The 144,179-nt window shown below is 43.5% G+C and overlaps 2 protein-coding genes across 3 annotated transcripts in view; one reads left to right on the forward strand and one right to left on the reverse strand.

Moving 5' to 3' along the window:
* Window positions 1-14,600: 14,600 nt before the first annotated feature.
* On the reverse strand, window positions 14,601-92,254 carry SLC1A7 (solute carrier family 1 member 7). 2 transcript variants are annotated; one of them, XM_063427848.1, is made up of 11 exons: window positions 91,995-92,254; window positions 83,377-83,456; window positions 40,951-41,166; window positions 35,330-35,372; window positions 28,868-29,090; window positions 27,824-27,923; window positions 27,272-27,505; window positions 26,961-27,155; window positions 25,320-25,454; window positions 24,876-24,975; window positions 14,601-15,013 (listed from the first exon to the last, which is right to left on the reverse strand). In XM_063427848.1, the coding sequence occupies exons 1-11, from the start codon at window positions 92,133-92,135 to the stop codon at window positions 14,789-14,791; spliced, it is 1,692 nt and encodes a 563-aa protein (XP_063283918.1). In that variant the 5' UTR covers window positions 92,136-92,254; the 3' UTR covers window positions 14,601-14,788. The 2 variants fall into 2 exon arrangements, with proteins under 2 accessions (XP_063283918.1, XP_063283917.1); XM_063427847.1 differs by having other exon boundaries at window positions 14,601-15,016.
* A 41,121-nt stretch (window positions 92,255-133,375) lies between these two features.
* Window positions 133,376-144,179, forward strand: part of LOC134568563 (carnitine O-palmitoyltransferase 2, mitochondrial-like) — a 20,914-nt gene continuing 10,110 nt past the window's right edge. Inside the window, exons 1-3 of the mRNA XM_063427208.1 lie at window positions 133,376-133,533; window positions 136,550-136,630; window positions 136,755-136,861. Coding sequence (XP_063283278.1) covers window positions 133,376-133,533; window positions 136,550-136,630; window positions 136,755-136,861 — 346 coding nt within the window. The remainder of the gene's footprint in view (window positions 133,534-136,549; window positions 136,631-136,754; window positions 136,862-144,179) is intronic.

Here is a 144,179-nt window from a genome sequence, read left to right on the forward strand (position 1 = left end):
ACTGATCAATTTATTTATTATGTTGTTATTAGTGATGTCCCGAACGGTTCGCTGGCGAATAGTTGCTGGCGAACATAGCTTGTTCGCGTTCGCCACGGATGGCGAACATATGCGATGTTCGGTCCGCCCCCTATTCGTCATCGTTGAGTAAACTTTGACCCTGTACCTCACAGTCAGCATACACATTCCAGCCAATCAGCAGCAGACCCTCCCTCCCAGACCCTCCACCTCCTAGACAGCATACAATTTAGATTAATTCTGAAGCTGCATTCTTTTTTCTTTTTTTTTTCTTTTTTTGTGTTTGTGTTTATTATACATTATCCTCCATAGCCAGTAACCTGTGTTTATTATACATTATTCCCCATAGCCAGTAACCTGTGTTTATTATACATTATCCTCCCATAGCCAGTAACCTGTGTTTATTATACATTATCCCCCCACAACCAGTAACCTGTGTTTATTATACATTATCCTCCCATAGACAGTAACCTGTGTTTATTATACATTATCCTCCCATAGCCAGTAACCTGTGTTTATTATACATTATCCTCCCATAGCCAGTAACCTGTGTTTATTATACATTATCCCCCCATAGCCAGTAACCTGTGTTTATTATACATTATCCTCCCATAGCCAGTAACTTGTGTTTATTATACATTATTCCCCCCATAGCCAGTAACCTGTGTTTATTATACATTATCCTCCCATAGCCAGTAACCTGTGTTTATTATACATTATCCCCCCCATAGCCAGTAACCTGTGTTTATTATACATTATCCCCCCATAGCCAGTAACCTGTGTTTATTATACATTATCCTCCCATAGCCAGTAACCTGTGTTTATTATACATTATTCCCCCCATAGCCAGTAACCTGTGTTTATTATACATTATCCTCCATAGCCAGTAACCTGTGTTTATTATACATTATTCCCCATAGCCAGTAACCTGTGTTTATTATACATTATCCTCCCATAGCCAGTAACCTGTGTTTATTATACATTATCCCCCCACAACCAGTAACCTGTGTTTATTATACATTATCCTCCCATAGACAGTAACCTGTGTTTATTATACATTATCCTCCCATAGCCAGTAACCTGTGTTTATTATACATTATCCTCCCATAGCCAGTAACCTGTGTTTATTATACATTATCCCCCCATAGCCAGTAACCTGTGTTTATTATACATTATCCTCCCATAGCCAGTAACTTGTGTTTATTATACATTATTCCCCCCATAGCCAGTAACCTGTGTTTATTATACATTATCCTCCCATAGCCAGTAACCTGTGTTTATTATACATTATCCCCCCCATAGCCAGTAACCTGTGTTTATTATACATTATCCCCCCATAGCCAGTAACCTGTGTTTATTATACATTATCCTCCCATAGCCAGTAACCTGTGTTTATTATACATTATTCCCCCCATAGCCAGTAACCTGTGTTTATTATACATTATCCCCCCACAACCAGTAACCTGTGTTTATTATACATTATCCTCCCATAGCCAGTAACCTGTGTTTATTATACATTATCCCCCCCGTAGCCAGTAACCTGTGTTTATTATACATTATCCCCCATAGTCATTTATTGTTGGACCTAGGCAGCATTATGTCTTAGGCCGGCCCAGAGAGTGAGTGAGTGAGTGAGTGAATAATATAATATATATGTTCAGAAACATATTAGTAATATATGTAAATCGGGTTCATGCAAAGAGGGTTAAAAGGTATTAAATAAAAACATACTTATTGCATCAAATTTAAAAAGCCAAACTTTTAAAAGCTTTCCTCATTTCTTTCTCGGGATGAGGAATATATCGGTTGTAGACTGAGGATTTCCATCTGCCCAATCTTTTAATAATATGCACTGGAGTGTCAGTGTTGAAGGAGACCGAAGCTGCCCCTATTCTAAATGAAAGACCCGAGACATGGATACAACCCAATCTTAGGAGTAAAGAAAAAATAGGACTAATGGGTTGCAGATTAAAAACAATCTGCCTCCCAAAAAGACCTTGTATCCTTATGTGAAAAAAAGAGCTACTCTGCAATAATAAATATAAAAGTGGAGCGCAGAGAGCAAAGAACAAAAAACTCTTTATTAATCCCTCTTGGGGGAGAAACACACAGATACTAGACAAGCAAGTAATAAAATTAGGATCTAATAGGATAGAATCGACTAGTCCAAAAATAATAGTAATATGGTCAGAAGAAATGCTATAAGTATGTGTGTGGCAGAATTGCCATAAATAGTAGCAAATAACTATGACCAAAAGGGGGGAGATACACTAAATGTAGCAAACTGAAGATCTCTAAGTACAAAAGTAAATACACTCTATAATTAGAACAAAGAGTATATCAAGTGCATCTTAGGAGTAGTGTTCTGATGTAGAAGATGAATTTAGCCGTAGTCAGAGGGATTCAGTGAGAGTAGTGGTGAAATGTGTGTGGCATGACTGAGTGTGGGTAAGTAAGAGTCAAGTATTTTAACTGGGCACTAGTTCTAGGTGGGATAAAGTGGTATAGCGGATGGATGAGTAGTTTGGTTCATTTTAGAGGTTTGTAGAGAAAGTATATAGTGATCATGATTTTTAGCGATATCCAATATTTTTAAGGTGGTCTCAAACAAACATAAAATGCTATATGCATATGCATAAAAATGCTATATAAAATTTGTGGGAATATCGAATAGTCGTGTACAGTAAATCAGAGAGCGCTCAGAATATCGAACCATCGATCGGTATCCAACCTTGTGCAAATGGGGAGTTTGCGGTTGTGCAAATGGACTGTTTGCGGTTGTTTGCGGTGCGTTAAACGGGGAGTTTGGTCTGTCACTGTGAAGCGGGCGTAACCCTTACACTATCTGATCGATACAACATCATACCTGATGTTTTAAAGCACGTTATTCCAAACAATTTAGGAATGTTAGGTGATTTATGCCCTTTATGGATTAAAACCAGACTCTGCATCAACTATGTAATTTTCCATGGGAGTTTTGCCATGGATCCCCCTCCAGCATACCACAGTCCAGGTGTTAGTCCCCTTGAAACAACTTTTCCATCACTATTGTGGCCAGAAAGAGTCCCTGTGGGTTTTAAAATCCGCCTGCCTATTGAAGTCTATGGCGGTTCGCCCGGTTCGCCCGTTCGCGAACATTTGCGGAAGTTCGTGTTCGCGAACCGAAAATTTTATGTTCGCGACATCACTAGTTGTTATCAATATAGATTGATAATTAGATAATAGATGTCATGAAATCATTATACATGTGCCTTTATCAAGCTCAACTTTCTTTTAGAATAAAGCACCCCAGTACATCCTACTCTAAAGCCCTACCTTCCAAATATCCCCATTATAATATATTGACTAAAATCACATCACATGTATAACTCCCAGGTGTCCATATTTAGAAAGGACAGTCCCTATTTTAGGCCCAAATCCCTCTGTCTCTCTTCTCTATCCCGATGTCCCTCTTTTCTAGGTAAGAGTTTTACTACATTTAGAGGTGTCAGGGGGGCTAGATAGTGTTTTTAACACTCTAGGGCCAGGAATATATGTTTGTGTTACTGACCCCAGGGCCGGCGCGTCCATAAGGCGGCTCAGGCGGCCGCCTTAGGGCGCACCGGCCCGGGGGGCGCAAAAGTCCGGGTGACCAGCAGGAGGTTGGGAAGCGCACAGCTCCCCTCTCCTGCCGGTCACTTCTTGTAGCGTGACCGAGCGCAAGCCGGCAGTGCCGCGGACTGTGTGGAGGGGGCGGGGATATGAACACGTCATATCCCTGCTCCCTCTGTAGCACACAGCGCGGCTGGCGCCCAGCAGGGGCAGAGCTACCGCCAGCCCCTCACTTCAGCATGGGAGGAAGTCCCCCCAAGAAGAGAGCAGAGAGGAGGCAGAGAGGAGGGGGGCTGGGCAGGACCAGCTCCTCCAACTCCCAACTACCTCAGGCAGCACTTTGGATCCCAGGTAAGCCACCCTCCTGAACCTGTCTGTCAGTGTGTGTATGTCTGTATGTCTGTCTGTCAGTGTGTGTGTATGTCTGTCTGTCAGTGTGTGTGTATATGTCTGTCTGTCTGTGTGTGTCTGTCTGTCTGTGTATGTCTGTCTGTCTGTCAGTGTGTGTGTATGTCTGTCAGTGTGTGTGTATGTCTGTCAGTGTGTGTATATGTCTGTCAGTGTGTGTATGTCTGTATGTCTGTCTGTCAGTGTGTGTGTATGTCTGTCTGTCAGTGTGTGTGTATATGTCTGTCTGTCTGTGTGTGTCTGTCTGTCTGTGTATGTCTGTCTGTCTGTCAGTGTGTGTGTATGTCTGTCAGTGTGTGTGTATGTCTGTCAGTGTGTGTATATGTCTGTCAGTGTGTGTCTGTCTGTCAGTGTGTGTGTGTCTGTCTGTCAGTGTGTGTATGTCTGTCTGTCAGTGTGTGTGTATGTCTGTCTGTGTGTGTATGTCTGTCAGTGTGTATGTCTGTCAGTGTTTGTGTGTCTGTCTGTGTGTCTGTCTGTCTGTGTCTGTCTGTCCGTGTGTCTGTCTGTCTGTCTGTGTGTCTGTCTGTCTGTGTGTCTGTCTGTCTGTGTGTGTGTGTGTGTCTGTCTGTCTGTGTGTGTATGTCTGTCAGTGTGTGTCTGTCTGTCAGTGTGTCTGCCTGTCAGTGTGTGTCTGTCTGTCTGTCAGTGTGTATGTGTGTCTGTCTGTCAGTGTGTGTGTGTGCCTGTCTGTCAGTGTGTATGTGTGTCTGTCTGTCAGTGTGTATGTGTGTCTGTCCGTCAGTGTGTGTGTGTGTGTATATGTCTGTCAGTGTGTGTGTCTGTCTGTGTTTGTGTGTGTGTATGTCTGTCAGTGTTTGTGTGTATATGTCTGTCTGTCAGTGTGTGTGTGTATATGTCTGTCAGTGTGTGTGTATATCTGTGTCAGTGTGTGTGTGTGTGTGTATATGTTTCAGTGTGTGTGTGTGTATGTCTGTCTGTCAGTGTGTGTGTGTGTATGTCTGTCTGTATCATTGTGTATGTATGTCTCTATATGCCTCTCTGTTTCTTTATGTCTGTGTCTGTATTTCTGTGTGTGCCTGTGTCTGTATGAATGTATGTCTGTGTTTGCACGACAATGTACCTGTATGTGTAGATTGTATGACTGTGTTTGTTTGATTGTGTGCCTTTTATGACTGTGTGTCTGTATATCTTTGTGACTGTGTGCCTGAATAATTATGTCTGTGTGCTTGTATGGTTGTGTGTCTGTATGTTTGTGTATTTGTGCATGTATGTATTTTTGCCTGTATCCATGTCTATGTGGGAAAAAAAAGAGAGATAGATAGGGGCTGAGGGGAAGAAAGAGACAGAAATGGGCTGGCGGGGAAGTAAGAAATACATAAGAGGGGTTGTAGGAGACACACTAAAGGGCACAAAGGGGCCAAAGGGGTAAGACATTGAAGAGGTTGGATATGCAACACTAATGGGGGCTAAGAAATTCAAAAGGGGGCTACGAGACACAGAGGTGAAGATGCATTGTTTATTTTTTGGGGAGAGGCGTGGGGTGGGGCGTCAAAATGCATCTTCGCCTGTGTAGTCAAAAATCCTAGCACCGGCCCTGACTGACCCTATAATGTTCCTTTAATATTCTAGCCATTCCCAAAGTGGGGCTGTAATAGCACAAGGCAACAAGACTTCCCAAAGGGAAATAATACAGGGTAAGTTACTGACCTAAAATTAAACCTTATCATCCATTAGTTTGGCAGAAGCATGTCCAACACATTGTATGGCAGGGTGTTTAGCAAAGGGTTAGGTGGAACTGACATCGCCTTTGTAGCAAAATAATCTACAACAGTTATTTTGTAACTTATTGCAAACTTTAAATTCAAAAGTACTGCCCAAATAATTTTTTAAAAATCACTTTTTAGTAGATATACCCCCAAAGCATGCTTTTAATTATGCATTTGTTTCATTGGGGGTAAATCTAAAAACAGCTGCAAAAGCTGTCTGCAGCCTTTGCAAGCCCTCCCCTTCTAACCCCGCCCAGACTTTCTGTGTCTGTCCAATCACAGACTTTCCAATGCAGCTCAAAGAACAGTCTTTGCAAGGCAGGTGCTCTTTGCAATTGCTGCCTCTTGAGTTTAGTACCATGGTAACGTGCAAAAAATTATCTTTCTTCCACTTTTTATTTTTTTTTATTCTTTATTTTTGTGGTCAGAGTCAAAATCTCAGTACACATGTTGAAAGTGAAAACAACAAAGCAAAGAGGGGTAGTATAATGCAATAATCCCAATTTCACAGGTATAGCATTGACCTTTTTTTTTTAAATATATGTTAACTTTCGGACCCTGCTTGCCAAAATATTACGTTTTCTCGCTGTTGCTTGGGGTAACTAGGAGAAACACATTATGTGCCTGCAACTGTGTACAGTTATGTGGTGACTGCGTGTAGCATATATGGCATTGGTGTGCATATAGTGAACTTCAAGTGACTTACAGTTTGTCCAACTCTGGCCAGGAGGGTAACTAAGCAACAAAGTGTCTGGTTATTAGGGCGAACATGTAGTGGAGCGTACGCTTCATTAGAAGGGTTCCATGACCCGCTCAAGAATGGTTTGAGGGGGGTTGTTAGCTAACTAGTAGATCGTTAATGGGCAGAGCCGGTGCAGGGATTTTGGCCGCCCTAGGCAAAAATCTATTTTTCCGCCCTCTCATGTCACTCACTCACTCACTGACAGACACACACTGGCAGATACACACACAGACTCACTGACAGAGACACACACACTGACAGATATACACTCACTGACACACACACACACACACACACTCACTCACACACACACCAGTTAAATCATAAAAAGTTGAACATTAGTATTTAGGACAGTGATATCAGCCACTCAAGGTATCAAGCAGGAGAGTTCATGGTCTCTGACATTGCACTTCTGGGCACAAAAGGAGTGATCTTCTCCACCGTCCAGGATGGTCAAGCGTCCTTCTGAACCGGCTATGCTGGTAGACCCAGGGACTGGAAGAAGGCTGTTGCATCCAATACTTGTAGCAGAGTATGCTTCTTGTCATCCTTGTCTGCTATCAGTCGATGGGGTCCCTACTTATATGGGATGGCGTGTTCCCGTAATAGTAGTGTAACAGGTCGTAATGACCTCCACCATCTTGGGAGGTGCTGTCCACGTGGCCTGTTGCATAAATCCGATATCTCTGTAGCCAGAGCCCGGATCCACACGGTAATTTTTGTTCTTCTTCCCCATGTGGGAATGTATCCAGGGAGCCCCACTGGAACTTGGCAGGTAGGCTGGTGGTTGGAAATAGCAGCGTATATCGGGGTGATCTCTTGGAGCTACACAAATTCACATCCTGCTCGTTCAGGTGCTGGATGTTTTACTTTCCTGTTAATTTTGTGGATGCTGGCGTCAGATGCCCTATTTGCACAGAATTCAAATTAGCCACCCTTAAATCTTCTTCCGGGCACGCTTATGATGCCCTAGTGGCCTTCTGGAGGTGAAGTTACTCTTCTTGCAGCAGAGGTATTAATTGCTGTGTGTTCATTGTTTATTAGTCAGATGCTACACAGACTCCAGGCACCATGACCACTTGAAATCACTATAGTGTTCATGATGCTTGGAGTGAACCTTTAAGTCTTTGACAGGTGTAAACATAAAGCAGAATAATTTTTATGTTAAATCTGCTGAAGAAATTACAACTAAAAACATTTAATACCGCTATGAGCCCTGATATATCTATTTTCCTGTATTAACACATATTTAATTACGTTTTATTGTGTGGCATTTCCTGGACAAGTCTGGATTGATGGGGAATCCTCACTGTCATTGCATGATGGTCATTTCTGTCGCTGTCCCTGAATGACCTGGTTGTACAGCCAATAACAGCATTAACATGATGAAGGTTTAGTGGAAGAACAAATGCATTCTGCCGTGAAGAAAACCAACCTTACCCCGGGGAGATTTTATTGCGGAAAGTGATTGTAAAACTTGGATTTCTTTAAATGAATCATCAAATTCAATAAAATGACTCTAGTTTTGTTCCATCCACGTGCCTGCACAATTACATACAATTAGGATGATAGCTTAAAAATATTTTTATATCATAAAACTAAACTATGCAAAAGTTTAGAAAAATCGTATATACAGCTGCAACGTACAACGCGGGAGATATAAAGCAGAACTTTACGTCTACATCACTTGAGAGACAGTAAGAACTGGGTTTTGGGTGCTGTGATAGCTTTGTATTATTATCAAACAGCTCAAAAATGTTTGACTAAATTAAAAGGCTATCCTCGGCATGACTATTATAAAGAGCTGTAGTGGTTATGGTGCTTGAAGTGCCATTTAAGTAAACACCAGACGAGACTGATGACTTTTTTTATGTATTCTATTTATAAAATGATAAGCATTAATAAAAAATAGTTTTATCTCTATGGCCTTAATTTTTATTTGTAAATTAGGGAAAAAAAACATTTGAATTTTTTTTTTGTGTAACAGAATTGAATGATTTCTGATTCTGATCCAAACAAATTAAAATTACTACTCATCTGTACTGTTCAAGAAAATAGTGAACAGAACGCGTTTCGCGTCTAACAATTGCTGAGGAAGCGTCTCTTGTTGTTGTTGTTTAGTCGTTCGGTCGTGTCCGACTCTCCGTGGCCATATGGACCACAGCATGCCAGGTACATCTGTCAGTAACTGCCCCTCTGAGCTCCAACAACTCCATGTTCTATTCTATATCCTATTCACTATTTTCTTGTTTTGTGATGTCCCCCACCCCTTCTTTGGACGTATTATTTGTCCACATGTATTTGTTGTTGGTTGTTTCTGCTTTGTGAATTATTTTTTCTACCCTAACTATTGCAAGATAAGTTTCTGCTGATTTCCTTGGACGTGTCAATGAGTGCAGCAAAATACTTTTTTTCTTTATTTGAACTGACTTCGGAATGACGTTTACCAGCACAGCAGCATCAGTACAAATAAGTCGGTGAATGGAGAGTATTTTCTTAATTTCCATTTATGTTCTCTCCGTAAATGTATATTTTTTGATTTATGATGGATAAATCATCCAAAAGATAACCAGAGGTTCCTAATTAGATATACGTGCGCTCGGGAGAACCGATAATAAAACCACAGACTCCGTTTGTGGTTCAAAACCATCTCATCATTTAATTGCAAGAGTGTTGCATATATAAATTGGCATTAGTCTACTACGCATGTGTCAAAGCAACAATGACTTACTTGAAAGTGTTATCTAAACTATGCAAGGTTAAAGCAAACTGTGACATTTCACGAGAAACAGAAAAACCATCTGCAGAAACTGCAGACAAAACTATTTAGCGTTTAACCCCTGCAGACGTGGTAGAACTTAACTAAGGCAAATGCTGTAACCCTTTATGTACATTTTATCTATGACACTATCTTTGGGAAAGCAGTAGTTCAATTGTTTCACATACAGAAGTTAAACTTTTAACTGCTGCACGTATAACGCCACCTTCGACAGCGTCATTAGCAAGCCTAGAAAAAAAGGCTGGGTAATGTCAATTCTGTGCAAAATTGCCATCTGGCGCCAGTACGCTAAACCCCTTCCGCCCCAACCTGGGACCAGGAATGACGTCAGCTATAGAGGATCAGACTGTGGGAGAACTTGGTCTCTGAGAGAGAAATAAAATGTAAGTTTAAGCCTTTTACGTTTTTTTTTTCTTCAAAATTGGCACTTCGGGGAGGAAGGCCAAAGCTGTGTTTATGAAAGCACTTTTTTTTTTATTGAAGTAACCCTTTAAGGCTTTATTGATTGTCAATGGACACATATAAAAACACACTGTCAATAGGTTTTTCAAGTTTTTTAATGTATTTATTTTTCAAGAAACAGAGACAAAATCTTTCCAAATAGTTTATTCTCTAAAATGAAACAACAGAGATATTGCTAGCCTCCACCATAACAGCCTTCAACTGTCCCTTTTTACACATTGCTTCCACCCATCTTAGAGTTCCAATTTTTTTATTTTGTTTAAAACACCATCAGCGGCAAATGAGTATTAAACAATCGGAATCTTTTATTTTCAATCCTTAACAGTTGGCTTTTCATAAGTGGAAATTATTACGTCGTGATTTTAGACAGGAGCACACATCCTACTCATTTGTTCTGTAATAAAGTAAGATTAATTTATCCTGCATTGCCGTGCTGGGTCACAGAATAACAAATTGTTCTTTTTACGGATGTCCTGCTCCCATGTGAACCTCACACTGTAATCAATCCCTTACAGAGTTATTTACTAAACTGTGAATTTTAGTGAATTCAACCCAAATTGCAAAAATCAGGTTTGGAAAAATTCTCTTGCTTGGCGTAAGTCTTACTGGTTGGCTGGTTTAGCCTAGAGATTGCAATTTGGATATACCGGTAATTTGCTATAATATTTACTAACACATCCACTATGATTTTTCTCACTGTGTCTGAATCTCACCCTCACAGGGTTATTCAGTAAAGTGAGAAATGTGTTACATTCAAGGTGAATTACATTTTTGTCCCAAAGCAGCAAAACTGGAAACACACTGATCGACATATTGACAATTTCCCAGATTTGGACATGGGCATTTGAATCATGTTAAATGATTACTTTAACCCATTGGAGCGGGGGGGTGGGGGAGGACCTTGTCTGTGTAAAATGCCCTATTGGGCACTATGTATAAGGTTCCCTGGCTCCGAAAGCAGTAAAAACTTGAACCAAGCGCTAGACGAAGTTCTGACTTCCACGCCCCATCATTACTTCACAGGGGCACGGCCCAATCACAGACTTCTTATAGAGAACACTGTGATTGGACCAGTTTTTAGTTCGGAGGACATGCAGCGCGCCGGCCAACAAAGGGGAAGGAGGGAGGCGGAGGCAGGGAGGTTTTTAAAAAATAAATAAAAGCTGCCTGCAAAGGAGGGAGGTGGGAGGGAGCACCCACAGGGAGGGGAGAACTGGCTTCCCCTTGCAGGCTCTCTTTTAACCCCTTAAGGACCAAACTTCTGGAATAAAAGGGAATCATGACATGTCACACATGTCATGTGTCCTTAAGTGGTTAATGTCTGTCGGCATAGCAGTATATATCCCAGAGCTCTCCTCGGGAGCTGCAAATAACATTATTCAGCCACCAAGGACAGGGGAGAGGCAGCAACGTTATAAATGCCCGCTGATTCCCAGTGCATGATGTGGTAAACCGGAATTGTTTACAGGGTAGCTTAGGGGATAAGCTGCTTCAAGTTGTGGGAACTCCCCTCCATTATGAAGAACTTCCTTTTCTCAGATAACCAACCTATATACAAGCAGAAGATGGCTCCTATTATCCCCAGCCCTTTACTCAGCGTGACTCAAACAGCCTGGCACTAGTTGTGAGAACATACCCAATAATCTGATTGGTTCCCACTAAATCCTTTTTTCTCTCCGTTCAGTTGTATTTCTTTACCGCACCTTTATTGGACACCTTGTACTGAAGTATCACCCTGCCTGCTGTTTAATGAAGATGCCATGGTGCGAAGAGGTCCCCAGGCTCAAGGAAGCCGCTGATAGGCTGAGAATGTCTGCTGATGCCCTCAGCCTATCAGTAGGACCTCATTGAGAAAAAGGAGTTAAAAATGTAAAAATGTTCAGATAATTTCTCACACCATTACAACTTCATTCTGATTAAGTTGTTATGGTGACCAGAGCTTCCCTTTAAGACACCAAGCTGTCCAACTAGGCCCTGCCAAACAATCAGCAAGTCTCTAGCACAATTTCCCTTTTCCCCTGCACCTGTCCTAAGAGAAATTAGTGCTACAGAATACACAGTGTATCTGCTCCTCTGTGAAATAAAACTTGAATTAAATCAATTTAAAAGAATATCTCCATTGGATAAATGTTATCTTCATCTAGTTAATGTAGGCCGTTATTTCAAAATAGAGATGGCCGTCGTGGTATTACATCATTATTTTTGTTTGGTGTCAGCAGCCAATTAGAATCTTACGTTACCATCGTTGAACAGATTAGTAGTTCCTGTCCATCAACTTCACAGAGAATATTAAACTGTTTGTTGACATGACTGATGATACTGAAAGCCTTTAATACCCAACTAAAATCATGGAAAGCTAGAATTATTTTGTTCAGTTTGAAAAAAACTAATTGCTGAACAGATTTATGGGGGCTAAGATGGAGGTGGAAGGTTGCAGGAAAAAGATGTGTGGATTTCATTAAATTAAATTTTTAATACCTTTACAAATACAAATGTATTGTATATTGGGATGAGTAAATATAATATTAAATATCATGCGAGTGACCATTCCATTTCAAAAAAATAATGATCGTGAGGTATATGTTGTTTTTTAATGTATTATATGACGGTACCAAGCAAATTCCCATGAATGCTCTGCTTTAACCGCCCTTTTAAGAAACGTTATCACCGAGATGTTTAGCAAAAAATAATTATAGAAATAATTTTCTGAGGTTATTATTGTACATATATATCACATACGTGTAAGCATATATATATTACACAATACAAAAACAGGATATTATTGGGTCACATCTCTAGTTTCAGCTATTGTTAGTGTGATGGAATAGAATATAGATTTGAAATGTCTATGAAATATCCAAAACTAAATTGTATGCCATATTGAATATAACATAAGTTTCAATTCCTTAAAACTAAGAGACAGCTTGAAGAAACGAAACTTAACGTGCCTGCTGACGCCCACCTGCATCCTTTCATCTTTTTCCGACAAAATACCAAAAATCAACAACCACAGGAAACACCTGTGTGCTAGAAAACGACCAACATAATATGCTTATGCTATGCTATTGCCATATATGGAACAAAATATGTATGTCTCCCGCCGCACTGTGATGGGCTATAAAAGCCACTGTTTCTAACAATACACCAGAATTCTGAATTGCTACTGAACTACCTGTGTCAGTGTCTTTCTTTTCTCCTCATGCATGAGCCACACCTTGATAGATAAGATTTAGGAAACAGACTTAATACAACAGAAAACCATCAATCTGTCCAGACAGAGATTGGTCCATTTCATTAGCATCTAATCAATAAATAGCCTAAAAAATACAAATTCAACAAGAAATTTGTTAAAGGGGCAAAATGTGGTGTTTTTCATTTCTATTTTTCTTTTTTGCATACATACCCATTGATATATGTGCTGATTAATGTGTATGCACTAAATTAAAATGTTGACCCAATAAAGTATGGGGTCACTGGAGTCCTTGGTATATATTTATACTCCTACACTTAACACTGTTAGAGAATTTACTTCCTGGTCCATACTCATGCCATGGGTGTTGTGCCAGGCAGCAGTATGGTATGAGGGCACTGGAAGCACACAATAAGCAGCTAGAGGATACAGGGATGTAAACCTCTCAACATTGACAGGTATGACATTGGGACATGGTGGGCAGGCCTTTGGGGGCATGCGAGTGACATCTATTGCCTCACTAGTGACACGCAAAAGGAGTGGAGAACTCCATTACAGGGAGCTAACCCAGGCCACCAACAGTCTTGATGTCAACAGAACAGTCCCTATTTTAGGGTCCTGTCCCTCCATCCAGACTTTGTTTCTGGTGTCCCACTTTTAGGGACACCAGGTATTGTCCCTAGAAAGTGTGGGTCCGCCCTATTTGGATAGCAGAAGTGAAGATATTTGCAGGAAGTTGATGTTGGGGGTAAACTATACTGGGATGACAGGAGCTTGAATTCAGGATGGCCCTGCCAAAACTGGCAAATTTGGGAGGTCATCTTCAACTGGATTCAGTAAACTCACAAGGCACACTGTCCTAGTAAAATCTATTAATCAACTGGAAATGTGGTGAAACCTCAGAGTTTAAAATATTTCTGCTTTGACAGATAATACGTGTTTTGCTGACAAGTGACATCGAGACTTGCAAATTTTAGATGAAAATAGCAAATTCACTGAACTAAAGAATTTGTCCAGCCTAAAAAAATAGCAAATCCCTTATTTCTCCAAGATTCCAGCTTAGTGAATAAATCCCTGTATCTATATGCTACTTAATTGCACTAAATTGTTATTTTGGATGCATTTTCCATTATAACCTGTCTCCATTTCTTTTTTACTTTGTAGTGAAGCCTGTGTTTTGATTTTACCAATTGCCAAATAGTCCTGGCACCATATTTTGGTGATTGCTGTGTCACCTCTAATTTCTGTACTTCTGGAAAATCACTTGGCAGTTTGTGGCAATTCTCATCCAGCATTGTGCAAACTGTTATGTAACGTACGCCATAACATCAGAAGATCGGACGCACACGTTGGGGAACAATAACAACTTTCTCAATCGTTTCCCATTGTTCTTTCCACAGCAATGTTTCATGTCCTAATGATTTTTCCATTTCCCTATTCTGTTCCATTAAGCGTGCCAACCAACAATAATTTTATTGCTCTTATCTTCCACCCTTCGTAAAGTGTACATCAGCTGATCTTTCTCAAAATTCAAATACTACTGGAAATGACAGGATAGATGACTAAGGAAAAACAAGATGTGGTGGTGAATGAAATGAAACTTTTAACGTCCGTGGTTAACTTTGTGGATTGTTGATAACCACGAGTTGTGGCACGTGGTATAAGTGACCACCAGCCTTGTGGATATGGTTGTCCAAAGACAAATAAAAGTTTTTACAAATAGTTTCTTCCTCTTGATGCTGGTTCATGACTATAATGTATTGTGTACCTTCTTCCTGACGGATAATGAAAAGAAAAGGCCGTATTTCTCCACTAGCTGCAGTGCAGTTAATGAATATTTGCTGGTGAATGTCCTACATCGTTTTTTGTTAGACGTTCGTCTCCAGCTCACTGATCTCTATTGTGCAATGGTCTTTGTCTGAGCATTTTCCCGAGGGCTCAGGGTTCTCTGTCTCGGGATCTACTTGTACCTGGTGAAACTCCTGTGGGGACGTGGAGAGGTGAGGTGCGCTCCGACTTTTCACACAGCCATTCCGCTGGTACGCCATGATTTGATGGATACTGATTGGCTTTGTTTCACATATCAGAGGGACCTGCTTGATATAGACAGAATAATTATTCAAGCGAATACAGTTCATAACTGGCTTTATTCTATCTATGCCTGTCATTGTATGAAGTGTTGCAGTTGGTACTTAGTGAAGGGGCAACTACCTCCTCCCCTGCTATCCAACCCTTCCAATAATTCAACTTTAATTGGAATTTAAAATATATACTTTATTAGTGATTAAGGTGTCAATCAAATCTCCCCACCTACAACGCCAGCCTTTACATATCTGTACATCTGAAATAAGGAAGTTTGAACTAGAGGCTCCAGATGTCACAAATAATTTACCAGCTTCCTGATCACACCTTGCTTCTTCGAGCTGGGCGGAATAATTAATGGACAGCTCCATCAGTATCAGTAAAACAAAGATAGATAGATAGATAGGATATACTGTATACATATATACTTGTTAAGTAATCACATGCTGTTCTGCCTACATAGCAAATGATTTAATTACATGGGATTATTTATATTTGCATATGCCTGTGGATTTATTGATAAAGTGTCCCTAGTTGAACATTGGTTGATAGGTGACCTATACAGGTTTACAGTTTACAGTTAATGTTGTTTATGAAAAAAAGCGAATGAATTCTAATTAAGCAAGAGAGGGCTCAGGGTATTCTAATTAATTAAGAGAAGTATTGTTTTGTAGGTGTAGTATCTTCTTGCTCTGACTTTTACAAACATTTAAATTTAGCTTTTAAACAAAGCAAGAATTGACTGTAAAAAATGGGAGAATCGGGAAACATTTCCCCTAATCTGGAAAATGTGCCCCAGCCAAACATGTATGGTTGATTACGCAGCTCATTAGTGCACAGCCTCCCATTTCCTTCCTACCCCTCGGAGACTGGATTAACCTGTCCATTGCTGGGATTTGTCCAATCTCAATACCCGGCATTACATTGTAACAGGGTAAAACTGATACATTGATGGATATATATATTGACACTTTAGATAATTTTATGATGCTCAGTATTGGGAATGAAGGGAAATGAAAGGGAAATAAATACAGTGCTCAACTTGTGGGATAACACAAACCCTGCAACATGCCAAAGTGTGTACAGCAGCACACATCCTGACATTGAGGACTGGTTCTTAGCTTCCATGCACTAAAGAGCTTTCATTGGAGTTAAAAGGTTAATAAAAATATATCTTGATTTCCTGTCAGAAACGCCCATAGTCAAAGAATTTCCAGATTTCCGTTTAACTCGCAACAGGTTGAAAGCTCAGTAAAAAAAAAAAAATACACGAAAAAAACAAATAACGAGAGTAGAGTTATGGAAAATGGATAAACAAGGAGGGGGACAGGGGTAGTGTAATCTATGAACAGATATTCTATGATACATGTTGGAAAACAAGAAAAACAAAAAACTATTCAAGAACAGCAAACAGAGTTGATTTTGAAAAAAATATAGATATTAACAAGCAGTGTGATAGAATTTACTTTGATTCCAAGGTTCAAGCTTATAGGTGTCATATAATGATATGCTATATTAAAATTGGCTAACTTGGACTCAGGAAATGCTTGATGCTTAAAACGACATTTTAGACCATATATGTCTAGTTCCAGGAGCAGATAGCCCCCACCTGAGATGTCTCTCTTCTCAATCAGTCTGTTCTTTCTCTTTCTCAGAATGTATTTGTTATATGCACATGACGTTCATCCCTATGTCTTATCTGTACTCCTTTCACCCTTTCACTCCCTTCCTACTACTGTCCTATGAGTATTTGCACATAAGCACTTACTTTTTAAGGTATAAAAACCCAACTGAAGAATAAACGACAGAGGCTTATTTTGATAACCAACACGCGTCTGGTGTCTAATTCGTGCTCCATTCCAAGTGCACTTGTTATAATAATTTGGCTTCCTCTGAATATAACAAAGATCAATATTTGGATCTATATCAGTAGTTGCTATGTATTTAACACTGATGTTAATTTCTAATTAGTTTTCTTTTTGGTATAAGTACAAAACAAAACAAAAAATCCATGTAAAAGGGTGCTGTTGGGGACATTCAATTTATTAAAAGAAATAAAATTAAATATCTATATTAAATACATATATGATATAAGGGAAATAGCCAACCCCAGAAAATAAACATGTCTGATATTGTGACATAACAGTGCAAAAACCGAAACCCTGCAGAGCAGCTAAATGTCCCGTCCCCCCCAAGAGAAATGTAATTAAGAGAGAAACAGCTGCCAAACAGAACCAGATTACCCATTAGGTGACCAAGTCGGGTCGCTTAGGCTACGGGCTCAGACAGGGCACCGGTTTTCACTTGATATTTTTTGTGAATTTTTCAATTGAGCTCCCTCCCAAGGTCACCAGGGATCCAGCTCACCCTCCACAAGACCACCAGGAATCTATCATACCCTCCTGAGACCCAGTCCATTAACTTGTGTCCTCTGTACTGGACATTTTGGTCACATGCATCTCCTTTTATTCTTTTAAAATACTCTCTCGATCCCTGCTGTATTGTAAAGAGGACATCCCGGGCTTACTCTTCCTTTTCACCAAAAATGGATGGCATATAGGAAGACCATTTTTTCCTCGGTTCCCAGGAGGATATATCTATCAACATACGCACACACCAGTCAAACTCCTCTACAGAGACACACTCAGTTCAGCCACCACACAAACAACACTTACAGACATACTTAGCCTTCAACCATACAGTTCTCATCTTCCTCCATTCACACAACACTCTCACGCACATCACTCCGTCAACACACACACCACAGAAACAGGGCACAGGGTTCTAGGAGGGGCCCCAATCTGGCACCCTGCCTAGTTCCCTGGGAAACCTTAATCAGGTTCTGCTGCTAAATCGAATGTTTCTTACTGTAACTAGCACTTGCTTTATACAACAGTGTTCCAACAAGACACGGGCATTAGTTTTTGGAAGAATAAAAAAATCAGACAAAAATCGATTCATGGAAGAATTAACTAATGGAAGAATGGACTAATTGTGCATTAAACTACAATCTTCAATGTACACTTCGTTTATTAGTTCATTTGTGTCCATATGTAGGATTACCATATTTAAAGGTACTAAATAGGACCTATTGTGTTTAGTAGGTAGCTCCTTTATTTGGTATTGTTAAATATGTCAACCCAACTACTAACAGCTCCCTAGTGTGGTACCCTTAAATAGGGTATCAATTTTTATTTAGGTAGTTATCTACTAAACAGCGGCAAGAGCAAAATTAAGAAAATGGCTTTTCTTAATTTTGATCTTTTAGCTGCTTAGTAGATAACTCTCTAATTTGGTATTCTTGTGTGGCATTGCCATATTTAAGAATAAGAAAATGTGGAGCAATCTATTATTACAACTCACTCCCTAATTTGGAACCCTTAATATAGCCATCCCACATAAGGGTACTGTGGCGAAACCGACCTCGCCACGTGTCCTTGGAGGGGGCTGCTTGCCCGCCTCTTGCCTTTTGACTATGGACCAGACTTTATGTGAATGTGTTAACCCAGATAGCTATGCCATGGAGCCCATTCGTGTAGTTAAAGACTTCGGCTCCATGGCAATTGAACTGTGTGAATAGGATCTGCGCGCTATTCAGTAGTTACACCCAGCACTCCCAAGCAACCAAGTCCTGCTGAATCTTCAGAGCAGAGACTGGGCCCCTTAAAACAGCATTAACACCCAGCACTCCCAAGCAACCAAGTCCTGCTGAATCTTCAGAGCAGAGGTATCATCTCTGGAAGATTGCCCACCCACCCCATGGTCGACAACTTACTTATAGATAGTGCACATCAGCTGGTTTCCTTAACACACCAATCAAATCACTAAACCTCTCCTCACCTCATTGATATTTGTGTGTTTGTATATATGATCTACATATCTATATAATACACTTTTTCTAATGTTCTCCCTTCTATTTTTCACTTTAACACTAACTTCTCTCATCACTAAAATATCCCTATCCTTTCACTCACCTGTCCCTAGCAACACCATAATTATTACTTCCACCTTACTCCCCTCCCCTCTCTATTCATCCCATGCACTCTACACATACCTTTCCAGCCTATCTCCACCAACTCCTCCCAAATCCTCTACATACATACCCTCCTACAAAACTTTCAAATCCTACTCCCACCTTCACTTCCTTTCTATCCTTCTGCTCCTAGCTGCTGGTGATGTCTCTCCTAACCCCGGCCCCTCGCAACAAACTCAGCACATACTAACCCAAGGATCCACACTAATCTCATACCCATCTCATGTTCCTCTAAATCCTCCTTCAATACTGCCCTCTGGAACGCACGCTCTGTTTGCAATATAACTAAATCCACTGCTGTCCATGACTTCTTCATCTCTCGTTCTATAGATTTACTAGCCATAACAGAAACCTGGCTCTCCCCCTCTGACACTGCCACCCCTGCATCTTTGTCCTTCGGTGGTCTCCAACTTACCCACAACCCAAGAAACTCTGAATGTAAAGGTGGTGGTGTTGGGTTTCTCCTCTCCCCTCACTGCTCTTTTAAACCTCTTCCCACCCCCCCTTCTCTCTCTTTCCCATCATTTGAAATACACTCAATTCGCCTTTTCAAACCCTTCTCTGCTAACATTGCTGTTATTTACCGCCCCCCTGGTTCCCCTCTTCTCTTCCTTGACCACTTTGCTGCCTGGCTACCCTATTTCCTCTCTTCTAACATTCCATCCCTAATTCTCGGGGACTTCAATATTCCTGTAAACCCACCTTTGACCTCTGCAGCCACCAAACTACTTTCCATGACTTCCTCCCTCGGGCTATCGCAGTGGGCAGATTCTCCCACCCATGTAGCTGGCAATACCCTTGACCTAATCTTCACTTATGCATGTACAGTATCTAATATCTGCAACACTCCATATCCACTCTCTGATCACCACCTCTTATCATTTGCTCTCACATACCCCTTCACCGAAAAACCTCAGCCTAACCCCCCTCAACTCAGGAGGGACCTTAATTCTCTTGATCTCCAACAGTTGTCAGCTGACATTGATTCACAACTGCTGTCCATCCCTTCCCTCTCCTGTCCTTCACAGGCCATCTCCATATATAACTCTACTCTTACATCTGCCTTGAACACTGCAGCGCCACTCCAAACAAGCACCTCGAGGAGGACCCGCCCCCAACCATGGCATACTAAATCAACGCGCTACCTGCAAAGATGCTCCCGTTGTGCTGAACGCTCCTGGAGGAAGTCTCGTACACAATCAGACTTTCTCCATTATAGATTCATATTGTGTTCATACAGTGCAGCCCTTGCCCTTGCCAAACAGTCCTATTTTTCCACTCTCATTAGTTCATGTTCCCGCAACCCCAGGCGTCTCTTTCACACCTTTAATTCTCTTCTTCGCCCTGCTGTGGCCACCCCCAAAACTAACCTTATTGCTGATAACTTCGCATGTTACTTCACTGACAAGATTGAACAGCTAAGGAAAGAATTCTCCCCTCCTTGCCTTTCTGTTTCTCAATCACACATAGATCATGCCTTTCCTACCCTTCAGACATTCTCCCCAGCTACTGACCAAGAGGTGGCTGCTCTTCTTTGCTCCTCTCGCCCCACCACTTGCCCGCTCGATCCTGTCCCATCTCACCTTATTAGATCTCTCTCCACTTGTCTCCTGCCTTCTCTAACACACATCTTCAACTGCTCGCTCTCCTCTGGCATCGTCCCTGCTGACCTTAAACATGCCACTGTAGTACCTATACTAAAAAATCCATCCCTCGACCCATCCACCCCCTCTAACTACCGTCCCATATCCCTGCTCCCTTTTTCCTCAAAGCTTCTGGAAAGACTTGTCTTTACCCGTGTGTCTCATTTCCTCAATTCCAACTCTCTCCTTGACCCTCTTCAATCTGGCTTCCGCCCTCTCCACTCTACAGAGACTGCCCTTATCAAAGTTACTAACGACCTAATCGCAGCTAAATCCAAAGGCCACTACTCCATACTAATTCTTCTTGACCTCTCAGCGGCCTTTGACACCGTTGATCATGCTCTCCTTCTTCAAACTCTTCAATCGCTTGGTCTCTGTGACTCTGTCCTCTCATGGTTTTCCTCTTATCTCTCCCAACGCTCATTCAGTGTCTCCTTTTCTAATGATACCTCCTCCCCTTGCCCTGTCTCAGTTGGAGTTCCCCAAGGCTCCGTCCTTGGTCCCCTTCTATTTTCTCTTTATACTGCCTCTCTTGGCAAACTTATTACCTCTTTTGGATTTCACTACCACCTGTACGCTGATGACACCCAACTATATCTCTCCTCCCCGGACCTCTCCCCTGCCGTCCTGCAACATGTCACTGCTTGCCTTTCTTCCATCTCTGACTGGATGTCCTCCCGCTTTCTGAAACTCAATCTCTCAAAAACTGAGCTCCTTGTCTTTCCTCCTCCTAATACTGATCCTCCTCTTTCGCTCTCCCTCCAAGTTTGTGGTACCAACATCAGTCCATCCTTGCAAGCGCGCTGTCTTGGCGTCCTACTTGACTCTGGTCTCACCTTTGAGCCTCACATCCAGCATGTTGCCAAATCCTGTAGATTCCATCTTAAAAACATAGCCCGCATCCGCCCCTTTCTTGCACCAGATACTACCAAGGAGCTTGTCCATGCTCTAGTAATTTCCCGCATGGATTATTGTAACCCTCTCCTGATTGGTCTCCCCAATAGCCGTACTGCACCCTTACAGTCCGTAATGAATGCTGCTGCTAGATTGATTTTCCTCTCTAGTCGTTTCTCTCACACCTCACCCCTCTGCCAGTCCTTACATTGGCTTCCTGTATGCTATAGGAGTCAATTCAAGGTACTAACTCACACCTATAAAGCACTGAACAACTCTAGCCCCTCTTATATCTCCTCACAGATCCATAGGTATGTCCCTTCTCGGTCTCTCCGTTCTGCCCGTGACCACCTCCTGTCCGTTGTCCGCACTCGTACGGCCAACTCGCGCTTGCAGGACTTCTCGCGGGCGGCTCCCTTCCTATGGAATAGCCTGCCTACCGCCATCAGACTCTCCCCTTGTCTTGCATCTTTTAAGAAGTGCCTTAAAACCCATCTCTTTAGGAAAGCTTATGGCCTCCAAGACTAACCCTTACCTCACATACCTGTCTCTTGCCCTCTCCTAAAGGGCAGCCCACCTTATTTGATTGTAAATTCCTGTCCTAATGTGTTTTACACCCCACCTCCTATAGAATGTAAGCTCGTTTGAGCAGGGTCCTCTTCAACCTATTGTTCCTGTAAGTTTATTTGTAATTGTCCTATTTATAGTTAAATCCCCCTCTCAGAATATTGTAAAGCGCTACGGAATCTGTTGGCGCTATATAAATGGCAATAATAAATAAATAAATAAAAATAGTTTTGTGCGCTCAGATCCCAGCTATCTGGGTATATGTGAAATGTCTGTGTGTTATGTGTAAAAGGTGACTTTATGTATTTTAAAGTGTTTTACTGTCTTTGTGTCCCCATGTGCTCAATGGAGTCTGTCTCTGTCCTGGGAGGTAATTGGATTACTTCTCCAGGAGAGAAGGCTCTGTAAAACCGGTCTGAGCCGGAAAGCCATGCTGGCAGGGGTTTTAAAAGATACTTTACTAACTTTTGAACCCCTGGTCCTATTCATGCCATTTTTTAATATGTTGTTCCCCTGAATGGATTGATTGTGGATATGTATTTTTATGTGAATGTGACGTATGGTTTTAGAGTTATGAAAGTTGGGTAGAAAGTATGTTTTAACTGTATGTATAATTGAGTTTCCTCTCAGGATAAGGAGAGGGAATATGTGGGATGTAACTGATGTGTGAGTGGTTGTTTTATACCTCCCTGTGGGCGGACCTGTATTTGTAACAACTGCAATAAAAACCAGGCTGGGTGTGCCAGCACCTCAGTTCCTGCTTAACCCTCAAAGTGAAGTGTCGTCTCATTATTGGGGGGGGGGGGGTTTATTGTATGCTGTTCCAGTTTGACTGCTAGGAGTGTAAACCTATTCGTATGGTTTCCTATTCAACTGTCTACAGCATTCATATGCTTGAGAGGATTTATACGCTTCTCTGATTCGGTGGTTGTGGTGTCTGCTGCAGTGCTTGGAGTCCTCGGGAAACACTAGGAGCATCCATTAACGGAGGTACCCAGTCGGGGTGCCAGGCGATCCGTTACAGGTACCAAATTAGGGACTTGTGTACTTAAAGGGACACTCTTGGCACCAATACAACTTTAATGCCGTTGACAGATTTTGGCCTTATTATTATGTTTATTATTATTTCTTTGCATACTCAATTTATTTTTAGCTTTTGCACAAAAAATAAATAAATGCTGCTATACAGGCCTGCCTTTGTAGCTATGCCCCTCATGTCAGAAAGACTTCCTTATTAAATTTGTGTGCACAGTCTCAGCTCCAACAGCACTGAGTGGGCGGCTTTTAATTCACAACCTGGGTGCAGGCAGTCAGAGAAACCGCAAACAGGTAGTGATATCCTTACTATATCCCTCCTTGGGTGTCCTCTCCTTCTAATGCAGGTTGTGTTGTAGTTCAGAACATTCAGTAATGCTAGTGACTGTGTACATAGCTTTTTGATAAGGAAGTCTTTTTCTGGAGTGGCTAAAGAGGCAGGCGTATGGTTCGGCTTTCTGCAAAACATTTATTTTATGCAAAAACTATAAAGTTTTGAGCATTCAAAAAAATACAGCATATTAATGAGGCCAAAACCTATGAAATGCGTTAAAGTAGTATTGGTGCCCGGAGTGATCCTTTAAGTAAACTAGTGTAAGATTTTGTGTCAATCACAGCTTTTCATTCGCCCGCTTGGAAAAAAATGAACTGAAATTATGGACCAAATTTCGATAGAAGGAATGAAATAGTGACCGAAATTCGGCATGCCGAAACAAAATTAATTTTCGTCTGAATCTATTTGCAAGAACTGACATTCTCCGCCATGTCCAAGTCTAGTTCCACCTAAGGGATTCCAATGTTTTGTAGCGAGGATACAACGTATCTAAATTCCTACACTTGTATCATCCTCGTATTTAATCCATAGTGATTTGCAAAGAAAAAGGAAAAACCTCTGCTAAACCAGGCTCCCACTAATCCCTCCACTTAGGCTGAATTATAGGTTGTTGGTGCATGTTATGCTACCTGCAACATCCCAACATAAGAACAGCTTGCTTAATAAGCTTAAGCCTCAGTCTCTTTGATGTAATTACAAAAAGCTATTGTATTGCTACTGACTACTACAATGTCATTCTAGTGCAGTGATGAACCTTATTTTAGGATACACTGAAGGGGAAAAATACATCCCATATTAGCCCAAGGAGAGTATAAGGAAATAGGAACCTAGCAGCTCATCTGATAAAAAGGACTACATACTTGATCAAGCTTTCACAGAAATAAAGACCCCAAAGAGGTTACTGCTAAATAGGGTCAACGAGTGGGAAAACTTAAATAGAATATTGTACTGAGGTATTTCCTTTGACACCCTTTGGATACCAATGGATAGACCCTTTTGGGAAAGTTCAGTATGCTGCCCACCCATGCAAAGGGTTTCTGCAATGTTTCTTGTTCATTTGTCTAGTACCACTGTGACATTATGCAAAATTTGGTGCAGTTAAAAAAGTTATGTATGGTGTATATTTACATGGCTCAGTGTGTCGCTGGTATTAAGTTCCATCCCTAACTGGCAGGACAGATGTCATGTCTCTATGGGTCAGGCGATGTAGTCTAAAAGATCCACATATGGGTCCATATTCCCCACCGGGGTTAGTAGAAAGGATGTTGCTATGCAGTGAAGGTACTCAGTAAAGCAGTGATCTCCGTTCATGGTTACAGTGTAGGGGGGGATTGGGGGGTGTTCATAGCCTTAAGGCTCATTTTTACCTCATCACTCTGCTTGGCGAAGTCTTTTCGGCAAACATGGGCCATGATACCGGCAGCCAGAGCATCTCCAAGTACATTAATCATAGTCCGGAATCTGTCCCTAATAAAGGAGGACAAGATGGTTACCTTTCAGCCAGTGACATAACTTCCAATAGAGATAACTAACATTCAGCTTCTGCGGACTGTGTCCCCTATGTTGCAAAGCCAGTCAAATGCCTGACTGTGCATCAAGGAGAATGTAGTGATTATTTAACATATTACTCATGGCTGGTTTAGGATGTTGTCTTGTTTGATGGTAATAATTAACAACCTACAGGAGGGTAGAGGAGGGGGAGGGGGGTTAATACTATACAAAATCAAGCCCCTGACGGGACTATTAACAGGAAACTGAATTTTCAAACACAGATCTCATAACAGGAGTCAGAAAACAGAACATAAACTTACAAAGCCCAGTCAACTGCAATGATAAGTGTGATGTCATCAGTAGGCAGGCCAACAGAGGTCAATACAATCACCATGGTTACCAGGCCAGCTTGGGGGATCCCTGCCGCCCCGATACTGGCGGCAGTAGCTGTAATACTGGGGAGAATCATCAGATAAACATGTAATGAATGGGAAGTAGAGTACAATTAGATCCATTTTGATAAAATTAGACACATTTCTACATGACTAGTATCCAAACCAGTCCTCATTGCACACCAAAAGTCAAGAATTAAAGGGACCCTCCACTGAAATGAAGTTGTTATGGTGCCAGAAGATCCCTGGTGCTGGCTCACATTAAGGGGTTAAATCGGTCTTGAGCGGTTTAAACAAAAGTCTTTGGTTTCAGCACCGAATTTCACTGTCTCTTTCTCCTTCCATTTTCTCAAAGTCTTTAAACCGGAGGAGTGCTATTGCAGAACTGAGCAGCGGTGCCGCTAATTCGGGGAGAGCAGTCAGCTGACCTTCTCAAATAAAAATAAACTTACCTTTTTTTCAAGCCATTTTTATGAATGGGGAGTTACTGACTGGCTGAGAGCGTCAGCTGACCAATCAGCAGTGCCGCTGCTCAATTCCTCAAAAGGCGAGGTGTTCTTTTCCCTCTTCTCTCTGTAGCCTGTCAGTGATTTTCACTTAGAGCCGAGGTATTCTTTTCTACTTTATCCATTGTTTTACATCCCGCGTGGATACTTTATATGCTAATCCAATAACTACTTTGATGGATGGCAATAGAAGCACTGGAATACTAAATTGATATTCTTACCTACAGATATGGACTAAACAGTAATTCCGTGATGTTTACCAATACTAAGAGAGAGATACTTACCTCTACTAGCCAAACCTTAAATCTAGTATTCAGCTACTTCACCCTCTCCCTGTGCTATTACTATTAAGAGCAGATTGATTGTTAAGTGTCTTACATGTCCAATTGGGGAACCACATAAGCAATTAGATAGTAAAGACTGAAGGTGACTCACCACTCTTTGAGACATTGTATCACTCACACATTGTTACTTTCCTTGTGAACAGGACTGTTTTACTCTTTAGTTACATTTTATATATTTATAACATTTATTTTTGTGTATACTCTAAAAAAGATCTCATTGATCCAGATGAAAGTCCTGTATAAGGACTGAAACGTTGATCCCTTGATCTCATGTTTTAACCTTGCAAATAAAGAAGATTTTTTTTTTACTGAAGACCGTGAGGGCTCCCATTCCTACTGCTATTTGGATAACTAAAGTCCCAGGATTTTCCCAATTATTTATACTTTAAGAAAGGATATATTAATTTCAAGGTTGGACTTCCCTGTTTTCACATGATTAGTCTTCATTTCCTTTTTCTTTGATCATTTTCACATGAGGGTTAAGCCCTTTTCACAATCCGTGTTGTCCCCCTGGTATTTGGCTTCAAACCTCTGTTGGATTTGACCTTCTTATTAGGTTGGCCACCCAGTAGGCCTTATGGACTTAAAGTGTCCACCAGTGACTGGTGCTATCTCTTTGTCTGACAAGATATAAGGGGATCTACATGTGAACTGAATCTAAAATATAATTTTTCAGAACGTCTGTAAAGTAGACACTATCCTCATTCAGCACATCTCACCTGATAGTAATGATCTGGCCAAAGTCCAACTCGTAGTTATTGACTTGTGCGATAAAGATGGCAGCCACAGCTTCATACAGAGCTGTTCCATCCATGTTGATGGTGGCGCCCACTGGCAGCACAAACCTGGCGATTCGGCGGTCTATGTGGTTGTTCTCTAGTAGACACTTGAATGTTATTGGCAAAGTGGCAGAACTGGAAAGACACAAGTCAAATGTGTTAGAACAGGGTTTCCTGAATTCAGGCATTAAATGGAAAGGCATAGGTTGACTATCCCTGTACAGTGACAAATTGTAATTCCTGTGTAATACCTGGAGGACGTGGCTAAGGCTATCAACAAAGCCTGTAACACTCCTCGTATAAAAACGATGGGATTCTTCTTAGTGATAAACAGGTACATGATGGGAAGAATAAAGAGTCCATGTACCACCAAACCGCACACTACGGTAATAGCATAAAATCCTAGCTTCTTCCCAATAGAGGTCGGATCGTCCATCTCCAGAATCTTCCCTGCGATCAGGAAAACAATTCCAAATGGGAAATACCTGTTGGAATACAAAGATAAACTCAGTATCCAATGTAAGATGTGAAGAGAAATACACAGTGCACCAGGCTTTGAGAAATCCTTTAACAGACATTGGCCTTGATTTAATATTTTTTGGATACGATTTTAAAATGATTACAATCTGTTAGAAAAACTTTTAAAATTAATTAACTACAAAAATTACGCTAGACTTTAATGGTGACTCTCATAGATAAATCATTTGAAACGTTTTTCTACCAAATTCCGATAATTTGAAAAGCTTACGCAAAAATGTGAAATCAAGGCAATTGTAAAATAATGCTGTTCAATCGGAACTCACCACACAGAAACTGCAACAATCTTCATAACTGACTCGTTCAAGCACTGACAGAAACTGACAACTGGAACTCCACTGGTCCCCATGCGTCCGAGCATTATTCCTGCATGTACAGACAGTCATTTTTTAATTACATAACATTTCATGACATGCTGGGTGCTAGGACACATACCGACACAATCCAATTGTTCTGTTGTGCCTTAACAAAAATGTGCTTACCACAGCTCTAGAGAACCATTGGAGGGCATATAAATAATAGAATTGGGAGCTGCACAAGTGGAATAAGACTAATAAAAAAAAAAAAAATGAGATCTCATTAACTCTTTCTGGACCAGGTTTAGTCAAATACATTGTTTTTGTGATAGTTCAAGCACACAGCATTAAAACAGAACACGCATTTAAAACATCAATAAGGCTTAGAAAGTGTCACACATAAGTCTTGGAAAAAAAGTTGATTAGGCTTGAAACCTATTTCAGAATTTTTTTTATAATTATTTATTTATTTTACTAGGAAGGATACATTGAGATTTCTCTAGTTTACAAGTACGTCCTGGGATAAAGAAAGTATATTAAGACCATATCTCACAGAACTGGACAAATAATTGGCATGAACTTAAGTATATGGTGTCAGGTTCTACAATTCTGCAAATAGAATTTTAGAACAAGTTTTAATAAGTAATCAAAGAAAATGTAAAGAGAGTGCAGTAAAAGGATCAGTACGGTGATTCAACAAGTAGGAGCTAGAACAAACTCTGTCAGACGGTTCTCCTAAGGTGAACCAGGGCAGACTCTGGTTTCACAGCCTACAAATAGGATCCATAATGTTCTCTAGGAACAGCGCCTCAAAAGCTAGAACCGGTCCTGGAAGCAGGTCTTAAAGCCAGAACAATTTCTATGAGCAGCTCCAACAGGTGGGAGCCAGAATCGGTTTACGTATTTTTTTCTGAAAAGAAAATTTACTTCCAACAAGGATATTTTGCAAGTGATTTTCCACACACCAGAACTATCTCTTCTATTTGTAAAGCCTCTATCAGTACCATGCCTTACCCATAGTGGCCGAGAAGATGACAATACCCAACACATTCATGCCATCACTGGTTCCGGGCTCTGACTTGTAGATAACATCTGGGGATGGCGTGATGTCAAGGGCAAAATTCTGTATGTGTGATCCATTTTCATCCTGAATCCCATAAATGAGTATTCTGTGAGTAATGCTTTCAGATAAGGCCGTCTTCCCACTTTTAACCACCGGTACGTTCTTAGTGCGGTACTGAGAGAACAAATGTTACATTATTACTTTTGAAATACAGATTACAATTCCAGAGTTCTAGAGTTTGCCACCTAGCCTCAATCCATAACTTATATTAGGGTTACCAAATTCAGCCCATCAATTGAGGCAGAGCTACAGTTCCCATAATTCTTTGTTAGCTATCGGATAGTAGAGGATTATGGGAAATGCATTTCAGCAGCTTGGGGGTATAGGATTAGACATATCTATTTTACACAAATAGCATTAAACAAGATTTTTTTAAATAGCAATATGACAGCAAAAAAGATCAAGAAACAAAATATAGAATATCTGTGCATTGTTAATCTTTCAAAACATATTTCACATCTAAGCCTTTGTGCAGATCAAGCAGTTGAAATTGGCAGTTGGTAAATCCTTATATTTTTTGTAATTCTATTTAAATCCCTAGAAATCTTTTGAATACAATTAGATTTGCCATTTGTGGTAGCTGCCAGTTTCAGTGAGAGAAAGGATTAAATGTGATTTCAGTTTATTTGATTAATTACTTTGGTATAAGCATATAACTTGATATTATTAGTGTATTTCGGGCATGTCCAACAGCAGGTGCCCAGCTGTTTGTTGACAGGGGCTCCAATTTTTGTATATGACGTCTAAGAAAATGTTATATCAAAACATATAGACCGTAACCAGAGAGCTAACCCTGTTCTTGACGCCATCTGTCTGTTGTACGAATCCTTCAGGCACAATGTGACTGAATCACAACACAATGTGTACCTGGGCACCTGCAGATTACGGTTTCCTGCCTTAAAGTTGGAATTTGCTGTTAGTCATGTATATATATTGGTAAGCCAGTATAACCACTATTTACCTGAATGGAGTTTTGAATGCTTTTGCCAATTTGACCTGCCTAAGGAACTCAACAGACACCAAGACCACTTCATCTTAATGAAGTGGTCTGGGTGCCAAGTCCATGTGGTTTTCGCCGTGCATCTAAAAATATTGCTGTTCTGCATGAACAACAGTGTTTGCATTGCAGGGTTAACCTGTCACTAGCCTGGAGCAGAGGAGGAGCAAGTAGAGCCTGGGGCAGAAGAGAAGCAGGGTGAGCCTGGGGCAGAGGAGAAGCAGGGTGAGCCTGAGGCAGAGGAGAAGCAGGGTGAGCCTGGGGCAGAGGAGAAGCAGGGTGAGCCTGGGGCAGAGGAGAAGCAGGGTGAGCCTGGGGCAGAGGAGAAGCAGGGAGAGCCTGAGGCAGAGGAGAAGCAGGGAGAGCCTGTGTCAATGAAGAGCAGGGAGCGTCTGGCGCAGAAGAAGAGCAGAGGGAGCCTGGGTCAGAGGAGAAGCAGGGTGAGCCTGGGTCAGAGGAGAAGCAGGGAGAGCCTGGGGCAGAGGAGAAGCAGGGAGAGCCTGGGGCAGAGGAGAAGCAGGGAGAGCCTGGGGCAGAGGAGAAGCAGGGAGAGCCTGGGGCAGAGGAGAAGCAGGGTGAGCCTGGGGCAGAGGAGAAGCAGGGAGAGCCTGGGGCAGAGGAGAAGCAGCGAGAGCCTGAGGCAGAGGAGAAGCAGCGGGAGCCTGAGGCAGAAAAGCAGCAGGGAGAGCCTGGGGCAGAGGCGAAGCAGGGCGAGCCTGAGGCAGAGGAGAAGCAGGGTGAGCCTGGGGCAGAGGCGAAGCAGGGTGAGCCTGAGGCAGAGGAGAAGCAGGGTGAGCCTGGGGCAGAGGAGAAGCAGGGGGAGCCTGTGGCAGAGGAGAAGCAGGGGGAGCCTGAGGCAGAGGAGAAGCAGGGAGAGCCTGAGGCAGAGGAGAAGCAGGGAGAGCCTGAGGCAGAGGAGAAGCAGGGAGAGCCTGTGTCAATGAAGAGCAGGGAGCATCTGGCAGAGGAGAAGCAGGGAGAGCCTGTGTCAATGGGGAGCAGGGAGCATCTGGCAGAGGAGAAGCAGGGAGCATCTGGCAGAGGAGAAGCAGGGAGAGCCTGGGGCAGAGGAGAAGCAGGGAGAGCCTGGGGCAGAGGAGAAGCAGGGAGAGCCTGGGTCAGATTAGAAGCAGGGGGAGCCTGAGGCAGAGGAGAAGCAGGGAGAGCCTGGGCAGAGGAGAAGCAGGGGGAGCCTGGCACAGAAGAAAAGCAGAGAGAGCCTGGGGCAGAGGAGAAGAAGGGTGAGCCTGGGGCAGAGGAGAAGCAGGGTGAGCCTGGGTCCAAGGAGAAGCAGGGCGAGCTTGGGTACGAGGAGAAGCAGGGAGAGCCTGGGTCCGAGGAGAAGCAGGGAGAGCCTGGGGCAGAGGAGAAGCAGGGAGAGCCTGGGGCAGAGGAGAAGCAGGGAGAGACTGGGGCAGAGGAGAAGCGGGGAGAGACTGGGGCAGAGGAGAAGCGGGGAGAGACTGGGGCAGAGGAGAAGCGGGGAGAGACTGAGGCAGAAGAGAAGCAGGGAGAGCCTGTGTCAATGAAGAGCAGGGAGCGTCTGGCGCAGAAGAAGAGCAGAGAGAGCCTGGGGCAGAGGAGAAGCAGGGAGAGCCTGGGTCCAAGGAGAAGCAGGGAGAGCCTGGGTCCAAGGAGAAGCAGGGAGAGCCTGGGTCAGAGGAGAAGCAGGGAGAGCCTGGGTCCAAGGAGAAGCAGGGAGAGCCTGGGTCCGAGGAGAAGCAGGGAGAGCCTGGGTCCGAGGAGAAGCAGCGAGAGCCTGGGTCCGAGGAGAAGCAGGGAGAGCCTTGGTCCGAGGAGAAGCAGGGAGAGCCTGTGTCCGAGGAGAAGCAGGGAGAGCCTGTGTCAATGAATAGCAGGGAGCGTCTGGTGCAGAAAGAGCCTGGGGCAGAGCGGGGGGGGGGGGGGGGGGGAGAGATGGGGCAGAGAAAAATGTGTACATTTAAAATAACAGCAACTATATTAATACCAGACATGTTGCTAATATGAGGGATACACAAATAAAAAAAGGTTGGTAACAAATGGTGTAGTGCAGGGGTAGTCAACCTGGTCCATACTGCCCACTAGTTGCCGGTTTTGGGATTTCAGGTGGGCGGTGGTGGGTTCTAAAGAAAACACCCAGTGGGCTTGATGGCCATGGACCATGGCCGGCAGGGGAGATCCTTTCATCTCCTCTGCTGGACTTGCTGTAAGCCCTCCCGGGCTGGTGAGGAAATCAAATATCTCCCTCACCGACCCACTGGCACTTAGTTCCAGCAGAGGGAGGGTAGGGCCTGGGAGGCTCTGTGATCCTCCAGTAAGCAGGCTCGTCGGAGAGTTCCCACGTGTTACCATGGCAATGCTCCGATACAGTGCTTTGCTCGCTGGAGTACAGGAGAGTTAGTCTGCCGCCGGAGGAGGAACATGCCACCACTGGACCACCAGGACTTGCAGTGTTATGACCCCTCTCCCTGGTAAAAGGTAAGAAGAAGGGAGGGGGAGACATTAAGATAGACTTTCACATCTCACCCACCTACACACAGCATAGACCCTATACACCCTTCGCACACAAACACACACTGCCCCCTCACACACACACAGACCATCCCTCTTACACACGCACTGCCCCCTCACACAAGCACTACCCCCTCATATACGCACAGCACCCTTCACACACACTGCCCCCTCACACACGCACAGCACCCATCACACACGCACAGCACCCATCACACACGCACACCACCCATCACTCACGCACACCACCGTTCACACATACACTGCACCCTTCACACGTACACTGCACCTTTCACATGTACACTGCACCCTTCACACACCCACTGCACCCTTCACACACTGCACCCTGCACACACCCACTGCACCCTGCACACACCCACTGCACCCTGCACACACCCACTGCACCCTTCACACACACACACTGCACCCTTCACACACACCCACTGCACCCTTCACACACCCACTGCACCCTTCACACACTGCACCCTGCACACACCCACTGCACCCTGCACACACCCACTGCACCCTGCACACACCCACTGCACCCTTCACACACACACACACTGCACCCTTCACACACACACACTGCACCCTTCACACACACACTGCACCCTTCACACACACACTGCACCCTTTACACACACACTACACCCTTTACACACACACTACACCCTTCACACACACACTACACCCTTCACACACACACACACACACACACACATTACCTCACAGACACACATAGAAAAAAAGGAGAATAGAAAAAAAGGTGAAAAAATAGATACATTTAAGTACATATTTTTTTTAATGTTTTTTTTTAAACAACCTATTTTCTAAAAACAAAAAACAACAGCAAAAAAGAAAAAACGCACATAGGCTATAATATTTGTTACTGCGGCACTGGTGGGTGGTAAGGAAATCTTACCCGCAACAAAGATACAAAAGTGGGCGGTAGGTATTAAAAGCTTGACTACCCCTGGTGTAGGGGGTAGGACAGACACTTCTGTGTCTTTAGAGCTTGTGCAGGTTAATGAATAGAGATTCCCGGCACGAGGTCTATTATTTACAATGATACAGAGTAGATGCTAAATTACACCAGTTTATATAGGAGCAGTGTGGTAAAATTCCTGTACTTTTGTTCTATTTTATGTTTTTGTGTCATTGTTTGCTAAATCATGCAGTTTGGTTGGATTGTAGAATCATTTATTTACCTGGTAGAATATTAAGGCTATTGACATATACTATGTTGCAACAGTTCGGACAATGATTCAGGCAGGGGGTTATAGTGTAAGCATTAGAAGCACTATTTAACCTGATGATTGAGCCAAGCTGTTTACTTACATAATGACAATGTCAATGGATTTTACAATTAAAAGAAAACCCCAGGCACAATAACATCGAAATTAAGTTATTGCTGCTATGTGCCCCCCCTCCCTCCCCCCGACGCATCCTTCCAGGCCATTCTTCCCTGTAACTATCCACATCCGTTTTCTCTAATTCTTTCCCAGTAATCATGGCCTAGTGTGTGCTTAGTGTGGTCAGCTGAGTCTCTAAACCAATCAGTAGTTCCCCAGTCATAAAAAAGTACATATGTACCATTAGGCACACCTCCCAACGCTGGTATTCTGGGATATGGGATGCTGGAGGGAGGGAGGTAAAGGGGCAGGCCAGTGAAGAGACCAAATCACTAGCTCAACCACTGTTAATGACAGGTTGGCCTGGCGTGACTTTATGCCAGGCTGTCTGTCAATCATGCAGGCTGGTCCATTGATGCAGTGCTCCCAGCAAAGTCCTATTGCCGTAGTCAAAAAGCATGACACCAGGGAACTTAGTTGGGATAACAGGACAGGATCCAAAACTCGTCATTCTCTACGGGTTTGTGAACGGTTTAACCCCTAAAGGTAAGGAAGCACAAGGGGGCTCCTGGCACAATAACATCTTCATTTCAATGTAGTTGGTATGCTGCACGCTGGTTAATATACTTGAACTGTTGCTTAGAATTTAGATTTATTTTTTTCATTAGGAATTCATCATTATTAGCAATTAGTAATTAGCAGCAAATTGTTCAGGCACTTTAAAGTTAGTGATGAACACATGTACTAAAAATCAACGAACATATTTTGTGTGCCCTTTGTAGAGTCGGGCACCCAGCCCTATTAACTCTGGCATGCATGCACTCATAAATTAATAGGAGATGCCTCTAACTTAAAACAAGCATGGTATCATACTACATTTTACAGGTTAATTCCATGACAGATTTACTCACTGGATCAAATATTGTCAAGGACTGGCCAGCCAATTTGTTTATTCAATATTAAAAATCATGAGCTGGAAAAATAGCTAAGATAAACAATTTTTGGGATCTATTTTGCCCTATAATTTGCAATTACATGGCTCTATTCCTGATCAATAAAATCACAATTTATTGAATCACGCTGTGTGGTTTAATCACTGCACACCAAGTTGTACCAAATTGCGAAATGTAGGCAAAACATATATTATTTTAAGAAAATTCTCCAATCTGGTTTTCAATTCCTTACAATTTAGTGTTTTGTGAAAAATAAATCCCATTGTATTCATTAAAGTGATCGGTTTTCTTAATAGTATATTATGCCAGTTCTCGCAGACATTCCCATATCAGAAAACTGTCTGAAAAAGTATAGGACAATTTTATAAATTTGCTGCGTCAGTGAAAAAAATGGTACATATTCAAAAACAACAGTTACCGAGCAAACAAACCTGACAGATTTAATAAACTGAGCTGAAATTTGCTGAAAATTATACAGAAAAGCGTTTGCAACACTCTTGATAAATCCTCCCCCCCCCCCCCCAATATATTCATGTACAAACACACGTTCTCACTGACCTGCTTGAATGTAGCCTCAACAAGATTTGATGGAAACATGTTCCTGGGGAAGAAATCAACGATTAATATCGAATTGTATTTGTCGATATTCCCCCCATTATCTAAACTCTTCCTGTCTACAAATGGCACCACTATACCCCAACTAATGCATGAGTGCTCTGTGTTGTGTCTATAGCACCTCCAATTTAAAACCTTAAAAAGTCCTACAAAACTTCCTAAAATATTGCTTGAATCAGTTTCTCATTGAAGATACTACAATAATCCAGCTAAATTTCCCCTCGTGTCCCATCTTGGCTAATGAAACCTCTGCTTATTTGATTCAACTCCACTATATACAAACTTTTTCCACTTCACTTGTCTTCCTTACACATTGTTAATTTTCTATTTGCCCAATATGTAAAAGCTTCCATTACCTCTACCTGCCATCAAGAATACAGTTTAGAACTGAGCTGCCAATTTGGCTAAGACCACTCCATGGTGAAATGTCTACTTGCATGATGATGCATGAAGGAACGATAGGGAGGGGAGATTTACTTACCTGAACCTCTCTTTTTCCTCTGCACAGACAACGTCTTCTAGTCTTCAGCTCCTGGTGGTTTCATCTCCCAATGCCCGTATCACTAAATTAGGCTCACGCAAGAAGAATACCAGACCCTGGGATCTTCCATAGATGATCTTGTGCACACGCAGGAGCGTATTGTCATCAACTGGCACAACTGACAAGTTTACACAAAAGTATTCACACAAAGATGTATCTAAGCCATGAGGTCAGACAAAAATGCGTTGGTGGCAGTTGTTCGCCTTTGGTGGAAAGTGGCAGAGTGGTGCACTGAGCACCCCCTTCTCACAAGAGCTGGTACTTGCCCAGCATGGGCATCCTACCCGAGAGGTGGCGGTTGTCCGCCTTTGGTGGAAAGTGGCAGAGTGGTGCACAGAGTGGTGCATGCTAGCCCACCCTGTCCTGTTGCTGGAGCCATGATGTGATGTCATCAATTCCAAGCTGCAGGGAGCTAGCCAATCAGTAGAAGGAGATCCCAACAGTAAACCACTGAACCCCAGAGATTAGTTTCCGCTACTGCTCACTTTCAATGTAAGAAAAGGGTTCATATACACAATGAATAAATACAGATTAAATGTGTTCACGAATGTGTCTGTATATATTTTGAATGTGTGTATGTATAAGTCTGTGTACAAATATGTGTGTGTGGATTTAAATGTGAGTCTCTGTGTGTAGTTATGAGTCTGTGTGTGTATATGAATGTTTTTGTTTCTGTTTATACGAATAGGTGTCTATATGTATCTGTGCATGTGTCATGTGTCTGTGTTTGTGTGTTAGTCTGTGTGTATGTATATCAATGTGTGTGTCTCTGCATATGTTTCTGTGTGTATATGAATTAGATACGTGCATTCCGTTTCAAATAAATTGAAATTTGTAACGGAATTCCCGTCTGTTTGAACTCCAAATCTCTACGTGACTGAATTATGAAGACAAGAAAAATGGACAATGAATGAACAGTTTTTGTTAGATTCAGAGTTTCAATGATTGATGGGAAAAAAAGACGATTGATCGTTAGGGAACAGCCATGAAATGTTGATTTTATTCACCGTTTAAGTGAGAAGTGACAAATAGAGTGAAATAAAGACGAGCGGTAAAATTAAAAATCCGTATATATTAATATTTTGCAGGACACTGATTTGCTCCTTATTGGTTTGTCTCAATGGTTTTCCTGGCACAATTCAATGGAAGAAATTCATGTAGCCCCATGTAGCTAGAGCGCAGCTAAGCGGAAAAAGGCCTTGACAGGGATTAGGAGGCGGGCTTAGGAGGAAGTAAGCAAGGGTTGGAATTATGGGTAAGTAGGATTGGCTATTTAAATGAGCAGCCATTTTAGGTGAGTCATTCTAACTTTCTACCTGGTTGAGTTTGTCCCACCCACCCTCCCTTTGTTTGTTCTGTGTTATTTAACCCGTTTCTTTCACAGCGGCGGGACGGGGAGCTGAAGGAGAGGAAATAGGCTCCCCTGGATGAACGTGAGGTGGAATAAACAGATTGTGGTCATCGGTGGTTGAGAGGTTTCGAGTCCTGGAGGTGGCTCAGAACCTGGTGGGGCAGGGGTATCCGGGTATACCCCTGCCGTGGTTAATGGATGGTTGGCACTTTGGTATAATGTTGGTGTATGTTATAAATATGTATATGTGTTATTATATGGGGGTCATTGCCTTTTGTATGGTAGCCGAAGGAACAGGATGCGAAGGGGCGGAGTATGGGGGGCAATGACCCATGTTTATCTGTTAATTTATTATCGTTATTATTATTATTATTATTAATATTATTATAATTATTGGTTAATAAAGCTGTGGACAAATTTCCCCATATACTTAGTGTCTGTGTGTTATTGGGTTAGGTTATGGGGGTGGTTTGTCCTGGATTCCGACTGCCCAAATGGAGACTATAAACCTGTCATGCAAACTGAAAGATTATATGGACACATCCCTATTCAACAGAAACATTTTTTTCAGATGAATTGATTCAGCTGAAATTTTTTTTCCACCATGCACAAGTCCAATATGAACGTATGCACATGAATGTAAGTATTTGTGAAAATGAATGTGCAAGTAATATCCCTAACAAAACAATTACGTGCGCATGTGTGTGTATGTGTCCGTCCAAAATGCATTTCCTCTATGTACACATTTGCCACTTATAGAGAAAGTTATAGAGAAATATGCCTCTAAACTAATGAGAGATAGAGATAAGTTAAGTTGACTCCTTTGTAACACTGATGGGACTGGTGGTGCGCTACCTCCCCCCTACCCCCCCCCCCCACCCCCCATGTCAGTTACTAAATGTACTATTGGATATCCAGTCCCTGTTTCTAAAAGTTATATCGAAGATGGTGCCAAATAACTGTGGCCCTAATGATACCCTCACCCCTGGGAATGCCTATTCCATGTTCACAATAGGTATAGGCACAGAAGATGCCAGTTCTGTCTGGAACCAGTCAGAAATCCCGCAGCATATACATTCTACATACTGCACGGCAGCACCTTTCATGTACTGCTCATCTACATGAAGAAAATATGGGTCTGGGAATACATGGTGGGTACCCAAAACATGTACTGAATTGGAATCCTCAGATTCGAGGCACGACATAAAATGGCATGTATCATTGTAGACACATGAATGTCATTCCCACCCTATAACATCTTTGTTTTAGGTTTGCTTAAGTAAGAGAAAGACAAATGTAACCAAAAAGAAAACTTCGTATCACTTTCCTTGCATGGCGTGAGTTTCTGCAGAATGTCATGAACGTGATTAGTTGGGTGTGCTTATGGCAGTCTGCAATGACTTCACTGACTAATACAAAACAGACGTAAACACAACAGAAGGAATGTTTGTAGTAAAAAATAAAAAAAGGGTTATTCACTAAACAGCAAATTATGGAACATTAACAATTTGCATAAACTAGTCAAAATTGCAAAACTGATTTAAAAAAAATCCAATGACTGAATAACTTAAATTGATACAAGAGATTGGTGGTTTGAAGTCACTGAGAAGCTCTGACTTCATGACAATAACAGAGCTTCTATGAACTGAAAGCCATGATTAGCCAAATTCAGGTCAGTTTCAGATTGCTCGGAAAACACAAAGTCACATGATCAACGTCAAATTAATTGGTATACAGGTTTGAGATGGATTAACGCATTTTGTCTCCTACAACTCGCTACATGACAGCGAATTTACCCAAGCGGTATTTCCAGGATATTGTAACAATAATTATTTACTGAGCTCTAAACGTGTATTCTAAAATATTCAGGAATAACATCGGAATTCACTTCTAATGGATTCAGTGACTGCTAAAATAGAACATCTGAATTCCAAGAAAAACAAAGGAATTCGTACATTTATCAAGAACAAAAATCGAAACTCATTTTGACTGACCGTTCGGCAGCAGATTTAATAATTTAAATCTACCTGCTTTTTTTTTTTTAAACAATCTTAAATCTGGTGAAATATTCACAGTTTTTGTCTTCTTTCTCGCAGTCATAATTTTTGGGTACACCAGAGAAAAAGTTCACACAAAAAAAGCAAGGTGAATGCAAAACGGTATATATTTGACCTGGCTCAAATTATTCCAGGCCGTTTCCACCTCTACGAACAAATATTGGCAAAGATCTGAGCACAGAACTGGTTGGCCGCTTTGTAGGCCTGCGTGCAATCCTCCAACGTATGCAGGTCGGGAAGAAACCCTCCTTTTAACAGCCTTCTACCCCCTTAGCACACCAACTGTGACAAGCAAGCACTTCCTCTTTTTCCCTAATTTGTGCTTTTGATTGAAGAAGGAAAATACTTGGTGGTACCAGATGATGCTTCAACTCTGTCCAACTCAATAACTCTGTACTGTTGTCAATTTCTACATATTTAAACTTTACATCGTGAACATCTTTTCTGTAGGGAATGTCTCACGAATGCAACAAAGAGAGGCTACAATGTAATTTTATAAAAAAAAAGAAAAAGCAAAAGGGCTATCTTGCACATGTCTTTGTAATTGACCAATACTGTTTGTGAGTTTATTTTTAACCAATTTTAAGTTCTTTAATAGATTGTATTTCACTGTGATCTCTTTTTATTTTTTTATTCCAAAGTTGGAGATTAATTTAGAACTGCGAACTTGACCTGTGCCATTGGGAATTCTATCTAAATTGGTATATAGTGTGATTACCAAGCATTCTGGTGTCTGGCGCCCTCTGGTGCATGTGGCTATTTTTCTATATGCACTTTTATTTTTGTTTAGTTTGAGGTTTTCTATTGGAGAGGTTCTTTGAGTGGAAGCATTTACAAATCTGTGGGATATTATCAACCACACCAGTAGTTTTTCTACAGTGTTTATAAAAAGCAAAAAAACTGAAATAAAGTATAAAAGAGCTTTCATAGGATAAAAGATGTAAGTCTAATATGTATTAAAGGGGTAATTAGGTTATTAATTGGGGATCTCGAATGGTGGTATTTCCCTCCCCTCTCTTTTCCGTGTTGATTCCTACCCCTTTCACCTTTTTTTGAATATTGGTTTACTAAAAACGTAGAGGACGGAGGAAAGCATCGTATTGTCATACGTTATGATGCTCGTTGTTTCTTATTGTCAAACTTTTTTCATGTCAAGCACCTATGGCGTCCACGTGCACTGTATAACGATTTTCTTCTTAAATAAAAAAAAATTCAAACAAAAAAAAAATTTCATAGGAAGAAATATGAGGTAATGGGGGAAACGTGTATATATGTGTTTTTTAAAATGTAAATTTCTGAAAGTGGACCAGTCAGCAGTTACTTTCTACTGGTTTCCACGCCGACTGCTCCACTTTGAGAACTTTGCTCATTAATTTGCTTCTAGAAGGATACATAACTGGTAGAGTAGGATGATTTAGAGCAGGAGGCCCCGAGAGCTGTCTGTAAGGGTTAGGTGGAGAGCAATAGGACATGTGAGGTTATTATCTGTTACTGACATAATCTTCTTATTGATCAGTGCTACATACTCCTCCTCTGATAACCTCTGACAAACCTCTTCCATTTGATGAATCTGCTGAGTGTTACATTATAACTCAGCCGTGTGCTGCGCAGTTACCGGATCAGGTCCAGCAGAGCATCTGCAGAGCTCATGACTGGCTTCCCGCTGTGCCCCGTGTTCTCCTTCTGTGCCGCTCCCCCCGGGTGAATGATGGATACCATGATGATCCCCACAATCACGGCTACGAAAGTGGTCCACAGATAATAGGCAATTGTGAAAATCCCCAGGCGACTGGATGTCTTCGCATCTAGCGCGGCCAGCCCGGACATCAAACTGGGAGCATAAAAAGAAACAAAACAAAGTTTAGCAACTCATTCGGAACAAAGTAACTGCGAGAATCATATAAATAATTTCTGTCAAAATCTCCACTCGTCCTCTCGCCTGTGGAGAGTGGAGATTGAGTTCTGGTGAGCATGGACTTTCAAGATCAGATGTTTTGGTGAGTATAGTGTCCCTTTAAGCATACCTTATTAACACGTGGTACATACAGAATAATTTTCATTGTTTTCAATGTTCTTATGATTTTTTAATTATTATTTTTAAATCATTATGATATACCCCAGTCAAAAAGGGTCTCCTTGATCACTGTGCCTATCCAGATATCACTAGGTGTAAATTGACCGTACTGATACTTGGGCGGAATCAGTTATCTCGGAATGCTGAACTTCTGAGGAAAACTGACAGAATTTTGGTTCGAAACTTCCCTTGTGGTAAAATTAGTCCAAATTGCAAATGTACAAATGGAATCTCTCTGTAATGGTGTTTCATAACTTGTTTGAAACAAGACCAGGACTAATCAAAGGACAACCTATATCGATATTTTGCCCATTCTCAACGTTTGTCTAAATTTTGTTTTTGGCTGAAGGGCAAAACATTCTTCCCCTGAAATGACGATTTGTTCTCAGATGTGTATTCCACGGCCTGGATTTCTGTGTCACTGTGTGATTTCCATGCAAAATGTAGTGAGTTTCAACCAGGAGTTGAAATAGATAACGAGCGAGTGGTAAAGTGAAACAAATTTGCCAGATGAAGTCACAATACAAATAAACAACAATAACAAAATAAAGCCAAGATTTTACAATAGAGTATATCTCTCTTAATTAGAAAATGAAGCTTTTTTTTTTTTTTAAATTCTTTATTTTTGGTGTGCATAGTGATTAAGACATACAAGCTTGTGGTGCCCCAACAGCAATCCTCGAGCAGAAAATGAAGCTTTAAAGCAGAGTTGTCACATTTATTTCTAGTTTGCCAAACATTTTTCATAAAAATCTGACTCCTAAGGTTTACTCATTATATAAATTTACTTTCATTATTTAAAGGGACACTGATCTAAACGAAGGAGTCTGGGTGTAGTGTTCCTGTCTTTTTAACCCAGCAATGTAAAACATTTTTCAGAAACTGCAATGTTTACGTTGCACGGTTAAATTCACCTTTAGAGGGCCCTAGAGGCCACAGTCACACGCTGCAGAAAGCCATAGGAAATCCCATGGGAGAAAGCATTTAATTCATTGCTTTTTCTGTATGGAGAAGTTTGGATGTGTGTGTGGCGCATGCTCATTCGATCACCAATAAGGAGCACTGGATTGGACTATCGCTCAGGATGCCAAGCCACCTAGATAATGTTGCGTCAGAGGAGAGCAGCTCTGAGGTAATCTCTGCACTGGAAATAGGTACAGTAAGTAAAACAATTATCCAATTCATTTTTATGGCAAACCGGGGGAGGAGGGGACCCTAACACAACAAATAGGGCACGATAGCATTATGAATACAGGTTTTAGTTTTCCTTAAACCCTCCTCATTTTTACACAACTCAGTGGGCTTTACACATTACACATTAAATAGTAGTGATATGAAAATTGGATTGAAAAATGTTATATGTTTTCCTAAATTTTGCATTTCACAAGTCAATTATCTGCACTTCATTGTTCAGTGGACAAACCTCACTGGCTGACCAATTAACATGTTGTCAATACTACCAGGATATAAAAAAAAGTTGTTTTTTTTTTAAAAATGTCCCTCTTTTACACAATAACTTTTAAAAGAGAATTGTTTTAAAAAAATACAAATAAACAAATACGGATATATTCTATTATAAGCGATAAGCATATCTTTGGTATTAGAATATCTGTTTTCCACAGATGTCGATAGGAGACCTGCTATTCAGAATGATCTCTTGTAATAGAAATTATTAAGATACAATGCAGCCCACAATCTTGGTAAAGAATATATTATGCTAAAAACAGAAAGGACCTCATTAAAGGACCACTCTAGTGCCAGAAAAACATACTCGTTTTCCTGGCACTAGAGTGCCCTGAGGGTGCCCCCACCCTCAGGGACCCACTCCCGCCGGGCTCTGGGGGGAGGAAGGGGTTAAACTTACCTCTTTCTCCAGCGCCGGGCGGGGAGCTTTCCTCCTCCTCCTCTTCTTCCTCGCGAGCCGCGCTCGCATTCAGCCGGTCGCATAGGAAAGCATTCATAATGCTTTACTATGGACGCTTGCGTGCTCTCACTGTGATTTTCACAGTGAGAAGCACGCAAGCGCCTCTAGCGGCTGTCAATGAGACAGCCACTAGAGGCTCTGGAGGCTGGCTTAACCCTCAGCATAAAAATAGCAGTTTCTCTGAAACTGCTATGTTTATTAAAAAAAGGGTAAAAGCTAGCTGGACCTGGCACCCAGACCACTTCATTAAGCTGAAGTGGTCTGGGTGCCTAGAGTGGTCCTTTAAAGCAGCTCTGTCAACTCTGGCCCCACCTTTAGCAGGGGCTACTTTGTCTTATGTATTTTTAGTACGCTTGATAAAGCTTGGGGGGAAAGGCTCTCTTTATCGATGGCTCTGCAGTCTCGAAAGGATCCTCCATAGACATCAGTGTTGAACTCTCATGCATGCGCAAGAGTACATCACTGACACCAGCTCCATGCAGATGAAGCGACGGGAGCTGAAGAAGACCTCTTCGAAGAAGATGGTGGTGGCCACAACGTAAGGTTCAGGTAATTCAAAACTGCCTTCTCCTGCACCCCATGGCCACTGCACTGCAATTAAAGCAGTCACCACCTGGGGTTATTGTGAAATATGCAAAGACACCAGAAGGGACAGAGCTGCTTTAAACAAAAAACAAAACAGAACACCAGCTATTGCATAGAAATACAGAATAAAATGGTTTCAAATGTTTCAACCTGTACTGAATTACAGTAAAAGCTCTCTCACATAGTATCATAATGGAATCTAACACCTAGTTTATGTTCCCTGTGTCTTATGCTCTCAGTGGTGGGGGTGGGGGAGGGGGGGGGGGGGGGTGGAGGGGAGAGATAAATCATGTGGAAGTTGTCTTGCAAGACGCCATCTGTACATTGAGCTCAAAACTCATGGATTATGGAAAGAGCTGTCCGGAAAGCTTACGTTGATCACAGAGAAAATAATCCACAGGAAAGGAAGGAGGTTTCCGATACAAAGCAATCAGTGTCAAACATGTTCTACAGACAGCAGAGGAACATACATTGGCATGTAATGGTTTTGGTGGCTAGACCTTTAATGCACATAGTAACATCTATTGATCTACCTCTAAAAACTAAACGTGACCCTTTTCACAGGGTTCCTATCTGGAAGCAGAAACACATCCGTCATATTTTCCTGGTGGCCAAATTGAAAATTGGCTACAGTTTAATTCTGGAAGTCATGGATAGTCAGCATTCACCTACAGTAATAGTATATCTCAATAACAACCAGACATGGTAACTAAATGCACCTGATCTCCAAGTATTGGGTATGTTAGATAGAAAGATAGACAGACGGGCAGATAAATGCCTATGGAGAGAGAGCTACGGATATCTATAGGAGAAGGGAGAGTGATGCGTGGAGAGGGATGGGAAGGGAGGTTTGTAATGGAGTCAGGTGGTATTTGTAAGGGAATTTGAGATGTTGGCTGAAGAAGGGATATCTTTATTGGAGTTATTATCCCTACTGAGTTGTATATATGTATTTTGAGATGAGAGGAAAGTCTCGGGGTTCACTCGTCCATATTAAGGGAAATAACTATATGTGCATGCTTTTTTTTGTATATGACACAGAAGGTCTGACGGTTCATATCTGCCACTTCGGATCCATGTCCAGCAGAGAGGGCATGCAGTAGAGCTCACTGGAGGACATGGATTGAGATTGAGTGCACCTTTAGTTTACTCACATTTTGTTTTTTGTTGTCTAAAGAGTCCTGCTGGTGTCCTTCTCTACTCCCCCAAAATACCGTCAACATAATTGCATGCTATTTTTCACGCCATATAACACCGCTAAAACAGCCGCTTGTACAGTGTTTTAAAATTACAGTACATAACACTCGAAGAAATGGTTTGCCAGAATTTCAATTAAAGATTAAACTTTTTTGTATTTACTCGAATGAATGGTTGACAAGATTATTACTTGCATCATAGATTAATCATTACAAAACAAGGGAAGATTGGTGTTGGAAAATAAAACTTAACTCTTACTATAAACAAAATTTTATTTAAATACTATTAGTTAGAACCTTACATTTTTTTAATTCCCCATGATTGATTAAAACAAGTCATTGCTTAACATAGTTCTAACAGATCACAATGGATATAAGGATGTAAGGTTTATCTATTTACCGACACCAATATTTATTTATTTTGCAATGACATATCATTTTGGGTTATCCCAACCCCACCCCAGTTCCAATTTTTGTGTTGGAGCTATTTTTTTCTGTAGCTCAATTTTCAAATGGAATAGTTACATCTCAAATTACACAGGGGGAAAGTTTATTTTAAACACTCTACAAAGCTGCAATTTTTTACATTGCAGAGTTAAACATACCTCTAGTGACTGTCTTCCTATTTAATGAGCACATTTTAGTTGATAGTGCCCACAAGATAGTTAACGTGTGCTCCAATTGAAGGGGACGGCCGACCCCACCGCCATGTTGATACATGAAATGCATCCTTCCCTTACCTCTTGTGTCACTTTATAGTCCTGAAATACTGATAGTTATTTTCAGGACCTCAGGTTCCCTTTAACACGCCATTTAAATCAATCTTTGCCAGGCCTAGTTTCAGCACAAGAGCAGTAGGAGGACATAGGTGGAGATAGGAACATACATATTATCTCCACCCTATCCATTCACATAAACAATAACGTGGGAACTATAGAGGTGGGGAGAGGAACATACTTCATATCTCCTCCGTAAACACTCACTAGACAGAATGAGACCAGTCAGCATGCCAGCCTGTTTAAGGCAAGTGTTAGGTGGAGAAGGAAAAGGGTATGGGAGGAGTCCAAGACATAAGAAGGGGGTAGAAAGAAAGACAAACAATGGGATTGGACAGGAGAGACAAGCTTTTAGAAAGCAAAATAAGGATAGACATTTGGTGTGGGGAGGGGGTAAGAGGGTAGAAATGGGTTTTGAAAAGGGAAAAACAAAAAGGTAGGTTAGAGGGAGAGGCACAAGTAAAGATATGAATACAGGGTTAGATGATGGGAAAAATATGAGTAGGGGCTTGGATACAGGCAGAGATATGAGTAAGGGGTGGGACAGAGGGAGATATATGAGTAGGGGTGGGATAGAGGGAGAGATATGAGAAAGGGTGGGATAGAGGGAGAGATATGAGTAGGGGTGGGATAGAGGGAGAGATATGAGTTGGGGTTGATAGAGGGAGATATATGAGTAGGGGTGGGATAGAGGGAGAGATATGAGTAAGGGTGGGATAGAGGGAGAGATATGAGTAGGGGTGGGATAGAGGGAGAGATATGAGTTGGGGTTAGATAGAGGGAGAGATATGAGTAGGGGTGGGATAGAGGGAGAGATATGAGTAAGGGTGGGATAGAGGGAGAGATATGAGTAGGGGTGGGATAGAGGGAGAGATATGAGTAGGGGTGGGATAGAGGGAGAGATATGAGTAGGGGTGGGATAGAGGGAGAGATATGAGTAGGGGTGGGATAGAGAGAGAGATATGAGTAGGGGTGGGATAGAGGAAGAGATATGAGTAGGGGAGGGATAGAGGGAGAGATATGAGTAGGGGTGGGATTTAGTGAGAGATATGAGTAGGGGTGGGATTTAAGGAGATATATGAGTAGGGGTGGGATAGAGGGAGAGATATGAGTATGGGTGGGATAGAGGGAGAGATATGAGTAGTAGTTGGATAGAGGGAGAGATATGAGTAGGGGTTGGATAGAGGGAGAGATATGAGTAGGGGTTGGATAGAGGGAGAGATATGAGTAAGGGTGGGATAAAGGGAGAAATATGAGTAAGGGTGGGATAGAGGGAGATATATGAGTAGGGGTGGGATAGAGGGAGAGATATGAGTAAGGGTGGGATAGAGGGAGATATATGAGTAGGGGTGGGATAGAGGGAGAGATATGAGTAGGGTTGGGATAGAGGGAGAGATATGAGTAGGGTTGGGATAGAGGGAGAGATATGAGTAAGGGTGGGATAGAGGGCGAGATATGAGTAGGGGTGGGATTTAGGGAGAGATATGAGTAGGGGTGGGATTTAAGGAGATATATGAGTAGGGGGTGCATTAGAGGGAGAGATATGGGTAAGGGATGGGATTTAGGGAGAGATATGAGTAGGGGTTGGAGAGAGGGAGAGATATGTGTAGGGGTGGGATAGAGGGAGTTAATATTGATGAGGAACAACAGATGTTTGAGCAAATTGAAAAGGCAAATTGAAAAAGTTGCAAATCTGGGTAACAAGTTAATTATTGGAGACTTTAATTACCCGGACATAAATTGGGATAAAAGGTTTTTGAACTTGTTAAATGACACCTTCATGTCACAAATTGTACAAGCACCAACTAGAAAGGACTCTTTTCTGGACCTGGTTCTAACAAACAATGTTGATCTTTTGACCAACATTCAAGTAGGTTAGCACTTGGGATATAGTGTTCACAATATAGTGTCCTTTGAAATAAATTTAAAAAAAAACAGAAGCACATGGGGTATACTAAAACATATCAATTTCAATAAGGGCAGTTTTACAATATATTGCCTGACATAAACACTGAGGATAAATGGAATATCTTCAAACAAATATTTAAAAGGTACATTTCCAGTATGTACAATTGGATAATAAATGTAAAAGAAACAAATTGAAACTAATGTGACTTTGTGGGACAGTGATTCAAGAAATAAAAAATAAGAAAAGGTAATTTAAAGCCTTTATATTGGACAAATCAGAGGCATACCATAAAAGATGTAAGGAAGCCAATAATGCGTGCAAAAGGGCGATTAGACTCGCTAAACTACAAAATGTGAAAGTGGTAGCCAAAGAGAGCAAAACCAACCCCAATGCATATTTTAAGTACATAAATTCCCAAAAAAATAATAATCAATTTTTTTTTTTTAAAGTACTTAAGGAGATAAGTGTCGAAATAAGTGAACCTCTGTTTTTAATCTTTCAGGATTCTTTTCTTTCAGGAATTGTACATGATGAGTGGAAGAAGGCAAATGTGGTTCCTACATTCAAAAAGGGTTCAAAATCCTTGCCTGGAAATTATAGACCTGTGGCTGGGAAACAGGCCCGGACTGGCCATCGGGCACACCGGGCAAATGCCCGGTGGGCCGCGATGGCCGTGGGGCCGAGGCCGGCAGGGGAAGGTCCCAGGACTTCCCCTGCCGGTTTATGCAGGGCCGGCACTATCCGAGCGCCGGCCCCGCTGTATTCCATGTCGGGCCGGTGGGGAGATCAAAGATCTCCCTCACCGGCCCACATGCTATCCAATGCGGCCGCCGGCGGGGAGAGAGGGAGGGAGACAGCCTGCACTGAGAGAGGACCCGGCGGAGCTCTAACTTGCAGCTCTGCCGGGTTCCTCTCGCGAGATCCGGAGCGTTGCCATGGCAACGACCGGATCTCGCGAGAGTGAGCTCTAGCCCGCAGGCTAGAGTTCACTCACCACGAGGACCACCAGGGAACACTGCCACTCTGCCTCCCAGTCCCAGGAACCAGTCCCCCCCTCCCAGGCTAAAGGTAAGAAGGGAGGGGGGGACATAATGCCTGTTATTTTATTTGTTTACCCCCCCCTACACACAAAATCCATTCTAACATTTATACATCACTCACACCCCTCACACCCATCACTCACACCCATCACACTCAGCACTCTCACCCACAGCACTCTCACCCACAGCACACACAGCACTCTCACACCCATCACACACAGCACTCTCACACCCATCACACACAGCACTCTCACACCCATCACACACAGCACTCTCACACCCATCACTCACACCCATCACACACAGCACTCACACCCATCACACTCAGCACTCACACCCATCACACTCAGCACTCTTACACTCAGCACTCTCACCCACATAACACACAGCACTCTCACACCCATCACACTCAGCACTCTCACACCCATCACACTCAGCACTCTCACACCCATCACTCTCACACCCATCACACTCAGCACTTTCACACCCAGCACTCTCACACCCATCACCCCCAGCACTCTCACCCACAGCACTCTCACTCACAGCACTCTCACCCACAGCACTCTCACCCACAGCATACACAGCACTCTCACACCCATCACACACAGCACTCTCACACCCATCACACACAGCACTCTCACCCACATCATACACAGCACTCTCACACCCATCACACACAGCACTCTCACACCCATCACACACAGCACTCTCACACCCATCACACACAGCACTCTCACACCCATCACACACAGCACTCACACACAGCACTCACACCCATCACACTCAGCACTCACACCCATCACACTCAGCACTCTTACACTCAGCACTCTCACCCACATAACACACAGCACTCTCACACCCATCACACTCAGCACTCTCACACCCATCACACTCAGCACTCTCACACACATCACACTCATCACTCACACACCCATCACACTCAGCACTCACCCACATCACACACAGTACTCTTACACACATCACACTCAGCACTCGCACATTCAGCACTCTCACACACAGCACTATCACACTCGGCACTCTCACACCCATCACACACAGCACTCTCACACCCATCACACAGCACTCACACCCATCACACTCAGCACTCACTCAGCACTCTCCCCCACATAACACACAGCACTCTCACAACTATCACACACAGCATTCTCACACACAGCACTCTCACACACAGCACTCTCACACACAGCACTCTCTAACCCATCACACACAGCACTCTCATACCCATCACACAAAGCATTCTCACACACATCACTCTCACACACATCATACACAGCACTCTCACACACAGCACTCTCTAACCCATCACACACAGCACTCTCACACACATCGTACACAGTACTCTTACACACATCACACTCAGCACTCTCACACACAGCACTATCACACTCAGCACTCTCACACTCATCATACACAGCACTATCATACACAGCACTCTCACACACATTACAAACAACACTGTCACACACAGCACTCTCACACACCACATTCTTACACACATCACACACAGCATTCTCACACACACCACTTACCGCACCCTCACATACCACTTACCGCACCCTCACATACCGCACCCTCACACACAGCACCCCTCACACACAGTATCCATCACGCACACATACTGCACCCCTCACATACACACAGAACCCCCCCAACACACTGTACCACACACATACACAATAGTTCCAAACACACACATATATATACATACACACACACACACACACACAGCACCCCTCACACATACTGCACCCCTAAACACATTACATTCCAGACACACACTAGATCCCTTACCCAACTCTGGATCATCTACACACATATAAACACTAGATCCCTATATACACTCTGAATCCGTTATAAACACACACTCACTAGATCTCCTACACATTCTGGGTCCTTCAAACACACACTAGACTCCTATACACATACACACACACACACACACACACACTACACTCTTAACATATACACTCTGAATCCCCTATACACACACACACACACACACACACACACACTAGATTCCTTGTAAGCAAACACATACTACACCCCCACACTCTATAGCCATCTACTACACCACACTCTATAGCCTGTTTGCACACATGCTACATCCCCTTTACATACATTCTCTACAGCCCCATGCCACATATGCATCACTTTACACCACAGGCACAACATGTCTAAAACTAACCTTATTACACAATACCACACCACAATCAGCTCACTCTACACACACGCAATACCACAAGCAGACTCCAAACACATGCACAATACTCTTTCCTGGCATTTTTGTCTCCTGGTATCCAGTTATAGAGACACCAGAGACAAGTTGCAAGGAAACACAGTGCAAGCATGTTATTAACTTTGCTTGCACTGTGCAGAACAAATACAGTTTTTTTTTCTCATGCTAGAGCTCTTCAGCAGAGCTCTGCGCATGGTCTGCCCTGGAAGAGCATTGAACCAACATGCTCACTTTGAGAGGGGGCGTGCTTGTCATTAGTGATGACAAAACACACCTCCTCTGACCTGCCCCCTTCTTAGTGGGCCGCTGGGATAAAAAAATGCCCGGGCCGAATTTTTCTCCCAGTCCGGCCCTGCTGGGAAAGTATTTTAAAGGTTATTAACGGATAATATGCAGGGATTCATTGAGAAGAACGTGATTATCAGAAAAATCAGCATGGTTTTATGAAGCACAGGCCATGTCACACTAACTTAATTGCGTTCTACGAAGAAGTAAGTAGAAGTATAGATCAGGGTGTTGCAGTGGATGTGATCTATTTGGATTTTGCCAAGGCATTTGATACAGTTCCACACAATATGTTAGTGTTCAAACTCAAACAAATTGGTCTAGATGAAAATGTTAGTTCTTGGGTAGAACATTGGTTTAAAAATAGAGTACAAAGAGTTGTCATTAATAAAAATTTTCAAGCTGGACAGAGGTGGTAAGTGGTGTCCCTCAGGGTTCTGTTCTGGGACTGCTTCTATTTAACATATTTATAAATGATCTTGAAATAGCCATGGAAAGCCATGTTTCAGTGTTTGCAGATGACACAAAACTGTAAAGTAATACAATGTGAGCAAGATATTACCAAGCTGCAAAAGGATTTAGATAGACTGGGCACTCAAATGGCAGATTAAATTTAATGTAGAAAAATGCAAAGTTATGTACTTTGGGGCAAAGAATGCACAAGCAACTTATACCCTAAATGGTAGTGAATTAGGGATAACAACACACAAGAAGGATTTGGGAACTGTTATAGACAACAAATTAGGCAACAATGTGCAATGTCAATCAGCAGTGGCTAAGGCCAGTAAGGTATTGCCATGCATAAAAAAGGGCATTCATTCTCGGGATGAGAATATCATTTTGCCTCTTTATAAATCACTGGTAAAACCACATATTGAATATGCTGTGCAATTTTTGGCACCTGTTCTAAAGAATAATATTATGGCACTAGAAAAAGTGCAGAGGCAGGCTACAAAATGAATAAAAGAAATGGAACATATCAGCTATGAAGAAAGGTTAAAAATGTAAACCTCTATGATAACATTTTACAAATATATCCGGGGCCAATACAAACCATTGTGTGGAAATCTATTCACAAACAGGACTTTACATAGGACACAAGGTCATGCGTTTAGACTGGAAGAAAGAAGATTTAGTCTCAGGCAAAGGAAGATTTTTTTTACCATGAGAACAATAGGGATGTGGAATTTGCTGCCTGAAGAAGTAGTTTTATCAGACTCTGTACAGATGTTTAAACAGCAACTCGATGCATACTTGCAAAAACATAATATTCCATGATAAAAAAAATTAAATGTAGGGTAATAGTGTCTTGATCTGAGGATAAATCTGACTGCCATTTTGGGGTCAAGAACTAGGAATTTTTCTTTCCTAGTTTGTTTCAAAATTGGAAGTGCTTCAAACGGGGGGGGGGGGGAGTTTGCCTTCTTTTGGATCAACAGCAAAAAACAGATTTGAGGAATGCTGAACTTGATGGACACATTTCTCGTTTCAGCCTATCTGACTATGTAATTAAGATGTGGGATAGAGGGAGATAAATTAGTAGGGGGTGGTATTAAAGGAGATATAAGGGGGGGCGGAGCCAGCACTCAACCCGAGAGGTCGCATGCCCGCATCGCTCCGGCAATCGGCGACGTTAATACAGCGACTACCGATCGAAACCGGCTACCCACAGCCTCAAAACTTCATCAAGGCACCCCAACAACAATGGGGAAAAAAAACAAAAAAACTGCGCCCGGATCGGTCGCGGCAATCCGCCGATATCGCCGATCTATTGAGGAGAACGCATGGCGCAAGAGGGCCCAAGATGGCGGCCGACTCAGAGGAATACTCGGACAGCTCGGACGACTTCCACCTGCACTGCCTGGAGACTCTTAGTTCTCAAGCGCCGACAAGGCAAGTACAGCCGACAGGGGGCCAACCGGTGACCACAGAGATACTCACCTCCCTCCTAACAGGCCTGCGCCAGTCACTCTCGACGGAGATCTCCCAAGTGAGGGAGGATGTTAGGGAGTTTACCGCCCGCTTAACCACCGTGGAGCAGCTCACTCAAACACAGGCAACCCAGGTGACAGCCCTCCAGACACAGGTGAGGGAACTCACTACAGCCCACACTGCACTGTCCCACCAACTGGCTGCCATGGAAGATAAGCGCAGATGGAAGCACATAAAAATCCTGGGTATCCCCGACACGGTGACCCCTGCAGAGCTACCCCATCTCCTCCGCAGGCTTTTTGCAACCTTGCTGCCACCTAGACAACCAAAAGGGGTACAGCTAGATGGCATGTTTCGCCTACCCAAACCACCGCAGCTCACTGGCACCACTACCGGGGACCTCCTGGTCAAGCTTCAAAATGGGCAGGACAAAGCAGCACTCATGAGTGCTATCAAAGGGAAGAACCCCTACAGATTTGAGGGCATGGACATATCATTTTATTCGGACCTGTCCCGCACTACCCTACAATGGCGGAAATCCCTTCGTCCACTAACAACTCTACTGGCGGCCAGAGGGGTGACGTACCGCTGGGGACCGGCCCACATGCTCATGATACAACACCAGGACACTGAACACCGAGTGACCGATATCACAGAGATGGACACTGTACTGGCTAAACTGGGCCTCACTAACCCTCCTCCGACTACAACTACTTGGGACCCAGCTAATGTCGTTCCGTCTATCCCGGACCAAGGGGCGCTTCGGAGAAGACAACCTCATGAACCACCACCTCCAGTTTAACATGGACAATAAGTTACATGTCTTTATTTTCTCACATGTTTCAATTCCCTGTTCGTAGGGCCCGGGGCTTCTACTATAGACACCGGGCTAGACCCGGGACGCTGGCTCCAGTATACCACCCAACCCCCCGAACTCCAATTGGCTCCCAGCCTATCTTAGTTTCACGACCAGGAGTTGTATCACACGCCATTTAAATGCTATGCAACTCTCTACATAATTTACTTACTGGCCCCTCTGACGGTCAACCCAAGTTGTTTCCCTAACTCCCCAACGACATACACACACCTACCCTACTCCAGTGGAGTGGACCTTGTTAACACAGTAAAGAATAGCGTAGTAGTGAAATGCGCTAGGCTTCCTCCTAGGCACCTACAGCACCCCCAGTGCCACCACCCTCGTTAACGCCACCGACCAAGTGGAAACTAATCTCTTTTTTACATATTTACAAGCTACTGCCTTACCCTAGATTTAGCTATTTTCACTTAGCAACATGCAACATCTATAATTGCCATACCGACGCTTTACTAATACATGTTACACTTGCTATAGCTGCCGAGGCTTCGTATATTTGCAAGCGGTGGTTATCTTTTATGCTTAACTATTACCAAAAAAAAAATGTGCAGTAAATACAATTGCCATACTGTTGTTATATTTGTTACGCATGCGCTTGACCTAGCTGTTGTGGCTAACCACGCAAGATGTTCAACTCGCACAACAAAAATAAAGAATTAAAAAAAAAAAAAAAGGAGATATATGAGTAGATTACATTCCACCACATGACATGGATAATAATACAGTAATAACCTAATATGCAAAATGTTACTTCAAAGGGAGTTTGGCATGGTTACCGCTTTTGGGCCTTAGGAAATGCAGGTGTGAATAAACAGATAAAATGGAAAATTTCAAGTGATACATAATGTATTTCTATAAATATGCTGTCCTGGTCTGTAAGGGTAAACCACATAAAGGTGAGTCATTGTCTGTTTCACCTCCAATGGAATGTAACACTCACTGTTTAAATAAAAAGCGTTGCCGACCCAGTGGATAGTATTTCTACATACTGCCTGTTTATTGCTGGTAATGGCATGAAACATGGTGCCCCTGGAAAGAGTGGAATCTTCGTCAGGACTGTATAAAGAAAATGTTATAACCGAATACTATCAGTGAGTCTTTCTATTTGTGATGTTTAATTATGCTAAGTGTAGATAAATTCACATATTCCCACATCATTCAGATTTTAGTGTTCTGGAGTTTAGTGAATACGTCCATAAAAGTGTTCTTTAATTAGGGGTTCCAGGTAGGAAGTTTGTTTGTTGATGATTATTATTAGTCTGTTCTGGGATGCTAGAGCTGCTTCCTTACATTATATAGTGTAACTCTTCTCAACCTTTTGTATTTGTCTATGTGTATTGTACGTTCACCCCCGATTGTACAGCACTGCGGAATATGTTGGCTCCTTATAAATTCCAGTAATAAATAAATAAGGATGGAATTGGGGTGCAAAAACGACATTTGATTGTACTTGTTCCTCATGTTTGCCAATCCTCCCCTGGATGACAAACTTCTAGGGATCCCAAGATTACCCATCATGGATCTAGACAGGCTATTACAGTTAGTGAGAAGTGACAGGAATTTAAGGTGAATTTTAAATTTAAGGACACGATAGCTAAACTTAATGCATAGCTGACGTAGAGAATTTTTCCAGTTCAACTATTTTTTGTTGTTGTAATTCTTAAATTTTCAAGCACCAAAGACAGTGGTAGAATACATAAACAGTATGGTGGTACATACGATACTTGCATTTCCATAACAGAAATAGAAACCAAGGAAACTGAAATAAGAAAACTAGGCACTGTAAAATGAAAAAGTACTCCGCTATGGACAGCACAGTTTAATTGCACTCTATAGGAGGTGAAAGTCGACCAGCCATTCCATGACTACTGATTTTCCGTTGTGATGGTCATTTCGGATATTTTGACCATGAATTTGAAGTTCACTTTGAATTCACCCGTTAGTGAATAACTCTGTATAAACGCTCACTTGTTAGACTATTAATGCATTGTGCTGATATACACAGTGTTTTTCATCTCGTACACAAACTGATGCTAAGCTAACGTATGCATAAGCCTGAAAGTAGATAATTCAATTAAATTACATTTACTGTTTTGTCTGCTGCCTCGGCCTGCGTGTGCAACAGCTGCAGTTTCATATACCTAAGTATCATCTTGTCTTTGTTATTATTTTTTTATTTTATTTTTTTAAATGGGTGTTACTTCTGGCCTGAAGTATTCTCTAAATAAATAATGATATACACTGCTCAGAAAAATAAAGGGAACACAAAAATAACACATCCTAGATCTGAATGAATTAAATATTCTTCTGAAATACATTGTTCTTTACATAGTTGAATGTGCTGACAACAAAATCACACAAAAAAATAAAAAAATGGAAATCAACTTTTTCAACCCATGGAGGTCTGGATTTGGAGTCACACTCAAAATTAAAGTGGAAAAACACACTACAGGCTGATCCAACTTTGATGTAATGTCCTTAAAACAAGTCAAAATGAGGCTCAGTAGTGTGTGTGGCCTCCACGTGCCTATATGACCTCCCTACAACGCCTGTGCATGCTCCAGATGAGGTGGCGGATGGTCTCCTGAGGGATCTCCTCCCAGACCTGGACTAAAGCATCTGCCAACTCCTGGACAGTCTGTGGTTCAACGTGATGTTGGTGGATGGAGCGAGACATGATGTCCCAGATGTGCTCAATTGGATTCAGGTCTGGGGAACAGGCGGGCCAGTCCATGGCATCAATGCCTTCGTCTTGCAGGAACTGCTGACACACTCCAGCCACATGAGGTCTAGCATTATCTTACATTAGGAGGATCCCAGGGCCAACCGCATCAGCATATGGTCTCACAAGGGGTCTGAGGATCTCATCTCGGTACCTAATGGCAGTCAGGCTACCTCTGGCGAGCAAAAAGAGGGCTGTGTGGCCCCCCAAAGAAATGCCACCCCACACCATTACTGACCCACTACCAAACCAGTCATGCTGGAGGATGTTGCAGGCAGCAGAACGTTTTCCACGGTGTCTCCAGACTCTGTCACGTCTGTCACATGTGCTCAGTGTGAACCTGCTTTCAACTATGAAGAGCACAGGGCGCCAGTGGCAAATTTGACAATCTTGGTGTTCTCTGGCAAATGCCAAACGTCCTGCAAAGTGTTGGGTTGTAAGCACAACCCCCACCTGTGAACGTCGGGCCCTCATACCGCCCTCGTGGAGTCTGTTTCTGACCATTTGAGCAGACACATGCACATTTGTGGCCTGCTGGAGGTCATTTTGCAGGGCTCTGGCAGTGCTCCTCCTGTTCCTCCTTGCACAAAGGCGGAGGTAGCGGTCCTGCTGCTGGGTTGTTGCCCTCCTACGGCCTCCTCCACGTCTACTGATGTACTGGCCTGTCTCCTGGTAGCGCCTCCATGCTCTGGACACTATGCTGACAGACACAGCAAACCTTCTTGCCACAGCTCGCATTGATGTGCCATCCTGGATGAGCTGCACTACCTGAGCCACTTGTGTGGGTTGTAGACTCCGTCCCATGCTACCACTAGAGTGAAAGCACCGCCAGCATTCAAAAGTGACCAAAACATCAGCCAGGAAGCATAGGAACTGAGAAGTGGTCTGTGATCACCACCTGCAGAACCACTCCTTTATTGGGGGTGTCTTGCTAATTGCCTATAATTTCCACCTGTTGTCTATCCCATTTGCACAACAGCATGTGAAATTGATTGTCACTCAGTGTTGCTTCCTAAGTGGACCGTTTGATTTCACAGAAGTGTGATTGACTTGGAGTTACATTGTGTTGTTTACGTGTTCCCTTTATTTTTTTGGAGCAGTGTATATATATTTACACTAGAGTTAATCCAGCCTCTAGTGGCTGTCTCACTGAGGGAGATGGAGGAAAGTTCCCCAGTGCCAAGTGAGCCCGGTGCTGGAGAAAAGTAAGTGTTTTACCCCTTCAGCCCTGCAAGAGTGGGATCCTGAGGGTGGGGGGGGGGGGGCTAATGACCCTATAGTGCCAGGAAAACGAGTTTGTTTTCCTGGCACTATAATGGTCCTTTAATGAGGAAACGTCTCTATTGGCTGACAGTCTGACAGCCACTCAAGGCATGTTCTTGACAAAATATAGGAATTCTCAGAAATGGCAGTGTTTTACATTGCAATAGAAAAGAGACAGGAACTGTGCACCAAAATCACTACATTAACATATAACGGCTTTGGTTCTTAATATGGTCCCTTTAAGTAGAAACAATTCTTTTAACACCTACCAAGTGATTCAGTGTTTCAAAACAAATTGCTCTTATAATACTTTGCTACTTTCTATGGCAACGATGTTGAACCCATGGCACATGTGTGGCACAGCGGGCACACAGAGGTCGAAGCTTCACCTGCATCCAAGGATACTGCCACTCAATCAAAAGAGCAATTCAATGAACACAAGCTTTGAGAACAACATATAATGGAATTATAAGAATTATCACTGGCTTATAAATGGCTTCTTGTGCCCAAGTGCTTATTGGAAAACAAACAGCATACAGAGAATATATCTAATTTACAGCTTGTGTTTATAGCAATATGTAGCCGCAGGGTAGTTTCTGTGGCAATGGGCTCAAGAAATGAGGTTACCCTGGCAAAGCATCAATGGACTTGTAGTTCTGAAACTACAGGGAGACTTATGTCATGTCTAAATTGCCGATTAAATGCATATCTTTCACGATTCCCCCACCACTTTCGGGGTTATTCAATGAAGTGAATCACATTTTAATCCAAAATAGCTGAATTAGAGATATTTTTCGGTCATTTACGTTTTCAGTTATATTATTGTAAAAATGATTTATTATTTTAGTGCATAACCCTGGCTATTCATGTTTTGATAAGCAATATTACAGTAGAACAATTACAATTTTTTATACCGCAGCGCTGTACAATAGCTAAACAAGACAAAATGTAATTCTAGCAAAATGTGTTTGACATACTGGAATAGTATAGAAAGAGATCGGTCTGTAGCATATCTGCTAATGAGGGAGGAGATGTAAGCAGGGAGAGCTTTGAAAGTAAGCACAAAAACTTTGAACAAATTCCTAAATGAAGCAAGAAACCAATGTAGAGACGGACAGAGGACTATCAAAAATACAGGGATCCATATTCACTGTGGCGAAACCGACCTCGCCACGTGTCCTTGGAGGGGGCTGCTTGCCCGCCTCTTGCCTTTGGACTATGGACCAGACTTTAAGTGAATGTGTTAACCCAGATAGCTATGCCATGGAGCCCATTCGTGTAGTTAAAGACTTCGGCTCCATGGCAATTGAACTGTGTGAATAGGATCTGCGCGCTATTCGGTAGTTTTGTGCGCTCAGATCCCAGCTATCTGGGGATATGTGCAGAGGCGGCTCTCTAATTAGGCGGTTTAGGCGGCCGCCTAAGGCCTTGCGCTGGCTGGGGCCTCGTGGCCGCCTAAACCGCCTGTTGTCAGAGTGTGTCAGGTCCTCGGTCAGTGACTGAGGACCTAACACCAGGAGGGGGCCCGGCAGCTTGCCCGGTATGCCGCCGGGTGCGAGGCCCCTCCTTGCTGCCAGGCCGGCCACCGCAGACACTGGTCTGCAGCTCCGCAGTGTGCAGAGCTGCAGACCATGTGACTCGCGAGAATTGGCCAATCAGAGCGTTGCCGCGGGTTACCACGGCAACGCTCTGAATCTTGCGAGATTACACAGTCTGCAGCTCTGTGGAGCTGCAGACCGGGAGCAGGGGCCACCGGACCACCAGGGAGCCCACTGGACCACCAGGGAAAGGTAGGCTCTCCCTCCCCATCACCCCCCACCAAACTCAGGCTCACCCCCGACCACCATCACCACCCACCACCACCCTTAGCCTCACCCCCACCACCCTTAGCTTCACCCCCCACCACCCTCAGCCTCACCCCCACCACCATCACCCTCACCACCATCAACCCCACCACCCTTAGCTTCACCCCCCACCACCATCAACCCCACCACCCTTAGCTTCACCCCCCACCACCATCACCCCCCACCACCCTCAGCCTCACCCCCACCACCATCACCCCCCACCACCCTCAGCTTCACCCCCCATCACCCCCACCACCCTCAGCTTCAACCCCCACCACCATCACCCCCACCACCCTCAGCCTCACCATCACCCCCCACCACCCTCAGCCTCACCCCCACCACCATCACCCCCACCACCCTCAGCTTCACCCCCCACCACCATCAACCCCACCACCCTCAGCCTCACCCCCCACCCTCACCATCAGCCTCACCCCCCCACCCTCACCATCACCCCCCACCACCCTCAGCCTCACCCCCCACCCTCACCATCACCCCCCACCACCCTCAGCCTCACCCCCCACCCTCACCATCACCCCCCACCACCCTCAGCCTCACCCCCCACCACCATCACCCCCACCACCCTCAGTTTCACCACCCACCACCATCACCCCCACCACCCTCAGCCTCACCCCCACCACCCTCAGCCTCACCCCCCACCACCACCATCACCCCGCACCACCCTCCGCTTCACCCCCCACCACTATCACCCCCACCACCCTCAGCCTCACCCCACCACCATCACCCCACCCTCAGCCTCACCCCACCACCATCTCCCCACCCTCAGCCTCACCCCCCACCCTCACCATCACCCCCCACCACCCTCAGCCTCACCCCCCACCACCATCACCCCCACCACCCTCAGTTTCACCACCCACCACCATCACCCCCACCACCCTCAGCCTCACCCCCACCACCCTCAGCCTCACCCCCCACCACCACCATCACCCCGCACCACCCTCCGCTTCACCCCCCACCACTATCACCCCCACCACCCTCAGCCTCACCCCACCACCATCACCCCACCCTCAGCCTCACCCCACCACCATCTCCCCACCCTCAGCCTCACCCCCCACCCTCACCATCACCCCCCACCACCCTCAGCCTCACCCCCCACCACCATCACCCCCACCACCCTCAGTTTCACCACCCACCACCATCACCCCCACCACCCTCAGCCTCACCCCCACCACCCTCAGCCTCACCCCCCACCACCACCATCACCCCGCACCACCCTCCGCTTCACCCCCCACCACTATCACCCCCACCACCCTCAGCCTCACCCCACCACCATCACCCCACCCTCAGCCTCACCCCACCACCATCTCCCCACCCTCAGCCTCACCCCCCACCACCCTCAGCCTCACCCCCACCACCCTCAGCTACACCCACCACCACCATCAGCTTCACCCCCCCCACCACCGTCACCATCACCCCCCACCAACCTCAGCCTCATTCCCCACCACCATCACCCACCATCACCACCCTCAGCCTCACCCCCACCACCCTCAGCTTAACCCTCAGCTTAACCGCCACCACCATCACCCCCACCACCCTCAGCCTCACCCCACCACCATCACCCCACCCTCAGCCTCACCCCCACCACAATCTCCCCACCCTCAGCCTCACCCCCCACCACCCTCAGCCTCACCCCCACCACCATCTCCCCACCCTCAGCCTCACCCCCACCACCCTCAGCTACACCCACCACCACCATCAGCTTCACCCCCCCACCACCGTCACCATCACCCCCCACCAACCTCAGCCTCATTCCCCACCACCATCACCCACCATCACCACCCTCAGCCTCACCCCCCACCACCCTCAGCTTAACCCCCACCACCATCACCCCCCACCACCATCACCCCCACCACCCTCAGCCTCACCCCACCACCATCACCCCCCACCACCATCATCCCCACCACCCTCAGCCTCACCCCAACACCATCTCCCCACCCTCAGCCTCACCCCCCACCACCCTCAGCCTCACCACCCACCACCATCACCCCCACCACCCTCACCATCACCCCTCCCCACCATCACCCCCACCACCCTCAGCCTCACCCCCACCACCCTCAGCTACACCCACCACCACCATCAGCTTCACCCCCCCACCACCGTCACCATCACCCCCCACCAACCTCAGCCTCATTCCCCACCACCATCACCCACCATCACCACCCTCAGCCTCACCCCCCACCACCCTCAGCTTAACCCCCACCACCATCACCCCCCACCACCATCACCCCTCCCCACCATCACCCCCACCACCCTCAGCCTCACCCCCACCACCCTCAGCCTCACCCCCACCACCCTCAGCTACACCCACCACCACCGTCACCATCACCCCCCACCACCCTCAGCTTCACCCCTGCCCACCCTCAGCTTCACCCAGCTTCAGCTCAGCTTCAAAAAAGTATTTGATCCCCTGGTGATTTTGAATGTTTGCCCACTGACAAAGAAATGATCAGTCTATAATTTTAATAGTAGGTGTATTTTAACAGTTAGAATAAAAGAAAATAAAAATACAGAAAAAACAATGTCAAAAAAGTTATACATTCATTTGCATGTCAATGAGTGAAAAAAGTATTTGATCCCCTATCAAACAGCAAGATTTTTGGCTACCAGGTGTATTGTATACAGGTAATGAGCGGAGATGGTCAGTGGACAAATGTTCAAGATTAGCAGGGGATCAAATACTTTTCCCCTCACTGTATGTGGACTGTCTATGGTGTTGTGTTTGTGGGGACTGTATGCGTGTGGAGGGGTGTTTGCTTTATTTGTATAAAGGGGGGGCTTATTCTGCAGCTTTGTGAATATCTACCAGTGTGGGTGACTTCCCTGGAGTCCAGTGGGGACCAGACTAGCTGCATATTAATGGCAGGAGCTGCTGTGCTCTATTCCAGTGCGGATTCCTAATCACAAGTGCTGGGAGGAAGTGATCTGAGATCACCTCCTCTAAGTGCTGCAATGCCTAAAATTGAGGATTGTCCCTAACTACCTGCAATCACCACTTAGTTTGCACTTGCCACACATGCCATAGGCAGGGCCGGCGCTACCATAAGGCGGCACAGGCGGCCGCCTTAGGGCGCTCCAGCACAGGGGCGCAAATGTCCGGGTGACTGGCAGGAGAGAAGCACACAGTGCTCCTCTCCTGCCGGTCACTTCTTGTAGCGTGACCGAGCGGCGGCAGCAGCATCCCCACAGACCAGCCTTCCTTCCTTCCTGCATCATGCCGCGGACAGTGTGGAGGGGGCGGGGATATGAACACGTCATATCCCTGCTCCCCGCGTAGCACACAGCCCGGCTGGCTCCTTGCAGGAGCTGGAAATACCGCCCCCTCCGGATCTGCATGGTTGGAGCTGCATGGGAGAGCAGAGAGGAGGGGCTGGGAGAGTAGAGCCAGCCCCTAACTCCCAACTACCTCAGCCAGATCTTCACACTGGATTCCAGGGAAGCCACCCTCCTGCACCCAAAAGGTAGGAAACAGGAGGGTGGCTATAAAAGTATATATGGTTAGCATGTGTGTGTGTGTGTATCTGTATGTCTGTCAGTGTGTGACTGTGTGTGTGTGTATCTGTATGTCTGTCAGTGTGTGACTGTGTGTGTTTATCTGTATGTCTGTCAGTGTGTGACTGTGTGTGTGTGTATCTGTATGTCTGTCAGTGTGTGACTGTGTGTGTTTATCTGTATGTCTGTCAGTGTGTGACTGTGTGTGTGTGTATCTGTATGTCTGTCAGTGTGTGACTGTGTGTGTATCTGTATATGTATGTCTGTCAGTGCATGTGTCTGTATTTTTGTCTGTCAGTGTGTGTATCATTATGTGTGTCTTTGTGTGCTCTGTATGTCTGTGTGTATGTGTTTGTATCTGTATGTCAGTGTGTATGTCTGTCACTGTGTCTGTGTATGTCAGTGTGTGTGTATCTGTATGTTGTCAATCTGTGTATATATATATATGTGTGTGTGTGTGTATGTGTATCGCAGTGTTTGTGGCAATGTTTGTGTAAATGTGCATACATCTCAGCAGTAAAACGCCAACACTACATACAAAGACACCCCTGCATTCAAACGTCAACACAACACACCCCTACATTCACATAAACATACTCCATACTGTATACAAAAACATGCTTACATTCAAATACATAAGGCCTGAGATGTAAATATGTACTTGTGACTGCATGTGTGACTGCTTGTGTCTTTATGTCTCTCTATGACTGTATGTCTGTGTCTGTATGTCTCTGTATGACTGTGTCTGTATGTCTCTGTATGACAGTCTGTCTGCATTTATATGAGTTTACCTGTAAGTGTAGATTGTTTGACTGTCTGTATGCATGTGTTTGTTTGATTGTGTGTCTGTATATCTTTGTCACTGTGTGCCTAAATAACGGTCTGTATGCCTGTATGATTGTGTGTTTCTATTTTTGTGTCTTTGTGTATATATGTATTTTTGCCTATTTATCTATGTTTGTATGGGAGAAAGACAGAAAGGGGCTGGGGGAAGAAATAGACATAGAATGTGGCTGGTGGGGAAGTAAGAAATAAACAAGAGGGGTTGTAAGAGACACACTAAAGGGGGTGTAAGAAACAAAAGGGCAAGACATTAAAGAGACGGGATATGAAGCACTAAAGAGGGTAAGAAATCTAAAAGGGGGCGACGAGACTCAAAGGTGAAGATGCATTTTTTTGTTGGGGGGGGGGGGGGTAGGGGGGCAGCAAAATGCATCTTCGCCTGTGTAGCCAAAAATCCTTGCACCGGCCCTGGCCATAGGTTGCTGACCCCTGCTCTATAGCTTCCCTCTTGTTAGCATAAGCTCAATATATCAGCTTGTTCTATTTGATAGACAGGTTCTCCAAACTTTGGCCCACCACATGTTGCTGAAATACAACTCCCCTGGATCTCTATCTATCTATTTCATTTCAAAGAATCATGGGAGTTGTAGTCCTGCAATATCTGGAGTTTGGAGAAGAAATCTATCACATACCACAGTCAACTCACAGGCTCACACTACTCATGTTTCATTGGAGTGCTGCTGAATTAGGGTCAAATGAACCCAAATCTGCATTTACTTAAAATTCAATCATGCCATACTATATTATATTGCATTATATACATTCATGTTAAGTACTCCACTCTAGCTTTGTACAGCTGATTGTCCAACTTTTCAATGTCGGATTGGATGAAGTAATAGAATCCATGGGATCTCACCATGCCACATACAACCAGCCAGTATCCATCTAGACAAGGAAAGTGTAGATAAAATTTGCATATATGACATTATGTATTTACTGACATTGTTTTTGAGCTCGGGTCCTTTTAACGCACTAGGAAGAAGTACTCAGCAGGTTGAAACGCGTCTGCGAAGAGACTGATTTTTTTTAAGGTTTGATATTGCCAGTGGTGAGCTTTTTATTCTGTGAAATAGCTTTTTAGTATCAGCTACACTGATAAGTTAAGCATATCTGGCATATCTCCTTCATTATCTACTATTTGATTTACTCAAAGTTTATAATAAATATAATTTGTTAATCTACTGGATCATTGTGTTACTTCGGAATCTCGCTTAGCGTGGATAGGCACCCTTGGGCTGTACATACAGAGCCTTATACGGCTCTGCAGCATGTGAGTGTGGTTCCATTTGCACACACCACTGTATATCCCAAACAGTTTTACGATATGTTGGTTTTAGATTTTCTCTTGTAGGTTTTGTGTTTAATTCTAAGACCCCTACCATTTATTTGCATAAGTTTGTTTATTGTTTTACCTTGTGTGTTACACTTCTGGTGTTTGTATTGGTACTTATTCTTGTTTGCAAGTCACAAAAGTCACCTAGAAGTCACTTAAAACTTCCCAGAACAGCTCCACCCCTCGCCACACACTCACTTCCTCACACTCCTAAAATAAAAAGTGTCCTTCTTTGTCCATTAATATGTTGGGAGGTATGTGATACGATAAAAGAGGTTTGAAAGGGGTTAGATGTCAGAGTTAGAATACAAAGGATGATTAGTGTTTAAAGGATTAAAAGCTTGACATGAGGTATAGCTGTGGTATAAGGAGTGTTTAGAATTATTTAGTTTAGGGTTAGAGTTGGGTTAAGTTTAGTATTGGGGTAAATGGTGCGTTTAGTGTTTAAGAGGAATTAAAGGATTTGAGTTCTTAAAGGAACACTATAGGGTGTGGATCACAAACATGTATTCCTGACCCTATAGTGTTAAAAGCCCCCCTGGCCCTCGTTGCCACTCTAAATATAGTAAATATTACCTTTATTACAGTTTGCTGCTGCTTGCTCTGCCCCTGATCTGCCTCCTTGGCTGACATCATCAGAAGTGGTGATCTCAGCAAATCATAGAAAACCATAGGAAAGTATTAGATTGGCTGAGATTGCTAAGCAGGCAGAACAGGGGCAGAGCCTGCACAAGCCAAACACAGCCCTGGCCAATCAGCATCTCGTCATAGATATGCATTGAATAAATGCATCTCTATGAGGAAAGTTCAGTGTCTTCATGCAGCACCTGTAGTAGCCATCCAAGGAGTGGCCATTGGAGTTATCACTAGGCTGTAATGTAAATACTGCCATTTCTCTGAAAAGACAGTGTTTACTGCAAAAAGCCTGGAGGCACTCATTATACTCACCAGAACAAATACAATAAGCTGTAGTTGTTCTGGTGACTATAGTGTCCATTTAAATGTGGTATTAAGAATAATTTGTTTAGGTTTTGGGGGTGGAGTTTGAAACATTATTTGCAAATCATTCACTCTTCTATGTCTTCTGTAGTCCAGTCAGCCTCCTATGATTAAGATGATAAAAACAGAAGCTGTTATACAATGTGTATTACTCAATGTTGTCTCCGCTGCTCCTGCAAGGCATTTCCTTTGTGAGAGGCTTTTCATGGGCAGACGGGAAGTGATTCCTACCACTTCCTGTCCAGCATCACACACAGGCACTGGAGGATCTGGGACAGCACTGAGTTTTACACTGTCACAATACCTAGTGACCCAACACTCAGTGTGTAAATGTTAATAGATTAGACAACGTTTACCGGTCCTTAGAACGGTCAGGTTATATGTTGTTAAATAAAGAATGGTCAGGGACAAGCAGAGTCAGGGAAGCCAGAAATCAGGGAAGCGAAAAAACGATAGCCGAGTCACAGGAGAACAGAATGGAGAATAGTCAGAGGAAAGCCGAGATCAAAATACCAAAATAGACACAGAATTATAACGCACTCTTGGGAACTGTGGGCAGAAACCACAATAGGGCAATGATCCATACCCTAAGTGCCCTTTTTATATACTATGCCTTTAGTCTATAGCCACATTTTGGCGGGCCTTGAACGTTTTGACGGGCCTTGAAGTCATCGGCTCTATGACGTTGGAGTGTATGCGCTGTGTCAAAAAAAGGTGCTTATTGTATTTGTTCTGGTGAGTATAATTACTCCCTTCAGGTTTTTGCAGTAAACACTGTCTTTTTGTAGAAATGTCAGTGTTTATATTTCGGCCTAGGGATACCTCCACGGCCACTCCTTGGATGGCTACTACAGGTGCTGCCTGGAGCTACAGCGGCCAGGGTGTCGGAACCGCTAGTGAGATGAGAGGGATTGTGGGAAGGGTCCCTTTCCCCTTTCTGGACCTCCCCAGGCTGTGACACATAAGGTACTGTGATATACACCTGTATAACTGTTCCTGAAGATCTGCTATCAAGCATAGCAGGCTGAATGTACAGAGAACACTGGCCAAGGCTTCTGTTACTTATCTCCCATCACCAATCCACTCATGTAAATAGCTGCCCACTACAGGACACTGTATGTGTGTGGCTAGGAATATGTTGGCGCTTTATAAATGCTAGTAATAAATCAAATAAATAAATAATGTGCATGTATGTGGCTGTGTAAATGTCAGGTGGGGATGGTTACTGGGTAAGGGTTGCCGCGAATGAAAGTTTGTGTGCTTATGTGCCTGTGAGTTTGTGTGTGTGTCATTGTGCGTGTCAGTAAAATATTGTCTATGTGTCAGTGTATGTGTATATGTCAGTGAAAGTCTGTGTTATTATGTGTTATTTGGTACAGATAGTGGCGTACAGTATTTTTTTTACATCTTAAAGAAATCCTCTTTCAATATTACATTTTTTGTGTTTGAACTTTAAGATCTATTGGGAATGTAGGCACTCAGGCCCCGAGATGTTTACCCTCACTGCCCTGGAAATGTGGCTTCCTACCCAGTAGAGAGTTCTGCCCAAACCATGAAATAACTGCCACCCTGTCAGCCAATCGTACCTTTTCCTTTTTTTTTTCAATGAAAATACTGAGCCCGTCAAATAAACATCTGCTCAGCAATTGTTAGCAGTTCCAAATGTATTGTCTGCTTTTCAATATCCCTATTCATGGCATAAATTGGGGCCCATTGGTGGAACTATTCTAGCACACTGGAGGGGCCCATGTACTTAGGGACATCCATTGGGTATTTATGAACCGAGACTCTGTCGGGACCTTCAACAGTGTGTCTGGGCACCTGTAATCTCGGCAGTGCTGGGAGAAAGTGAGTGCTGGTCACTTCCTCCCAGCTACGGGGAGAGTCTGCACAGGAGTCATATAGGACAAGGAGGCACAGATGGCAGGGGGTACGACGACAAGGAGAGAACCTTCTCCAGCCACACACTCCTATCAGTCTCATTCAGCAGCAGGACCACAGGGAAGTCACCCTACTACACACATAAAATTATGATAACAGTACACTCCATACAGTACCCCATACAAATAACATGCTTACATTCAAACATTGCTCACAAATACAACCCTGCAATGATGGACAAATGGTAGATCCCCAGCTGGCATAGCATTGTGGGAATTGTATGACAGAGGGGGGTTTACATTTTGTCCACCCTTGTGCTAAAGGAGAGCCCAAATACTAACTTGCTCCAGGACCCTCTCTACACTTTCAGAGGACTTGCCATTATATGGTTTAAGAGAAAATGTTATACCACAACCAAAGTTAGACTCTCAAAATATCAAAAGTGATCATTCTGGTCAATCTTAACCTCAGATTTCTAACTTTGTGGCTAGTTGTGTTAAACGTTAGATATATAATCTGTACCATTGACATGGCCAGATTTCCTTTGCCTAACATAACTGATATACTTTGTATCTGCCCCTATGTAAGTGTTCTGTAATACAACTCAAAACTAGATCTGTTTTATGTTATTTCCATTCACAAACCCTGGGGAAACCACGGAATCTAGACACAATGATAGAAGAGCTGTCATTGTGCTTGACACCAGCTGGAGAGGTGATACAACCTAATCCGGCTCACTCATGGACAGCAGAGAGCTGGATTTAGTGCACACATCTTGTTTGGATGGATTTGTTTACGTGCTTCTGACATGTCACGTATCTCAGTGCCAGCTTTGGTTTGACTCCAGGGCAAACACAAATACAGTTACGAAATCCATTTCTTCTGTTTCATTTTCCAGAACAAGTATTTTTAAAGGGCTGTACATCTGGGAGTTGACATCCCATATTGTTTAATGTATTTTGTAGATCATGAATTAGCAATTATGAAAAAAAAGAATTCTAATTTGCAGCCTCTCTCTGCAACCATGCTAGGGTGATGTAACATTTGAGCTATATCATAAGCAGGCACATGCACAAAGATTTCAGAGTATTTTCTATGGGAAACATTTAGTCAAGCACAGTAGCTCAGCCTGTCAATGCATGACTTCCCACATAGTCATATTTGGGAACTTCTAATTACATGGAACAGTCCCGTTCACATTAGAAACAGAAGCCAAAGGTGGAGTTACATTCGAGTTCTACCTGTAATTTAATTTATTTATTGCTGAAATTGGGAAAATAACGGCATGCGTGTGAAAGGAGATTTCTAAGCTCCATACTCACTGTAGCTTTAGTTATGATTATGTTACTATATGTCCAATGCACGCTGGCCCTAGGTTTTCTGTCAAATCATTCTGGAACCGACTGCCAAATTCTCTTCCTAAAACATGAGGCCTTTCTGCAGGTACACTGACAATATGGGAATTACCCTTCCGCATTATTAAGTGTAAATTCATCCAACCTCGGAACTTCAAAATTTGGTGAACATGCTCATAGACTCATATTACTATAACCATTATAATGAGCTGCAGTAGTTATGGTGCTGGCAGTGTCCCTTTAAAAATGGATACTGTATCCACACATTGCAGTTTTAGTGACTGTCCACCACGCGTGTTGAAGAAGCCCATAGGAAAGCATTGAGTCAATGCTTTTTTTGCTATGGTGAAGGCCTGATTATTATTTGTATTATTATTAATATTTATAAAGCGCCAACAAATATTAGGTTCCCCCCCCCCATCGACTGACATCGGACGATGAGGGGTCCGACCAAGCACCAAGGAACATCGGTGCTAGAATCAGTTAAGCATTTAAGGTGGTCACCGGGGGTGGCAGCACTGGGACAGCTTTGTCTTACTAACACTATAGTGATCCTTTAAACGAGGTAATGTTTTCCCTTAAGATATAAGATGTAAGTTATCAAGGTACTTAGATTGTTCCCTTAAGTTGGTTCTTCTATTTAACAGACAGAATTGGACAAATACAATCATTAAGAGATTAAATTCAAATAGCTATAGTATTATTGCTAAAAGTATAAAAAAAATCATCAAAACTCCACCCTAAGATGCTGACATACTGATATGTACTTTAAAATCATTTCATGTGCTTAGATTTTTGTAGACCGATCCCTCTATCAGGGGTGTCTGTCAGTCTGTTGACTCATATGATGCGTAAACTGACCAAAGGCTGTATTTGTAAATACTGTATCTGTACGCTCTGCATGGATGGAGAGTATAAAAGCAAACAACGGCAAGACCAGGAGATATTGAAGGAATTGGGCTGTAGAAGGGAACGGGTTGGGTATCTGTCTGCCATAGAGCCATGTCTTAATTCCCTTCTCATATAAAAGATTTGATGTCTATCAGCAGAGAAATCCCAAAGGACCCAGGGGTTCATGCCTGCCTCCAGGTGGCTGGGATTCTCTCTCTATAAATAAGAGACAAGAAGCTTGCATAGTAATAGGACTCATCTATGGCCTTGTATGGCCAGCCTTCAGGGGAACTTACTGAACACTTAATCAGCACTGGTCATGTCCTTATATCCCCTCTCTGGGTAAGGCGAGTGGAGTCACTGACAATGCCCTCTGACCTGGGAACCTTGGTTAGAAATACTGTGTTCTTAAAACTGATAATATACTTAATCTTCTTACGGGGCCTTTGCACTATAGACCCTTAGTGAATCCTGCAGGAATGTACTGCTGGGAATTACATCCCTAATGTTAATTACATCCTGCATCTACCGGTAATTAAAATATAATTAGGAGTATTGAAAAGAAACAGCGAGTTTGCAATAAACTGGAATATAATATAACATAAAACAGAAGTGATGATCACAATGCTTTCCCATACGCCTGTGAATGATGTAAAGTCACACCTCACAAGTGTCCCTATATATAAGGACAGTCCTTATTTTGGGCCTAAATCCCTCTGTCCCTCTTTTCTATCCTAATGCCTCTATTTCCTTGGAGTTCCATATTGTTGGTGTGTCAGAGCAATAATACTGCCAGTAATTTGTATTTTAACTTCAATAAATTTGCTTAGATAGTCTTTTTAGGAGATTCCTATTTTTACACTTTTTGTTTGATGTTTATAAATCAGTCCGTGTAAATAAGATACATTGTTCTTGTTATAAATTACATTTTAGTTGCATACATTTTTAGTAGTAAGGCACCTAAAATTTCTAAGATTCAAGTGTCCCTCGTTGTCCATTTGAAATGTCAGGAGTTGTGGAAAGGGGAGACACACAGTGGGGGGCATGAATAAAGGGGAGAGAGCCAAAAATGAGAAAATGGGCTAATGAGAACTGAGGAACTAGCTAAAAAGGATAGATCCAACTGGGGGCTATGATAAAGGAGAAGGACACAGCTAAAGGACTGGGGTACAAGGGAGAGACCCAAACTGACACCTAGAACTTCGTCCCAGCTTTGTGGAAAAAGATTATGACCTCACTCTATTTCAGCTAAATTACAGAGTGCTCACTTTGTCTAACACGCTTGCTGATTATTTTCCTGTACATTGTACAACACCAAAGGGTTTATCTAGGAAAATGTGAAGTTCAGTGAATTGACAAGGAAATTGAAGATCAAAATAGCTAAGGTGGAAATATATCTCAAACTCATGCATTTAAACCATCTCTTAGTGTATACAGAAAATGTACTATAACGTAACCTCAGAAGTGCAAATGTACTATCACCCAGAGTGTACCTCACTCACTCAAAATGAAATGTATAAAAAACAAATAAACCCATATAGCTACAAAAAGCCACAGGAGTTCAAAAGTGGGATAGCACATACAATATAACAGGTGCAAATAAAGATACAACCTGTATAACAGGACGTGATCTGGAACAAATCTAAAGGATAATAAGTAATATATAGTGAAGTATGTTATGACAAGTAAAAACAGCACCCACAAGGTAGAGAACTTACAAGAAGTACTGATGGTCTGCGCTCATCTCCCCTTAGGGGTATCTGTATACAGGAAACTCTTCAAATGGAAATCCTCAAAAGGATAGAAATATATACATAGAGTAGTACTGTTAAAATATAAAACAATTTTATTGCACTGATTGCACTTACATTCAGGTAGCAATCAGCAAGCACATCTCCACTGCACAGATTTATCTACCATCCTGTTCCACTTGCTAGTAGAGATGTGCTTGCTGATTGCTACCTGAATGTAAGTGCAATCAGTGCAATACATTTTTTTATATTTTAACAGTACTACTCTATGTATATATTTCTATTTCTATTTCCATTTGAAGAGTTCCCTGTATACAGATACCCCTAAGGGGAGATGAGTGCAGACCATCAGTACTTCTTGTAAGTTCTCTACCTTGTGGGTGCTGTTTTTACTTGTCATAACATACTTCACTATATATTACTTATTATCCTTTAGATTTGTTCCAGATCACGTCCTGTTATACAGGTTGTATCTTTATTTGCACCTGTTATATTGTATGTGCTATCCCACTTTTGAACTCCTGTGGCTTTTTGTAGCTATATGAGTTTATTTGTTCTTTTATACATCTCTTAGTGTATGAAGCAATAATAAATCAATCACATAGTATCTGCTTACAGTACCACAGATATATAGTGATTATTAAAATAAAATACAGGTCAGGAAAGTAAGTTATTCAATCTAACGTCCTCGCAGTTTTCTTTTTTTTTTTTTTTTATTCTTTTTTTTTCACAAGATAGGTACAGCAAGTACATCACAACTTTCAGGCTTGCTCAGAAGCCAACAATGAAAAGAACTTTCTTGGACAAAAACATAGTTGACATAAGCCCACACGAACAAGCCTCTCTGTAATTCCCTTATGCCTTGCCTCCCATCGAGAATTTTATGTTTCTTCCAGGCTATGCAGCTTAATGAGGAGCCCTAACTCAACATACACTAGATTCATCTTTAGGCATCCTCATTTCTCTGACTGTATAATCATGCCCGGGACACGAAAAATATAAAAAGTAGAAATTGAAAAGAAAGGAAAATAAAAGAGACATAGAAGAACAATACCCCTGTAAACCAAGGGGCGAGAGTATATGCAAGCCAAGAGAGACATAGAGGTGTGAAATGAGAATAGACCAGACAAGAAAAGAAGAGAAAAGTCTAAAGGAGGGGGAGGAAATTAGAGAAAGAGAAGAAGTAGGTTGAGAGAATGAGGGGGGGGCGGCATGGGGGGGGGGGAGGTAACGAGGCCATCAGAGTCCCGGTCGCCGCTGGGTCCCTGCAGTGTTGGTCCCCAATTTTTCCTCTTACAGATCCCTTCAGTCACCACTGGAGCCCACCAAACTATTGTCCCATGGTTCCCAAGTCCTTTGAAAAGATACGGCCGTCCCCTTTAATCTCGCGGTCAGGTCGTCCATGACTCTGCCTGCCCGTATCCTTGATATGACCCCTCGAATCTCCGGTCCCTCAGGCGAGAGCCATGCCGTTGCTATTGATCTGCGCGCGCTTAAGGTTATAACGTGCACTAGTTTCTGTTCCCCTTTTGTCCATCCCTCGATAGATCTGTTGAGCAGGTAGATCCATGGGTCCATGACCAAAGGTTTGCCGAACGCCTGTTTCAATAGGTCTTCTACCGATTTCCAAAAGCCGTGTATTTTCGGGTATTCCCACCACATGTGGATGTACGTGCCTCGTAATCCGCATCCCCTCCAACAATCGTCCGTGTCTACCTTACGCATTTTGTGTAATGTCACTGGAGTAGAATACCACCTGAGAATGGTTTTCCATGCCTGCTCCTGTAACGTGACACATATGGAAACGTTCTTGGTCGCTTCCCATATCTCCTGCCACTCAATTCCTTCCAGTTCCTCCCCCAGGTCCGCCTCCCATCTATCAGTGTATTTCAATCTACCCTATTCTTTAGTTTCAGTGCTAAGGTGGGCATATAGAAGCGTGATCATGCCCTTGGGGGCGGTTCCCTCCATACATAATCTCTCGTAAAAAGACAGCTTTCCCTGGGCTGCTGCTTTAATGTGGGGTCTCCTAGCAGAGTCCCGAATCTGAACATACCGAAAAAAATCTGGGGTCAAATGGTTACCTTGTTGAAGTTCTTCGAATTGTATGATTTCCCCGTTTTTATAAAGTTGGTGGATTTGTTGCATCCCAGTTTTTTCTATGTTTCGGAAGTTTCTAGGGGCCATTCCAGGTGGAAACTCTCTGTTTCTGAGTATCGGAGCCATAGGGGAGGGGGAGGAAGTAAGCCCATATTTGACGCTGTTAGCATCCCATAATCGAAGTGAATTGAGAATGGCCGGGCATGTCACTCTTATCATAGGTCTATGGTCCTTTGGGACCCATAACGTGAACTGGGGGACGTCGAGTCCAACCATCATGGATTCTATTTCCACCCACCTTCGTTCCCCCATTGGGGAGTGCCACATGGCCACCTGAGTTAGTTGGGCCGCTAGGTAGTAGTAATACAGGTTCGGTAGTCCCAAACCCCCTCTATCTTTTCTCCTATGCAGGACTTGTCTGGCTATTCTATGTCTCTTATTTTGCCAAACAAAATCACCTATCACCCTTTGAAATGGTACCAGTTGAGATTTTGTGACTCGGACAGGTAGAGCCTGAAATAAAAATAGGATACGGGGAGGATGTTCATTTTTACAGAGTTAATTCTCCCTATCCAAGAGATAGGTTTATCCGTCCACTTGTCCAGATCACCTATCAGCGCCCGTAGCATGGGGTCATAGTTATCAGAGTATAATCGTCCCGGGTCTTAGATGGACGCCCAAATATTTTAAAGATTTCAGTTCCATCCGAATTTGATACGTTTCCCTTATCAGGGCCGCATCGGCCGCCGTTAATCCGATTGACATAGCACTGGATTTCTGGATATTTGCTTTGTATCTGGAAAGTTCCCCGTACTCTCGTATTACTTCCTGTAATGCCGACATCGACTCAATCGGGTTCGTGACGGTCAGGAGGATGTCGTCGGCATAGGCGGAAACTGTGAATTCCTTATCACCTACTCTAACCCCTCTAATGCTTGGATGCCTACGTATTGCCTGTAGTCGTCCTCACAGTTTTCCAGCAATACAACAAATATATTTATTCTGTGATATGTTTATAAATTGTGGGTTCCATGCCAGACTCAGAGGAACCATACAATTGGTTTTCATTACCAAGTTGTCCCATATGAATCACATTTTCCCATATGCTGCAGTTTCAGAGAATGTGAATCAGGATTCTGCGTGGCTTCAGACATCCCATCGCTGCTTTTTGGATTTTAATCGGCACTGGAAAAATATCTGTGGTATTTGTTGAAGTTTTGTTCTTTTTTTTTTTTTTTTATACATACTGTCCCGTGTGCAAAATATTATTGAAAAATGCTGACACAAGGATTAACTATTAGATATCAAGAGCGTCCGTAATGTTCTCATTAATATCAAAATAGCTAAACTGGTTAAACTCTCCTAGACATATTGGATAAACTCTCCTAGTCAAACTGGTTAAACTCTCATAGTCCAAACTGGATAAACTCTCCTAGTCAAACTGATTAAACTCTCATAGTCCAAACTGGATAAACTCTCTGATTAAACTCTCATAGTCCAAACTGGATAAACTCTCCTAGTCAAATTGGTTAAACTCTCGTAGTCAAACTGGATAAACTCTCCTAGTCAAACTGATTAAACTCTCATAGTCCAAACTGCATAAACTCTCCTAGTCAAACTGGTTAAACTCTCATAGTCCAAACTGGTTAAACTCTCCTAGTCAAACTGATTAAACTCTCGTAGTCCAAACTGGTTAAACTCTCATAGTCCAAACTGGTTAAACTCTCCTAATCAAACTGGATAACTCTCCTAGTCAAACTGGACAAACTCTCCTAGTCAAACTGGTTAAACTCTCCTAGTCAAACTGGATAAACTCTCCTAGTCAAACTGGACAAACTCTCCCAGCCAAACTGGATAAACTCTCCTAGTTAAACTGGTTAAACTCTCCCAGCCATACTGGATAAACTCTCCTAGTCAAACTGGTTAAACTCTCCTAGTCAAACTGGACAAACTCTCCTAGTCAAACGGGACAAACTCTCCCAGCCAAACTGGATAAAAAGTCCTAGTCAAACTGGTTAAACTCTCCTAGCCAAACTGGTTAAACTCTCCCAGTCAAACTGGACAAACTTTCCTAGTCAAACTGGTTAAACTCTCCTAGTCAAACTGGACAAACTCTCCTAGTCAAACTGGTTAAACTCTCCTAGTCCAAACTGGACAAACTCTCCCAGCCAAACTGGATAAACTCTCCTAGTCAAACTGGTTAAACTCTCCAAGTCAAACTGGTTAAACTCTCCTAGTCAAACTGGATAAACTCACCAAGTCAAACTGGTTAAACTCTTCTAGTCAAACTGGTTAGACTCTCCTAGTCAAACTGGTTAAACTCTTCTAGTCAGTGGCGTACATACCAGGGTCGCAGGGGTCGCGGCTGCGACCGGGCCCGGCCCACCAGGGGGCCCGGCCGCCCCTGCGACCCGGTATGTACGCACTGGGCCAGCCTCTTCTCCTGGGGGTCCCAGGAGCCGGCCACCTCCGGGCCCCCCGAGGCTGGCCCTGCTTACACCCGGCGGGCAGTCAGGCTGGCCGGTGCGCGAGGGAGCACTCTCCCCTGAGTACTTCCTCTTCAGCTCCCTCGCGCACCGCACTGATACCGGAGCCGGAAGATGACGTCATCTTCCGGCGCCGGTATCAGTACGCGACGCGCGAGGGAGCTGAAGAGGAAGCACTCAGGGGAGAGTGCTCCCTCGCGCACCGGCCAGCCTGACTGCCCGCCGGCTGACTGGCCCCCCAGGAGCCCAGCAGCACCACTGGACCCCAGGGAATCCCCTCAACACTCCAAAAGGTAAGGAGGCTGGGGGGATTAAATTTTAAAAAAAATGCGTTGGTGTCTGTGTGTGTGTGTTAGTGTTACTGTGAGTGTTAGTGTGTGTGTGTTAGTGTTACTGTGAGTGTTAGTGTTACTGTGTGTGTTAGTGTGTGTGTGTGTGTTACTGTGAGTGTTAGTGTGTGTGTTAGTGTTACTGTGTGTGTTAGTGTTACTGTGAGTGTTAGTGTGTGTGTGTGTGTGTTAGTGTTACTGTGTGTGTTAGTGTGTGTGTTACTGTGAGTGTTATTGTGTGTGTTAGTGTTACTGTGAGTGTTAGTGTGTGTGTTAGTGTTACTGTGTGTGTTACTGTTACTGTGAGTGTTAGTGTGTGTGTTACTGTGAGTGTTAGTGTGTGTGTTAGTGTGAGTGTCAGTGAGTGTGTGTCTGCTAGTGAGTGTCAGTGAGTGTGTTACTGTGTGTCTGTTACTGAGTGTGTTTGTGTTAGTGAGTCTGTTTGATGTCTGTTAGTGAGTGTGTGTTTGTCAGTGAGAGTGTATGTTTTGTAAGTGAGTGTGTATGTATGTCTGTCGCTGAGTGTGTCTCTGTCAGTAAATGTGTGTGTCTGTTAGCTAGTGTGTATGCATCTGTTCGTGAGAGTGTGTGTGTGTCTTCAGCACTTACCTTTCTCCAGCGCTGGACTCCCTTGGCGCTGGGGATCCCTCCGCCGCTCAGCTCCGAATGCGCATGCACGGCAAGAGCCGTGCGAGCAATCAAACCGCCCATAGGAAAGCATTACTCAATGCTTTCCTATGGACGTTCAGTGTCTTAGAATCGCGGAAGCTCCTCTAGTGGCTGTCAGTGAGACAGCCACTAGAAGCTGGATTAACCCTCTCTGAAACTGCTATGCTTTCAGCTGCAGGGTTAAAACTAGAGGGACCTGACACCCAGACCACTTCATTGAGCTGATGGGATCTGGGTGTCTGTAGTGGTCCTTTAAGTGTCTGTGCATCTGCATGCACTGGTGTACATACCGCGGTCGCAGCCCTGCAACCCATGCGACCAGGTGCCCGCCGCCATGTGTTGCGGCCCCAGCCTGCGCAGAGTAAGCGTGCGGGGGGGGGGGGTATGGATCAATTTTCGCACCGGGGCCCCATAGGTCATGTGTACGCCCCTGCTTCTAGTCAAACTGGATAAACTCTCCTAGACAAACTGGATAAACTCTCCTAGTCAAACTGGTTAAACTCTCAGTCCAAACTGGATAAACTATCCTAGTCAAACTGGTTAAACTCGCATAGTCCAAACTAGATAAACTCTCCTAGTCAAACTGGTTAAACTCTCCTAGTCCAAACTGGACAAACTCTCCTAGTCAAACTGGTTAAACTCTCCAAGTCAAACTGGTTAAACTCTCCTAGTCAAACTGGATAAACTCTTCAAGTCAAACTGGTTAAACTCTTCTAGTCAAACTGGTTAAACTCTCCTAGTCAAACTGGTTAAACTCTTCTAGTCAAACTGGATAAACTCTCCTAGTCAAGGTGGTTAAACTCTCTAAGTCAAACTGGTTAAACTCTCCTAGTCAAACTGGATAAACTCACCAAGTCAAACTGGTTAAACTCTTCTAGTCAAACTGGATAAACTCTCCTAGTCAAGCTGGTTAAACTCTCCAAGTCAAACTGGTTAAACTCTCCAAGTCAAACTAGTTAAACTCTCCTAGTCAAACAGGATAAACTCTCCCAGCCAAACTGGATAACCTCTCCTAGTCAAACTGGATAACCTCTCCTAGTCAAACTGGATAAACTATCCTAGTCAAACTGGTTAAACTCTCCTAGTCAAACTGGATAAACTTTCCTAGTCAAACTGGATAAACTCTCCTAGCCAAACTGGTTAAACTCTCGCAGTCAAACTGGTTAAACTCTCCAAGTCAAACTCGTTAAACTATTCTAGTCAAACTCGTTAAACTCTCCTAGTCCAAACTGGTTAAACTCTCCTAGTCAAACTGGTTAAACTCTCCTAATCAAATTGGTTAAACTCTCCTAATCAAACTGGTTATGCTCTCCTAGTCAAACTGGATAAACTCTCCCAGTCAAACTGGTTAAACTCTCCCAGTCAAACTGGTTAAACTCTCCTAGTCAAACTGGTTAAACTCTCCCAGTCAAACTGGTTATCTCTCCTAGTCAAACTGGTTAAACTCTCCCAGTCAAACTGGTTATGCTCTCCTAGTCAAACTGGATAAACTCTTCTAGTCAAACTGGTTATGCTCTCCTAGTCAAACTGGATAAACTCTTCTAGTCAAACTGGTTAAACTCTCCCAGTCAAACTGGTTAAACTCTCCTAGTCAAACTGGTTAAATTCTCCCAGACAAACTGGATAAACTCTCCTAGTCAAGCTGGTTAAACTCTCCTATTCCCGACTATCTCCTATATTTAGGGTAGAGTATCAGATATGGAGAAAATGGGGGTTTCTTCCAGCCTAAAGTGTCCATTTATGTTTCTTTTTTATGACAATGTATTGGATGTAGCAGTTTTAAGGAGTACTACTCTTTACTGAGAGGGTAGTGGACGCATGCAATAGCTTTTCAGCTGAAGTGGTAGAGGTTAACACAGTGAGAGAGTTTAAGCATGCGTGGGATAGTCATAAGGTTATCCTAAACTTAAGATAAGGCCAGGGACTAATTAAAGTATTTAGAAAATTGGGCAGACTATATGGGCCGAATGGTTCTTATCTGCTGTCACAGTCTATGTTTCTATGTTTAATTTGCTTTTTTTTCTTCTTAATATATGTTAAGACATTATACTTTATAAAGTGACACTGAGTAAAAGTGGAAAATAAAATTGACTTCACTGGTGAATGCCACCAACAAGAATCCAGAATAAACATAAATGCACAAAAGGGTGCCTGGGCCTGAGCGTCATGGCGGCTGTATTTACCTTGTGTGAGCTCCAAGCCTGTTTATCAATATCAGGGGCTTAATCGACCATCAGCTTGCTAAATAGCTGCAACCTGAGTCTCACCTGCCTTGAATTCTCTGGAGGTTCCAGTGGGGCCTGGTGGAATTGCCAGACGGGCAAGGCGGCCGCTCTCCTGTTCAGTATACCACTGCATTCTGCCGGGAGGCCTTGCAGACCCATCTTACCCGACCGGTGGGGGTTATCATGGTCCCCACTGGCTTGTAACATGCACTAGCATGGATATTTGATATTAACCTGCACCAGTGCAGAACGCAACAATTTCTGCCAAGATGGAGGCGATGTCTCAGAATATCGAGTCTATGCAACCTGAAAAGGCTTAATATGTACACATTGAGCAGTCATGGAGGCACCTGGATGAGATATTTTTCTGGGCCTCTTTAGAAGCTCATCAAGCAGCAAAGAAGCCTCAGACTCAGACCAGAGTCTGGAAGAGTGAGAGCTGGGTGGTGAGTGTGTCTCCCTTGGGCCTTCATCTTATCCAAGTGCAAGTCCTCTCTACTATCAGCCCACATGGGCCGAGGACAAACAGGGGTAAAACCCCACTACATAGTCCACACGGACAGAAAACGGTCTGCAGCCAGCATCCATCCCCGAAAGGGAGAAACAGGACTATATGAGTATCCGAGTCCGTGGTTTGGAAATGCTTGCCTTTGTACCAGCCTGGGGCCCTCAGCTCTTATAAAAGGTGTTTTCTGGACTTGGGAATAGGCTAACTGAAAGCTTGCTCATCTGGGCAGTAATCCTGTCGCGCACATTGTGGGACTCATATGTCTTGTTGACACTTTAGATATTTCAATACCCATTTAGTTACTTTTACACCTAAACTAGCTATGTACATTTTGCATGTAAGGTATCACCAATTTCTGATGGTCCAGTGTGCTGGGAAGCTGGTCTGCATTTAGCTCCGTCCGCCACCCATTTAGTTCCGCCATAGCTGCATGTTTAGCTCTGCCCCCTTACTTACTGCCAGTTTTGATTTATAATTGCTGCCAGTCTCTGTGTTTCACTTCCAGCCCCTGCGTGTGTAAGCTTTGCCAAAATGCCTGGTGCCCCTGCTGCCATAGTGCCCTGTGCGGGCACACAACCCTAAGACCGACCTTGCCCAGTTTCTCATCTCTTTTTTGCCTCTCATATTTCAAGTTTATTGCTTAGACATGCTTGCGCTCTTTATTATTATTATTTTTACAATATTGCGATCATTGTCGAATGCCATGCCTCTGTTTTACTATATCTGACATGTATCTGTTTCTCCTGTTGTAGCATTGCAGTCATCTTTGTATTATTCTTCGGCACAGCAAAAAAAAAAAAAAACGACAAAATAAAAATGCACAAAAATGTATTTTAAGAAATATATTTATCTTTAATGTTCTTAAGGCTGCTGCACGTGCGCAGACCGGGGAGGAGCTCCATGAATCAGGAGCTCCTTATTCAGTTCTACAGGATCAGACATTATTCCATAATTCTTATTTTTTTTATTTTTATCATTTTATATAGCACCAACATGTTCTTCATATATCTCAATGGGGATATAGCACAGCCAATAATTAACAAGGAAATAAAAAGTGTACCGGATCCCAGTACTCCAGCTGAGTACATCCATGACGAATCTCCCAAGTCCCAAGTGCCGTAGTGATTATACGTGTGAATATAGCTCCCAATCCCCCAAACATGAGCCTAGACTTCATGAAGGGGTAAGATTATCTGTTTAATCTAGGCTCAATGGCCTGCTTTTATGCAGTACAAGGACACAGAAAACACTCCCATGACACTCCCACATAAATCAGGGTAACCCCTCCCCTGTGCCTGGTAGATAATTGAATCAGGAAATGTACAAACGGAATTATCTCCAGGCACAGAAAAACGTACAATTTACAAACACCCCAAAAGTACCTTCAAAACACATGAAAAAAAAAAAGTTACATCCCCCGGTAGCCCCGATCTGGGTGACCAACATATCCAAAAATCACCCAGATTGGTTCAGGGGTTCGAGATTTCCATGGAAGTCATAATTTTTTTGACCAACCGCACACGTGGTCCTATGCCCAAAACAGTTCCATAAAATCAGGGCTAGCGTTCGGTCAACCTTGGTAACATAAAAACGAAGTTTAAACGGATTGCCGAACTGAGGAAGAGAATTGTTCCTGGGAAGGCAAAATAGTGTTAACAAGCCGAGAGGCGGTTCCCAGTTTGTGAGTTTGTTCGGTTCCTGAACAGTACAAATAAATCCCACAAACCCAGCGTCTGCTCTGTGCAAAATTGACATCTGTAACTAGGCGCTTATCCCCCCTACTTCTTTCTTTGAAACCTTCCCTTCTTCCCTAAATTCTCGGTTAGCTTTTTTTATATTCCTTCCCCATCTCCCTCCCAAGTAAAGGCCCAGAGCTCATGCACGGCAGCTGCCGCATTTCATTGGACTAAACAGCGGCTCCTGTGATGTCAGATGGGGACCTTTGTGCAGTGCTCGATTTCTGGTATGTGGTAGCTTCATTTTTTATATTAATTAGCATTTATGGGGGGACCTAAAGAGTAATCCCCAATAGGGCATTCTAAACATTTTTTTTAAAAAGGTTTGAAGTAAAGCTTTATGGTCCGGAAGCGGATATAAAAGCATGGCTGCCTTAGATCATTTTTACCACAATTTTAACCTTAAATTTTAAATTCACTTTGAATTCTCACCTTAGTGAATAACCCTGTAAGTGACAGAAAGCTCACAAAGTGTACACATTTCAACCTATACGTTTGGCTAGGAATAGAGGAAGGATGAATTCACCAATTGATGTCAGACAGGGAAGGAGATGTTTTACAGCTTTATTGATTTTTGGTGACCATTTATAAACAATAGGGGAACACCTCAAACGGTAACTTCTGAAATGAGCATAAGTGGTTATGGTGCTTAGAGTGTCCCTTTAGTTAGAGATCTGGCAATGGAGTATTATTCAGATCTAAATTATTTTTTTTCTATGAGGAATCACCAGAGATTTTTTTTTTTACCTTGACACCACAAGAGGTAGAATGAGCATCTTCAGCATTCGCATAAGGAGCTCTCCGGGAAACTGGAAGTAACTGATCTCCTGCGGAAGGCAGAAATAGAACATGTGTTAGATTCAACATTCACAGTGTCCACTGCCCCCTCATCCTTTCAGACATACTCATATTATAACATTGTGTTAGATTCAACATTCACAGTGTCCACTGTCCCCCCATCCTTTCAGACATACTCATATTATAACATTGTGTTAGATTCAACATTCACAGTGTCCACTGCCCCCCATCCTTTCAGACACACTCATATTATAACATTGTGTTAGATTCAACATTCACAGTGTCCACTGTCCCCCCATCCTTTCAGACATACTCATATTATAACATTGTGCTAAAACCAACATTCACAGTGTCCACTGTCCCCCCATCCTTGCAGACATACTCATATTATAACATTGTGTTAGATTCAACATTCACAGTGTCCACTGCCCCCCCATCCTTTCAGACATACTCATATTATAACATTGTGTTAGAACCAACATTCACAGTATCCACTGTCCCCCCATCCTTGCAGACATACTCATATTATAACATTGTGTTAGAACCAACATTCACACTGTCCACTGTCCCCCCATCCTTTCAGACATACTCATATTATAACATTGTGTTAGGACCAACATTCACAGTGTCCACTGCCCCCCCATCCTTTCAGACATACTCATATTATAACATTGTGTTAGATTCAACATTCACAGTGTCCACTGTCCCCCCATCCTTGCAGACATACTCATATTATAACATTGTGCTAAAACCAACATTCACAGTATCCACTGCCCCCCCATCCTTTCAGACATACTCATATTATAACATTGTGTTGGAACCAACATTCACAGTGTCCACTGCCCCCCCATCCTTGCAGACACACTCATATTATAACATTGTGTTGGAACTAACATTCACAGTATCCACTTTTCCCCCATCCTTTCAGACATACTCATATTGTAACATTGAGTTAGAAGAAACATTCACAGTGCCCACTGTCCCCGTATCCTTTCAGACATACTCATATTATAACATTGTGTTAGAACCAACATTCACAGTATCCACTGTCCCCCCATCCTTTCAGACATACTCATATTGTAACATTGTGTTAGAACCAACATTCACAGTATCCACTGTCCCCCCATCCTTTCAGACATACTCATATTAAAACATTGTGTTAGGACCAACATTCACAGTGTCCACTGCCCCCCCATCCTTTCAGACATACTCATATTAAAACATTGTGTTAGGACCAACATTCACAGTGTCCACTGTCCCCCCATCCTTGCAGACATACTCATATTAAAACATTGTGTTAGGACCAACATTCACAGTGTCCACTGCCCCCCCATCCTTTCAGACATACTCATATTAAAACATTGTGTTAGGACCAACATTCACAGTGTCCACTGCCCCCCCATCCTTTCAGACATACTCATATTATAACATTGTGTTAGATTCAACATTCACAGTGTCCACTGCCCCCCATCCTTTCAGACATACTCATATTATAACATTGTGTTAGATTCAACATTCACAGTGTCCACTGTCCCCCCATCCTTTCAGACATACTCATATTATAACATTGTGTTGGACATTCACAGTGTCCACTGTCCCCCCATCCTTGCAGACATACTCATATTATAACATTGTGCTAAAACCAACATTCACAGTATCCACTGTCCCCCCATCCTTGCAGACATACTCATATTATAACATTGTGTTAGAACCAACATTCACAGTGTCCACTGTCCCCCCATCCTTGCAGACATACTCATATTAAAACATTGTGTTAGGACCAACATTCACAGTGTCCACTGCCCCCCCATCCTTTCAGACATACTCATATTAAAACATTGTGTTAGGACCAACATTCACAGTGTCCACTGCCCCCCCCATCCTTTCAGACATACTCATATTAAAACATTGTGTTAGGACCAACATTCACAGTGTCCACTGCCCCCCCATCCTTTCAGACATACTCATATTATAACATTGTGTTAGATTCAACATTCACAGTGTCCACTGTCCCCCCATCCTTGCAGACATACTCATATTAAAACATTGTGTTAGGACCAACATTCACAGTGTCCACTGCCCCCCCCATCCTTTCAGACATACTCATATTAAAACATTGTGTTAGGACCAACATTCACAGTGTCCACTGCCCCCCCATCCTTTCAGACATACTCATATTATAACATTGTGTTAGATTCAACATTCACAGTGTCCACTGCCCCCCATCCTTTCAGACATACTCATATTATAACATTGTGTTAGATTCAACATTCACAGTGTCCACTGTCCCCCCATCCTTTCAGACATACTCATATTATAACATTGTGCTAAAACCAACATTCACAGTATCCACTGTCCCCCCATCCTTTCAGACATACTCATATTATAACATTGTGTTAGAACCAACATTCACAGTGTCCACTGTCCCCCCATCTTTGCAGACATACTCATATTAAAACATTGTGTTAGGACCAACATTCACAGTGTCCACTGCCCCCCCATCCTTTCAGACATACTCATATTAAAACATTGTGTTAGGACCAACATTCACAGTGTCCACTGTCCCCCCATCCTTGCAGACATACTCATATTAAAACATTGTGTTAGGACCAACATTCACAGTGTCCACTGCCCCCCCCATCCTTTCAGACATACTCATATGATAACATTGTGTTAGATTCAACATTCACAGTGTCCACTGTCCCCCCATCCTTTCAGACATACTCATATTATAACATTGTGCTAAAACCAACATTCACAGTATCCACTGTCCCCCCATCCTTTCAGACATACTCATATTATAACATTGTGCTAAAACCAACATTTACAGTATCCACTGTCCCCCCATCCTTTCAGACATACTCATATTATAACATTGTGCTAGATTCAACATTCACAGTGTCCACTGTCCCCCCATCCTTTCAGACATACTCATATTATAACATTGTGTTAGATTCAACATTCACAGTGTCCACTGTCCCCCCATCCTTTCAGACATACTCATATTATAACATTGTGTTAGAACCAACATTCACAGTATCCACTTTCCCCCCATCCTTGCAGACATACTCATATTAAAACACTGTGTTAGGACCAACATTCACAGTGTCCACTGCCCCCCCATCCTTTCAGACATACTCATATTATAACATTGTGCTAAAACCAACATTCACAGTATCCACTGTCCCCCCATCCTTTCAGACATACTCATATTATAACACTGTGTTAGATTCAACATTCACAGTGTCCACTGTCCCCCCATCCTTGCAGACATACTCATATTATAACATTGTGCTAAAACCAACATTCACAGTACCCACTGTCCCCCCATCCTTGCAGACACACTCATATTATAACATTGTGTTAGAACCAACATTCACAGTATCCACTGTCCCCCCATCCTTTCAGACATACTCATATTATAACATTGTGCTAAAACCAACATTCACAGTGTCCACTGTCCCCCATCCTTGCAGACATACTCATATTATAACATTGTGTTAGATTCAACATTCACAGTGTCCACTGTCCCCCCATCCTTGCAGACATACTCATATTAAAACATTGTGTTAGGACCAACATTCACAGTGTCCACTGCCCCCCCATCCTTTCAGACATACTCATATTATAACATTGTGCTAAAACCAACATTCACAGTGTCCACTGTCCCCCCATCCTTTCAGACATACTCATATTATAACATTGTGTTAGATTCAAGATTCACAGTGTCCACTGTCCCCCCATCCTTGCAGACATACTCATATTATAACATTGTGTTAGAACCAACATTCACAGTATCCACTGTCCCCCCATCCTTTCAGACATACTCATATTATAACATTGTGCTAAAACCAACATTCACAGTGTCCACTGTCCCCCCCATCCTTGCAGACATACTCATATTATAACATTGTGTTAGATTCAACATTCACAGTGTCCACTGTCCCCCCATCCTTGCAGACATACTCATATTATAACATTGTGTTAGAACCAACATTCACAGTGTCCACTGTCCCCCCATCCTTGCAGACATACTCATATTATAACATTGTGTTAGAACCAACATTCACAGTATCCACTGTCCCCCCATCCTTGCAGACATACTCATATTATAACATTGTGTTAGATTCAACATTCACAGTGTCCACTGTTCCCCCATCCTTGCAGACATACTCATATTATAACATTGTGTTAGAACCAACATTCACAGTATCCACTGTCCCCCCATCCTTGCAGACATACTCATATTATAACATTGTGTTAGATTCAACATTCACAGTATCCACTTTCCCCCCATCCTTTCAGACATACTCATATTGTAACATTGTGTTAGAACCAACATTCACAGTGTCCACTGTCCCCCCATCCTTGCAGACATACTCATATTAAAACATTGTGTTAGGACCAACATTCACAGTGTCCACTGCCCCCCCATCCTTTCAGACATACTCATATTAAAACATTGTGTTAGGACCAACATTCACAGTGTCCACTGTCCCCCCATCCTTGCAGACATACTCATATTATAACATTGTGCTAAAACCAACATTCACAGTACCCACTGTCCCCCCATCCTTTCAGACATACTCATATTATAGCATTGTGTTAGAACTAACATTCACAGTGTTCACTTCCCCCCCCCCCCCCATCCTTTCAGACATACTTATATTGTAACATTGTGTTAGAACTACCATTCGCATTGGGCCCACTGCCCCCCCTCCCCCCGTCCTTTCAGACATACTCATATTATAACATTGTGTTAGATTCAACATTCACAGTGTCCACTGTTCCCCCATCCTTGCAGACATACTCATATTATAACATTGTGTTAGAACCAACATTCACAGTGTCCACTGTCCCCCCATCCTTTCAGACATACTCATATTATAACATTGTGTTAGAACTAACATTCACAGTATCCACTGCCCCCCATCCTTGCAGACATACTCATATTATAACATTGTGTTAGATTCAACATTCACAGTATCCACTTTCCCCCCATCCTTTCAGACATACTCATATTGTAACATTGTGTTAGAACCAACATTCACAGTGTCCACTGTCCCCCCATCCTTGCAGACATACTCATATTAAAACATTGTGTTAGGACCAACATTCACAGTGTCCACTGCCCCCCCATCCTTTCAGACATACTCATATTAAAACATTGTGTTAGGACCAACATTCACAGTGTCCACTGTCCCCCCATCCTTGCAGACATACTCATATTATAACATTGTGCTAAAACCAACATTCACAGTACCCACTGTCCCCCCATCCTTTCAGACATACTCATATTATAGCATTGTGTTAGAACTAACATTCACAGTGTTCACTTCCCCCCCCCCCATCCTTTCAGACATACTTATATTGTAACATTGTGTTAGAACTACCATTCGCATTGGGCCCACTGCCCCCCCTCCCCCCGTCCTTTCAGACATACTCATATTATAACATTGTGTTAGAAGAAACATTCACAGTGACCACTGTCCCCGTATCCTTTCAGTCATACTTATATTATAACATTGTGTTGGAACCAACATTCACAGTATCCACTGTCCCCCCATCCGTTCAGACACACTCATATTAGGATTGTGTTAGAACCAACCTTCACAGTGTCCACTGTTCCACCATCCTTTCAGTCATACTCACATTATAACATTGTGTTAGAACCAACATTCACAGTGTCCAGTCATACTCATATAATAACATTGTGTTACAACTAACATTCACAGTGTCCCCTGTCCACCCTTCCTTTCAGACATACTTATAACATTGTGTTAGAACCAACATTCTCAGCTTTGTCCCCAATCTCAAGGTTAGCATACCACTACTGGAAGAAAAGGGGTCGGTGTTGCGTGCAATCAGATTTTATACAACAAGCCAAGCTTATAGACCCTGTATTGTGTAAATATATGTACATGATATTTTCATGGAGGGAAAAATATGACATCATAGAATTGCCTTTCTTGACCTGTCTTTTTCAGATGTCCCAACAGTCCTGATTTTAAGTTCCTGTTCTACTGTCCTGAATTCGTTTTCTGGTATCCTGTAACTGGGGACACCAGGGACAGTACATGGGCAGTACAGTGCGAGCGCATCATTAGAAGTGCTTGTGCTGTCCAAAGAGTAATAGGACCATGCAGAGAGCACTCTAAAAATGCACTATAACATTTCATGAGAAACAAGCATGTGAATGGGCATTATATTACATCAAGTAATATTGATTATTGAAAAGAAAGCTCTAGGTGTGACCTCTAAATCTAGACACACCTATGACTTAATACCATGGATAGGAAGATATGTCACCTGTACAACAAGCTGTTATTATCTGGGAGAGATTGCCAATGAATGACAAAACCAAACACAGCCCAACGTAAAATTCCTGGTGCACTCAGTTACATATTAAGCAAAATTACATACAAATTATTACAAGTATTGCGTAAACAGTGGAGAGCAGTGGAAAATGCGGTAGAGGAAGACTATCAGCAAGTCGTGGCTTCATTAAGGACCACTAAAGTCACTCAGACCACTTTATTCCAATTAAGTAGTCTGGGTGTATTGGCCTTGTAGTTTTAACACTGCAATCTAAAACATAGCAGTTGTCTTCCAGCCACTAGAGGCGCTCCTATGCAGCAACCAAGTGAAACCCAATCATCTGACGTTCGATGTTCATGAGGACACCGAATGTTATCAAATACTGCTTGTGGAAAAGCATTGAATTCAATGCTTTCCAAGGAGGAGCATTTGGTTGGATACACGCGCAGCTACTGTGGCGCATGTGCATCTAGTCCCCAGTGCTTCTCTGTGAGGAACAGTAGATTAGCCCATAACCCTGGTGGAGACGCCTCTCAGATTGGCATTGTGGGAGGAAGAGCAGGCAGCAGAGCTGATGGAGTCTCCATACTGGAAAAAAAGCTAACTAAAATTATTTTTCAGGTTTTTACTGTGCATGGGGGCTTGGGGGGGACCTAAGACTACAGGCACAGTTCACTATGGCATTTAGCATTAGGAATACAGAAAAGGCAGTGATTGTTGTTGTGGAGTATATCTCTCCTGAAGCTTTGCCAGCATTATGGGAGATGTAGTCCACAACATCCGAGTGCCGAAGGTTGCCCACCCCTGCCTAGTCCCATTACATTAAGCTGTAGTGGTGGTGGTTCTCAGAGTGTCTCTCTAAAGTGTGAACTGTAGTAAATGTCAAATTTTAAACCACAAATGGCTTAATGGGATCAAAAAATCTCCCAGCCAGCTGTGTTTTCAGTTTAGCAATTTTGCCCAAAATTTGAAATTCACTTTGAATTCCTAGAAATTCACACTTTAGCGAATAAAGCTGCAAATCCCTTTCTAGACCTACCGCTTCATATGTAAGATTTTTGTGATTCTAGCAGGAAAAGATGTAACATTAGCTCTGCGTGTTCTTGTGTGCTCCAATCATTGTTGCTTTAACAGAGCCACCTACATTCAAGCAGGGAAATAGTTAAATTCAGCCTCGCTAGGTTGTCCAGGAGGCATTGATTTAATAAGCAGATTCCTTTGGAGCTGAGACATTATTTGGCTCGGCAATGTATAAATTACGCTAGTTACAAGAAGTTCAGAAATTGCAGGATACTTGTGATTATGTCTAATTTGATCCAAAACAATGAGCAATTTCCTGTATGAATTGTATTTAACTTTTCTCCTGTTTTCGCTTGTTTCAACAGAAAAAGCTGCAACCATTGAGATCTTCATAACATGGCTGGAAAACCAACCCTGCTCAACTTTAAAGTTTAATTACAGCTCAGTCTGTACAGTGCTGCTGAATGGCAACCCAGGAGAAGAGGCATTAAGACATTGGTGTATTGTGTGGCTGCAGTGCCCTTTGAAATACACTTACCTGGTTTTAACCAGGCATCTGTATTTACTGTATTTGGGAATTAGGCCACATGTCAATGTTTACATTTTGAGGGCGTTTTGGGAGATACATTCCCCACGAGACAGTAGATTTCCTATAAATTCTAATACCTGGGTATCTGAACATGTGTGTTTTAGTTTTGCACCTGTGGTGTACTATAAAATTGATGTTTGTTTTTTTGTGCTACTTTTCTTAATCCATCTGATGTGTTTAAAGCTAAAGGATACCACGTAATCTGAAATAATTAATAAAAAAAAATTTAGGTAAATTGGCAAATTCAAATTTTAGGTATCCCTGAAATTAGGCCCAAACATGACATTGTGGTTCTATCCTAACTATACATACTGTGTAATAAACGTGTTATGCACCACATAATAACTGTCACACTTCATATTTCCTAAAAAGGTAGGGAAATGTATTTTAACCATTTCAGTGCTGGGCTGTTCACAAATAAGATGCTTAGGGGATACAATATTACAGAACAAATCAATAACTAATACATGTTATATTTAGCTGCACCGTATGCTTCCCATACTGTATTCCGAGCAGTTTGTTGACACCATACAAATAAAGCAGAAAATTCACGTTATACTGCGCTACATAATGTGTTGGTGATTTTATTTAATATAAAATAACAATGTCAGGCTGTGGTTAATATGAGTAGCTCTTTTACCTGCTCAGTGAGACGTCGGGTCCTAAGGAAAAATCCCAGAAGACATCCCACAATGACTGACAGCACGGACAGGATAAGCAGACCATTCCTCTTGCAGACATCTTTTGCCCTGGCCAACATTGCATCCACTGATCCCGCCATGGTAACCCCAAAAGTGCGCAAGAGGGTATCAGCATCCCATAGAGGGACTGCGCCGCTCTATGACAAAGCAACTGACATTCTCCAGAGATCAGATCAAAGCCAGAACAGGCTGCCCACAGCACAAGGTCACCCCTCACCCACCAGACACAGCGTACAGCTGGCATTACCGTACCAAATTAATACCCCCAATCCTATTACTGACTTCATCATTAGGAGCCTGGGAAGAGATTAGGGAGCTCGGGATAATTTGAAAAGTATATGACTGCACTAGAAAAGAGGATGTAAGACAAGGAAGAAGGGGGGTAGGGTTGGGGAGGGGAGTAATATTTTTAGATTTTTTTCGGCAATAAAACAAAAGCAATGTATGAGTTTAAGGGGTTTGTTCATTAATAAGTGATGTTTCTACTTGCTGGCAAAATCCAGAACAAAATCACAGAACTAAAGAACAAAACAAAACCTCTCCAATTCAGTTTTTGATTATTATTATTATTTTAAATTTATATTAGTCTATATTTTGGTATGAAAGGAAATTTGTAATCTAAAATGCAATAAAGATATTTAATTCTAAAATAAAAATAACACATCGATAAATTAACAAACTAAGTAAAGAAGTAGACAAAGTATAAACCAATTGTAAAAACTATAACATTATTATAACAGCTATTATAAAATAATAATATAGTATACGTCTTGCTAACTGAGCCATATGATGATAATTTATTTGAAAGATACAGATACATCGTGATTTCTCTCATTTTCATGTACGTGCTGGAGAATACATACAAGTATATTGTTACACATATAATCGGAGGCACATACATGGAAATTTAAAAACATTGTTGCATAAATAACAGACATACAACACAATTATAAATTATAATTTAAAGTCATAATAATTATAATTAATAACCCGTTAAGGATACAGCCTCAGAAGTAAAAGGCCAGGATGACGGAAAAGTCCTTAAGGGAATAACAAGCAAAAAAAAAAAGGAAAGAAATTTCAAGGACAGCAGTTATAACAACTATGGAGGTCATTTATAAAGAGTCATTCTCTTTGATTGGTCACCAAATCTGCTGCTATAAAGCTTCCTGTGTCTGAATCTCTTTTTATTCAATTTTTTTGTGCTCTCTAGTTTCCCTAAGATACATAAGGAAATGTAGGCATAACTTTTTCTAGGTAATAGCAGTGAGGTTGGCAAAACTTGAACAATGGATGGAGATCAAAGCTAGCTGCGAATCGAGTTTACCCACAATCCATCAGTCAAAATAATCCCACAGGAGGGCAAACTGCAGACAACATGGGCAGAGGAGAACAAAATGGCTGCTCAGGGTAAATAAGATAATACATATAAATAAAGGCAAGTGGCTAGTGAGAAGGTTATATTTGTTAGCATACAAGAGGCAAAAGGAAAAAGAAAACATAACAGGGCAGCTTTAAGTTTGCTTGGGACGTTCTGTTTGTTTGTTTGTGTTTGCTGTTGTGGAATAGTAAATAGTTTATTGAATATTATGTCTGCCATACAATTAATTATTTATTATATACACCTCCTAAAAAATGTTTTTCTAAGTTACACCTATCACATATATTTTTTAAGGGATTTACTTTCTAGGTTGACATCCTTCAGCTGGCTGTTCCATGGAAATCATGTTTGCGCACCTCTCACTACACCGTACTACTCCAGTGTCAGCTAATTCTTCCTACAGGTCCTATGTAGTGATATGGTCAGTTGTATTAGGGAATTTAGCCTTCTAAATCTTGACCGTATTTCAGAAGAAGGACACTGCAAGCAGGAAATCATAGATATATCTTTATGACCTTCTCCAGCTTTGTAGAGTCGATTATCTTTACCTACTGACCCTCGGTCAGGTGCTTGAAGAAGCCCGTGGCAGCTGAGTGTATGCACCACACTCTGAGAGGTTCCTAGAGTTGCACAATCATTTATTAAAGTCTGGAACAGTCACCGCTAGACTTTGATCAAGGCCCAACAAGTCAGTTTAGACAATGACAGTTTGCAGACCTTACAGAGAAATCAGTAATGGTACAACTGGAAGGATGACCATTTTGTTTGACCATACTTAATCTGACTTCACATTTTTATTTGTGTTTCTTTCAGGTAAATACAGCAAACCATATATTCTAACATCTGAAATGGACAAAGAGGAACACTTTAATTTTATAGATGTGAGTGGGGGTTTGGTCAGGTTTCGGGCTGTTCTAAGAAATTTTAGGTGTCTTACTGATAACAATTTATACAACCAAATGGGATTGAACTTCTTTTCATCAACACGTTTGCTATTTCAGGGGTACTCGAAATTCTCCATGCAGCTGTGATTATCCTGCAGTTCTGCTCTTTGTAATCCTTTGTAACGTAAGGTGACATGGTGTGACATCCTCTCATATTTTTTCCTTTTTAAAGGGACACTGCACTGCCTAGATTAAAAAAATAATCTATGTTTGAGATATATATATAATGTTTAGTGGATATACCCAGGGGCGTACCCCTTAAAAAAAAAAAAAACACTTGCAAATTTTTTTTAATGTCTTTAGCACTGAGCAGTGTTTTTATTTTTATGTATTTAGCACCAAGCACTGTTTGTGTGTTTGAATGTAAGCATGTTTTTGTATGTAGTATGTGTGAGTGAATTTACGGGTTTGTTTGCACGTATTGGCATTTGAATGCAGGCGTGCATTTTTCTGTAGAGTGTTTTTTTAATATGGTGGTGTGTTTTTATGTAGTGTTGACATGTGGATGCAGGGTTGTATTTGTGTGTAGTGTAGGCAAAACGCTGAGATGTATGCACATATACATACATACATATACTTTCATATACACACACACAGAGATACACACATGCAGTTACATAGAAACAGTCATACACAGACAAACACTGGCACATACAGATAGACACAGATACAAACACAATTATAGATAAAAACACACACACACATACAGACACAGAGAGAGAGACACAGGCACAGACACACATACAGACACATTGATACAAACACAGACACACAGTGACACATACACCAACACACATACAGATACACAGACACACATAAGTGTGTGTCTGTGTGTTGTTTGTATAGTGAATGCAGTGTGTGCTTGTATAGTGGATAATGGTGTGAGGGAAGGGGCGATGGTGAGGGGGGTAGGTGATGGCGTGGGGGGGTGAAGTGAGAGGGAGCTCAGGGAGGGGGTGAGGGGAAGTGAGAGGGAGCTCAGGAAGGGGGGTGAGGATGAGAGGGGGGGTGATTGTGAGGGGGAGATTGTGAGAGGGAGGGGGGTGATGAGGAGAGGGGCGGGTGATGCAGGAGGTACTAAAAAATTACCTCTAATCCCTGGTGGTCCAGTGGGGGCTGCCTGGTTGTCCGGTGGCCATCATTTCCGGTCTGCAGCTCCGCAGAGTTGCAGACTATGGATCTTGCGAGACCCAATCAGAGCATTGCCGTGGTAACCCGCGGCAACGCTCTGATTGGGTAGTGCTCGCAAGACACATGGTCTGCAGCTCTGCACACTGCGGAGCTGCAGACCGGTCTCGGCGATGGGCGCAAGAGGGACATTGCAGTCTGCCCCAGGCACCCGGGGCGGACCGCCCCCCCCTTACTACACCACTGGATATTCCCTCAGTGAAAACATGCATGCATCTATCTATCCATGCTGGGGAGTTATAACAAGGTGAATTTATGAAAGTACCAATTTCAATTCAAATCTGCACTTTTTGTAAAATATAAAAATAGGACACATTCTTTACACATAAAGCACCTAAAGGAAAACTAGGGTTAGGAAAGCTAAACCGTATTCCTAATGTTACGACACTCACCGCCAAGTAGATGAAGCTGCCGTTTAGTGAATAATCCCCTTTCTCCAGAAATGCAGTTTTAATCCAGCCGATGGTCAAACTCCCGAACGGAGCATACGAACGCGGCAACTCCCGATCAACAATTCAGTCGAATTCCTTCCACAGCTAGAAATAACGAAAAGTACTGTCCCAATAATAAATCCCTCCACAAACGAGACCAAGCTCCGTCTTGAAGGTCAAACAGGAATGTGTTTAATGGGGGCTACCTGCCCGGTATTTATGCGGGTCTCCACAAGGTGGACACTCCCCTAGGGGACCTTGTGGAAGACTGTAAAATATATTGGACAGTAGCCAATCGCAGTGGCTTCAACACAAGCCCTTCCCATCTTACACATAAATCCTTCTTCTCTATCCCGGAGATAATTGGGAAGAAACCTAATTATCTCCCAGGATAGAGACAATCGCCATTTTAAAATACAATGAGAAAAATACAGTAAAATACATAAATGCAAAAATACCGAATAAAAATGGTTCATGCAACGTATCCCCAGATAGCCTGGATCTGAGTGCATATTTCTACCGAATAGCGCTCAGATCCGATGTACCTAGTTCAATCGCCATGGAGTCAAAGTCTTTCACAAGTCATTCGGTATACGAATGACTCCATGGGACGGCTATCTGGGTAAAGTCCATACGAATGCTATAAAACTCCCGAACTGACCGGTGTCCGTACGCCTCGACGAAATAGAAGGCAGGCGGCAGCTTCCAGCGGTGTTCGGTAGATAAAGTGTCCGTTTTAGTTCCATAGGATTTCCACCGAACACCGCTGATTCTCCTCGTGTCCCAAAATGGCCGCCGCCTCGTGGTCGGCATACGAACGACGACCACCTGTACGAATGGAATGGAGAGGTGTCTGCGGTTAACCACAACGTTCTAATTGGGGCCAAGAGGTTAACCAGCAGCACACTCCTCTCCTGGGTGGCCGTTTGTTCGCCAGTTTCATTCGGTAGTTCAGTATCACACGAACAGGGCATACGGACAGGAAATCCAGCGAAATTAAGGCAAACAGACGAACCAACAATATAAATCCATACAGATGGATCTGTCACACCTAACATAGTACCCTCCACACCTCCCCTCCCCCCACCCTGGCATGTAAAGTGAGGGGGACCTAGGGTGCATGCGCGGCCAGTGCTGTGCATGCATTCGACTTCCCCCATAAAAAAAAACAATTATTGACTCAATGCTTTCCTATGGGGATTTTCAAGACACAGGACGTCTTCATGCACAGTGTGAGGAAGCCCAACTTAATTTCACAGAGTCAAACTCCGTGAAACAGGAATCGCTTCTAGTGGCGGTCTGACAGCCACTAGTGCAGTCTAAACGCTGCAATGTAAACATTGCAGTTTTGCAAAAAATGCAAAAATGGCTTCTACGATACTGTTATACTGTTGCATTAGGTTCCTGGGGTGGGGGGTCGGGGCGGGGGGGGGTGGCCGGGGGAGCACTGTAAATTTTTGCTGCTGAGCGTAGGTTCGATCTCGCTTGCCAAGAGGGTTCTTCCCTGAGGTGACCCTAGTGGCTGGGGCTCGCTCTGTCATCCTCTGACGGGAGGGGGAGGGGGGTATCTGGGTCGGAGCCGCTGGGCAGCCCTGGGCTCCCCTCAGTGGGGTGTAGTACACCCCCCCCCGCCCGCCTCGCCCTGCTCCCGGGCTCTCCTGTACTTAGTATTGTAATAAAGCCTGGCCTTGGGGGGGGGTCCCCACGCCGGTAGATATCCACCCCGGTCCACTACTGCGGGTCGCCATGTAACTCGCAGGCATGCACCTTCAACATATGCTTATGAGCGACGAATGCACCCCTAACTGTTGTTAGATATGCTCAACTCGGGTAACGTTTCCTAAGGAAAAAAAAAAAAATGATTTACAAAATAGAACACAATTATATAAAAGAGATATACTACCTATGTATATATTGGTCCTGAACTGTTAAATTCCCTAGCGCGTAACCACATGTATGACTATCCCCATACTTTTCAAGGTAGCGCAGGTTATAGTGTGTTTTTTTTTGTATTTAGCTCTAGATGGCACTACAATAGTGCCTTTGCTGGATGGTTCGCGTCCCTAACTTCCCAGAGACCAGGCAGTTTCTATACAAAATGTCTTGTTTCCTTTTCTTCTCCTCTCTTAAACTTTTTCTTCCTTTCCACCCTTGTACCCTTATCCTTCATGTATCCCCTTTGGGGGGGGAATCGAGGTACGCCCTTGGTGTTATGGCTACAAAAAGCCGAGACGGTTGGCGTCACTATAGCAATATCATACGTGGTGTGACATGCCAGTGAAACTACTATCTCTTAATGTTAAGGGCCTAAATGCCCCTAATAAGAGACGACTTATGTTCCGAGAACTGAAGCGCTTGAACCCAGACATCGCTTTCTTGCAGGAGACGCATTTATCGAAATCAGCGAAGTTTACCCTTAAAGATCATACCTTCCGGACCTCATACGAGGCCAGGGCTCTCAATAAGAAGAATGGGGTAGCTATTCTCATACATAATAGATGCCCACTCCAGGTTAGCAAGGTGAGCGCGGACCCAGGCGGTCGTTATATTCTGGTATCGGGGTCCTTATATTCCCACACTATACACGTCCTTAATCTCTACGCTCCTAATGATCCATCTAGAGATTTCTGGTCAGAATTGACTCACATAGTAAACACACTACCACATGGAATAATTATTGTCGGAGGAGATTTTAATGCAGCACCGTCCCCGGCAATGGACAGGGGCCCATGTAGGGGAGCCCCAAGATCGCACAAGCGGGGTGGGCTAGATAAATTATTACACACATTCATACAACATTCCGGTTTGATAGATATATGGAGGGCTTACCATCCAGATGATACTGACTATACGTTCTATTCCCCACCGCACGATACGTATTCGAGGATAGACTTTTTCCTCGTGAACTCCCTGGCGATCCCCAGGGTTTCGGAATCCAGGATTGGGTCCATAACCTGGTCTGATCATGCGGATGTATCCATTACCCTGGACAAATTGAGCGCGGCATCTCCCTGGTCATGGAGGCTGAATACTTCCCTACTACAAGACCCAGATATCGTGGCGACTGTCCGCATGGAGCTCAGATAATATTTTGCTAGGGAAGTGTAATCAGGAGTTACGAAAGCTACAATGTGGGCAGCTCATAAAACTGTCGTAAGGGGTATACTGATCAGGGAAGCGACTTTGCGGAAGAGACGCAATTCTCAACTATTGTCCTCTTTACTAGAAGCACTGAGATCAGCGGAACAGAAGCATAAATCGGACCCCACGCCCGCTAATTTGTTATCAACGCAGACCGTACGGAATTCGATCAGGGAAACGCTATTGGATGACACTGCCAGAGCCATCGTATGGTCGAAACGCACTTTGTATGAGAAGGCAAACAAAATGGATACCCTGTTAGCAAGATCTCTCCGACCGCGGCAACGCGGCACGCACATCACTAGGATTAAGGATACAGCGGGCGTCTACCAGACGAACCCCACGGACATAGCCAGGGTTTTCACAGAGTATTATGCCAAGCTTTATAACCACTCGTCGGACGAAGCCATGGACACGGAACGGGAATTGGAAGGGATTCGGAGATTCCTCTCTCGGTTAAATCTCCCCAAGCTAGAGGCAGCGGTCTCGGAAGCCCTGGGAACCACCATAACGGCTGAAGAAATAGACGCGGCAATATCCGCTATGAAAAGTAATAAGGCGCCTGGTCCGGATGGCTTTACTGGAAGCCATTACAAAACCTTCAGAGAAGAACTCCTGCCTCACATGGAACCCTGGTTTAATGAAGTGATGGGCGGAGGGTTGCCTGACAGGGATATGTCCCTGGCAAATATCGTACTACTGCCCAAGCCCGGGAAAGACGATTCGATTCCGGAGAACTACCGCCCTATTTCCCTGATCAACCATGATTCGAAAATCCTAGCTAAAATCTTGGCGGGCAGATTGAATCCGCTCCTCCCAGGGTTGGTTCACCCAGATCAGGTGGGCTTCGTGCCTGGGAGACAGCTGTTCGAGAACACTAGGCGTAATGTTGACCTTATAGGGAGACAGGTTACAAAGGGCACCCAGACATTGCTACTATCACTAGATGCCGAGAAGGCTTTCGATAGGGTGAAATGGCCTTACTTATTCGAAGTGCTGCGACACTTCGGTGTACCGGCCACGTTTATTACAGTGGTCCAGGCCATGTACTCGAACGTCAGGGCCCAGATTCAGATTTCAGGAGCGCGAATTTCACCGTTCCGCCTGAGCAATGGTACGAGGCAAGGTTGCCCTCTCTCGCCAATGCTGTTCATACTCTCCCTGGAGCCCCTCATGCAAGCCATTAGAGAAGCGCCGGACGTGACTGGTATCTCTGTGGGAGACACACAATACACTATCTCGGGTTTCGCTGACGACATACTGCTGACGTTAACGGACCCGAAGACTTCCATGGCAGCTCTGACTCAGATTCTGACAACGTACGGCGAGGTAGCGGGCTATAGGGTCAACTTGCATAAATCAAGCGCGATCCCTGTAGGAATGTCGGAGGTAGATGCAGCGTACATCGGGAGAACCTATAACATACGGATAGAGAAAGACCAGATCAAATACTTGGGAATCAGACTGACGGCAGGCCCCTCCCAACTCTATCAGCAAAACTATGCCCCATTGATCAGACAGCTGATAACTGATATGGAAACTTGGGTGGACAAGCCGATCTCGTGGATCGGGAGGATACATTCTGTGAAGATGAATGTGTTGCCTAGGATACTCTTTTTGTTCCAGGCACTACCGGTCCACCTGAGCAAATCCGCACTAGGCCCGCTTCAACAAGCAATAGGCTGGTTCATCTGGCAGAATAAACGGCACAGGATTTCTCGTAACATCCTGTATAGGGCGAAGGATAGAGGAGGCCTGGGCCTCCCTAGCCTTTATTTTTACTATGTGGCGGCTCAACTGGCTCAAATCGCTCTGTGGCACCCCCCCCCCCCCCCGGGGAGAGGAGATGGGTGGATCTGGAATCTTCCATGATGGGCCCTGACATGCCGCAGTACCTCATGTGGATTCCCAAGGATCACCGACCAGTGGCCCAAGCGGAATGCCCGGCGATACAAACGTCCCTCAAGGTATGGGACACCACAGCTCTCAAGTACGGACTGGCCTCAGACCCGTCGCCCATGACCCAATTTTTACGCAATAAAGCGTTCCTCCCGGGCATGAGCCCCAGGGATTTCAAGGGTATTGAAAACTCGGGGCTCCAGCGACTGTGCGATTTGTTTGAAAGCGGCTCCTTTATCGCATTTGATGTGCTGCAGAACAGAGTTCCATTACGCCCTTTTAATCACTTTAGGTATCTACAGCTTAGGGATTTTGCCTTACGCCCCCGGATTAAAGCGGCCACATTAACACAATTAACGTTCTTTGAAAAGATGTGCAAGAGAGAACAGTTCCCTACTGGCCTAATCTCATGCCTGTACTCCTATTTAAGCTCACGCGCATCAGAATGGGGAGATATTATGTACACGAATAAATGGGAGGCGGACCTTGATGAGGTATTGGAGGGAATAGAATGGCAAGAGATTTGGGAAGCCGCGGCTAAATCTTTGGTATGCGTCTCGTTGCAGGAGCAATCCTACAAGACTTTATTTCGGTGGTATACCACCCCAGTGACGCTGCACCGAATGGGTAAAATCCCGACGGATCTCTGCTGGAGGGGCTGCGGCCACAAGGGCACGTATATACATATGTGGTGGGAATGTAGGGAGGTGCAGGACTACTGGAAAAAGATTGCGGAATTACAGAGGGAAGTATTTGGTAGGGAGGTACGATTGGACCCATGGGTGTATCTGTTGTCCAGATCCATTGACGGCTGGACTACCGCGGAACAAACCCTGATCCACAGGATAAACCTGTCGGCTAGAGGAGCCCTGGCGCAGATATGGCTACAGGGAGCGACCCCTACGCTAGCAATGGTTAGGCAAAAAATAAAAGACACTTTTTCAATGGACAAACTGACGGCACAGGTGAGGGGAACGATGAAGAAATTTGACAAAGTTTGGGGCCCCTGGATAAATAGCACTGCTAGCGACTGAGACAGGCGGGACAGGAAGGGGCGACCCGACGTCTATGAGAGACCTATGAGCTAGGGGGCGACTCACACCGTATTGGCCCGACCCACGGAGCGAGGCCTCAATTGCCTTCTATAGGCGATTGGCGAATAGGTTACCTGCCCCCCATGAAGCCTCTGCACGGGGCTCCTTACCTCGAGTTCCCCCACCGCCTCCCCTCACCCCTCTCTCTTTTTCTCTATTGCCTCGGCCTATCGAGGCGCTACTGGTACTTTTAATTCTATTTCTCTTTTCATGTATCTCGGATCAATATCTTATCGGATGGGCCGCACGTTCTGGAAACACTGCTGTACGCCGATAGTATATTGGGTAGGGTAGCTCACTGGAGTTCCTAGCTCTGGCGCGCTGTCCCTTTCCCTATGTATGCAATAAGCATGCGGCACTCCTTTCTTACATGCTAAAGGACGGTTTTATACATCGTTAGACACCAGGCGAGACATCAAGGTGCTCAGGGATATGATGTACGGGGAAAACTGTGGATTAAAATGTCAATGATAGCGCCTGATAGCAAGCTATGGGAGCACACACCAGAACAATCCTTGCGTTGTCATTGCATATAATCTGTATAACATATCCATTTGTTGAATGCGTTCCCTGTCTTATTACACGGGTATTGCTAATGATGTCCTGTACTGCAATAAATAAAGTATTTTTAAAAAAAAGAGAAATACAATACCATAGATGTGACATAACATTTAACATATTCTGAAATGCGACTGAACCATTCATATGCTTGTCTAGCCTAGCGTGTTTAACTCTACCTGCTAATGTTAAAAAGTCAGTTATTTTTATGTTAAAACAAAAATGTGCAAACTTCTCATGCCACTGTTTATCCTATGTTTCACTACTCAAGCACGCTGTTGTGGCATATGTTTATGCTTTGTAACCACCTGCACGACAAAAATAAAGAATTAAAAAAAAAAAAACCACGAGGTTGTAACTCTTTATTGACTAATGTTTTGCTATGCCTTGAATTATATTGCTCAATTGTTTATGTATCTTGTGATAAATATGCCCAAGCGTGTACACGTGGTTTTTTTATATTTCCTATTTAAATACTTATCTGCACATGTGAATCATTTTAATTAAAGAAAACTGTTGTTAATCAAAAGGAACACTTTCAAGTTTGTTGCATGACTCAACATAAATGTTCTTTGTGATTTAAGATTAATTAGATGTTGACCTTTCAATAAAATTAATTTTAAAAAATCACCATAGATACACCCAAGGAAATATGCTATACGTGCAGTTTTTTTGTATCTAATCAAAATATTCCCCAGCCTGTCTTTGAAAAATCTGATTACCATATATTATAAGGGACATTGTATGGTAAATGCATATTTTTCCTATATTTTATTGTATGGAAGACAGTGATGCTCTTGAACGGATTAAGATGCTAGAATTTCCCCTGTTCCTGAATCTGTATTTAGCTTATTACTGCACCGACTTCCTAAATTCTCTGAGGGTATATACCCACTTCATCATTAAAATAAGTGATGCTTGGGTTATGAAGCAGCTTCAGTCATTCTTCATTCATAGAATTATTCATAGCATATTACATATCCCCTATGCACCTGCGTACAGGGATTAATGGGATATACTCAGTACTTATGTTTAAACTATTGATACGTTCAGGATTGGCTGACAGTTGCTTGCAATTTCCTAGTTTGAAGAGTTCTATCTGCAAAAAGAATCCTTAAGATTTGCAGCAAAAGCAGGAAATTCAAAGAACTTCTTATATTATTTTAAATGCTTAATTTAACCCATTAAAACGTGAGTACACACTAGTTTGGCCTATCCCTTTAAACACAGGAGTAGTGAAAGGAGACAAATAAAGGGTTAGTACTTTCATAAAATATAATGCACCTTTAGCTCCCCTAGTGGTCAGTTCTATACATGAATGACTAAACGAGTGACATAAACTGATAAAACCACTGACAGATGAAGTGAACAACATTAATTATATTTTTACAATGGCACCTTTCAAGGGGTGGAATATATGAGGCAGCAAGTTAACAGTCAGTTCTTGAATTTCATGTGTTGGAAGCAGGAAAAATGGGCAAGTGAAAAGATTTCAGTGATGGGTAGATGACTGGGTCAGAGCATATCCCAGTAAAGGAGGAGACTATATTTAAAAGAATAAAAACTACCACAACAAGAGGACATAGTCTTAAATTAGAGGGACAAAGGTTTAAAAACAATATCCGGAAGTATTACTTTACTGAGAGGGTAGTGGATGCATGGAATAGCCTTCCAGCTGAAGTGGTAGAGGTTAACACAGTAAAGGAGTTTAAGCATGCGTGGGATAGGCATAAGGCTATCCTAGCTATAAGATATGGCCAGGGACTAATGAAAGTATTTAGAAAATTGGGCAGACTAGATGGGCCGAATGGTTCTTATCTGCCGTCACATTCTATGTTTCTATGTTTCTATCTACCAAAAGAGGTGCGAGGAAGGACAACCAGTGAACCGGTGTTAGGGTCAGGTCATGGGCGCGCAAGGCTCATTCATTCATGTGCCCATCTGGTCCGGTCACACACGCCTGATGCTCCGTCTCCGGCCTCCTTGGCGAAATCAACCTGCAACGCTCCCGGGCTCCTTCTTCTATGCCTAGGTGGCACAGCACATGGACTGATTAAAGACAGAATTTTATCATCTAAGAAATGAATTGACTCAACATATGCTCTTATTTTTATGTTTGTCCTCACCCTCATCATAGATATCATCATGTTCATTTAGAATGGTTTACGTAAGAATCATCAATCGCAGATGTCCCGAGAACTTTGTTCTCCCATAGATCTTAGTTATTCTCATCTCTGTCGAAGCACAGCCTGCTCAATTGGTTTCCAGCATTCCTTCTGGGCCCATAACCTGTTGCAATCTGCATGCTGAGAGTAGGATAACTGGGCTTTAGCACTTCATGGGCAGGGCAACAACTTTATTGTACCACAAACAAAATAATATATAGAAGACACCTTAAGATTATATACCTAAAAATTTGCTAAAAGCAGCATTTACATGAGTCCACACAAAGCATAGAACAGTAAGTGTTGTAGAAAAAGAGTCTTTTGGATTGAATTGTGTAGGTGTTATAACTCTATGTCCTTGCCAGCTAAGTGATGGGTTAAACAGGTCTGGAAAGTAGAATATTCAAGGCTATAAAAGTTTGATATCAGCTTGATCAACCAAAGAGAAACTTTGCCTCACTTTTGGAGCCAAGTTTTTGCTTTTTTATGTGTGGTACAACTGTGATGGATGGATGGATCTTCAAATGAACCAGGAAAAGTTAATCAGGTCAACCCACTCATTCATGAAATATTTACATGTTAAAAATTAAATTGGGGCCTTACGTAAGCTTCGCCCATTCTTTTCCAAAAAAAAAAAACTGTACACCCTCCAATGGTTTTATGTGCATTTAACTTTTTGAAATAAGCGATTTTAGTCATTATTATATTGCATATAGAGGTGTCTGCACTCCATATTTTTTATAGTGATAACCAATTTTAGGTTTTCCAAGTAGAGCGCTTCCACTTATTATGATATTTGAATCAAAAGAGATTTTGAAGGAAAACATTTTTTTGTGGATAGCAGCCGCTTTATTTTCATTTGTCATTTTTAAATATTGTATAATTTTATAAGAATTGCGCTCTCCTAGTGTGTTTATACATCACAAGATATTTGATCAGTACAACATTCATATTAAATTAGAAATTCAGGGTGTGGGTCCTGACTGCCGAGCAGAGCAGGTGCTAGTTACTGCGGCTAATGCTCTTCACAGCATATATATATAAAAGCAAAAAAACAAAGTATATAATCGAAACCCAGCTATGCCTTGACAGATTTGGGCCACTCGGCGAGAGGTAACACCAAATAAGCCGACGCTTTTGCAAGATTCACCACACCCATCTCTGGCCTACAAGCATGGCTGGCTCGGGGGAGGCAGCCGCTCTCCCATCGCCACATCTGGCTGGAATCTGATTCCCTGTTCCCCCTCCATGGACTGGTGGGGGTCATCCTGGTCCCTGGACACCGTCCCCAGGCTTCATGGCAGCACCACCAACAGAAGCTTTCAGCAACTGCAATGTAGCCCAGCCATGATCTACTCTACAGCGACTGCACAATATCTTGACAGCCTTCCTGAATCGCATTGTGGAGAGACAACAGAGCCCCTCACTGCCCTCGCAACATGCTGTTAAACATGAGGGAATCCCACTCAGACTATCGACAACATATGCACCGGGCAGTCGGGAACTAGGGCAATGTCCCTCATCACTAGAGGCTGAGGAACCAGCTGACAAACATGATGTTCCAACCTTTAGGCAGAAGATTGCTGTAGACAATCACCAGGCTGGGGACTATACGTTAGTCATACACTTACCATTTCTCTACCTTACTGGGACGGCGAGTTTGTGCAGCCAGGATACTTACAGAGTGAAATTACAGTGGTCACATTCTGGAACATTGTTCTGGTCCTGACATTAATGGACATTCGCAAGCAACTCTAACGAACCTGATTTGCAAAGTCCTATTAACACTTACATTTTACTATATAAGAAATAGAATAAGTAATAATTTCTTGCATAATTTTTTTCAAGCATTGGTTAATGTCAAACCTTTCCGGATTATCTCGCTTGGCTGGAATCTATTACCAGCAATAAACAGAGCCAAAACTAGTTAAAGGACAGCTGTCACCTCAAAAAACATTTTTTTTAAATAAGCAAATATGACAGAAGCTGAGAAGATTATAAAGACTAACTTTCGGTTTACAGGTACATATATATAGCAGAGGGATCCTGTCATATACTAAAGGATGATAGCTAATTTTGTTGTTTTAGTACAATAATACGATTTGTGTTCTATTAAGCCAGGTACAGAGTGATAGACCCACCAAGTAGATAGAGTGCTGGGCTGTAAATATATGCGGTGATTTTCCCATCTGCAAATAAACTAAGATATAAATAATAACAGTAAATAAAATAATGAAAATGAACTGGTTAGTTTGAAATTAGTAGAGATCGACAGCCAGATAGCCCTGCCTAGTTATAAGTCCCTGCAGAGTCTAAATATTCAACCTATGACTGTGCTTGGAGAAAGTATCGGAGAGTTCCTAGAGAGTATGGGGTAGAGTTGGGACTCTCTGGATACCTGCCATGTTGCCACTAAGCAGCTAAGCTCCAGCCCGAAATGTTAAAAGGAACCAGCACCTTATGTCCATGAGTCACACTCCCTATAGCCAGGGCATGGCTCAGAGAAAAACTGGATAACGATGGTTCTCCTTGGTATGTGGACTGGGTGTGTTCAGGTGGAAATTCCCTCATGGCTCCTTGCCCAAGGAGGGTATATGGAACTAAGGCCCTGTTGTTGAGTAGCAGTTTGGCGCAAACGGCATTAATTGGAGTGGGCTGATTCAATCAATTACTTAGGCTCTTTCAGAAAAGAGTGCAGAGGACATCAAATGCATCACGAAAGCATTCTTCCCACGACTGTTTATTCTCCTTCTCAGGGAGCTAAAGAGAGAAATGTGTCGGCCATCTTGTATGATCTGCGTTGGAGCTGACTTGCACGTTTATGTCCAAGAGAAGGTAAGAAATAAGAGCTATCGGGGGCAGAGCTAGTGGTGGAACGGAGAGCTGTTACCTCAAGCTCTGTTCCTTATGAGAGGAAAACAGAGGTCTTGGTGTGGACATCAGGCAATAATTTGGTTGTAAAAGCCCTCATTAAGTGCAGAAGGAAGCTATGGGCCTAAAAAAAACCAAAACAAAGACTTACAGTGGCCTGTGGCCCTACCAGCCTAAATATCAGGAAGGTGTTGTGAAGCTCGCAAAAACTTCCATAGGACAAAATGTCGATGGTTGATGAAGGATCTTACTACTCCTCAGAGGACGTACATGGAAGAAGGGGCAATGTTTGATCCACCATCTAGAATTGATCCAAAATTCAGCAACCCCTCCTGGAGAACTGGTCACCGCTGTCCATTTAAAGAGTATGCTTGCGGAACTTTGAGCTAACATCACGGTCAACATAGGCTCCTTTAAGGATGCAACTGAGGGCCTTACCTTTCGGATCACCCTGCTGGAGGCCTCCTTGAGTACTCAAGACTCCAAGATAACATCCATGGAGATCAAAATTGATGACATTCAGCATCAATAACTGGCTACCAACGACAGAGGATCAGCAGAGGCGTTATAATCTCAAGGTATGCGGTATTTTATCAGACGCCTGTTTACATTCTACTGCTACCTAAACAGGCCAAGGCGGTGAGGCTAGAAGCCATGTTCAGACCAACAACCACTCATGCTGACCTAATAGTCCGTTTTCAATCTCTGCAAGATAAGACCCTCTTATTGGCAGCTGCCTGGTGGAAAACTTCCTTGCAATTTGAAGGATCTATGCTAGCACTGTTCCCAGATCTAACCAGGAGCATCATTGAGTGGCGCAGGCCCCTGCAGCCACTACTACCACTACTCTGTAACAGAGGTGTTCAATATTGTTGGGGAACACTGAAAATGCTTCTATTTCAACAACTGTTAGGTGCTTCATGTCGAGCACGCAGCTTCTCAGAACTGGAGTTGCATCTATGCAAGTTAGGCCTTGCTGAGTCCTGACTGGACCCGTCTGCGGTTGTGAAGTTTACTCCCTGGCCACCTCAACACCTTCAAGAGAGATGTTGGGGGTTGAGGACAGAGGAATTCCAATATAGTTAAGGCAGAAATCAATATACTGTTGTTCTTCTATGTTTGATTACTTTCTTTTTGGTTTATATATCTTTAAAATGTGTAACATTATGTGTTTTTTAATTAGAGTACTCAACCATAATGTTAGTCTCTGACTCAGACCCCTGACCACTTCTGACACCTGACAGCATATTCATAGCCCACACTTGAAATGCCACAGGGAGGTATTTTTTTCTACAGGGATTTAGTATCCTTTGTTACTACTTTCTGTTATACCCACTTCCTGAGAGGTACATTCTAGAGAACCAACTATTTTAGCTTCTCTTCTGTTTCTACTTAACCTCATAAAAACCCATAATGGGTAATCTACCTTTGTTTTAGCCAAATAACTAACCATATAACATTCCCCTTGAAATAAATAACAGACACCATGTTGGGAGGTAAAGCCATCACTGGCTGCATTTATTGAATACATCACTGGCATCTTGGCAGAAAAGACATTTAAACAGAACGGCCGTAAAATATAAATCGTAAACAAATTTAGCTAGGGTGGCGGCGCTGAGGGCTAGACTCATCAGCCCACAAGAGGATGCGGCTCAACCTAATTCTGCAGCGGAGCGCCCGTTGCATCCGCCCAAGCAGAGGCATTAGGAAAGGAAGGGAGAATCTTCGGCAAGGCCATCTTGAACGCATACTGCAGGCGGGCGCCCCAGCCGGGCCACTTCCCAAGAGGGGGTAAAGCCTGACCTCCATGCCACCGCCACTCCCGCCCTCTCTGCACCATGCCCTAAAGCCGCACTCCCTCATGCCACAAGAGATACAATCTCTTGCCGCCAACCAACAGCCCTTTATTTTATTTTGTGAAGCCCGGGTTAGACTCGGGTCACCAGAGCCTCATGAAAAAAAGATCCAGACCAGAAGCGCTGAGGTAGATACCATCAGGCCTAAAAGTGCCTGGATACCTAATGATGAACCCATGCAGCTCAGCAACAGCCTTACCTACCGCTACCAGCCTATTAAGTTTCTTCCGAGCCCTGTAAGCGGCGGCCGGAGAAGAAAACCTGTTCCACTGAAGCCTGGGCAACACATTGAACCACCCGATGCTCACGCCAGGTAACCAAGCAGAAAGCCAGCGGAGATCCGAGTAGACAACCTGAGCCAGGTCTAGCACCGGAACAGACCCTAAAGCATTTCCCCTAAGGTGGAGCACCAGGATGTGCAGAATCCCCCATCGAGCCAGAGCCTCTTGCAGCAACGCTGGGAGAGCAGGCCAGCAAAGGCCGCGTTGTCCCAACCAGTGGACACACACCCGATAGGGTGGGAACCCCAGAGCCTGGCCCAGCAATTAAGAGAGTGCAATGAAGCCCAGTGGATGATGGGAAGTCAAACATGCGTGGGGAGAGCAGCACCTAAAAGGAAAGTAGATTGAATAAATTGACCTCCACCTGGGTTTCGACCTCCACCGCCTAAAATGACAAAGCACGTCAGGGGGTGGCCCACCGCAACTCCACAAGTAGCCGCGCCAATCCTGAAGGAATGGGGTGTGATATGGCAGGAGGACAACCCTGCCTGGTGCACCGCTAAGCGCAAAATTCGAGCAAACTAAAAAAAAGGGACAACGCTGAACCGCCCACGTGGACTAGAAACTGGGCACAGCTCAAGGACGCAAGTGAGTGAAAGAACTAATCAATTGCACTGGGCAAAGAGCACTATCTTGCAAGGCAGGCTTGGACACCCACGTACCTTCTTGGTCGGACTTGGAACAGGGAATGAAAAGCAAAACTGCCTGATGGGAGAGGGAGACTTGAGCTTGGATCATGTGGCCCACCGCCTTGGTGGACAGAGCTACCAGTTGCCCCACCTGGAACACACCCTGAAAAGCCCGGGCAAATGCTGCCCGAAAAATAGAGACCTCACAGATCAAAATAACGGTAAAGCAAGCAAGAGCGATCTTGACAAGCAGGGGTTATGGGTTCCCGAGTGTCCGGCGGACAAAACTCTGACCTACTCCAACCTTTGAGAACCTGCCTAACCATGAAAAACCTGGAAGGATCTGTCGTACCTGCAAATCTCAAAAAGAAGGAGAGGGCAGCGAGCCTGGTCCCCACCATAGCTCTAAAAGGCCACGGGAACACAATGTAGCCAGCCAACTCAAAATCGCCACATGGGAGGCCTCCATGTCACAAACCCCGTTAGAGAAACTGACCCATTCGCCCCATCAGCGGATATATGACCTCCAAGTTTGAGGGGCTAGCGAAGCTCTCACAAAGGGGAAAAGGAGCTTTCATTGTCCTCATCATTTACCAGAGAAAAGGAGGACAATCAGTGCCCTGCGCTGCTGCCGATGGAGCAAGGGATCTAAAAAGATCCCACTGAAAATGTGACAAAGCATCCGCCAGCGAATGTTGTTTTGTTGGTAACGTAGAACTAGCAAACGGAGCAACCTAACCACCAGGGGCGAAGAGGCAGACAACTGATTGATGGCGTGAACGACCAACGGGTTGTCATTTCAAAAACAAACAGACTGGTTACGGAAGCGCAAGCACCACAACTCCACTGCCATCAGTATGGGGAAACATTCTAGTAGAGTTAGGTTTCTCGAAGCACACCACGAAGGCGGCCAGGGGGGGGGCATTCCAAGACCCCTGAAAATAAACCCCATAACCACAAGAACCCGAAGCGTCCGTAAACAAATGGAGAGACTGGTTGGAGGAAGGACCCGACTGCCATAAACGAACTCCGTTGAAGTCCTGCAAAAAACACCCCTAGATGCGAAGATCTTCCAACATTTCCTTAGACAAGGAGATCTTATCTTTGCCCTTAGGACTGCCACGAAGGGCCATCTCCAGACGGCTATTTAAAACCCGACCCATGGGGTTAATCCTGCAGATCCTTCAGGGACAAAACCCGCAGTTGGTGAAATAACCAAGTCCTCTATAGGTGGAACAGCAAAGGGGCCAGCTATCCTACCCAGGGAGACCTCCTTAGCTAATTTGTCTCTGACCACTTGGGGGAAAGAATAGGCAGATTGCAAATTCCTTGGTGGAACCTTACTGGGGGGTGTAATCCGAAACTGGGATCTCAAAACCCTCCCGAAAACCAGACAAAAGCCATTCAGCCTGCTGCCGTTGAGGGTAAAAAGTCAGCCATTTCTCAATTGCGTCCAACTTCAAAGGGGTTGGAGCCTTTGAGAGAGGGGAATGAGCGACCAGAGGAAGCCTGCGACTGAGAAGGTCGCTTGCAATCCGCTCCGGGATGGGTACCCCCACAGAATCTGCAGACATGACGAAAGTCATCGCACAGTCTATCCTGGAATTTCCAGCATTCGTGCCCCTTTCGGCCCCCATGGCGAAAAGTGCTGGAATACTTGGGGAAAACGCTAGACTCAGGATGCAAGACCCTCTCTGGCCCTAAGTGCGACCACAGGTGCATATCCTGCACACCAAAAGGAAAGAGAGGGATTTTTTTCGCCATGCGCCTCCAATCATACTCCTTCCATGCCCCTTCCCTAATATGAAAATATGTATAATCCATCGTCTCCATGTACTTGATGACAGGAATGGCCTGTGGTGGATGCTTTTCCAAGAGACAGGAAACCGGCACCCTAAAGCAGCGCTGCCACTTGTCATTTGGGACGTTTTGTACCCGACTCACAGTCAGCCCTCTCCTTAAACCGATAAGCCTCCGAAAAGGCTTTCCTGCGCAGCAACAAATCTTGACCAAGGGAGGAGGAGGGGAAAGTCAACGGTGCCGGGGTCTAAACAGATCCTCCCACTGCGCCTGGGTGACTCCCCCTGCCCTGCGCTGGCAACAATATCCTGAGCATGCAAAACATCAATTTCTGCCCTTTAGAGGACAAGCCTAATGTGCCTTCATCCTCCGACCCTGAGTCAGATGAAACAGCTAAATCGAAACTGGCAAGTGTAGGAGGAAAAGACTCACCGATTGGAGCAGCCACCTGCAAACCCGTGTCCTGAGAAACAGCAACACCAACTGTGTCAGCCCTCTGTGGTAACGTCGCTTGACCTGCGGACCCTCTGGATACCGTGCAAGTGGAGGGACGTTCTATGTTTCTCAGCACCTCCTGTAAAACATAAGATAAAATGGGAGCTCCGAGGGCCTAGGACATGGCAGCCGCTGGATCAGCAGAAGTAGAGGCACGATAAGGAGGAGGATCAGCAGTGGGTGTAGGGTTAACAGTGTTAAAGTAGACACGGCGGGAGCGCTGCCTGACACTACTACCCCAAGTGCATGGTACTGATGTTATACAATGGAGCAAGTGAAGGTAAAGTGAAGGTAAAGTGAAGGTACGTTGCTGAAGAAACTGGCAATGCCAGCCCTGGCATGCCCCCCCCAAAATTACTGGACACCCCTAGGCCCAGATACAAAGGTACAGGCGAGTGAATGGACCCCACAGCCCTGTGCCCTTGAGAAGAAGACTGCAAAACCCAGGATGTAGAGGCCTGGGGAATCCTGGACCCAGCATAGGTAAGTTTTTGCTTAATTCACGCCCCCCCCCCCCCCCCCAGGAGCTGCCACCTTACTTTTCTTGCGTTTTGAAGATCACGGGGGACCGGACCTTCTGTGATTCGGTTGCTGGGAACAGCGTGACTGGAAGTGACGTCCGCATAATCGGAAGAAACGTATGAAAAACAATATGTTCCATTTCTAACACCTTGTCAGTTTGCAATATCTCTTAAAGACAAAGTACACAGTTTGAGGAATACAATATTTGCATTTGCCCATAACACCCTGGGTCTGGAACATTGGGTTCTGGTAATGTGACAGATACTACCCTGGGCCAGGAACACTGGGTTCTGGTAATGTGACAGACTGGGCCAGGAGGGTATGTTAATCTATTAATGATATTTGCAAGCATTTAGTTTAAGCTTATAAACTATGCTATAAACTATTGTAATGGATTTTATATGTCTATATTTATATTTTTATATAATAAATATCTAAAAAGACAAATCTTTCTTGCTTCCAAGACAATACTTATTTTATATTGTATTCTCAATTATTTAAATACTAACTATATAAAATTATGGCTAAGTTATCTGTATGGTTATCCCTGCTAAGTTCTATGCTTTAAGATGTTATAGTGGTAAATAAGGGAACCAGCCGCAGTTACAAGGGTAGTATCTGTCACATTACCAGAACCCAATTTCCCCGGCCCAGAGTAGTATCTGTCACATTACCAGAACCCAATTTCCCCGGCCCAGAGTAGTATCTGTCACATTACCAGAAACCCAATGTTCCTGGCCCATGGTAGTATCTGTCACATTACCAGAACCCAATGTTCCTGCCCCAGGGTAGTATCTGTCACATTACCAGAACCCAATGTTCCTGCCCCAGGGTAGTATCTGTCACATTACCAGAACCCAATGTTCCTGGCCCAGGGTAGTATCTGTCACATTACCGGAACCCAATGTTCCTGCCCCAGGGTAGTATCTGTCACATTACCAGAACCCAATGTTCCTGCCCCAGGGTAGTATCTGTCACATTACCAGAACCCAATGTTCCTGGCCCAGGGTAGTATCTGTCACATTAACAGAACCCAATGTTCCTGCCCCAGGGTAGTATCTGTCACATCAACAGAATACAATGTTCCTGGCCCAGGGTAGTATCTGTCACATTACCGGAACCCAATGTTCCTGGCTCAGGGTAGTATCTGTCACATTAACAGAACCCAATGTTCCTGCCCCAGGGTAGTATCTGTCACATTAACAGAATACAATGTTCCTGACCTAGGGTAGTATCTGTCACATTACCGGAACCCAATGTTCCTGGCCCAGGGTAGTATCTGTCACATTAACAGAACCCAATGTTCCTGCCCCAGGGTAGTATCTGTCACATTAACAGAATACAATGTTCCTGACCTAGGGTAGTATCTGTCACATTACCGGAACCCAATGTTCCTGGCCCAGGGTAGTATCTGTCACATTAACAGAATACAATGTTCCCGGCCCAGGGTAGTATCTGTCACATTACCGGAACCCAATGTTCCCAGCCTAGGGTAGTATCTGTCACATAACCGGAACCCAATGTTCCAGACCCAGGGTAGTATCTGTCACATTACCGGAACCCAATGTTCCTGGCCCAGGGTAGTATCTGTCACATTACTGGAACCCAATGTTCCTGGCCCAGGGTAGTATCTGTCACATTACTGGAACCCAATGTTCCTGGCCCAGGGTAGTATCTGTCACATTACTGGAACCCAATGTTCCTGGCCCCGGGTAGTATCTGTCACATTACTGGAACCCAATGTTCCTGCCCCAGGGTAGTATCTGTCACATCAACAGAATACAATGTTCGTGGCCCAGGGTAGTATCTGTCACATTACCGGAACCCAATGTTCCTGGCTCAGGGTAGTATCTGTCACATTAACAGAATACAATGTTCCTGACCTAGGGTAGTATCTGTCACATTACCGGAACCCAATGTTCCTGGCCCAGGGTAGTATCTGTCACATTAACAGAATACAATGTTCCCGGCCCAGGGTAGTATCTGTCACATTACCGGAACCCAATGTTCCCGGCCCACGGTAGTATCTGTCACATTAACAGAATACAATGTTCCTGGCCCAGGGTAGTATCTGTCACATTACCGGAACCCAATGTTCCCAGCCTAGGGTAGTATCTGTCACATTACCGGAACCCAATGTTCCAGACCCAGGGTAGTATCTGTCACATTACCGGAACCCAATGTTCCTGGCCCAGGGTAGTATCTGTCACATTACTGGAACCCAATGTTCCTGGCCCAGGGTAGTATCTGTCACATTACTGGAACCCAATGTTCCTGGCCCAGGGTAGTATCTGTCACATTACTGGAACCCAATGTTCCTGGCCCAGGGTAGTATCTGTCACATTACTGGAACCCAATGTTCCTGGCCCCGGGTAGTATCTGTCACATTACTGGAACCCAATGTTCCTGGCCCAGGGTAGTATCTGTCACATTACTGGAACCCAATGTTCCTGGCCCAGGGTAGTATCTGTCACATTACTGGAACCCAATGTTCCTGGCCCCGGGTAGTATCTGTCACATTACTGGAACCCAATATTCCTGGCCCCGGGTAGTATCTGCCAGAAACCTTGATGAAAGGAGTATTATACATTAAAGTGTTTTAAGGTGACATTTGTCCTTTAAGAGCCTTAGATATGTTGTGTCCTTCTAGCCATCCATCTCACTAAAAAGTGAGAATCAAAGGGAATTTCAAATTTAAGGCCAAAAATAGCCTTGGGAAAATCCTATAGGTTAGCTATGCTTCCAGTTTGACAACTTTGGCTTAAAATGTGAAATTCACTTAGAATTCTCACTTTAGTGAATAACCTTGATAATGTATTTTTCTGCATATTTAAATCTATTTAGTAGTAAAATAGCTATCTGTAGCATAACTCCACCCCATAGTCATGTCTCCTTTTTTTCACAAAGCATCTTCCTGACTGTTCTAGTCATAAAACATATTCCAAGGCATGAAGTCCCAGTTGTGTCAAGCTGCTGTCAGGGTGGTGGTCCGGTGACCGGGAACCAGACACTGTCTGGGCGGCGGTCGGACAACCAGGACCCAGTATGCCTGATGTTGAAGTAGGAGTCACAGTGTGAAAGTGGATTAGCAGGGTCTGGTGCAGGGTAACAGCACGCCCCCCTGGTGTTGAGCACCAGCGTTTGTGCGGCCACATACCAGGACCCTGATGCAGCTTCAGCGAATCCCAGGAACTAGGAGCTTGGAATTAAGCAGACCTCCCAGGAGCTGAATAGCAGTGGCGTCTCTAGGATTAATTTTTAGGGGAGGCACAGGGTGGGCCAGGGACAAAAGTAGGGGGGCAAATTCAACCCTGCCCTCGCCGCAGTTTGACCCCGCCCCTGCCGCATGTTAAGCCCCGCCCCGGACAAAATGTGTTGTGTTTTTTTTTTTTTATAATCCCTGGTGGAGGATTCATTATTTTCCACCAGGAATTATTAAAAAACCAAACACATTTCCTTTGATACAGTGCCATAGTTGCCAATATTTGAAAAAAATTTGAAAGGTAAATCTGCTACTCTGGTGACTCGGTCCCTCTGGTCACTATTCTCCAACCCTCGATTATCAGCTGAATATTCAGAGAAGATTTTATGGAAGCGATTAATCAGACACACTCTCTTTGCTTTTCCATAATCTTCTGATCATTTATTCAAGATGCTCGATATTTATGCTATACTTGTCACGAGCATTGGTTACAAAAGGTTACAAAAAGGTTACACGAGATACATAAAAGAGGAAGTAGTTTCTGATGTTACGCTCAATATTCCATAATCTATTCTTACAAAATATCACATGTACATTGTGGTTAAGCGTATCCTGTTACATAAAAACTGTTATAGCTTGTGACCTGCTTTCAGTTATGTTTTGTAAGCGGTTCTGCAAAAAGAGCTAGCTAATACGTTTTACAAAATAATTCAATTTATACAATACTGACAGATTAATTGTTTAACCCCTTAAACCAAATTTCTGGGATAAAAGGGAATCATGACATGTCACACATGTCATGTGTCCTTAAGAGGTCAATATTCCTTAATTTCCCCCTCTTTGAGCAATATTTGCTCATATCCTATTTAAGGAGTCCTAGTCAGACAACTAGCCATCTGCCATGGTATATTCAGGATTGCTAGCCAATCCTGCAGGTCTTTCATTATGTCTTCGGCCACTATTCCCATAGCATAGGACTAGGCATCTGACCAGTACCATAAACTTATAGATCCGTATCAGCATGTTTAGCATTGCTTCGGTTATGTGTATACATTTGGAGATACTCATCATAGCAAGCTGGGGATTTTACAGGAACAGTGTTGCGTGTATGTTTGTAAATGCAGAATACAATAATCTTAAAAATAGCATAAACAAGTAGAGCAAGGACCAGAACCATAACAATAATTATTGCAATATTCTTTAGCCAGTCTAGGATACTGTCAAACTTAAACATATCTGCCCATGGGTGATCAATACCTGAATTCCTCTTCATTTCTATGGACAGGTCTTCCAATTTCTTTATAGCTAGGGTTACTTTACCATTAGGGCCAGTGTTCTCTGGAATATAGGTACAACAAACACCGGAGTCAAATAGTTTACAGACTCCTCCCTTTTCTGCTAAAATCATATCAAGGGCCATTCTATTCTGGAAAGTCATTTGTGAGGTAGCCTGTAATTGTTCAGCAAGACCTTGTAATGCATCTCGTGTATAATTTAGAAAATCTTTGCTGATTATAATATATATAATGAATCCAGTTAACATTCTTGTTAGCTGTTATAATGGGAAATATTGATTCAAATCCTGCTGCCACCTCGTCTCTAACTTTAAATTCATTAGGGACCCCTCTTGGAATACCAATGGCATCTAGATAGATATGTGGGTCGAAACTACCTTGTGGGATTCCCTTTTCCTTCTTGTGGAATCAGTTACAACCTTAATTTCAGGGAGAGAGTCGCCAAATATATGGAGGGGCATGATTATTTTGGCTGGGGCACATTCTCCTCTCCAGGGGGTGGGGAGTCTAGAACGTATTTTCATATCTCCACATATCCAATAAACATCTCCCACAGATTGTATTTGATTCACTAAGGTAATATTACTGTAGGCGGAGCAGAATCCTGAAGAAAAGTTATCAAATTGTTTACCCACCTTACCATCATTATTTCCCTGAAAACAAGTATAATTACCAGGGTGTACTGAGACAGCATCATTTAATTTAAACTTGGGTTCACCAATAGGGTGATCCCTCTTTCATTCTGCACATCATGTAGTATTAACAGTAGTACCTGTAAACAAGCTTAGGAAACATTCCCAATACTCATCAGGGACATGTAAGGGTACGGTTCCTAGATGAGGTCTGGCACTACCACATACATAACAGTTTGACCTGTTATTGAATGGGCATTATATCTTATCCATTCTAGCCATAGGTTTGTATCTGTATACCCTGTTTCTAGCGCTACGGTATCTTCAAACGTGGGATCTGCTATGGCCATCATATCACCAAGGGTTTGAATGTGGGGCTTTAGAGGATTAACAAGGGTTTGTCTAGAGGTGAGGCTTTCCCATTCTGAGGAGTTCCATATATCTTTTAACTGGAATTTTCCACGATTACCTCCAATACCTCCTCTTAAAAAGGTACTGAGAATATAAATACCTTGATCTCCAGGACTGGGGTTTTCAATATAACCCCAATCTGTCCCGGTGTTCCATCCGACTAAGCACCCAATAATCACAATTGTTACCCCTCTTTGAGCAATATATATTGCTCATATCATCGGTTAACATTCTCCCAAGACAGAGAAATTTCCACATTATGGCATTCCCAAGCAATCATGTGGTCTACAAGAAACAGAAACTCAGCAGAAAAAAACACTTAATACTTTTGCAGACAGATATATAGAAAGTGGATGTTTAAGACAGAATGGAACTTGGGCTTATAGCAAATATATTATTGCACAACCAGGACCTTGCGTCCTGTATCTTTTAACCAATTCCCTATTCCAAAGGTTCAGTCAAAACCAGTCATATCCTCACACAGTTCCTCAAAACATGGGAATCCATCCTTGGCACACTCAACATATATCAAAAACACACATAGTACATCCATCCCTGGGTCAGCTAACACTTCCTCTCTCTCTGGCTAACTCTACAAAAATAAAAAATACAAATAGTTCAATAGTTCAGAAAAATAGAATAAGTCTTTCACAGAGTATAAAGAAATCAGTTTAGACACCATACATTTTGTTCCATAAAAATGGCTAAGGGTAGCAATATAGCTGACAACAAGACAATGTCAGCTTCCACATAGTTCTTCTTTTGTTTGCTGGATTTTCACCACAATGCTCTGTGCAACACCCCAATGGTTGAAAGGGTTATTACAGAACCAGCGGTATTAGACAGCACTGCACCTTCAGGACTTTCCAGGTTCTTGCGTGCAAAGTTTATGTCCTCATAAATAAGTATCTCAGTTTCTTCGGCCTGCATGGATAATGGCCAAACAGATGTAATTGCAAAATACTTATTGCATGGTCAGCCAGAGAGATTGGTGTGTAGTCCCAGAAATCAGGCGGCACAAACACTCCAGGATGGTCTCTACAATCATACAAACACAAGGATCAATACAACATTAATACATTAATTATCAAGGACATTTTGCAGCACAGATATTAATTACTGTCTGTGTATAATATCCCTGGACAGTCAGTGCTCTCTGTATAATACAGGGTTGTGTGTATAATACATTGGGACAGTCAGTGCTCCCTGTATAGTGCTGCTCTCTGTATAATACAGGGTTGTGTGTATAATAAATTTGGACAGTCAGTGCTCCCTGTATAGTGCTGCTCTCTGTATAATACATGGCTGTGTGTATAATATCCCAGGACAGTCAGTGCTCCCTGTATAGTGCTGCACTCTGTATAATACATGTCTGTTTGTGTATAATATCCCAAGACAGAGAGCAGCACTATACAGGAACACTGACTATCCTGGGATATTATACACACACAGATCTGTATTATAAAGAGGCCAGCACTAGATTATTATACAGATAGCTGAGCATATACCCCATGTCCCAATCTCTAGACTACTAGTACCTGTCAACAGCAGCTCCCAGACGTGTGTAACAGGGCTAAAGTGTGCGGCAGCTCACACAGATGATTCAGCTGTAAAGCGCACTCGCTGGCAGAGCCAAACTGAGAATCCAAAGCAGCCCTGGAAAAAAATGTATGCCATTTCTATAAGTCAATATGTATATATTGTACAGTAAGCACACAAGCTCACTGACATGCGCAAATAGGCTTATTGACAGACAAAACTCTCTGACTCACACACAAGCTTACTACAGACAAACTCACTTGTATAAACAAAAGGCTCACTACAAAGAAGTTCAGGGACACACACAAGCTCACTAAAGACAAGCTCACTGACACACACATGCTCACTAAATAGAAGCTCACTGACACACACAAGCAGTACCATCTTAACAGCGTTAAGGGCCCCCGGGCAAAGCAGTGCACTGGGGCCCTTCCTACACAACAACTCACATGAATAACATTTTTAATTATTGATAGACTGCTGAGTACATACACACAGTACACTGAATACATACACACACACACATTTCTGAATGCACACAGACTACTGAATGCACACAGACTACTGAATTCACACAGGTGTTGCTGAATGCACACAGGCTGATTTATACACGTACGCACAGACTGCTGAGTCCATACACACACACACAGAGACATACAAACTGCTGAGTCCATACACACACACAGACACACACAGACTGCTGAGTCCATATACACACACAGACTGCTGAGTCCATACACACAGACACACACACACAAACTTCTGAGTCCATATACACACACACAGACTGCTGAGTCCATACACACACACACACACACACACACAGACATACAGACTGCTGAGTCCATACACACACACACACAAACACAGACTGCTGAGTCCATATACACACACACGCAGACTGCTGAGTCCATACACACACACACAGACTGCTGAGTCCATACACACACACACAGATTGCTGAGTCCATACACACACGCAGACTGCTGAGTCCATACACACACACACACACACAGACTGCTGAGCCCATACACACATACAGACTGCTGAGTCCATACACACAAACAGACTGCTGAGTACACACACACACACACACACAGACTGCTGAGTCCACACACACACATACACACTGCTGAGTCCACACACACACACACACATACACAGACTGCTGAGTCCATACACCCACAGACTGCTGAGTCCATACACACGCAAAGACTGCACAGTCCATACACACACAAACACAGACTGCTGAGTCCATACACAAACACACACACACACAGACTGCTGAGTCCATATACACACACAGACTGCTGAGTCCATACACACAGACACACACACACAAACTTCTGAGTCCATATACACACACACAGACTGCTGAGTCCATACACACACACACACACACACAGACATACAGACTGCTGAGTCCACACACACACACACACACACACACACACACAGACTGCTGAGTCCATATACACACACACGCAGACTGCTGAGTCCATACACACACACACAGACTGCTGAGTCCATACACACACACACAGATTGCTGAGTCCATACACACACGCAGACTGCTGAGTCCATACACACACACACACACACACAGACTGCTGAGCCCATACACACATACAGACTGCTGAGTCCATACACACAAACAGACTGCTGAGTACACACACACACACAGACTGCTGAGTCCACACACACACATACACACTGCTGAGTCCACACACACACACACATACACAGACTGCTGAGTCCATACACCCACAGACTGCTGAGTCCATACACACGCAAAGACTGCACAGTCCATACACACACACAAACACAGACTGCTGAGTCCATACACACACACACAGATACACACACAGACTGCTGAGTCCACACACACACACACAGACATACAGACTGCTGAGTCCATACACAGACACACACACACACAGACTGCTGAGTCCATATACACACACGCAGACTGCTGAGTCCATACACACACGCAGACTGCTGAGTCCATACACACACACAGACACACACACACAAAGACTGCTGAGTCCATACACACACACACACACAGACTGCTGAGTCCATACACACACGCAGATTGCTGAATCCATACATACACACACACACACACAGACTGCTGAGTCCATACACACACACACAGATACACACACACAGACATACAGACTGCTGAGTCCATACACAGACACACACACACACAGACTGCTGAGTCCATATACACACACGCAGACTGCTGAGTCCATACACACACGCAGACTGCTGAGTCCATACACACACACAGACACACACACACAAAGACTGCTGAGTCCATACACACACACACACACACACACATACAGCTGATTCCATACACACAAACAGACTGCTGAGTCCATACAGACACAGACTGCTGAGTCCATACACCCACAGACTGCTGAGTCCATACACATGCAAAGACTGCTGAGTCCATACACACACACACACACAGACTGCTGAGTCCATACACACACACACACACAGACTGCTGAGTCCTTACACACACACAGACTGCTGAGCAGGGCTGCCATCAGAAATTTTAGGGCCCCTGACACAGCTCAAGATCTGGGCCCCCGGGGCCAGCCCGAGTCCGCCCACAAGGATGAAGTGTGTGTGTGTATAGTGGATGTAGAATGTGTGTCATGGATGCAGTGTGTATAGTGGATGTAGAATGTGTATAGTGGATGCGGTATGTGTGTCATGGATGCAGTGTGTATAGTGGATGCAGTATGTGTGTCATGGATGCAGTGTGTATAGTGGATGCAGATTGTATGTTTTGTGTAATGTATGTAATGTTTGTATGCATGCATTAGATGCAGAGTGTGTGTATAGTGAATGCAGAGTGTGTGTTTTTGTAGTGGATGCAGTGTGTATAGTGAATGTAGTGTGTTTGTAGTGAGTGCAAAGTATCTGTGTGTAGTGCCGTGCGTGTTTAGTAAATGTAGTGTGGACTGAGTGAAACGTGTGTATAGTGAATGTAGTGTGTGTGTGTGTGTGTGTGTGTATGTGTAGTGCAGAGTGTGTTTAGTGAATGTAGTGTGTGTGTGTGTGTGTAGTGCAAAATGTGTATAGTGAATGTAGTGTGTGTGTGTGTGTGTGTGTAGAGCAAAATGTGTATAGTGAATTTAGTGTTTGTGTGTAGACCAAAGTGTGTTTAGTGAATGTAGTGTGTGTGTGTGTGTAGTGCAGAGTGTGTTTAGTAAATGTAGTGTTTGTAGTGAGTGCAGAGTGTGTTTAGTGAATGTAGTGTGTGTGTGTGTAGTGCAGAGTGTGTTTAGTGAATGTAGTGTGTGTAGTGCAGAGTGTGTTTAGTGAATGTAGTGTGTGTGTGTTATGGTCGTGACTTAAATATGAATATTAATTTAATAATTAATATATAATAATTAAGCAACAAATAACAACATTAATATTTTTTAGAGTTCGGTATTATGGTCGAATATATAATAGGAAATACAAAAAACATTGTAGTATTAAATGTATATTTAATATAATTATAATAACAATTAAACAAATGCTAGCAGAATGTCAATTTACTACAATAATTACACAATACAAACTACAACATTACTTACAAAAGGCTATAACAGTTGCTAGCTGTTATAATAGATTACTTACACGGCTCCAGCCTGTTTGGCTGGAGCTATACAGTCAGCTACATTTTCAAATGCAAGCAAAGGAAAAGAGAGAGAGTTCCTCCTACTATTTGGTTTTATCCAGTAAGTAGGCTGGCCTGTGATGTCACTTCCAGAAGCACATGAGTTAGCACACTGACCCCTAGTGGTGCCTCTAAAGCATTAAGCTCATTATGCTTTACTGACATCTAGTGGTGCGTCTAAAGCATTAAACTCATTATGCTTTTTTATGACAAAATGTCATTAATTAATAAATACCATTACAGTGTGTGTAGTGCAGAGTCTGCTTGTAAGGATTCAGTGTGTGTGTAAAATAGGGGGGAGGGGAGTATTATTATTTTTTTTGTGTGTGTATATTTCAATTTTATTCCCCCCTCCCTGGTTCTTACCGTTCCAGGGAGGGGGGAGATCGCATTTCCTGTTGATCCAGTGGCATGGTGGAGGGAGCCAGCCGCGGTACATTGAAGAGGGGGCCCAGCAGCACACATTGTCTCCCTTTCCAGCTCCTCTCTGACTAACTCTCACGAGACAGGCCTGCGTGCTGTGCGGAGCGTTGCCATAGTAACCTGTGGCAATGCTCTGGCGGCCGCAGGGCGCAGGAAAGTTAGACAGAGAGCAGCTGGAAAGGAGGACAGAGTGTGCTGCTGGGCCCCCTCTTCATTGTACAGGTAGCAGGGGGCCCCCTGTGCACATATGTATAGCGAAAATCGCTATATATATATATATATATATATATATATATGCACATAATGAATGTGGGGCTCGTTATGGTTGTCATGCCCTGATGGTGGCACTGCTGCTGAGTCCATACACACACACACACACAGACTGCTGAGTCCATACACACACACACACCTGACTGCTGAGTCCATACACACACACACATACAGACTGCTGAGTCCAGACACACACACACAGACTGCTGAGTCCAGACACACACAGACTGCTGAGTCCATACACACACACAGACTGCTGAGTCCATACACACACACACATACAGACTGCTGAGTCCAGACACACACACACAGACTGCTGAGTCCATACACACACACAGACTGCTGAGTCCATACACACACACACATACAGACTGCTGAGTCCAGACACACACACACATACAGACTGCTGTGTCCACACACACACATACTGCTGAGTCCATACACACACACACACACACACAGACTGAGTCCAGACACACACACAGACTGAGTCCAGACACATACACACACACACACACACAGACTGCTGAGTCCATACACACACACATACACACACAGACTGCTGAGTCCAGACACACACACACACACAGACTGAGTCCAGACACATACACACACACACAGACTGCTGAGTCCATACACACACACACACACACACACATACACACACAGACTGCTGAGTCCAGACAAATACACACACACACACACACACAGACTGTTGAGTCCATACACACACACGCACAGACTGCTGAGTCCAGACACACACACACACATCAAGCCTACCTGTTGCTGGGGGTCAGCCATCTTCTGGCCTTTGCAGCAGCAGCATGGGCTGGGTCTTATGTGCGGGAGGCTTTGGGGGCGGGGCCTGTCAGTGCTCTCTCCGGCCACAGACAGCCCCTAGCCTCCAGCTGAGCTGCTCTGTCCTGCATTCCCTCAGGCTGTCACAGACTGTTACAGCCCGAGGGAATAGAATCTAAACACATGGCCAGCAGGTGGCTGGCATTTGGGGGGGCCCAATGGTGCACAGCATGATGTAGGGGGGGCCATGGCCCCCTCTGGCCCCCCCTAGCGACGCCACTGCTGAAAAGGAAGGCTCTGCAGCAGGCATGTATCCAGTACAGAAACAAGGCAAGACTAGAACAGACACCAAACATGAAAACAAGACAGAACTAATAGAACCCAGAACCAGAGAAGGATAGGAAGCTAAACCCAGAACATGTACACAATGCATAAGGGAAACATTAACAGAACAGGGGCAGGACAGGACTGTACGTGGACTGGGAATACAAAATACGACAATACAAGATATAATAGGCAAAACAAGAGGAGAAATAACTAAGTACTATATGTGAAAAACTATGGGGATTTAGTTACATTATATGATCATACATTGCATAAGCCTGCCACAACGACAATGTACCCCATGTTTGGCAGGTCCTACTCTAACTGGCGAATGTCTGCTAAATGAACCATAATACAGCACTTACCTGCAAGAAAAGGCAGAGATCTTGAGCAACTGCCAGCAAGAACCAGACTGAAACAAAAGGATTCATGGAAAGGCAACGGGTGTGGCAACATAAAACAAACATTAAAGGAATCCAAGAGACTGGGAATTCCAGGAATGGAATAAACCCAGAAAACCCAGCATAAAGAAAACCAGACACGGAATAGAAAACCAGAAAAACTAAACAAGAATTGTAAAAAGAGTACTGGATACCAGAAGTCATTGCCAGAATGATCCACAGCTAGGGACAGGATGTGACAGCTGCCAAGTGAGATCTTTAGAAGAGAGATTTTCATGACACGGAGAATGGCATTAGTCCATAATAAGGAGTTAATGGGTAACCATTGTGTACACAGAATACTATATTAATGTGTTCTCACTGTGTCCATGGTGTACTCTGCTGCAAGTACCGTACAAACTTGGTACTCGGTAAGTAATATTCATTGTGTGCTTGGTCTAAAATTGTGTAAATATGTACACACAGGAGATGCCATCAGTGTGCATCATGTTACTGTGTGTACACCCAGGGGATGCCCTCAGTGTGCATCATGTTACTGTGTGTACACCAGTGGGAGGAGAAAATTTAGGGAAAAATATAAAAGAAACAAACAAAGGCAAGAGACAGACTGCAGACAGAGAGAAGAGCTCAGAGAACAGCTGGTATGGCTGGGGTTGGCGTGGGGTATCACTGGGTTATCACTGGGGTAGTGCTAGCATCGTCCAGGCAGGCGCACATTAAAATAGGAAATTATTTCAGCCTTAGTGCAAACACAGAATAACATAACGCAGATTGGGGCAACAATGCTAGGCGTGCTCATACTGCATTTTATTTATTTAAATTCTTTATTTATTTGCTGGAGATGGTTTAGAGATTGCCACCTGTGTGTGCACGCTGTGTATGTATGATGACTTAGAATTTATCCAAGTACTGCAAACCAGCATGTGATTGGAAATATAGGTTTGCACTCAGTTATGCCAATTTATTTATGGCTGATTGGGAGAGCCAATTGGATAAAAAAAGAGTTCTTCTTGGAAATTGGTGAGGAGCAACACAGCTAAATAATTAGGGACGGCTTAAATGAGATGGAATTTTGATGTAAATACCTTGTAACCCCTTGGATTAAACATTTGTTATGTGTATATATATTCTTATGGATACTCAACATAATAAATTATTTTTATATATTTTTTATATATTAATATTTAATGTTCACAAGTTTACATCCACCATTTGAATTATAAGGTTTAGTGGCAAGTAGTTCAGAAAAAAATATTATAGATTTTTATTCTTTGAGTCACTTATAAATACAATTTTGCATATCTATTTATACTAACTTGTGAACCAATCCTTTTTTATATTCTTTTCTTGATGCACGTATTTCCATTGTGTAATTCCATGTTTTTTCTACCCTTTACTCTTGGTGTTTCTTGTTTTATTTTTTGTCCCATTTGGACGCCTGAATGCCCAAATGTCGACCCAGGGCCGGCCTTAGCACCTCTCCCTGATCATACCCCTTCATCCATGTATAGTGAATAGGGGTGTAGTGTTTGTGTAGAGGTTTTATTAAATTAATAACTATTAAAAAAAAAAAAATATATATATATATATTTATTAATTTCCCCTTCCATGTGGTGACCTTGCAGGGAGTGGAGCATGCTGACCTCTGGTGGTCCAGTGTGCTAGGGATCTGGTCTGCACCTCCGCCAGGTGCAGACTATGAGTAACTGTCTCGTAAGCTCAAGCACTTAGAGAGTCAGAGCTTTCCTGTGGTAATCCGCAGCAACGCTCTGATTGGCTGGAGCTTGAGACACAGCAACTCATGGTCTGCAGCCAACAGGTGCATGCCAGAGGTACCAGATTGCCTCCCCTATATTACAGAGGGACAGACTAAGTATTATGTGCCATTGACACTTTAAACTGTGAGTTGTTTTGCTTTAGAGCTCTGAATGCCTAATAAAAACTCACAGTAATGTGCAGGGCCATCTGTAATACTGATTGGACCCTGGACAAGCATTTGCTTGGGCCCCCTGGACCCACTCCATGGCATGCAATCAAGCCACCCACCCCAACGAAATGGTGGAACTAAAGTAGAAAGAGCTCTGGTGCAAGAATTGGACAAAAGTTAGAACTCTATCTGCCGTGCAACTCCAGCAATGCTTTGACAGCTGGGGTTCTACCAATTTCCCATACTTGCAAGTTTGTATTTAGCACTGTGTTTGTGTGTTTGAATGTAAGCATGTTTTTGTATGGAGTATGTTTGTGTGAATGTGAATGTGTTTGTATGAGTTTGAATGCAATCGTGCATTTATGTGTAGTGTTGGTTTTTGGATGTAGGGGTATGTTTATATATATTTTTGGTTTTTAGCACAGAGGTGTGTTTCAATGCAGGAGTGTGTTTGTATGTAATCTTGAACTTTGTATTTAATGTTGGTGCTCAGATGCTCACACACATGCAGATACATAGATACACACATTGGCTACATACAGACATGCACACAGATACACACACTGACAAAATACAGACACACAGACAGATATAGTGACACACACAAATACATACAATGACAGACATACTGACACACACTGACACAGGCACATACAATGACAAACATACTGACACACACAGATACATACACTGACAGACATACTGGGTGTATTTGTATTTAATGTTGGTGCTCAGATGCTCACACACATGCAGATACATAGATACACACATTGGCTACATACAGACATGCACACAGATACACACACTGACAAAATACAGACACACAGACAGATAAACGGACAGACATACTGACACACACAAATACATACAATGACAGACATACTGACACACACTGACACAGGCACATACAATGACAAACATACTGACACACACAGATACATACACTGACAGACATACTGGCATACACACACACACACACACAGATGCATACACTGACAGACATACTAAGATACACAAATATACCTACACTGACAGACATACTGACACACACACAGACAAATACACTGATAGACATACTGACACACATTCAGGCACATACACGGATAGACATACTGACACACACACGGGCACATACACTGATAGACATACTGACACACACATTCACAGGCACATACATTGTCAGACATACTAACACACAGATACACAGACAGGCATACTGACACACAGATACACAGACATACATACTGGCACACACACACACACACACACACACACAGACAGACATGCTGACATACAGTTGCAAAACAAAGTATGCAAACCCTTTGGAATGATATGGATTTCTGCACAAATTAGTCATAAAATGTGATCTGATCATCATCCAAGTCACAACAATGGATAATCACAGTCTGCTTAAACTAATAACACACAAAGAATGAAATGTTGCCATGTTTGTATTGAACACACCATGTAAACATTTACAGTGCAGGTGGAAAAAGTATGCGAACCCTTGGATTTAATAACTGGTTGAACCTCTTTTGGCAGCAATAACTTCAACCAAACGTTTCCTGTAGTTGCAGATCAGACGTGCATAACGGTCAGGAGTAATTCTTGATCATTCCTCTTTACACAACTGTTTCAGTTCAGCAATATTCTTGGGATGTTTGGTGTGAATTGCTTTCTTGAGGTCATGCCACAGCATCTCAATCGGGTTGAGGTCAGGACTCTGACTGGGCCACTTCAGAAGGCATATTTTCTTCTGTTGAAGCCATTCTGTTGTTGATTTACTTCTATGCTTTGGGTCATTGTCCTGTTGCAACACCCATCTTCTGTTGAGCTTCAGCTGGTAGACAGATGGCTTTAAGTTCTCCTGCAAAATGTCTTGATAAACTTGGGAATTCATTTTTCCTTCGATGATAGCAATCCGTCCAGGCCCTGACGCAGCAAAGCAGCCCCAAACCATGATGCCCCCACCACCATACTTCACAGTTGGGAGGAGGTTTTGATGTTGGTGTGCTGTGCCTCTTTTTGCCACACATAGTGTTGTGTGTTTCTTCCAAACAACTCAACTTTGGTTTCATCTGTCCACAGAATATTTTGCCAGTACTGCTGTGGAACATCCAGGTGCTCTTGTGCAAACTGTAAACGTGCAGCAATGTGTTGTTTGGACAGCAGTGGCTTCCTCTGTGGTATCCTCCCATGAAATCCATTCTTGTTTAGTGTTTTACGTATTGTAGATTCGCTAACAGGGATGTTAGCATTTGCCAGTGACTTTTGTAAGTCTTTAGCTGACACTCTAGGATTCTTCTTCACCTCATTGAACAGTCTGCGCTGTGCTCTTGCAGTCATCTTTACAGGACAGCCACTCCTAGGGAGAGTAGCAGCAGTGCTGAACTTTCTCCATTTATAGACAATTTGTCTTACCGTGGACTGATGAACAGCAAGGCTTTTGGAGATACTTTTATAACCCTTTCCAGCTTTATGCAAGTCAACAATTCTTAATCGTAGGTCTTCTGAGAGCTCTTTTGTGCGAGGCATCATTCACATCAGGCAATGCTTCTTGTGAAAAGCAAACCCAGAACTGGTGTGTGTTTTTTATAGGGCAGGGCAGCTGTAACCAACACCTCCAATCTCATCTCATTGATTGGACTCCAGTTGGCTAACATCTCACTCCAATTAGCTCTTGGAGATGTCATTAGTCTAGGGGTTCACATACTTTTTCCACCTGCACTGTGAATGTTTACATGGTGTGTTCAATAAACACATGGCAACATTTAATTATTTGTGTGTTATTAGTTTAAGCAGACTGTGATTGTCTATTGTTGTGACTTAGATGATGATCAGATCACATGTTATGACCAATTTGTGCAGAAATCCATATCATTCCAAAGGGTTCACATACTTTTTCTTGCAACTGTACATGTAAAATTTACATTTTAAAAACCACCCACTAGTTTTCTACCTTTTGCTGGAGGGTGATAAGAGTGAGGAGCCACCATCCTCACTGCCACAATATTCTTTATTTTTGGGGACTTTTTTAGCCTTTGGGGACTAGTCCTTAAGCATGTAGTGACAAACATTTAGAATACAGATATATAGAATATTGGAGAACGAGCAATAAGAATTAATACATGAACTATATAATGCAAGTAACATTTTCAAACAAACTGAAAATCAATAATATATACATTTACCTACTTATTTGGTTGCCTTCATACCAGCATTATGCAAATATTCTCACCTCCATCCAGTCAGCAGAGGGCACTGCAGAGTTATCAAGTCATAATGAATAGTTTGTTTTTCAATTGTTACCATCACAAGCCCCTTTCTACGAAGAAGTAAGTAGAAGTATAGATCAGGGTGTTGCAGTGGATGTGATCTATTTGGATTTTGCCAAGGCATTTGATACAGTTCCACACAAAAGATTAGTGTTCAAACTCAAGGAAATCGGTCTCGATGAAAATGCTTGTTCTTGGGTAGAACATTGGCTTAAAAACAGAATACAAAGAGTTGTCGTTAATGGTAAATTTTCAAGCTGGACAGAGGTGGCAAGTGGTGTCCCTCAGGGGTCTGTTCTGGGACCCCTTCTATTTAACATTTTTATAAATGATCTTGAAGACAGCATTGAAAGTCATGTTTCAGTGTTTGCAGATGACACAAAACTTTGTAAAATAATACAATGTGAGCAAGATATTACTTTGCTGCAGAAGGATTTAGATAGACTGGAGGACTGGGCACTCAAATGGCAGATGAAATTTAATGTTGAAAAATGCAAAGTTATGCACTTCGGCGTAAAGAATACACAAGCAACGTATACCCTTAATGGAAGCGAATTAGGGATAACAACACACGAAAAGGACTTGGGAATTGTTATAGACAACAAACTATGCAACAATGTGCAATGTCAATCAGCAGTGGCCAAGGCCAGTAAGGTATTGTCATGCATGAAAAAGGGCATTCATTCTCGGGACGAGAATATCATTTTGCCTCTCTATAAATCACTGGTAAGACCACATATTGAATATGCTGTGCAATTTTGGGCACCTGTTCTAAAGAAGGATATCATGGCACTAGAAAAAGTGCAGAGGCGGGCTACAAAATTAATAAAAGGAATGGAACATATCAGCTATGAAGAAAGGTTAACAAATGTAAACCTATTTAGTTTAGAAAAACGTCGCCTGAGAGGGGATATGATAACATTATACAAATATATTCGGGGCCAATACAAACCATTGTGTGGAAATCTATTCACAAACCGGACTTTACATAGGACACGAGGCCATGCGTTTAGACTGGAAGAAAGAAGATTTCGTCTAAGGCAAAGGAAAGGTTTTTTTACTGTAAGAACAATCAGGATGTGGAATTCTCTGCCTGAAGAAGTGGTTTTATCAGAGTCCATACAGATGTTCAAACAGCTACTAGATGCATACTTGCAAAGACAGAATATTCAAGGATATAATCTTTCAATGTAGGGTAATAACTGCTTGATTCAAGGATAAATCTCACTGCCATTCTGGGGTCAAGAAGGAATTTTTTGTCCTAGCTTGTTGCAAAATTGTGCTTCAAACTGGGGTTTTTTTTCTTTTTTTTTTTCTTTTGGATCAACAGCAAAAAACAGGTGTGAGGAAGGCTGAACTTGATGGACGCAAGTCTCTTTTCAGCTATCTAACTATGTAACTATATGGGCTCTTGGGACCAGGTCCATAGTGTGGGCAAGAGGCTGGCCTTCCAGACTCTCCAAAAGGCCATGGCATGGGAGCTACAAAAATAAGCTCGTAAAAGTGGTGCTTGGACTACAGAATAATGGAAGGAGAGAGCGTGATCTTGGCTATGAAGTGCAATTGTAATGGGTGAAGCATTGCACAGGACGATGGTATGATTTGGTTTGGAGCTGTGTTTACTGAAATCTGTATACCAATTGACTTAAGGTCAATTGGTATGCACACAAGCTCTTTCAGCTGAAAATCAAAGCCAGATTTACAGGTCAGGTTCCGTGTCCGGTATGTACATTTAGGATAATAAAATAAAACATTGGTCTTGTAAGTGATGAATATCTAATTTCTAGACACAGTACCTGTCATGTTCCAGTAAATCCCGGTATATCTCTTTATTTTACGCACCATTTAGAGTTCATTTAGGCTACCTCCATCCAGAAGTGTTCATGGCTCGCCTACTGTCCAAGTCCTGTTTTAGGAGAGGGGGTGCTGCTGGCTCCCCATTCTGTACTCTGCTCAGAGCGTACAGCACAGGAAGCACTGACACAGAATACCTGCAGAGGAGCAGCATTCCCACAATGTACTTCCAAGAAGACCTGCCCAGGTGAGGAATGAGGCGACAAATTACATGTGATTCCATTCATTGTCAATCAGTTAGTTCGTAACTGCTTTATTCACTAAGCAGCGACCTGTAGTGAACGAATAGTCAGATGGCACATTGTGGACTAAATAACAAAGCTGAAAAAACAAATCCGGTTAAAAAATACAAAAGGGGTTATTTGCATAATTGCATTAAATGTAATGATAAGTGCGCGTTTTTTGACGTGGACGTGTCACATTTTGTGATTTAGCTTCATTATATTTTCCTTTACAGGTTTACTTTTATTTTATAAATAATTTAATCAGTTTGGAAATAATTGTTATTAAGTGATGGATTACCTCAACAATAATCATTAGGCCAATTTCTGGTTTTCCAAATGCTGAATAATTATTGACATAAAACTGGCCATGAGCTAACCAGCCCCAATCTGCAAACTCTTTCTCAATACAAAAAAAAAAAAAAACAGCTAAGTTTTCTTAAGCAATACAATTTTTATTTTAACTATTTGCTACTTAATGTGAATGCAAAAACATGACGTGGACTATCCCTTACGTACACAGAGCATATGCATTACATATAACGGAAAAACAGGATTTAATGTGAGACACACTGTAAGCTATGGCACAGATGCCACTTTGAGTACTCTGAGACCTCTGAAGTGGCACTCAATGCCTGCCTGTAGTCCAGCGTTCTCCAAACTCTGACCCTCCAGATGTTTCTGAACTTCAACTCTCGTGATACTTTGAATGAAATAGTCACCCAGAGAATCATGGGAGTTGTAGTTCAGCAACATCTGGAGGGCCATAGTTTGGAGAACCCTGCTCTACGGTATCCAGAAATACCGGAGACCCAATCATATATGGAAGCACGTAATCTCTACAGTTGTTATGGTGCTAGGAGTATCCTGGCAGCTCTCCAGTGTAAGTAGTCAAACCCAGTGGTGTACTAACCTGGGGTGGGGGAGGTGGTCTGCGCCGGGAGCCACTTGCTCGAGGGATGCCATTCAGCTGCGTCCGAGCCCTGCAGCACAACATAATCACGTGAAGAAGGAGAGGGGCGGAGGAGCGAAACTTTGCACCATGCAGATGTGCTCCTCCCAGTCTACCTTCACAGTACACTCATCACACAGCATCAGACACTGGGTGCAGGCAGTGGCAGTGGCTGTAACTAATTGTGAGCCTGTTATTTTTTTGTTTTTGTTTTTTTTAATGGATAAGGTGGTTTGTGGGGTGAGCAGGGATTTGTAGATGGTGGCAGGGATTTGTAGAGGGGGGCAGCTTAAAGCAGTGGCTGACACAGTGACTGGCATATCACAAGTAAGAAGTAACTGTAAGCCAATGGTTTGACTACTTCCATTTGGGGGTGTCAAGGCACTCCTGGCTTGATAACTAATACAGCGTGCTTTAGTGGTTATGGTGCTTGGCATGTTTTGTTAATATGTTTCTGATATCAGAGCACATATTCACTGTTGCAGAAGAGAAATATAAATTGCTCATGGTAATAGGAAAGTTTAACCCCTTAGCTACTAAGCCATGTCACAACTGTGTACGGAAGACATTTTTAGACTATTGCACTCTCTGCGCTAAACATCAGAATCAACTCTTTTTCTGTGAGTTATCTGTGCTTGTTCTGTGAGTTACCGTCAAAGATCGTTTTTGCATTGTAAATTTCAGCACACCATCCTTTTTTTTTTTTTTTTTTTATTCTTTATTTTTGCAGTGCGTCGCAAAAGCATGTTTGACATTTTACAAGATTTCCATAGATGTAAGTGCAAATTCAGTTTGTATATGTCAAAAATATGTGCACACTTTTTAATATAATGCAGATTAACGCAAAGCCAGGTACCACTGGGATGTAAACCATAAATCAAAATTTTTAAAAAAGAGCATTATACGACGAGGTGATTCTAGGAGCAGAATATTAAATATGCTCGCAGGACAAACTCAAGAAAAGAGAAGAGAAACAGCATATATGTGATTATTGTACATGCTAAGTCAATTTCAGTATGCGAGATGCATAGATTGAAGCTAAATAACCTAGGAGACCAAGAAATTCAATTACAGTTTGCTCTGGGTCCCCCCAAAACCATACACATTAAGTTCTATTCAGCTCTAGAGCCCTTAACTTCTCAAAGTGAAAACCAGAAACAAAGTGTAGGGAATAATAAAAGAAACATACTTACACTTTCTTGAGCAGTGTACACCGCATAAACTTCTCAGCGTTGGTGGTATGATCCCCACTGAGGATTAGGATGTCCATCAATAATAGAAATGCAGATGCTGACTGACGGTTTGTGCCAGGGATTGTAAATAATGCCAGATAGGAGGACACTTAAAACTAAACAAAGAGAGCAAAACAATATTTCCATAAGTCCAAGTGCATTAGGAATACAAACATGTGAATAACACATGCTATAGCAGGGGTAGGAAACTTTTGGCACTCCTGATGTTGAGGACTATAAAACCATTTAGGGAGATGTAGAGATCGTCAATTTATGCTAGAGTAAAGAGACACTTTAATTTACCTACGCCCTAAGGCACATTTCTTGAAGAAATGCCTTCCACTCGCATTTACTGGTGAGCGTAATGGTCTGGGCACTATGAACTTGGTGCTTAATATCAGTAGAAGATTTTGTCATCACAAACCTACACCGTTAGCCAGAACTGAGCAATCAGGCAATGCTAATCTGCAGAAGAGATTCAACAGTCCTAGAAGATCATTCTGACTTTGTCGGTGTATATTATTAATAAACATCTAGGGACAGTGAGCATGCGATCCATGGCAGGACCTTGGGATATTCACGAGATGCCTTTAGAATTAAAACAATTGGTTGGAAAATGGTTTTGTTTCCCTTCGCCTAGCCGCTTGCTAATAAAGCAATTTGCTAGACATTAATAGCGATACAGGTGCAGGTACAGGTTGAATCATCTTACAATCAACCAGTGTTTAATTTATCCTTCTTTTCTGTCAGCCTATAAATGCCATAAATTAAATATTACCATTGTGTCTTGGTTTGCAGGTTACCCATTCCAAAACTTGAAGATTCTATAAAAAGATACTTGAACGCACAGACACCTCTTCTGGATGCTGAACAATTCAGGTACTTACCTTACAGTCCAACAGTGTGTGACTGTGTGCTGTGAGCCTTGATCTAATGGAGTGAATCTGTGATTCTTCTTCAAAATATCTTGAAAACACCTAGAATTGTTCTGTTAATGTTCTAGGAAGACTGAGCAGCTGGCGAAGAGCTTCCAGAATGGGATCGGAAAGCAGCTTCACGAGGAACTGGTGTTGCAAGACAAACAGAATGAACACACGAGTTATGTTTACGGTAAGAATAAGATTCAGGAGGATACCGATCTGCACAAGGAACTATAGCAAATCTGTATTCCTAACACCATAATGTCCTAGATATTACTTAGATTCAGCTCCCCTAGCTTCCCCTTTTGTCCTGTGAAAAAAGTAGTGCTAAAAATTTTTTACTACTCTTTTTTTCCAGCTCGGAGAGTTACTTGATTCTGCATCCCGTGGTTTTTTTTCCTGTGATGTAATCCTGGAGTTGTCGCTTACTGGCTTCTTGTCCAATCCAATGCTTCTCATAGAAGAATCCAATGCTTCCCTAATGCTTTTGATGATGTTTTGGATTCCCTTTGACTGACAAGGAAGGGGAGGCATGACTGCTGCCCATAGTAAGGGGAGGGTTAAATAGGGATACACACTTGTTTCACCTGATCAAAGGCTTCCTCAGTTAATCTATATGGTCCCTCTGAATGTTACCTCTTTTATACTGTCCATATGGATCCTATTTCTGATTTAGACATGCATTCCACGCCTTTTTTTTGTGTCCTTTAGAGGACGTGTCCCAAGCCGAGACAGCACTTCTGTTTTTGGCCAGCGGCCATTTTTTGCGTTCCACTGACTTACGACGAACATTCCTGTGTATTCCTAGAAAGTATAAAAGGAGTAACATGCACTGGGACAATATAGACGAACTGAGTAATCCTTTGATCAGGTGAAACGCGTTTTTATCTAATAAGATTCCCCTGTGCACTATGCTATTTACTTTAAATATTGTTTTTATATTGGATTTAATATATATTTTTACCTCGATTGGATTTTAAAAATATCACTTGCATCTACATCTGGAAGTGTGGAGACTTTTTTTGTTGGAGGAGTAATGATGGCATCCCCCTAAATATTAGGTGCAGTTTGATCCTAATAAAGCCTATTGGAAGGCTCTGGAGCACTTGAGTGGTTTTTATCATCATTTTTTTTTATCCACTGTAGTGTTCATACTTACTAAACTAGATCATGTTGTGTATGCTCTGATTTCTGAGGTTTACACCATCAAAGCCAAAAGGGAAGGAGTGCCCCCAAGAGAGGCTCCTGGGCATGATAACTAGAGTCATTAGTGAGGGATTTTTTTTTTACGGGGTGGAATATATTGCCAACATTTTTTCTTTGTAAACAATCTACACTATGGTGTGTTTTTTGTTATTTTTGTCCTCTTTGAGGTTTATACCTTCTCGGATACTCTGATTGCTGCTAAGTATTTAATAAGCACAAGAATTGGATCACATGCACTTCAAGCACAGTTTGTTTGTGATTTTTTGTTTTTTTAAACATTCTGTTTTTATTAGTGGTTTTTCAAGTATTACAAGGTTCAGAAATTTTTTTTTGTAAAAGATGTACTGCATACATATTGTATCTGTAGGTAACAGTTTGTGGTCTAGAGAAAGACTTAGAGTAAGTATACGGCTTGGACCACCAGAGTGCAACAATCATCGTAAATGCAGGGCTGTCTTAATAAAGACCTGGTAGCGTTGGTTGGAAAAGTGTTATTTTAATTCTAAAGTTTTGCGCACTAAAAATTTATTTCAATACATTTTAAACATGCTTTTATTGTATAAGGCACTTGGAAAAAGGAAAAAAGTAGGAAATACTGTGGATGTGTGTTTTTTTTTTTTTTGAAAGATTTATTGTTGGTGGCATGCATGAGCACCGATGCAAGGATTTTTAGGTACACAGGTGAAGATGGTTTTGGCCCTACTCACTCCTCCGAAAAAAGCACCTTCACCTGTATGCCTCTTAACTCCCCTTTTGTCGCTTATCCCTTTTTTTAAATGTCTTACCCCTTTTAGTGTATCTTATGCCCTATTCTTTCCCATTGTGTATCTCTTGTGTGTTTTACTCCCCCGAGCCCCTTTGTTTCTCATTCTCTCCCAGTTCCTTTGTGTATTTCTCTTTCACCCCAACCCACCTGTCCCCCCCCCCCCATGTCTCTTTTTCCTCTTCTCCGGCCCCTCTGTGTCTCTTTCACCCCCCAGCCCCTTTGTTTTTCCAACCGCCGGGCCAGACCCTTCTGTATGTCTCATATCCCCAGCCACATCTGTGTGTCTTTCTACTCTCTCATGTCCCTCTGTGTGTCTTTCTCCCCACTCAGGCCCCCCTGTGTGCCACTCTCCCCTCCATGTCCCTTAGTGATCCTCTCCCACTCCCCTCCATGTCCCTTACTGGTGCTCTCCCCTTCCTGCCCCTTAGTGTTCCTCTCCCTTCTCCTTCCTGTCCCTTAGTGGTCCTGTCCATTAGTGATCCTCTACCCTGTTCCTTAGTGTTCCTCTCCCCTCCTCTCCATGCCCATAGTGTTCCTCCCCCCTCCTCTTAGTGTTTCTCTCCCCTCCCTACCCTATGTTTTAGTGGTCCCCTCCCCCCTACCGGTTCCCTTTCCCTTCCCTCCCCTGTCTCTTAGTGTGTGTGTCCCCTACCCGTCCATTAGTGGTCGTCTCCATGATCCTTAATGTCCCTCTCCCCTCCATTCCTTGTCTCTTAGTGTTCCTCTCCCCTACCTCCTCTGTCCCTTAGTGTTGCTATCCCCCCACTCCCTTAGTGGTCCTCTTCACTGTCCCTTAGTGCTCCTCTCTGGTCTCCCCTCCATGTCCTTTAGTGTCCCTCTCCCCTACTTTACTATATCTTAGTGGGTCCCCACCCATTAGTGTTCCTTTTCCCTTTCCTCCCCTGTCTCTTAGTGTCCCGGCCCCTCCCCGTCCATTAGTGGTCATTTACCCTCTCTTCCCTGTCCCTTAGTGTTCCTCTCCCCTCCCCTCCATGACCCTTACTGTTCCTGCCCCCTCCCTTTCTTGTCCCTTAGTGTTCATCTCTCCCTCCCCACTCCCCCCCTTAGTTTTCCTCTTCCCTGTCTCTTAGTGTTCCTCTCCCCTCCATGTCCCTTTGTGTTCCTCTCCCCTCCCTTCCCTCCCTTAGTGTTCCTCTACCCTCCCTTCCCCGCCTCTTAGTGGCCCCCAAATCCCCCATAGTGTTCCTCTCCACTCCCTTCCTTCTCTTTTAGTGGTCCACCCCCTTAGTGTTCCTTTTCCCTTCCCTCCTCTCCCTTGTCTCTTAGTGTCCCCTCCTCTCTTAGTGTTCCTCTCTCTCCTCACCCATAGTAGTCCGTTCCCCTCCCTCCCTTGATTGCCTAATTACCTTTCTTGTATCATGGCCAAGTGGAGCAGACCGCGGTACAGGAGCTTCTGATTCCTGTACCCGGCCGGATTCAAAGGAAGTGCTCTCTCAGTGAACACTTCCTGTCAGTCCGGCCAGGTACAGGAAACTGAAGCTCCTGTACTGCTGTCCGCTCCGCTCGGCCATGATACACTGAGTGACTGGCAGGAGGGAGCACTGTGCGCTTCCCTCCTGCTGTTCATTGTAATCTAGCGCCCTCCTGGCCGGCGCGCTCTAAGGTGCCCGCCTGTGCCGCCTTATGGACACGCCAGCCCTTAGCACTCCTATATCTATTGGGCAACCAGGTGAGCAGAGGACCGTTCCATGGCCGGAACTTGCCTGCTTATGGAGCGTACCATTGTATGGTCTGAAATCGTTTCTTGTTCATGTTGGATACAGGTTCCTCATGCTAATGGTCTAAAGCATAGTAGGCATAAGCTGAACATGACCATTTCTCGATTTGTTTGACGCCTTCGTGGCGTAGCAGCTTGTCACGTGGAGTTGGAAGGGGATAATTTGAACTTGATCAGGGCTGATTTGTTTCATTTGAGTCACATTGGGCTGGGTATCTTTAAAATGGGGTTACAGGCAGGGATAGAAAATGTCTGGGGGGCGGGGCCTGACAGCCAAGATGGCCGGCAGCACTTTCCGAGAGCTCTGACACTAATGAGCTAAAATAAGCAATTTAAGACTGAACCGACGCCCAAAGCAGCTCTAGTCAACCGGAGGACGAAGCTGACTCAAACGGAGAGCATGAGGAAACCCGTCAGTTACATACACGCCACTATACCGTACTGTCCCGCCATGCGGCCTAGCATTAAACGGAGCCATGTGCCTGGGGGAGGCGGCCGATCCCCCGGCACTGAACAGGCACCCGACAGAAGGCTCACAACAGCCCTGCTACCCCCCCCCCTTGGAACGGTGGGGGTCATCCCGGTGCCCGCTGGGTTACACACAGCAACACCGCTGACTGAACCCATACAGTCACAGAAGGCACCGAAATTAGCAGCCAGAGCTTCACTCCCGCAGCCCTGGGAGAACACAGCAAGGTCTACCAATGGCTTTACCGAGCGAACGGACTACTCCGCAAGACTTGATGAGATATTCAACAAATTCTGGAGAAACCTGGCCCTGCGCCAGAGGCAGCAAGAAAAGCCTCGACAGGATGACAGCACACCTCATGGCACCCGCAAAATGCCCGCTGCGCCTGGTCTCCGGCTCCCTCACAGCCAACCCCACCGCTCACCTCCCCGTGCCACACAGCGGTCTGCAGCAGGGACCACTCGGTTCCCCTCTGGGCTAGGAAGCCACAAAAGACAACACTCTACTCACCGCCCATACACCCGAAAGATCATCCGGGGACCGACGCACCCAAAGACCCACAGCCCCACCGCACGTCGCGGAGTGACCCGTGGACGCGAGAGAATGATTCCTGTCTCAGCTTGGGCTGGGGGAAGGGAGCAGCTGCAGCTCTCTCACTGTGAAACCACCCGACGCCAACAGCGATGCCATTCCAGGCTGGACTTACCTAACCAGGCACCACCACCACCGCTGACGGGGATCGGCTGATCCTGAGGCTGGACTTAAAACTAGACCACAGAGCTGCCAGAAAGGGACACTATGCGCTCAGATAGGTACACTGAGGGCCCAACTTTAACCCCTTGCTTACCGCAGCCTTAATGGTCATAAGCATATATGCCACTCTAGCATACCAATTGATGAACTAGCCTGCATAATACAACGAATAGAATGTCCTCAATTGAGAAAGTATTGCCTCTTTCCTTTTCTTTTAGTTAACAACTTTCAGCATACACATAGGCACATCACTATAACATAACAATCAAAATATGCCTTAACCTCATGAATCGCACCCAGCGGCTACTATGCTATAGAAATAACCATTGTTCAGCATGTTATAAGTTTCCTTCTTTATGGTCATTATTGTCAGCCAACTCAATATGTGTATATCGTGTTAAGTATCACCTCTGACATAACATGTTTATGCCTGTTTATTACTTTAAAAATGTGCAGTTTTTTCCTTCATGGCCACAGTATAAAATCCCCTGAAATGTCTATACCTATTATCGTGGCAAAGCAAACACGTATGTAAAACTTTTGCACAACAAAAATAAAGAATAAAAAAAGAAAAAGAAAAAATGTCTGCTAGACACGTGCATTCGTTTTTGTACGAATACAATTTCGTCCGAAAATTCCGTTTTTTTTCGTGTTCGTTTACTAAAACGTAAACGAAAGCCCTACATATGAAATACACAAGAAACGAAAGGGCAAATGCCGAATGCATTACCTTTTCATTTTGTTCGTTTAATAAACTCCGTGCTCCAGGGGAATTAACTGCACCGAGAAAATAACACTGCGCATGCGTGGAAAAAATAACCAAGGAGGGAGCCGGCAGCGCTACCAGCTCCCTCTTTGTAATAATATTAATTCCTACCCCCACGTGCATTAAAACCTATGGGGGTCACTATGACCCCCATATTGATAAAAGGTTGGTTAAATCCTCCTGCATGCCCCTACTCGCGACATGTCGTGGGTAGGGGCATGTCGCCTAAACATTGAGCAGCCACTGGCTGCTCGCTGTCATTTAACACAAAATATAAATCCGTATGGGGGTCACTATGAGCGGGTGGGGGCTATTAATATAAACAGGGGGACCTAGTGTCCCCCCAAGGTCCCAAACCATGAGCGGATGGTGGGGACCTTAATTTAAAAAAAATGGGGGAGACCTAATGTCCCCCACAGGTCCCAACCCATGAGCCGCAGGTGGAGACACTAATTAATTAAAGGGGGGACCTAATGTCCTCCCTTGTCCCCACCCATGAGCGGTGGGTGTGAACCCTAAATAAATAAATAAATAATGGGGGGACCGTATGTCCCCCTCAGGTCCCCACCCATGAGCGGCAGGTGGGGACCCTAATTAATTAAAGGGGGGACCTAATGACCCCCTGATCCTCATCCATGAGCGGTGGGTGGGAACCCTAAATAAATACATAATGGGGGGACCTAATTATAAAGCTGTCAGGGACCAGGAACCAGACAGAGACAGAACTAGATGCAAACACACCTTTATTAATAAATAACAAATAAATAACAAAAGCAAAGTCCAGGAATCAAGCAGGGGTCAGTCACCAGAGCGGGTAGTCAGACAAGCCAGGATCAGGAGCACGGAGAGCAGCGGAGTCAGGAACAAGGCCGGAGTCAGGAACCAGGAACAAACAGGAAACACAGGAGACTTCTGGGAAACCACGCAAGGGCAAGGAGGTTCTGGGATTTGCTGCTTAAATAGGCAGAACTGATTAGCAGCAGGGTTGATTACTACTCTCAGGTGAGTAACCGTGGCAACAAGCAGAAGGAGCTCATAGTAATTGCAGCTGAAAACTCATTCACTGAAACAGAAAGGGTTGCTGTTTAAAACAGCAAAGAAACCCTGACAGTACCTCCCCCTCAACGACTCCCCCATCTCTGCTGGTGGGTCCGGGCTTCATGGGGAAGCGGGCGTGATAGGAACGAAGGAGGGATGGTGCATGGACATCAGAGGCTGGAACCCAGGAGCGTTCCTCTGGACCGTATCCTTTCCAGTGCACCAAGTATCGGATCTGTCCTCTGAAGACCCGTGAGTCAATGATGCTGCGTATTTCATATTCCTCATGATTGTCAACCAGAACAGGACGTGGACGTGGCACTGAGGTGGTGTAGCGATTACAAACCAGCGGTTTCAAGAGGGAAACATGGAAAACATTTGAGATGCGCATGTTAGCAGGAAGGTCAAGTGCGTAAGCTACAGGGTTAACCCTTCGAAGTATACGAAATGGCCCAACGTATCGGGGTGCCAGTTTTTGTGAGGGAACACGGAGGCGTAGGTTGCGGGAAGACAGCCGACCTGATAGGTAGGTGCAGGAAGGCGTCTGCGGTCGGCCTGGAGTTTGTAGTTCTGCATTGCGCGTTGCAAAGAATTCTGAACATGCACCCAAGTGGAACGGAGTTCCCTGAGATGTTCCTCCAATGCCAGTATCCCCTGTGGCAAGAACGTATCAGGCAACATGGATGGTTGAAACCCATAGTTTGCCAAGAATGGGGATAGCCGGGAGGAGGCATTAATCGCACTATTGTGGGCAAACTCCGCCCAGGGTAGC

The sequence above is a fragment of the Pelobates fuscus genome, chromosome 7 (genome assembly GCF_036172605.1).
Source record: "Pelobates fuscus isolate aPelFus1 chromosome 7, aPelFus1.pri, whole genome shotgun sequence".
Classification (NCBI taxonomy): domain Eukaryota; kingdom Metazoa; phylum Chordata; class Amphibia; order Anura; family Pelobatidae; genus Pelobates; species Pelobates fuscus.

What these genes read in the sequence shown, in the direction of transcription:
- SLC1A7 (XM_063427847.1), bottom strand. Translation starts at nt 92,135, where the DNA reads ATGGCGGGATCAGTGGATGCAATGTTGGCCAGGGCAAAAGATGTCTGC. An exon ending in ATTGTTGCAGTTTCTGTGTG is followed by an intron (nt 27,506 to 27,823) that starts GTGAGTTCCGAT and finishes GTATTCCAACAG; the next exon opens with GTATTTCCCATTTGGAATTG. An exon ending in GGCCAGATCATTACTATCAG is followed by an intron (nt 25,455 to 26,960) that starts GTGAGATGTGCT and finishes GATTCTCCCCAG; the next exon opens with TATTACAGCTACTGCCGCCA.